Source organism: Acartia tonsa, chromosome 2, assembly GCF_053477335.1.
Source record: "Acartia tonsa isolate MP-2025a chromosome 2, ASM5347733v1, whole genome shotgun sequence".
Taxonomy (NCBI): Eukaryota; Metazoa; Arthropoda; class Copepoda; order Calanoida; family Acartiidae; genus Acartia; species Acartia tonsa.
Window position 1 is genome coordinate 53058121 of NC_137261.1, and position 118112 is coordinate 53176232.

The 118112-nt window shown below is 32.5% G+C and overlaps 5 protein-coding genes and 2 long non-coding RNA genes across 43 annotated transcripts; all 7 read left to right on the top strand.

The window, feature by feature from the left end:
• The first annotated feature begins 15094 nt into the window (after positions 1-15094).
• On the top strand, positions 15095-32449 carry LOC145312158 (eukaryotic translation initiation factor 4E-like). Of its 35 annotated transcripts, none has more exons than XM_080151330.1 (13): positions 15095-15777; positions 16563-16723; positions 17120-17215; positions 18170-18275; positions 18883-18999; positions 21176-21302; positions 21859-21947; positions 28591-28734; positions 29443-30289; positions 30494-30608; positions 30811-30869; positions 31112-31308; positions 31847-32449. In XM_080151330.1, exons 2-8 carry the CDS (start codon positions 16642-16644, stop codon positions 28712-28714), a joined length of 741 nt encoding a protein of 246 aa, XP_080007456.1. In that variant the 5' UTR covers positions 15095-15777; positions 16563-16641; the 3' UTR covers positions 28715-28734; positions 29443-30289; positions 30494-30608; positions 30811-30869; positions 31112-31308; positions 31847-32449. The 35 variants fall into 35 exon arrangements, with proteins under 35 accessions (XP_080007456.1, XP_080007455.1, XP_080007457.1 ...); XM_080151329.1 differs by having other exon boundaries at positions 31146-31308; XM_080151331.1 differs by having other exon boundaries at positions 30526-30626; positions 31146-31308.
• A 59-nt stretch (positions 32450-32508) lies between these two features.
• LOC145312161 (putative monothiol glutaredoxin ycf64-like) lies at positions 32509-39485 on the top strand. 2 transcript variants are annotated; one of them, XM_080151350.1, is made up of 7 exons: positions 32509-32545; positions 33702-33768; positions 34692-34784; positions 35955-36010; positions 36412-36468; positions 37492-37539; positions 38655-39485. In XM_080151350.1, the coding sequence occupies exons 1-7, from the start codon at positions 32543-32545 to the stop codon at positions 38694-38696; spliced, it is 366 nt and encodes a 121-aa protein (XP_080007476.1). In that variant the 5' UTR covers positions 32509-32542; the 3' UTR covers positions 38697-39485. The 2 variants fall into 2 exon arrangements, with proteins under 2 accessions (XP_080007476.1, XP_080007475.1); XM_080151349.1 differs by lacking the exon at positions 32509-32545 and adding an exon at positions 33079-33258.
• On the top strand, positions 39469-40465 carry LOC145312162 (uncharacterized). Its single transcript, XR_013876930.1, has 2 exons — positions 39469-39585; positions 40278-40465. It is a non-coding gene; the product is annotated as an uncharacterized LOC145312162 (long non-coding RNA).
• Positions 40466-40805: 340 nt separating this feature from the next.
• LOC145312609 (uncharacterized) lies at positions 40806-47396 on the top strand. The gene is made up of 9 exons (XM_080151867.1): positions 40806-40877; positions 41445-41554; positions 41810-41861; positions 43808-43941; positions 44788-44938; positions 45233-45355; positions 46056-46148; positions 47023-47136; positions 47313-47396. The coding sequence occupies exons 2-9, from the start codon at positions 41451-41453 to the stop codon at positions 47394-47396; spliced, it is 855 nt and encodes a 284-aa protein (XP_080007993.1). The 5' UTR covers positions 40806-40877; positions 41445-41450.
• Positions 47397-47701: 305 nt separating this feature from the next.
• LOC145312610 (uncharacterized) lies at positions 47702-66231 on the top strand. Its single transcript, XM_080151868.1, has 22 exons — positions 47702-48130; positions 48944-49085; positions 49414-49515; positions 49786-49925; positions 50810-50954; positions 52581-52657; positions 53007-53075; positions 53474-53581; positions 54151-54234; positions 55484-55566; positions 56119-56221; positions 57212-58521; positions 59139-59741; positions 60547-60730; positions 61077-61511; positions 61718-61774; positions 61925-62027; positions 62525-62633; positions 62886-62933; positions 63442-63505; positions 65417-65500; positions 66053-66231. The coding sequence occupies exons 1-22, from the start codon at positions 48113-48115 to the stop codon at positions 66140-66142; spliced, it is 4158 nt and encodes a 1385-aa protein (XP_080007994.1). The 5' UTR covers positions 47702-48112; the 3' UTR covers positions 66143-66231.
• Positions 66232-68232: 2001 nt separating this feature from the next.
• Positions 68233-89538, top strand: LOC145312164 (uncharacterized). 2 transcript variants are annotated; one of them, XM_080151351.1, is made up of 20 exons: positions 68233-68412; positions 68865-68943; positions 69268-69379; positions 70055-70123; positions 74516-74584; positions 75058-75125; positions 75943-76047; positions 76397-76491; positions 78701-78752; positions 79207-79267; positions 80755-80837; positions 81881-82014; positions 82499-82595; positions 83640-83722; positions 84636-84734; positions 85462-85550; positions 85829-85949; positions 86426-86469; positions 87296-87376; positions 88878-89538. In XM_080151351.1, exons 1-20 carry the CDS (start codon positions 68370-68372, stop codon positions 89019-89021), a joined length of 1728 nt encoding a protein of 575 aa, XP_080007477.1. In that variant the 5' UTR covers positions 68233-68369; the 3' UTR covers positions 89022-89538. The 2 variants fall into 2 exon arrangements, with proteins under 2 accessions (XP_080007477.1, XP_080007478.1); XM_080151352.1 differs by lacking the exons at positions 78701-78752; positions 79207-79267; positions 80755-80837 and having other exon boundaries at positions 81883-82014.
• Positions 89539-91149: 1611 nt separating this feature from the next.
• On the top strand, positions 91150-91789 carry LOC145312165 (uncharacterized). Its single transcript, XR_013876931.1, has 2 exons — positions 91150-91435; positions 91639-91789. It is a non-coding gene; the product is annotated as an uncharacterized LOC145312165 (long non-coding RNA).
• The last annotated feature ends 26323 nt before the right edge of the window (positions 91790-118112 follow it).

Consider the following 118112-nt stretch of genomic DNA (forward strand, 5'->3'; position numbering starts at 1 on the left):
GAAATCTTTCAAAATTTTCATTGTACATAAAATGCTATTTTGAAATGCCTAGAACTTTTTTGTTATTAAAGCAGTTAAAGCATGGTAGTTCTTTCAGGCGTCCTATAAGTAGATTTTGCAATTTTCTGTTTCAATTGAACATATAATAAATGAGATTGCCGACAAAATCGATTATTTTAGCTCTTTACAAGTTTTTTTTTTGACTATTTTGCTTAAGTTTGATTGACTATTACATTGGCACACATCTTAAATGATAATTTAAATGTTTATTATTTTAGATTAAATACTATTTTATTTCATTTTTTAAAAGCGTAAAAATAATTTGCGTAGAAGTAAGTCAGGAATATTGACTAGGGTAAATAATAAGTCTTAAAGTTTATTTTCTGTACAAAGATAATTTATTAATTCTAGATGATATAAACACCCTTAATTACGCATTTTTAACACACACACACACGGCCACAAAAAAAAACAGGGATTTGAAATCATTCTTCCTCCAAGAAAATTTTATTGATTATTTTTTTTTACTTTTTACATTATTTGATGTTTTTTTAACTTTTAAATATTTTACTTTATATATTTTGTATGAAGGTAGAAGGAGGGTATATTTACCCCTGATAAATTCCCGAAACCTTTTTCTCATTTATTTGTACTGCAAAATAACAACAGTATTTAGGCAAACTCTACACGCATCCTGTTGTGAATATGGGTATTTGAATATGTTAGGGAACCACTCCTCTGACGTCACAAATTAGCCCAAATGGCTAGGTTTTTAGCTATAACGGCCTTATCAAATGGAATATCTTTATTTGCTTGAGTTATTCATAATGTATATACTTGCACCTTTGATATAAGCTCATATCATATCCAACCTATATTCGCCCTTTAAGTATAAAATGTACCTAAAGTAATCATTTTATTTTTTAAGGGGGGATGGGAAGAAGCTATAATTTTTCCTATACCGTTTTTAATGGGAGTGTGGAGGTACAGACTCTCCACCCCTATCTTTTTCTTTCCTTCTCTGCGGAAGCGTCTTTCATTACAGTGACTTCATTTAGGACACATGTCATACTAAAAATTTAACAATCTAATCCTGTTTTAGTTTTGGATACCTGAAGGCCATTGGTTTCAAGAAGGCTGAATATTTCTTTTATCAAAGGATTTATTTTCCAGGTAGCTTTTTTTTTATTTTTTTATATCAATTTTTTGTCTATTTAAATTGGCCTTATCCCTTAGGATCCCTGCAACTTCTTAAAATACATATATTAATCTTGATTCACATGGTTACAAACCTTCAGTATTCAAACTTTTAAAGCCCTTTCCCTGCCTGAGAATTTATTGTCAGATTATTGATAAGAAATTAATGATAAACATTTGTGATGTACATCAATTTATCGTCCATTGTCTTATTCTTTAATAAATTAGAATCCTTTCATACAGAAATTTTATTTTTCTAGGCTCGGATGCTAGCTAGGTTTTAAACTGTTTTTAACCTATTTTTAAAACGTATATAAAAAATAAACTATGACACCAGTAAAATCAGACTGCAGAGCCTAAATTTGAATTAAGTCCCCAATAAACTTTTTTGGGGGGATTTAAATATTAATTTTTACTGTTGCCGTGGTCATTTTGACCAAAGCAAAAGGTCTTTTTTTATTTGAATAAAATTCGTAGCTTTTAGAGTGTTTTGATTCATAAATATTGTATTCTGGTATAAAGTAAATTAGGCCTTATGATTTTACTATGAAAATTCACTAAAAAGTTAAATCTTTACAATATACAAATGTGTTAACATTAACATGTTTGTGTTCGTTCACCTATTTTAAACACATAAAAATTGGCTGTAAAGGGTTAAATTTGATGACAAGATGACATGATGTCAACAAATGTTTATGTAATACAACAAAATTATTTTTGACACATATACAAATATGATATAAAATAAGATTATTCAAACTTATTTTTTAAAAATATTTTTAAAAAGTATGTAGCTTTTATGTGTATAGTTTTCATTCTTTTCATTTTAATTAATTAAAAATTATTAACTACATTGTAAATAAGTCACTTTGTGAAAACACTCTTATGGAAATTATAAATAATTGAAATGAAACAAGAAATCTTATTGGTTTAACTTTAGCATTATGTGTTTTATTGTATTATGTTAAAATTTTTACTGAAATTGATTGTTTTAGAAAAAAAATTATTTCCATCGAACAGAGTAGAGTTTTTTTTATTATTGTATTGATATAAACTGAATCATATAAAATTGTTCTGTAAGAAACAATTTAACTCCAAACTAAAAGTTGCTTTTGCTCTCATCAAAATGATCACAGCAACATATAAAATTAATTTTTAAATCCCCCCAAAAAAGTTTATTGGGGATTTAATTCAAATTTGGGCTCTGCAGTCTGATTCTACTGGTGTCATAGTATATTTTTCATATATGATTAAAAAATAGGTTAAAAACAGTTTAATGGAATTTCTCAGTCCATCCAGTCAGGTACATAGATAGTTAGTGGATAGGTAAATAGAGAGATGTCTTGGTTTTTTTTTCCATGGTCCAATCTTTATATTGAGCGAAATGAATTGCAAAATAGCCTAAAACTGGCCTCAATTATTTATATTTCTTTAATTAGGTTACAGTGGTCTCGATAGTGCTGTCAATGCAACTTTGCACCGGCCAGTCCACACTGAGGAAAAACAAACGGAACTTCAGACCAATCTTGCAGGTGCTAATTCAGAGATTGAAAAGGATAAGACAAGGGGCGATAAATCAAGACTCTTAATTTTATTCATATTATCTCCCCTGTTGCATATTCTTTTAGTTTTTTACACCGAGGAGGGGAGAAAACGGTTAGACACTTAACTTAATGAATCATCCAAGTCCCCAAAGTTGTTAAACCAACAAATAAGAAAACATCATTATAAAATATTGGGGACTAGTGTAATAAACAGCCCAATGTTCCCTCCCTTTCTGTTAATAATCCTTCTTTATAAGTAATTGGATGTATGTCAGTCTAAATGTTTGTGTGTCTGTTTGTCGCACAAGAACTTCAGAAAATTTATATTAATCAGGAAGGGAGGGGACAATGGGCTCTTTATTACAATAGTCCTCAAAGTTTAATAAAGACGTTTTCTTATTTCTTTGCCTTAAAATTTTCTAGACTTATTAAATTTTGATTTTACCTTCAGAAGGGTCAAGTTGTGTTTCATTATAGGGAAAGTACATCAATTTATCGGCCATTGTCTTATCCCTGATCCCGTAATTATGTAGTTATCCAAATCTTAAACTGTTTTTAACCTATTTTTGAATGGGGGGTCAAAAATATACTAGGACACCTATAGAATCAGACTGCAGAGCCCAAATTTGAATTAAGTCCCCAATAAACTTTTTTTGGGGGATTTAAAAATTAATTTTTAGTGTTGCTGTAATCATATTGACCGGAGCAAAAGCTCTTTTTTTACTTCGGGTAATATTGTGGCTTACAGAACATTTTTATATAATTCATTTTATATTGATACAATAAAAAAACATTACTCTGTTCATTGGAAATAATTTTTTTTTCCAAAACAATTAATTTCATTGAAAAATCTAACATTTACAATAAAACAAATAATTCTGAAATCTAACCAATAAGAAGACTTGTTTTATTTCAATTCCTAACAATTCAAAAAAAGAGTGTTTTCACAAAGTGACTTATTTCCAATGTAGTTAAACAATTTTTATTTAATTAAAATGAAAAGAATGAAAACCATACACATAAAAGATACATTCTTTTTAAAATTATTTTAAAAAATAAGTTTGAATAATCTTATTTTATAACGCATTTGGATATTTGACAAAAATAAATTTGTTGTATTGCATAAACATTTGTTGTCATTTAACCCTTTACAGCCATTTTTTATGTTTTTAAAATAAGTGAGAGAACACAAACATGTTAATGTTAATTCATTGATATATTATAAAGAATTAACTTTTTAGTGAATTTTTATAGTAAAATCATAAGGCCTAATTTTACTTTATACCAGAATACAATATTTATGAAGCAAAACACTCTAAAAGCTACAAATTTTACCCAAATAAAAAAAAACCTTTTGCTTTGGTCAAAATGATCACGGCAACAGTAAAAATTAATATTTAAATCCCCCAAAAAAAGTTTATTGGGGATTTTATTCAAATTTAGGCTCTGCAGTCTGATTCTACAGGTGTCATAGTATATTTTTTATATACGTTTTAAAAATAGGTTAAAAACAGTTTAAGCTGCTGAAAAAACATTAGGTACTATTTTACATAATTCTAGCCGCTACATCCCTATTTTAATTTTGATTTAAAAAGCAATTTTGTTGTGCGGGGAGGGGTTCAGATAGACACATAGAGATCCTGTTATTAATACATTATTTTTTTTGGGGGGGGGGGGTTCTAGGGGCGCTTCCTCTTCCCTTTCTACTTTCTTTTCCCCGAAAAAATGAACCTTACAAGGTCCTTAGATGCTACCCTGAAAAGGAGAACCATATCAGTTCAGGGGTTAGCGAGATCCTTTGGTACAATCAGACAGACATCTTGTTACTTTATTATAAGGATATAATTTAAGGTTGAGGAAGGAGATGGTAGTGTAGGAGAAGCTGTTGACAACCAGGCATATTCGATGGATTAGAACCAGTTTTTCGCCATACTATCCGCATAATGTCCGCGGAAAGCTGTCTATAATACGATGATATAAAATATAAAACTTAGGGATCTAAAAGGGTTAAGACAATGACTGATAAATTGATGTACATCCCAAATGTTAAGACACAAAACTACCCCTTTTATAGAATACAATTATTGGTTAAAATGTTTATTAATAGTTAATATTTTTTTAGAGAAGCTACCCAGAGGACTTGGTCATGGGAGCTGCCACGGTTTACTTAAGAACATTCCTTTGCCCCTGAGCTCTGTCCGTACAACCGGAGCCCAGGTGGTGATGGCGGAGTATGATGAAAGTCATTCATAGGGATAATATCTCCCTAATGTGCAAGTTAATATTAATACTACCCTATAAAGAATAATTATATTCTGGAATGAATCAGTGCTTTATCAATTTTATTGTTTTTAGGAACTCTGTGATCTAAAAATTCTCCTTGTGACATTTATTACCTTATAATGAATATGAAAAGTGAAATTCTCTCTGAAAGTGTTCACCAATGTCCTGGATAGGAAACAGGTTTTTTTTGAGTTACGTATGACAAGACCTATATTTCTATGACCGGGCGTGTATGACAGTTCAGCACATAACTTTCATTAAATCACAGCTGATCATTTTTATGAATTTTTTTGAAAATTACTTTTACCTATATTTTCATAGTTATTCCCCCCAAAAAACACAATTTTCTCACATTTCCAGCTTAGTTATTCTAAATTCATGCAAAAAAGTATAATAGATGATAGATATAATAAGATCAATAACCTCAATTGACTATTCTAAGATTTGTAGGTAAAACATAGATCCTGGATGTGATAAAAGGATCCTCTGAGGTTCCACCAAAAAAGGTTAAACAAATCAGAATCAGCAATGATTTTGTACAATGTACAAAGTAAATCACTTCTAGATACCAAGCATATAGAGGACTGGCAAAATTATTTCATTACTGAAACCAGGAAAACTTGACAATTAGGGTTCTAGCTATTGCCCTGTCTCACTTCTTTTTCCTGCCTGCATGATTTGTCCCTACCTGAATGATGCTGTTAAACTTGCAGACCAACATTATGGCTTTTACACAGGCAGGTTCACCACCACTGCCTTACAGAGTATCAAAACCTTAATCAACAGCCTAGTAAACAATAAGAAACCAGTTATCTGAACAGTGCCAGTTGCCATTTATTTTTCAATAGCTTTTGACAGTGTAAACAATGAAGTTTTACTGCATAATAATAATGCACTAGACTTGAATGAGTACATGTAATGTTTTTATGTGAATACCTTAGAGGTAGACAACAATTTGTTGTTATCAGAAAATCTAAATATGCATACAAATCTGCCAAACAGGCTGATCTACAAGGAGGGGTCCTATACCATGTACTATTTGAACTGTAAATTTCATACATGCCAACACCTCACTCTAATTTCATCTAGTTTCCTGTGCTGACAACTCCAACAGCATAGGTTCCCTTATTTATCCTTATGTCATGGACATAAAAGCTTACTTAGCAGTTCTTAATGATTGGTTTAAAAGTCAGAACCCATTCATTTCTCCAGCCAAATCATCTACAATAGTCTTAACCACCTTTTCGAATGAAGCAGGCACTGTTGTCATTGTTGAAACAGTACCATAAGTCAGACATCCTAAGTTCTTAGGTGTTACATGTGATCTTTTCTAAATCGACCATCTTGTTAAGGAGCCTAGAAACAAACTAAACCCTAAAAACAAAATGCTTTAAGCTCTCTCCACCAGAGGGAAAGAAAAGTAAGTCATAGTAAATACATACAAAGCAATTTACAAGTTCCTGATATTCTAAGGCAGTTCCATATTTAGTTATGCCAGCTGGCACAGCCTACTGTTTGTTGGAAAAGCTGCTCTGAAAACAGCTATCTACTGTCACATCATGAACCAGGAAACATTCGTTACCAGCAATATTTTACCATGAACTGCAGTAGATCCAAATGCATTACCCAGAACAGCTAAAACTAACCTGTCCCAATAATTTCAGGTTACAATGTTTACCTTAAAGGCCAGAGTAAACAAGAATCTGGTGTAGTTTGTGTCTGACACTGGCAAGAATTTCACACAACCACCATCATTTCAACTGCAAACACAACCCATCAAAACCTTTAAAAGCAGCCACAATACTGAACTGACTATTTCCAATGGTGATGAGCAGGAACAAACAATAACACAGGAACTATTTAGACATGAAGTCAGCAAGGAATCAATACTGAGCATGATAACTTGTCAATATTACAAGGAAAACTTTATACAGATTGCTGATTCTGAAGCATGTTAGTTTAAACTTTATTGGTGGAACCTCAGAGGGACATCTTATTACAGCCAGGAACTATGCCATAAGAATTCATGAGGCATGCATGAGGGACTTAAAAAGTGAGTATTTTTTTGTGTTGACTACCAAAGCAAACTTAAGTTTTGTTTAACTGTTTAGACATTAATTCAAGTAACAACTTCAAATAACTCTTACCCAACTTCTAGACATCAAATCTTAGATTAGTTAAATGATTCTGAAAGATCTTGTTATTGATGATAACATAATCTTTGGTTCAGCTGTCATCTATTATACTTTTCTTTGAATAAATTTAGATTAACTAAGCTGTAAATATGTGAACATTGTGTTTTTTTTGGAGAAAAACTATGAAAATCTGGGTAAAAAAGTAATTTTCAAAAAAATCTACAAAAATGATCAGCTGTGATTTAATTAAAGTTATGTGCTGAACCGTCATACACGCCCGGTCATAGAAATATAGGTCTTGTCATATGTAACTCAAAAAAAACCTGTTTCCTATCCAGGACACCAGTGTGTTTAGTGACCACAGTTAAATAATTCATCAACCGACAGTTTCAGTGCTTGGCTTTTATGGATGTTGTCATCCATGTTTTTAAGAAAACTAATTAAAGAACTTACCTAGACAAATAAAACTTTGCATTTTTTTTAAAAATTCCAAATGATAAAAACAATAAAATGTACCTTACAAAAACAAACAAGAAAAAGTCTTTCCTAGAAATCTAAAAAATTTTTTAAGCTTTATGTAGAAAATGAAAATTAAAACCAGTTTTGTTCGACCCAAGGGGCCAAAGGCCCTCGATAACAAAGCTTGTATTAATTTATGATATTTATTTTAATATTCGTAGAAAATTGTTTATAGTATGATGCTATATATGCTTTTTTACTATTTGAAAAGCAAAGCTTTTCTATATTTAGGATTGGTCCGTCCGTACGTCCGTAATGGTAGCTTTTTATGTTAATTTAGTCATGTTAAAATTATCCAATTGATTTTAACTTTTTCATGATGATTACATTTTAAACATCTTGATTTATAGCTTTTTAACAACATTTTTTTATTTGTCAGTATGCCCTTTTACAATTTCTGTATTTATGGAGTTTTTCAACTTTACATAGAATTTTGTCAAATCATATATATTTATATTTTGTATATTCATTTATGACACTCTTCTAGAGCTAATGTTTGTTTGTCATACGTTTAATGCTTCGCTTTATGGATGTTATCACCCTTTATTTGTAAAAATTATATAGCCTTTTTTTTAAAGTAACACTCTTCTAAAGTGTGTTACTTTTTTATATGTTTTATCAATATTTTGCCACAACTCAGTCAAAAATGCTTATAAAATAGACCTTTTTCGACCTAAGATACTCAAATACTTCCTTTACAAGCCCCATCAATCAGTTTTAAGATATCTTCATATTTCAAGGAAAATTGACAAAAAAGGCAAATTTGGGTGTTACCTTTTTATATGCTCAGATACCATAAAATTAATAAAAAAAATACTTATTTTTACTTTTTTCTCAATTTTAAAGTTTGATTCTGTTGAAGTATATATTCTTGAAGGGATTTATGCATTGATTTTACAGAAACATAATATTTGGTGAAAATAAATGATCTTCAAAAGAATTTTTTTTGGAAAATAAGAAATTAAACCCCCATTGCCCTAGAGGACAGCTGCTGACCTCTAGTGTTCATGGTTTTGTCAAGTACATGTTAAAGAAAAAAAAGCCAAAAAAGTACATAAAAAAGTATCTTAATGTGTTAGAAAATTAAATTGTTTAACTTCAAATTTGGGGATGCTGACCTTAAAGATGCTCCTACTGGTGGTGATGGTGACCCGGAAGGCATTGAAGTACATGAGCATTATGGCAATACAACTATTGATCTATGTTCTGATTTTCAAATTCCTAGCAGCCTCCAATGAAAAATATAACAAGAACTTTAACAATCTTATAAAAATCACAGTATTTACCTAATACCTTATGAATTTGAGAATAAAAAAATCATGAGTGTATATTTAGGGATTTCTCTTGATTGGAGGCTGCTAGGAATATAAAAATCAGAACATAGATCAATAGTTGTGTTGCCATAATGCTCATGTACTTCAATGCCTTCCGGGTCACTATCACCACCAGTAAGAGCATCTTTAAGGTCAGCATCCCCAAAATTTAAAGTTAAACAATTTAATTTTCTAATTTCGTAGGTGTATCGCGCAGCTCTAAGGACCTTTTCGACCATTTATCATATGCATTTCGTCGATGTGTATTGGACGACTATTTAGCGATATCGTAAGAACTCGTGCTCGATTGCTACACGATATCGTGCGCGATAGTAGCGCGATAGTGACGCTACTTTCTGGCTGGGATATATGCTTTAAAAAATAAGACTAAGATTTCTACATTATTTTGGTTCATTAAGTATAAGTATTGTATTTTATTTTATACTACTTGTGTTTTAATTTTATACTTTCTATGATGTTTGTATTTGTAGGTAAAGAGGACAAGAGAAATAGCTAAAAACCATCTTCTATACATCTGCAAAGATTCCCTAAAATGGATTACTTAGTTTCGGTTAAGTAGTTATTAAGAACCAAAGAACAAAAAAAAGTTTATTTAGTAGAATTTCAAATCTTGCTTCTTGATTTTTTGTTTGTTTGAAGATTTCTAAGTGATTCACAAAAAGCGGCACAAAACCTTACACCAAAAAATGTCTGCTTCATCTTTCCTGTAATAAAAACAAAATGGCGTCAAATGACTACAAAAATATCCATAGACAAAAAATCGCGCTCCAAAGAAAGTTAATTTGAAAAAATTAAGAAGAATGAAAATTATGTTAGGCACCATCCCAGTTGAGGAGTGAGATTCTACCCCATGTGAAAAAATAAACCCCCCCCCCCCGCCATCTGTCAAAATAAACCCCCCCCCCCCCGGCATCATGTGATTTGTACCCCATCTTAAATTTTGGTCCCTGTAATTTTCAATGTATAAAACAAAGCTTGGTGGTAATAAACTATGAGTTATAGGGATAAAATATTACATATGGGGTAAGTATATAAAATATGGGGAACAAAAATCACACATGGAGGTCCAAAAATTAATATGGGGTCATTTTTTCATGATGGGGTAGCTTCAAGTGCTTATATCTGGAGAACCGTAAGAGATTGAGGCCTAGTTGCTTGACTGTGGTAACTCAGATTTACACAAGGAAGCCATTTATGCACATGGGGTGTCAAAATTTGATATGGGGTATTTTTTTCATGATGGGGTGTCAAAATTTCATATGGGGTATTTTTTTTCATGATGGGGGTAGTTTCAAGTGCTTATATCTGGAGAACCGTAAGAGATAGAGGCCTAGTTGCTTGACTGTGGTAACTCAGATTTACATAAGGAAGCCATTTATGCACATGGGGGACCAAAATTTGCTATGGGGTATTTTTTTCATGATGGGGGTAGTTTCAAGTGCTTATATCTGGAGAACCGTAAGAGATAGAGGCCTAGTTGCTTGACTGTGGTAACTCAGATTTACATAAGGAAGCCATTTATGCACATGGGGGACCAAAATTTGATATGGGGTATTTTTTTCATGATGGGGGTAGTTTCAAGTGCTTATATCTTGAGAACCGTAAGAGATAGAGGCCTAGTTGCTTGACTGTGGTAACTCAGATTTACACAAGGAAGCCATTTATGCACATGGGGGACCAAAATTTGATATGGGGTATTTTTTTCATGATGGGGGTAGTTTCAAGTGCTTATATCTTGAGAACCGTAAGAGATAGAGGCCTAGTTGCTTGACTGTGGTAACTCAGATTTACACAAGGAAGCCATTTATGCACATGGGGGACCAAAATTCGATATGGGGTATTTTTTTCATGATGGGGTAGTTTCAAGTGCTTATATCTGGAGAACCGTAAGAGATAGAGGCCTAGTTGCTTGACTGTGGTAACTCAGATTTACATATGGAAGCCATTTATGCACATGGGGGACCAAAATTTGATATGGGGTATTTTTTTCATGATGGGGGTAGTTTCAAGTGCTTATATCTTGAGAACCGTAAGAGATAGAGGCCTAGTTGCTTGACTGTGGTAACTCAGATTTACACAAGGAAGCCATTTATGCACATGGGGGACCAAAATTCGATATGGGGTATTTTTTTCATGATGGGGGTAGTTTCAAGTGCTTATATCTGGAGAACCGTAAGAGATAGAGGCCTAGTTGCTTGACTGTGGTAACTCAGATTTACATATGGAAGCCATTTATGCACATGGGGGACCAAAATTTGATATGGGGTATTTTTTTCATGATGGGGGTAGTTTCAAGTGCTTATATCTTGAGAACCGTAAGAGATAGAGGCCTAGTTGCTTGACTGTGGTAACAAAGATTTACACAAGGAGGCCATTTATGCACATGGGGGACCAAAATTTGATATGGGGTATTTTTTTCATGATGGGGGTAGTTTCAAGTGCTTATATCTTGAGAACCGTAAGAGATAGAGGCCTAGTTGCTTGACTGTGGTAACTCAGATTTACACAAGGAAGCCATTTATGCACATGGGGGACCAAAATTTGATATGGGGTATTTTTTTCATGATGGGGGTAGTTTCAAGTGCTTATATCTGGAGAACCGTAAGAGATAGAGGCCTAGTTGCTTGACTGTGGTAACTCAGATTTACATAAGGAAGCCATTTATGCACATGAGGGACCAAAATTTGATATGGGGTATTTTTTTCATGATAGGGGTAGTTTCAAGTGCTTATATCTTGAGAACTATAAGAGATAGAGGCCTAGTTGCTTGACTGTGGTAACTCAGATTTACATAAGGAAGCCATTTATGCACATGGGGGACCAAAATTTGATATGGGGTATTTTTTTCATGATGGGGGTAGTTTCAAGTGCTTTTATCTGGAGAACCGTAAGAGATAGAGGCCTAGTTGCTTGGCTGTGGTAACTCAGATTAAATTAAGGAAGCCATTTATGCACATGGGGATACATAAATTAATATGGGGTCATTTTTCTCTGATGGTGGGTAAAAATTGAATATAGGGGCCAATTTTTTATGATGCAGTTGGGGGGTGAAATCAGGTTAGGTTAGGTCAGATCAGGTCATGTTAGGTAAAGTAATATTAAGGGAAAGGGAAAGGCCCCCTTGCAGGGGTTGGGTTAAGTTGAAATGGGTCAGGTTAGGTTAAGTTAGGTTAGGTTAGGTTAAAATGGGTTAGGTTAGGTTAAGATGGGTTAGGTTAGGTTAAGATGGGTTAGGTTAGGTTAAGTTAGGTTAGGTTATGTTAAAATGGGTTAGGTTAGGTTTAGTTGGTTTAGGTTAGTTTAAAATTGGTTAGGTTAGGTTTGGTTGGGTTAGGTTAGGTTAAGTTAGGTTAGTTTAAGATTGAGTAGCCCTGCAGGGCTACTCAATATTACCTAACCTAACCTAATTACCTAGGTTGGGTTTGGTTCGGTTAGGTTAGGTTAGATCAAGTTAGGTTAGTTTAAGATTGAGTAGCCCTATTAAATTTCAATACCCCATGTGCATAAATGGCTTCCTTATGTAAATCCGAGTTACCACAGTCAAGCAACTAGGCCTCTATCTCTCACGGTTCTCCAGATATAAGCACTTGAAACTACCCCCACCATGAAAAAAATACCCCATATCAAATTTTGGTCCCCCATGTGCATAAATGGCCTCCTTGTGTAAATCTGTGTTACCACAGTCAAGCAACTAGGCCTCTATCTCTTACGGTTCTCAAGATATAAGCACTTGAAACTACCCCCATCATGAAAAAAATACCCCATATCAAATTTTGGTCCCCCATGTGCATAAATGGCTTCCTTTTGTAAATCTGTGTTACCACAGTCAAGCAACTAGGCCTCTATCTCTTACGGTTCTCAAGATATAAGCACTTGAAACTACCCCCATCATGAAAAAAATACCCCATATCAAAGTTTGGTCCCCCATGTGCATAAATGGCCTCCTTATGTAAATCTGAGTTACCACAGTCAAGCAACTAGGCCTCTATCTCTTACGGTTCTCCAGATATAAGCACTTGAAACTACCCCCATCATGAAAAAAATACCCCATATCAAATTTTGGTCCCCCATGTGCATAAATGGCTTCCTTTTGTAAATCTGTGTTACCACAGTCAAGCAACTAGGCCTCTATCTCTTACGGTTCTCAAGATATAAGCACTTGAAACTACCCCCATCATGAAAAAAATACCCCATATCAAATTTTGGTCCCCCATGTGCATAAATGGCCTCCTTATGTAAATCTGAGTTACCACAGTCAAGCAACTAGGCCTCTATCTCTTACGGTTCTCCAGATATAAGCACTTGAAACTACCCCCATCATGAAAAAAATACCCCATATCAAATTTTGGTCCCCCATGTGCATAAATGGCTTCCTTATGTAAATCTGAGTTGCCACAGTCAAGCAACTAGGCCTCTATCTCTTACGGTTCTCCAGATATAAGCACTTGAAACTACCCCCATCATGAAAAAAATACCCCATATCGAATTTTGGTCCCCCATGTGCATAAATGGCTTCCTTGTGTAAATCTGAGTTACCACAGTCAAGCAACTAGGCCTCTATCTCTTACGGTTCTCAAGATATAAGCACTTGAAACTACCCCCATCATGAAAAAAATACCCCATATCAAATTTTGGTCCCCCATGTGCATAAATGGCTTCCTTTTGTAAATCTGTGTTACCACAGTCAAGCAACTAGGCCTCTATCTCTTACGGTTCTCAAGATATAAGCACTTGAAACTACCCCCATCATGAAAAAAATACCCCATAGCAAATTTTGGTCCCCCATGTGCATAAATGGCTTCCTTATGTAAATCTGAGTTACCACAGTCAAGCAACTAGGCCTCTATCTCTTACGGTTCTCCAGATATAAGCACTTGAAACTACCCCATCATGAAAAAAAATACCCCATATGAAATTTTGACACCCCATCATGAAAAAAATACCCCATATTAAATTTTGACACCCCATGTGCATAAATGGCTTCCTTGTGTAAATCTGAGTTACCACAGTCAAGCAACTAGGCCTCTATCTCTTAAGGTTCTCCAGATATAAGCACTTGAAGCTACCCCATCATGAAAAAATGACCCCATATTAATTTTTTGACCTCCATGTGTGATTTTTAACCCCTTGCTTCAATGTTAATATCATAGCATTGTTTGCTACCCCATCTGTGTTTCTCAACCACTAATTATGTTTGATGACATCCAGAAAATGTATATTATGTAGTTCAATAATCTGCCACTAGATGTTCCTATTTCAAACAAACTATTGTTTTTTTTTCTTCAATGGAGCCAAATTTTTATCTTAAAATATTAGGTAAAGTAAAGTATTAGAATATGTTGGTGATTTAGTATAAAAAAAGTCTTAAAAGAGAAATAAAAAAAATAAATAGAGGCATTTTTAAATTTTATTCAAAATATAGGAAAATATAGAAGAGTGAAAGGCATAGCTTCACTACAGTGGAGCATGGTAGCTTATGCTACCCTAATATAAATGCTTTCGCGCGAGGCTCACCTCGCAAACCCCTCTAGACTCTTCCCCCCCCCCCCCCACCCAGATTTTATTTCCCCTTCTGCCAAACATGCCCCCATCTATCAAATCAGACCCCACCTTCCAATTCTGGCCTCATCTTCAAATTTAGACCCCATCCTTCATTTTTGTCCCCTGTTCAATAATTTATCCCTTCTCTAACATTATTTTGTTTCTCTTGGAGAGGAGCAAAATATGAAGATGGGGATCAAATTACATGATGGGGACAAAATCACACGATGGGGTATAAATTTCATGATGCCGGGGGGGGGGGGTTTATTTTGATAGATGGCGGGGGGGGGGGGTTTATTTTTTCAGATGGGGTAGAATCTCACTCCTCAACTGGGAAATTGCCATTATGTTATTCAATGAAATAACAAAAATGAAACTTATGACTGTAAAATTTCTAAAAGAGGGAAAGTATATAAATCCGCGAAAATTTTACTAGTCGATGAAAGAAAATGAAGGAAATTGAATCATGGTCACGTGATCAAAAGTTTCACGCAGTCTGAATATGAAAGGGGTCGCCAAGACTACTAAAAAGTCATCGCCATTTATATTAAGATTATCATATTTAAAATTGATTTATTTTCTGATTATTGTTTATTATTAAAAATGTTGCAATTTTTAATTAAAAAATTCACAATATAGGTAAAAATTTTAAAATGAAATTAAATTTTTTTTTTCCTTTTTATAATAACCATATTTAGGTAAAGTTATGAATTACATAAAATTCGTTTAACTTTTAAATATTAATTTTATAATATTTTGAAGCCAAAAGAACGTCGAATATTTTGTTGAATACAAAATGGCTACAAAACTTGGAAAAAACTTGGCAGCCCTGTTTAGTACTAACTCGTGTCCCTCGCCGTGTGAAAGGTGTTTCATCATTCCTCAGTGAAATCTTACACACACGCCGTGTCAGCCGTGTGAAACATTTTTTACTCCTAAACAGTGTTTATCCGTTAAAAAAACGTTTTATTGTGCTATAAAATTAATTGAAATAGATAAATACGTTGAAACCGGTTAGTTTTACTTAACCTAACCTAGTAAAAAGTGAGGTTTTTAAGTGAATTACGTCATCTTTAGACCTATATATTGTTGTAAAACCTGATTTTTGACATAATTTTGCCGGTTTGTCAATTTTGTTGTTTTTCAAGTGATTTCTAGTGATTTTTGTTGCTGCAAAATCATCCAGATTCCTCAACATCATTTCTGCCATTAAAACTAATCTAGGTTATTAAAAGGTGTTTTTATTATCATTTTGTCTGATTTTTCTAAAGTACGAATTTCTAAAACTTTTGAATTTTACAATCGTTTTCCCCTTATGAAATATCGCACATTCTCCTTCAAATAAGTTTATTATAATCTTGCTTTTTCTCTATTTTGTATTTTATTTTGTTTGAATCGAAAATATGTAAGATGACCACATTTCTAGAATTAAACAATTCTCTGTTCTGTACAGCAGTAGGTATTTCTATAAGCCTGTTAAAGAGCTTGATAAAATCACTCAACTGCAAAGAATTATTTATTATTGGAAGCTTCATGTACGTCTTTGAATGGAATCCTAATTTCGTTAAGTTTATTTTCCCAAAATCGAACAAAAAGTTGGAAAAGTATCTGGGTTAATCTATTGTTTATTACGATGAAATCAACGTTTTGAAACATATTCTTGCTTTAATTCATTGTAATGATACCAAAAACCATTGTTAGGTGTCTAGTACTGGCCGATTACCGGTCAAAAACGGAAAGTAGGGGTATGATGTACGTTTAGATGGGGCTTATGGCGGATTTGCCCTGAATTAGCCATCCAATTTTATTGTTCTATTTAGGGATTATAGATCTACCAAGAATTACTTATGCCAAGCTACATAACAAAATTAGGATTAAAGTGCCACTTGTGCATTGATTACGAGATCCCCCCCCCCCCCTCCCTCTTAATTGTGCATTCATGTGACGTGTTTTTGTAATTCCCCTTTCTCTTATTTTAATTTATTTTAACACCTTTTAATATTTATCAGACAGTCAGAAGTACATAGCATAACTTTCAATCAATAGTAGTAGAGGCTCGAACCTGCCCTACAATAGTTAGATCCCGGCATGTCAGCCATGGTTGAAAACCGTCCGCCTCAGCAGCAATTGGACACCCTCACAGATATCAAGGATGCTAAAACTGAAACAGGTAAGTTGAAAATAATAATCGTTGGCAAGATAGATTATGCCATATTTTGACACTAAATGGTTGTCATGAACATTTACTTCATGATTTACTAAGTAAAATGTACTACATTCATTTGTAAGTCTTAGTTGCCTAGCTAATTACAATTTATCCTCGATTTTCTATTACAATCCTAGATGTAACTATATTGCAATTTGTACTTTGGTTTCATATGCTAATTAAAAACTTATTAATCAAATTACGTTGTAATAACTAGCAGTCTTAACTTATGTTGAAAGAAAGGGATATTTATGTTAAATCTTAATTTGTGGGTGTACATTCACTGTCTTTCAACTTTTATCCTTTTATACTTCGAAGATTCCTGAGGAACCATTATCTTAATGAATCCTAATGTTTCAGGTTCAGTTGACAAGCTTAATAGCCTGGTGGATCAAATGGACAACTGTGATCTAAATGAGAATGACCAGGACGCCAGCGATTCTCTAGGTGCTCCAGGTAACTGTATTTTTCGTTATTTACGTTGAAGAATGATGGGCTGATAAAACCTTATATTGCTTTTAATAATAATCTTAATATTATGATGTAAGTGCTCGATACCTAAGTTTACCCCTCTCAAAATTAAAAAATACATTAGATTACCTCACTTAAACCTCCAGGTCTTCAGTTTGTCACTGATCAGTAAAAATTTAATTTTTTAATAAGATTTACAGGTTAACTTATAAAACAAAATATGTACCTTTTTATATTCAAATATGTAAGAAAACAACATTCAAAAAGATGGGTATTTTGGTTTATAAATTGACATCTAACTCTACAAAAAAAATTGTATATCTGTCCAGAGATAATCAGGAGGCCTAATCCAATTTTTTAATCATAGGGAAACTACATCGCTGAAAGCAGAGTTGTGGATCCGCATTGATTGTAAGCGGATCCTCAAAATTTGGTCAGTGCGGATCCGGATCCTACCGGATCCGACTCCGGATCCTTGACAATAAAAATAAAATCACAAAATTTTTCAAAAAATATTTGTTCCTTAATGTCGAAGTCAAAAATACTTATAATTTTTAAGTCTAAACCTAAACCTTAAAGATTGGCTCTCATCACGAGAATGTCTTTGTAAGTGACTATTTTATATAAATTTAGGTAGATTTTTCCATTTTTTCCGCATTTTTTTGAGTCCAAGGATCCGGATCCTTGGACTCAAAAAAATGCGGATCCTTGCGGATCCGGATCCACAACTCTGACTGAAAGAAACTTTTTTCCTCCAAATAACCAATCGTGTCGCTTTTAAGACAATGCCTATAATCACTGTTTACGCAAAAGTGTCAGAACTTCCTCCCGCTTTAATGTTATACTCTCATATTAATTTTGGCTTTCTAGGATGTTATTAACGTATTAGACAACCTCCTCGCATCCCTAAGAATTTGATTCTAATATTCTATATTTCAGCTAAGGTAGTGAAGCACCCCCTCCAGAACGCTTGGACCCTCTGGTTCTTCAAGAATGAGAAGGGACGCTCCTGGGAACAAAATCAGAGACAAATTATCACAGGAATGTCTTGCTTTAATTCTCTCAGCTGCCGCTGTATCCACTAATATATTTGTCCTTGTTTGAAGAGGAAGGAAAAATTATCCAGTGATATTAAAAAAGTATGAATCAATTTTGGATGAATGTTGTAAATTTCAGGGAGGAAAGGAACACTTATTGTGAATTTAATTTTCTCAAATTCTACCTAATATCTATGTTTCTAAAAAATGATGAATTTTTACTGTCAGGGATGATTGTTTCCCCCCCCCCCCTTTGTCCTATCCCTGTAACCCAGATTTAAATTAAAATGCATCATTCTATTGTGTAAAGAATTTAAATCTGCATTAGATTAGCAAACAAGATTGGCGTTATCCTCTTAGAAATTTTTTTTTATCAATTTTGAAAATTTGAAAAGGTAAAACTTGGTTTAAAACCCTTATATTTGATGCTTATGTTCAGTTGAGTAAAGGTTAAGAGCCCCGCAAGGATAAGACCCCTTAGGGATAGGGCAAAAAAGAGTTAGAGCCTCTTGGTGGTTAATAGAAAAGGTTTTAGTCAAAGCATCCAGTCTTCTAAAAGCATTCGCTGTTTACGAGACTTAAAGCAACACATGAAACGCCACCAATTGTAGTGAGTACGGTTGAGGATTTTTGGTCTTTGTACAATCACATTGAGCTTGCCAGCAAGATCCCGCCTGGCTGCGACTATTCTCTCTTCAAGGAGGGCATTTTTCCAGATTGGGAGGACGTCAGGTAAGCATTTGGACGTTTAAAATATGGCTTTGTGTATTGGTATTAATCATGCTGCGTTTTCTGTAATTTGTATTAATGTTCAAGTATACAAGGTTTGAAATCGATAGGACAATTCTAAACTTGTCTAAATTCACCACGGACGAACAAAATTTATTTGATTGACAAATATTTTTTACTGCATCGTTATACAGACATTTTTTGGCGGATAGTAGAATGAAAAATTAAGTTATTTAACTAAAATGGGGATTAGTTTGATAATTTTTATTTTAATTCTAGGAATATTCTCTATTAAATAAATGTATAAGTATAGATGTATTAACCAGACAACTACTTGCCCCAAATGACAGCTTCCTTTTCGTCAGCTAGAAAATTGTTTGTTTTTTTGTTTTGTCCCCTATATTTTAATTTATTCTCTGTAATAGGATATGGTAGAAATTTTTTTATTATGGCTCAGTGCCGTATTTAATCTAACGGAAGTAAATCGGAATCGTAGCCATGCTGGAAAAAGACTTGCTTTATACATAAGAAAATGGAAAGTGTTGTATAATATTGATGTGTGTGAATTTTCATGGCCGCCGCAAAGTCACATGTAAATCTATGACGTCTTGTTCGTAGTCCAGCTTCTTTAGAACTATGTTACGTACGTCCAACCACACCCGTTCGTAAATAAGATGTATAGAAAGACTATACTAACTTGAAAATGTTCATTGTTTGACAAAATTCTTAGATTATGAAAGTCACATGTGAATCTATGACGTCTTGTTAAAAGTACAGCTACTATGTAATTATTGTACGTCCGTTCATCCGTTCATGAATAATAAGATATATAGAAAGACTCTACTAACTTGAAAATATTCATTGTTTGACAAAATTCTTTTAATAAAAACGTATTTATTTTTACTGCGTTATTTAAGTTCAGAATTTCATTATTTTGTCACTAAGTCGTCAAATTTAAAGGGGCCTCATATTTAACGTATAATATGTTATTTTAAAACTTGCTAAGCTAGCGAATTCAGACGACAGTATTAGTTTAAACGACTCAAATTAACTTAATACAAAGCTTCCCTGAAAGCTAAGAATCTTTAAATATACCTTTTATCAAAGTAAAGACTCACAGAAACACTTCCTACTACTTGTATATGTAATGTGACATATTTTGAATATCTCAAATATTTAACATTATCGCAAATTGTGAGTTTATTTAATATCATTATGTATACTTGTGAAATTTGGATAACTTGACATAACATATTTTGATATTACGCATAAACTTGTTTGAGTCAGCTTTTTAAAAGTGTAATTTACGCATTTAAAAAATGTACGCTTATTTATCCTTTTAGCTATATTTAAACTTTTAAAGATATAAATTTAAATTAAGGCTAAATTAAAAAGCGTTTTATATCCAGCTGTCGAATAGAAATGTTTTTGTTTTACTTTTTACAATTAAAATATTTCCAAAATGGAACGTATTGTTTTTCTGATAAATAGGACAGATTTCCTACTGAATTTTTTTAAACATTTTTTATCTGTTTTTATCACTTTTTGCGTCGCTTTTTTTTATCTATTTGTAACAGATAAAACTTTTGTATACTAGTAAAATAGTATTAGATAATAAGAAAACATAAGTACTTTGAAACTGAAAGACTTATCGACAAATGTTGTGTAATCAAACGGTTTTTTTTATCTAAATAAGTTAGGATAATGATCTATTAATAAAACTACAATTTTATAAACAAATATTTTATTCGGTAACACAATATTTTCATCTTTTTGTTGTTGTATTGAAATTCATTATTTCTCGAGAGATTTAGATATTTGTAACATATATTTGTGTTGCTAGGTAAGTATATAAAAACTCCTTTCTCTGAAAAATAGATTACAAAAAGCGGTGGCTTTTCTACTAGAAAAAAAAACATCTTTGTTAGGTTAAACAACTGTTATTGAGCTTTGTTCATTTAAGTTGCGCTTCTACGCTTTAATTTAAGAAAGTCCTAAAAAAATTGGCGTTATCCTCTTAGAAATTTATTTTTTTTATTTTGAAAATTTGAGTACCCCCCTCCCCATTTTTAACGTCTTTAGTTATACAGCGTTGTTCAGATTCGACGTCGAGCGAATGCGCTACGTGTTGAGCCACGGTCGAGGGTTTGCGAGATCTTAGTCTTTGTTGATGTTTCAGGAACAAGCAGGGAGGCAGATGGATAATCAACCTCCACCGCAACAACCGTGCTCAATTTCTGGATACATACTGGCTAGAAATTCTTTTCTTCTTGATTGGTGAACACGCTGATCAATATGCTTTCCAGGTAATATTAGTTCCAGCAGTATGGCATCCAAACCGTTTGATATCAGTTAGTTATTATCCATACTGAAAACTCATATAAGAGTATTAGAGACAATTTTCCGCGAAAAATAAAATGAAAACCAGTTTTGTTGGCCCCGAGTTTTATTTTATTATCCGCGGAAAGCTTTCTATAATACGATGCGTTAAATAACTTACTGTTATTAGGCACTCATTTCACAAAATAGCCATTATACACAGGTTAGGTTTTAAGCCACCTTTAGTGTAGAGGCTTTAATGGGTGAAATTCAAGTGGGACCTTGTAGGGTATGTCTTAAGGGAAATTAATATGAACAAACTAGTTAGTGTAAGCTCTTTCTGCAGAGAGGCCAAGCTTTTTATGTTTTTTTAGGTTGCTAGATCTATTCACAAAAAAATGTATCATCATTGCTGATCGGTGTTCAACATCACCTATTCTAGTTCGTGCATAGTCCCCTTTATTTATTTCCTAATGAATTCTTTTCGTGAAAACTTTAATATTTATGTTTGAACTGTCGCTAAAAAATATTCTTAACTTTTAGGTCAATGGAGCTGTGGTGAATGTCCGTCTCAAGGGTGATAAGCTTGCTATCTGGCTGGCTGATAGCACACAGCCTGATAGTATACTCAGGTAGATAGATAGATAGATAGTTAAGCTTGTTATCTGGCTGGCTGATAGCACACAGCCTGATAGTATACTCAGGTAGATAGATAGATAGATAGTTAAGCTTGCTATCTGGCTGGCTGATAGCACACAGCCTGATAGTATACTCAGGTAGATAGATAGATAGATAGTTAAGCTTGATATCTGGCTGGCTGATAGCACACAGCCTGATAGTATACTCAGGTAGATAGATAGATAGATAGTTAAGCTTGATATCTGGCTGGCTGATAGCACACAGCCTGATAGTATACTCAGGTAGATAGATAGATAGTTAAGCTTGCTATCTGGCTGGCTGATAGCACACAGCCTGATAGTATACTCAGGTAGATAGATAGATAGATAGTTAAGCTTGCTATCTGGCTGGCTGATAGCACACAGCCTGATAGTATACTCAGGTAGATAGATAGATAGATAGTTAAGCTTGATATCTAGCTCTTAAATATATAAAAGCTTTGTTTTTTTTTAAAATCTTTGTTAACTAGAAATTTCGACTTGCATATTAATATAACCTGATTTTTTCCCTCTATTCTACATCTACGCAGTAAATGTTAAAACATGGTGCAATATTTGAACATTTGTTATAATTTCACCACGTGATAATAATGTCTTTAATTTCTCATTAAGATAAAGAAAAAACTTAAATAAAAGTAACAGGATGTATGTCACGCGATCTGTCTGTGTGTAACCGATATGGTTCTTTGCAGAAAAGCTTTTTAGAGGTCTTGGGAAGGTTTATTACTATTTTGGGGTGAGCACCTCCTACCACCCAAGAGAAATCCTTTCTGTAAAGACTAAGATGGAAAGTGGAGTTGTCGATTGCACCCTTGCCACTAGTTCTTATTAAATCTTCACTCAAACAATCAAAGCTTTTTAAAAATCTGTCCATAAAAAACGAAGATGTGCTTAGCTAACGTTGACTGGTCATACGTACATACATACCCTTACTAGTTACTACTTTACTAAAAGGGCTAAATCGAATAAGCTTTACTTTGTAAAAATATCCTAAATATATTAAAAAGCTCATTTAGTAAGTTTAAAATGTGTAATAGTAGTTTTAAAATTTTTGCATGTGTATATTTTAAAACGTGATTGTCTATATCGTTAAAAACTAGGACATTAATGCCTATTATTAGCGCAACTGTAACAAATGGGGAGGTAGGTTGTGCTAAAAGGGGGGGGGGGGGTAAAATGTGGTGACTCGTGCCACGACATACCAGCAATTTTATTTTGGGTGCTACTCCCTTAGTTTTAGAGATAATTGGATGAAATCTTTATTGAAACTAAATCTTTTTAGGTAGGTCAGTAAAAAAATATTTGAAAATATTTGAATAAAAAATAGCGGTGGGACCGCCGCTACCGCCGTTTTCCGCCGCCACCAAAAAAAAATTTTTTATTGCATTTCTCGCCGAATTAGGCCATTTGGAATCATTTGAGACCATATTATATTTTTCAAAAAATTTTCCCCCTACAAGCAACCCTGCTTAGTCATTTTTTTCAAATTCTCGTTTATCAATGTATATTCTAAGTTACTCCTGTGCTTTTAAAGATATTCAAACAAAATCTCTTTAGGTTGGTAAGTAAAAAATATTTGAATTAAGAAAAATTAAGTAATTTTTTCAAATTCTCGTTTATGAAGGTATATCTTAAATACAGTATGCTACCCCCTTAGTTTTAGAGATAATTGGCGGCGGATGGCGGGAGCAAGGTTGCTTGTAAGGGGAAATTTTTGAAAAAAATAACTTGGTCTCATATTATTCCAAATTGCCTAATTCGGCGAGAAATGAAAAAAAAAAATTTGTGGCGGCAGAAAACAGCGGCGGACGGCGGAAGCGGCGGCTCCGCCGCCGTTTTCTTAATTCAAATATTTTTTACTTATAAACCTAAAGAGAGTAGCTCAGAATATACATTGATAAACGAGAATTTGAAAAAAATGACGAAGTCCCCCCGCAGGGGTGCTTGTAAGGGGAAAATTTTTTGAAAAAAATAACATGGTCTCAAATGATTCCAAATTGCCTAATTCGGCGAGAAATGCAATAAAAAAAATTTTTGTGGCGGCGGAAAACGGCGGCGTACGGCGGGAGCGGCGGTCCCGCCGCCATTTTTTATTCAAATATTTTCAAATATTTTTTTACTGACCTACCTAAAAAGATTTTGTTTCAATATCTCTTAAAGCACAGGAGTAGCACTGAATTTAAGATATGCCTTGATAAGCGAGAATTTGAAAAAAATGACGAAGTCCCCCCGCAGGGGTGCTTGTAAGGGGAAAATTTTTTGAAAAAAAACATGGTCTCAGATGATTCCAAATTGCCTAATTCGGCGAGAAATGCAATAAAAAATTTTTTTTTGGTGTCTGCGGAAAACGGCGGCGGGCGGCGGGAGCGGCGGTCCCGCCGCCGTTTTTTTAAAAAGATACCAATAGTTGGGGTAATTAGTGACCCAGCCCAAAAGATTTCATCCAATTATCTCTAAAACTAAGGGAGTAGCACCCAAAATAAAATTGCTGGTATGTCGTGGCACGAGTCACCATATTTTACCCCCCCCCCCCCCTTTCGTAAAGGTGTGAGTTTTAAGGCTTAAAAACAGTAGTAGAACGATATTAACATAATTTTTTTATTTAACGTTAGCACAACCTTCCTCCTCCTAGAAGTTATAAGAACAGTAATCCTTATACTAAAGTAACAGGATGTCTGTGTGTTTGTACCAAAGGATCTCGCTAACTGCTGAACTGATCGGGTTCTCCTTGAAAGGGTACCTTCTCATAGTTCCCGGAAAGGTTTATAACTATTTTGGGGGAGGGTACCACCAACCTCCCAAGAGAAATTTTTTTCTCTCGAATAGAGACTCCTACGTAACATTACATAGTATCGTAGAATATTGATATAGAATCCTTGGAAACTTTGCAAAGTATCGTATTATTTTTTTTAAACCAAACTTTTAAAGTGCCACTAGAGGCCTCTAGGGGCGTAGCCGCTAGTACTATTTAAAGTACTAATATGGATAATGTGCGATAAAAATTAAAGTACATATGCCTAGCGTTTGCATGTAGACATTATTATAATACAAATGTATTGTTCGGATGATATTTAAGATTTCGCTAACCTCTAAACATACAGACGTAAGTTCTAGAGAATCTACGCTGTTTTAAAATGCATCATCTTAAAAGACAATGTGTCGGGTTAAAGTCTACTTCGTCCTAATGCACTAAACTGATAAGTTTTCTTTTTACTCATCTATTATTGTCGTGCTAGCGGCTGCGCCTCCTGGCGCATCTAGGGGAAGCTTTAAAAAGTGGAGGGGTTTCACTACACCCCATTAAGAAGTTAGTTACTTAAGTTTTAAAAAATCTAAAAAAAATCGTGAAGGTTGATGTACCCTCCCCTAAAAAAGGTAGAAACTTCCGTGAAGATACCTGAAAAGTTATTTTCTACGCGGTCGATATAATGTATATAAGTTCATTTGTCTCACTGGTTAATTTGGTTAGATTCGCTGTTACGGATACTAGCTTCCTTTTTGTTCTTTGTACTGAATGCATATTGAAGAAAAGTCACTTTTGATTAGCCCATTCCTAATTAATTGAAATCTTTATGCGCCGACAGACTACAATAAGAAACGGTGGAGAAACTGCCGCTTCCGACGGAAGTAGTCATTTCAACGCCAGAATTATTTAGCGGTTTCTCATAGAAATGAATATTTTTAAACTGAAACATGTTTGTGTTGAAAAGTCTCCTTTTATCTGCATTTGTTACGTTTGAACCGGCTGTAACCAATAGCTGAATTAATACAAAAAATATTTGTTTTTTGGGGGGCAACGCTTCGTAGTAAGGCTACCTTTTTATTTGCCCCCCCCCGCACCCTCCCTAAAAATCTTTTCAAATTTTATTAGCTCGGGACTTTACTTTTTTCCTTCGTTTGAACAGTTTGACTACTGAAGCCATGAAAATATTGCAAGCTTGTTACTGCGCTACTAGTGTGCAAAGCTGTCCTTGTTGGGTTAGCAACAACTTATTTTTGTTAAATTCGAATATACTTTAGAAAGTATATGAGTGTGATTTAAGTTGGTTAGTGACTTTTCTTCAGAAAAAAAAATCTTTTTATCACACAAATTACCAGGGGTGTAAATTCTGCACAAGATTATTTTGTTTCCCCTGCTGCAATTTTTTTTCTCCATCTTACACGAACAAAGGTTGTGGGGGGGGGGGGGATATTATTGCAAACCTAGACTTTTTAGGAAGGCGCTTTTTTTATTTTGAATGTTTGACGGAATCAAAAATTAGTGGAAAATGTAAATTTCTTCAGTTGTAATATCCTTGTCCTTAAGAAATATTTGTAACATATTTAGAGCTTTCCTGGCCCTAGCAACTCACAAGTAATAGCGTCATTCACACGCAGACAGACACAAAAACACACACGAACACTCAGACTTTGAATCGAATAGGCACGAACCTGTAACTTATAGAAAAATTTTAAAGCTATTTTTAATATTTATTTCTAACATCATATTTTCAATGTCGTAAATAAGAATCTATTTTAAATAATAACTTCCACTTTTTTAAAATTTCAGTACAATATAAATTAGAATTTTAGCTTTTAAGCCAGTCTACTCTATTATTTACTTAATCCGTCAGTATATCTTTAACACTAAAGGCAATGGGATTGCTTTTGGCTTCTTTTTCACCCTTTTAATGAATAAATATAATGATTTTTATGAGTTAGAGTTAAAAGCACATGATAGAGTTTAAAAGCAGGATAGGTATAGTTCTTTGCTGATGTTTTTGGAACTGTGCAAGCACTTTTTGCTGTGATATTAAAGTTGACCGCGTGTAAGATAAGTTTTTAAAGTCTAATATTAGATCAGTGTCACAGTCGAGTATCAGTTGTTAGAAAGTTATATTAGTACAAAAAATGCTTACATACTTTTTTAATACTCAAAAAATGCTTGCTTACTGTTTATAAACACTCTAAAAATGCTAACATACTGTTTAACCATTCTAATAATGCTATCATTCAGTTACATAAATAATGCTTTTATACTGTTTGGCCACTCTATAAAAAATACTTTCACTCAATTTGGTCTGTCTAAAAATGCTTACCCAGAAATGGGCGCAACTATTTCTTACATCACACATTACTCAATATATCATATGTTTCAACCTGAATTACAGGGAAATGACAATGGACGATATGTTATCTGTCCTCAAAATTCTAGCCCCTGGGAAAGGCGAGAATGGTCAGGAAAACAGCCTAAAACCATAGCAAGACATCATCTAAGAACCTTCCCTAAAAAGTACAACCCATTCAGACCAGCAATTTCTGAGATCTCTTTAGCTTCTGACAAAAAACCTTGCAGATTGATACAGAGATATGAGATTGGGGATAACTTTCTTTTTTATTTAGACGCTATTGTCCTTTCATTCCTGTATCTTTCAGACTTTTAGTACTTTTCTTCGCATAGTAACGGATATTTAAGTAGCGAAGCTACTGCATAATTCGAAATGTCTGTCTGTACGTTAGAAACGGAATGGGGGAAGCTTGATTCTCTCGGCATGGAGCATAATTATCTACCTATTAGTCTGATTTTCAAATTTTTTTTTATATAAAAATTATAATTCCCGTTTTATGGGATTAAGTAAATTACACTACTTTTTTCCACCAAATTAAAGCAGTATTTTACACATCATAAAGAAACAAAGCAAAAAATTATTTTATCGACTTTTGAAAGTTGTATATTGAGTGCCTAAAGTTTAAAGGGGGGGGTTAATGCAACCATCTCGTTATCAGTGATTAAATGGCACTTAGAATTCGAATTTCTATCTAAAAATTTTCATGAGTAATCCTTGATAGGTCTATTTTCCCTAAATCGAACAAAAAGTTGGAAAAGTAACGGCTGGTGGCTCAGCCGTTTGGCCGTTTTTTGCCTATTTTTATGGCAAATTCATCATTAATTACGTAGGAATCAACTTTTTAAAACATATTTTTGGTTTAATTCATGTTAAATGATAGCAATAACCAATTTTTAAATTTCTAGTACCAACAGCTACCGGCTAGAACCGTTTGATAAGGTTTTTGAGTGAGAAAAAGTATTATGTGAAGATAGGTTTCGTGACTTTTTTGCTCTTAAGATAGTATTAAAATGGCAAAACAGCTGAGCCGTTAGCCGTTACTTTTCCAACTTTTTGTTCGATTTAGGGAAAATAAACCTACCAAGGATTATTCATGCAAAATTTCTGATCGAAATTCGAATTCTAAGTGCCATTTATACATTGATTACGAGATGGTTGCATTAACCCCCCCCCCCCTATATAACACATTCGAGAAACCTTAAAAGTTCACCTTTGCAAAATATTTATTACTGTTTTCATTTCAATAATTTTAATTTTAATGCAACTTATGTTTTGTACTGTATTTTTAATCTTTTAATATTTTATTAGTCTTCAAGTTGGTTTTTAATTTCAATTTATGATTCTCTTGCATTACGCTAAAAATGTGGTTTAGATAAGCTTTTCTCATTTTTTCATTTAATCCACCAAAATCTTAAGGTTATAAGTTTATTAGATACTCGTTTTAGAACCGCCTCTTAAGATTATCTTATTAATACAATTTTTATTTTTAGGATAGGCAAGATGTTGAAGGAGAGGCTGGGAATCGATCCCGGGGAGAAGATCGGCTTCACCATCCACGACGACGAGAGGACAAAGGCAGCTTCCAGCATCAAGAGACAGAAATTCTATGTCTAATCATGGACGAGAGTAGATAGGTATGTTATATGTATTTTCCATTATGGCTACGAAACCGACTTATATCCGCTGGATTAGAACCGGTTCCGAACGAAACTGATAAATTAAGTAGATAAGTATGTAATGTGTTTTCCAGTATGGCCACGAAACCGATTAATATCCGCAGGATTTGAACCGGTTCTGAGCCATAATGATAAATCAAATAGATATCTAGTGTATTTTCTATTATGACTAAAAAAACTGATCAATATTCGCCGAAATAGAATTAGTTCCGAGTCATACTGATATTTTAGGATTATTTTATCTTGTAAGTTTTTGTTCGGTATCCATCGAAAACTTTCTATAATACAAAGCAATAAATAACTCTCATATCCACTATCAGATTCTTAACTATGGGCTCTTTAAGGAGGGGGAGAAGGTGTTTTTTTTCCTCGTGGATATTTCCCTGGGGAAGGAGGAGTTAATCGCTTCAAAAACAAATAAAACTCTGACCTAAAAAAGCTTCACTGAAAAAGATAACACAGTTCCCGTAGTTTGTGCGTTTATATGATGTAATAGAAATCGTCAATTTTCAGACTAGGAAAGATTCTCTACTTCAAATATTAAATAACCCAGTCCAATATCATACGATTAGAACATCCACCATCTATTCGGTTTTTATATAGAATAAAAATCTTTCTCAATAAATTAGCTGCAATGTTTTAATGATTTATCCTTTTTATTTGCAGGCAGCGCGAATTTACACGAGTTATACATCCCTGTACCTGTGTGTTTTGTGTCAGCTCACCAACAGTCCCAAACAACCAACAAACAACCAACCATTCAGCCAGCAAGCATGCGCTAGCAACAGTCGAGAACCTTGGCTTAACATTCATGAAACTGGGATTTAAACCATGGTCCACCTTCCACCTAGCCAGCTTGCTTTTTTTTCAAACCATCCCAAATTCAAGTTCTGTCAGCTGTTTCAAGAAAGTGATGGTGATATAAAAAAAACATTTACTTACCATAATCAATTACTATTGATAAATGAACTAAGAAAATTAAAACTGATAAAATTCTTTATACCTATTTAACTAAAAAATGGGCTATTTGTGCATAGAAAGAAAATGACCGTATAGTGCTTTTGTGAGCATAGTTTTTATTGGGCTAAATTTATACCAAGAAAGAGGGTGTTTATTATTATGTTTTGCATTTTATTGTTCTTGTATTAGGGTGTACATTTTGTACGTTATGTTGTACATTTGGGTTAAACTACTCTGGTAGTCCATTTGTACGGTATTTTGGACATTTGTAACGTACATAATTACGTTTATTATATTATTGTATATCTTAATAACACACCTAAGGGTGGAATTAGGATAAAAATAAAGGCTTCTATAAAGTCGCAGAAATTGATAAAAGCAAAAAAAAACACTAGTTTGTGAAATGTGAAAAAGAGAATTGCTGAGGAATATGTTATTCCTCATATGAGGAATTCTATATTTTATGATTTATTATTTTTATGTGGTACACTATGATATGATGTAAAAGATAAGATAATGTTCTTCATTTAAACGTATTATTATGGCTTATTATGTTCTTTGATATCTTACATTAAAATCTTATGTTATAACCTAAGTTATTGATAGAAATATTGTTCATTTTTTAATTCGCCCGGTGTATTAGTTTAATATGCTTTTGTAGATTTAAAACATTAGATTATAGATAGATCTGAATTTACATCAAAAATAAACTATATTTCTGTCCGAAAATGCTTAGATTTTAAAGAAAGATATTCAGAATATAACATGCTTAAATTACCATTTTTAAAGTGATTTTTTTATATGCGTATGTAAACTAAAAAGTGATGAATATTGTAAAACATAATACTGTAGTTGCGCAGTTATGAAAAAAAGTTATCTTGTTATTATGGGTTTCTTGGCCTTGCCTTTTTTAATATAGGTATATCAAGTTTATTTTGATTAATTCTTGTTTACCTAACCTTTGCAATTAGATTTTGAGAGATGTAGGGTAGAACAGCAAAAAGATTTTACAATTAAAAATTAATTTTCACTGTTTGCACTAAATCCATAATAAAACCCTAAATATAATTTTAGTCATATCATAACAAAATTTATTATGCGTGAATTGAAGTTTTAATTCATTCCAATATTCGGTGAGAAATTAGATTGGACTTTGGTTTACTTTAATCACAAAAGCTTGTTTTGGAAGTTATACCAAAAAGTATATCAGGTTTTTTGTTATTCAAGGGCTCATTTTACAAACCCTTTATTACATCGAATGCAAAATCTTGTTTAATTCGTAAAAACGTTGTTCTTACTAATATTAAAGAAATAATGAATCTGTTTATTAAAGGTATATTACCTTAAAAATTAGTTGAGAATCTGCAAACTAAAGTCTATCTTAATACCTCACCGATAATTAATACAAGTTGCCGTGGTGAACTAGAGATAAATATCATTAAATTTTAGTCCTTATTAATAGTTAAACATGTTTTATAATTCAGAAAAATTTAAATGTTAAATAGTTTTTCTTACAACTAACCATTAATGCTTTAGTTGTATTTATGTATTAATCGTCTTTATTAAATACAGGTAGCTTCAAGTAAATTAAAACAAATAAATAATCATTGTACTTAAAATTATTAATGGATAGGTACAAAAAAAATAATTTAAACTACGGAAAATTACAGGGAGGGAGGGGAAATTGGACTGTAAATTTTACCAGTGCTTAAAGATATAAAACCACATTTTGAATTGGTTGGCGTTAAAACTTTGGGTACTTTTATTGAATTTTGATTGGTTGATTCTAAACCAGTAGTGTCAAAACTTTTCAACCAGTAATTTATTTAGCAATTTAGTTTTATCATTACTAGAGGACATTTATTAAGGGGGAAGTGGGTTGTGCTAAATTCCGTAAATGCGCGAGTTTTAAGGCTATTCAATAAATATTTTCACTAATATTTTTGTGTATAGTTCTTTTTATTAAGGAATACACATATTTAGTGAATATTATCGTTTTACTACTGTTTTTTCGCCTTAAAACTCACACCTTTACTAAATTATAGCACAACCTAACTCCCCCTTTGTCAATTGTCGTATCCCTAAAACTCCATGGATAATTTATTTGAAGCAACCTGTAGAGAAAAATAACCTTTGGATAATAATATTGAAAATTATTTGTCGATGGAAAATCTAATTTTGATGTGCTAATTCTAAAGCGTAGATTATTATATTATCACTTTTTATATTCATGTATATTTATGTAATTAACCTGTCTCCTTCTTTATTGTCCAATTTTAATTTCTTTTTAATACAAATCTTCCCGTTTATTCCAAAGTCAAAGTTTATATTCAAAGGTTCTCTCAGAACAATGGGACGATAATTTCAATAGATGCAATGAAATGTTTTTTTAAATGCCCTTTTTTAAATTGGAGCTTCGTTTTGTGAATGTCAAAGGTTTTAATTTACAAAAATGTAAATGTTTTGCTTAGTTTAATATTATTAGCTAAGTGAATTTAGTTGGCTTTTAAAAGTTATCGCCTGTAATATATATGTAAAAAAATATTGTCCTGTGATGTTTTATTTTCAAATTTGTTCCTCTCTTAACCACCTCCTGTATAATCGTTGCTATGTAATATTTTGTTAATTCCCTGTTCGATTATATGATTCATAATTCCACACCTCTCTACCTATAGAGATGTAAGAAAATACACGATAGTTATTTATGGAAAAATTATTTGTGTTTATTATTTTATTTAGTTATTTTCGTTATTGTATCATGTTGAATATTTCAGATTAATGTTAATATGATGTTGTATGTTTCAAAATGGTAGGAATTTTCACTATTCACGATGAAATTCTTGGAACATTATTTTCTCGTATTTATTCGAAACTTATTAATATCCGGTGGATTAGAGGTGGTTCTCATCCATATGAAAAAACTATGTTTAGCATCGTATAATACTTCCGGCTTTCTATGAATATAAAAATGCACAATCATAAGATTAAAACCAGTATTTTTATCCCTGAAATGCCGAAGGCATCGGCCAAAGAAACTGGATTTAATCTTAATAGTATATTTTATAATATCCGCAGAAAGTTGTTCAAAATACGATGCAAGAAATAACTAATATTATCTTACCTTATATATTACCTCGTAAGGGCGGGATTCTTTTTCGATTTTAGTGACCTAGAGAATCCAGAGCATCATCCGCGTGTAATGGGATAAGACTTTCTAACACTCAAGGATGTTAGGTTAAGTAACATCTATCAGACAACCAACCCTTTAATTGCACGACATTTGGCTGAGAAGTCCTAACTGTGCATTGTAATGAGTTGTGCCTGTTTATGGGTCAAGCCATTCCCCCAACGCTTACTATTTATATCGCGCACCTGACATGTCAGCAGTAGGAACTATTTTTAACGTCTTTAGTTATGACGCGGTGTCGGCCCGAGACTCGAATATAACACCTCCCCGGCGACGAGTGGATGCGCTACGCGTTGAACCACGATCGCGGGTTTTATTACCTTTGTAAATGCCTGGTGATGTAGTTTTTTATTTGTGTATATGAGTGGTCTGTTAATCCTTATCCGAAGAGGCGTAAACCGAAGATTTCCTTAAATAATGAACTCTAAGCTAGGACGTCTGGGCTCTTAAATAAATTAAATCAAAATAGTGGGGGAGAAGATATTGGTATAGTCCCTTTGGTGGCAACGCCTCTCAAGGGGCGATTCTTCGTATTTTCACAGTAGCTTTTGAAAGGTTATGTTAGGTTACGTGATTGCCCCCGCAGAGTTTGGCAATTGGCCCAGCAGTGTTAAAGCATGAGGGGCTAGAAATAGGAGAAAAGCTACTGTTAAAATACTACTCTTAATTCGCGTTGCTACGAAAGGGACTATACCCGAAGTTTTTTTTCTTACTTAGATATAGCTTAACTTAAAAGCATGACAGGTGTCCTATATTATATAAAAGTATTTAATTTCAGATGATATTGCAACGAGTAAATCCACGGTTGTGCCAACAAACAACCAGATTTTATAATATTAATGCACAGGAATGTATGTTATTAAAGCCTATGTGATAAGTTTTGATTCTCCATACTATTGTCGCGTACATAATATCACCACTTTTCCCCCTTCTTGGGTGGAAAAAAACAAGAAAAATATGTGGTAGGGAGAAAGGGGAGGGGGGTTGATGAATGCAAAAAGTTGTAAAAGTAACAGCTTTTTTTGCAATTTCCATTGCAATCCGTCACAAGCCCTATCTTTACCACCGGTTCTAGTCGGTAACCGCTGGTACTAGAAATCTAAAAAAAAAGGTTTTTTGGTATCATTTCACCAAAAATATGTTTCAAAAAGTTGATTCCTACGTAATTAATGACAGATTTGCCATTAAAATAGCCACATAAAAACCGGCTGAACGGTTAGCCGTTACTATTTCAACTTTTTTTCCGATTTTCGGAAATTAGACCTACCCAGGATTACTCATGCTAAGTTTTATAACGAAATTCGGATTTTAAGTGCCAATTGTGCATTGATGGTTACATTAACACCCCTCCCCTTCAATAAAATTAGGATCACTGACACTGAAAACATTTTTCCATTTTTCGGGAGCAAAAGAATAAAATATTTTGCAGCAGGGGAAAATAAAAAAATCTAGTGCAAAATATACATCCATTGTAATCTCTTAGCATCCAAATTTTCTCGTGGTCATTTACCAAATTACCATTCTCATTACTCGACCAAGGGATAAATAATTATGAGGAGCTTACGTGAGATAGCGTGTCACTGTCAAGTCAAGACGTGTCCACTTGCTATCGGGGGTTTATCATGCTGCGTCATTCCCAGAGACGTACAAAATTAAACGCAACTCTAATAATAAAAGTAGTGGGAATGTCTTACTCTTTAAACAGGTGCAACTGTTAGGGCTTCTTCTAGACAATGGTCGTGCAATTAAACATACCAACAAGTCACGTAGGAAAGAATATGCTCGATGTTGAACAGAAGTAAAATAGTTATATTCATAAGAGGAACACAAAGAAAACCCCTCTGTGAAGAATCTAAACGAGGTAGCTTTATTTTTTCCCTCATAAATATTTATGAAACGATGAAATCCCAACCCTTAATTTTGGTATTATTGTCTAGAACGCTAAATTAGAAGTGATTTTATCTTTTGTATAATATACACCCCTGCATATTCTGCTTGGTTGACCCTACTAAAGGGGGAGGGGGGGTTGGTTGGTTAATAAAAAATGTGTTGTAGGGTTAAAAAATGTAGGAACTAAAAGAATATGTGGGAGGTGGGTTAATATGAATATAATAAAAAGTTTTGAAAAAACTAGGATGGGAAAAAATGAATCTTGTGCAGAATAAACACAACCCCTGTGATTTGTTGCATTACTCATTTGTCATTAAATGTTAAGCACAAGGCTCAGCTTCCTCCGTGCTGGGGTGTATATTTTTTTGAACTTCTTCCCCCTATGCATTCTATTTCTTTCCTCCATTTATACAGTTAGAAATGTTGAAATTACCCAAAAATGGCATGTGTTCCATCCTATTTGACCTTATACACAAAACCTAATAGGCCTAATGGCGGCTTTCCGTAAAATGGGCGGTCGAGCACATAAAAGCTTGTTTTAAATAAGTCTTAAATATGTTGTCTTAATTTGAGATAATTTTTTTTTGTTTGTTTATTATTTAACGTCAGATTAGCTATATTGGTTAGCCCCGCAGGTGTGAGCTCTGCATGGGTTAGGCATATGAAAACAACTACCCCCCACCACACCCGATAGTTTTATTTTATTTCATACTAGCGGCTACGCCCCTAGAGGCCTCTAGGGGGAATTGAGGAGAGAGTCGAATTTAATAATCAAATTTCTTATTTTAGATTTTAAAAGAAAAAGTAAAAAAAAATTTGGGGGGGGAGCGAAATTTTTTTTTTTTGTCCCACCCCCCAAGAAAATAGTTATAAACCTTCCCAAAACCTATGAGAAGCTACCCTGTTAAGGAGAACCCGATCGGTTCAGCGGTTAGCGAGATCCTTCGTTACAAACAAACAGACAAACACACAAACAAACAGACAGACAGACATCTTTCTACTTTGTATTATAGATATATTAGAGGGGAGGGGGGGGGGGGTTGTTAGGTGCTCGATAGGCACTTTGAGGGAAAGCATCTCCCTAACTTTATCAATTTGGCATGACTGGTAACTCAAAAAAAAATTCTTTTTATTTAAAAAGTTGTGGAAATCCTGAAAGAGAATGGATACAAGTTTGAAGATATCGATGTTACAAAGGTAAAAATACCTAAGCAAAACTTCTCCCAAAGCAAAACTAAAACAAAAACAAATATTTTTGGGGTTTTTGTATGTTAACAATAACTACCTGTTTTTGGTGATTTATGGGTTCTCATGTTAAGGAATGAGATAATACAATTTGATGTTTAGCAAGTTTTTAGTATGAGCCCTAATTCACTGCATAAAGATATCATGAATTATCTAACATAAGGCGAGCATTCCTTTCTATCTGAACTGAACTTCCTACATAACCTTACCCCAATATGTAAGTGTAAAAAAGTAGGAAAATAAAAAGTAGGAAATAAACCTTGAAAATACTCGAAAAATCTACCATTGGAGAATTGAAATCGATCGCCCTGAACTCTTAATAATTAAAATAACCACATATTTGAACTTTTAAGGATTACAATGCTGAAGCTGGTATACAAGAATACAGCTCCTTATCAGGAATACCTCAGGTAAATAATGTTTACAGTACTGCTTCGAAACCGAGTAATATCCTATGAAATAGAACTCAACCACACTGAAAAATCATGTATAGCATTGTGTTACAGACAATTTTTCAAGATTATTAAAAATTCACATAAAAATACCAGCCTTGTTAGCATCGGCTATTGGCTACTCGGGGCTAATAAAACTAGTTTTTATCTTATAATTTTTCATTTTAATATCTGCGGAAACCTGTCTATAATACGATGCGATAAATAACTATTCTCATCCAGTTGCATTTTTATTAATAGTGCTTAAAATGGCCGTTGAAGTCGGGTATTTTATTTTTCTCTTATTCCACCATTTCAAAAAAATTCAATGCCTTCTCCTCATTTGTAAGGCCTTTGGAACATCTAAAACGATGTTTCACGAAAAGTTTGTCCGTTTGTCCGTTTGTTCAAAAACTCATAACTTTGGCTATGATAGGGCTAGAAGAGTGGTTCTTTTTTGGTTAGTTTTTATCAAGTTTGAGTTGATTTTAGAGGGCAATATTATTTCTATATGTTTTAAGGTTTATAAGACTTTAAACGAAAGGACAGTAATCTTTTTTTTTAAGTTTGATCAAACTATGAAACAGGGGTGTATATTCTGCACAAGATTTATTATTTTCCCCGGCTACAATTTTTTTTTTATTTTTTTTTCCCTCCTAGTTTTTTCTCCCCAAGTAGGGAGGAAAATGGAAAAATATTTAAAGAACTCTATATTTTATTTATTTTATCCCTCCTACCACACATTTTTTTAGTTTTTTCACCAGGGGGGGGGGGGGGGGAATGGAAAAAATGTTTTCAGTTTTCTTATTTTTTACATTTTTTCCCCCTCCAACCACTTATTTTTTATTTCCCCCCCCCCCCCCTCAGTAGGGGATCCCATGTAGAATATACTCCCCTGCCTTCAGCTTATGACTTTTTTTATACATCATTAACAAAGAATTACAATCGTATCTCATCAGTTAGAACTAACAGAAAAATTAGATTTTTTTTTCTCTTTTCTAGGTGTATTATAAATCTGAGTTAGTTGGAAATTATGAAATGTTTATCAAGGTAAAGTTTTATAAGTTATATTTATATTTTAAACTTAAAATGATTTTTAAAAGCGAAGCTTTTCTATAATTAGGGTCGGTCCGTCCATCCGTCTGTTCGTCCGTCCGTCCGTCACAAACGAATAGCTTTTTTAGTTAATTTAGGCATGTTAGAATTGTCCTATCGATTTCAAACTTTGCATGGTGATTCCTTTAGTAGTTAGGTACGATTTAGAAAGCGTAGCAACTCTATAATCATTACAAGAATGTCCGTACGTCCATTTTAAACATGTTGATATTTTTACTTTTTTAACAACAAATTTGTTTGTGATCTAATCATCCGATTGATCTGATTTTTGGTATGTTTATTCCTGGAACAACAAAGTATAATGTTTCAAGCAAAGCAACTTTATAATCAAGTCCTAAAAATGTAAGTATGTCCATAAACATTATCCTGTATTAAGTAGTTTTTCAACAAATTTACACTTACAATTTTGCTTCAACTCTTATACATTTATATTAAGATTATTCAGTTCTAACACTATATAAGTGTTAATGTCCGTTTGTCCTACAGTTTCAGTGCTTCGCTTTTATGGATGTTGTCATCCTTCTTAAATATAGGTTTTGACAACAGGGATTAGGAAAGTACTTGAAAAAAAACATTTCTTGTCATGTTTACAAATTATTTTAGAAGTTTTTAAAAAGAAGGTAAACATGTGTAAATTTTAGATTGCTAAAAATACCTTAAATGGGGGGTAGGGGGTGGGGGGTTGATCACTATTAACTTGACATAACAGCAATTTTATTTTTTGTTGGACGCATTTAGTTTTAGAGATAAGGGGGGGGGGGGGAGTTTTACAGGTAGATCCAATCATATAAGAGAGTTTACAAAAAGAATTAGGTTGATAACTATAAAAACAAGCCCAAACGGCCAGGCCAAAATTTGATACTGAATTTTCATTTCCTATAACTGTACAAACTTCCCCCCCCCCCCCCCTTAGGAAAACTTCTTTGGATGAGTCATTTATTAACCAAAATAGAGGTACTATGTTTCATAAAATAAAGTGACACCGCCAAAAGTTTGTTTCTCGCCGAATTAGGCATTTGGAATCAATTAAGAACATTTTATTTTTTCAGATTTATGAATCTGGCAAATTGAAGGAGGCATTTAGTTGGTGAAAGTTGACTAAATCAAGTGGGAAAATTGAAGATACAGATTAGCTAAATGAAGACACCATGGTTTAGGATATCATTTGTCAGCTAGACTCTAGTAGTTTGTACCTACAAGCAGAAAGTAAACTGTACTGTCATCAGATGAAAGCCAGGGATCTTAAAGGATAAGACAATGGACGATAATGAAATGAACTTGAACTCAACACTACCTACTGCATATTAGAACTTTATTCTGCAAATTAGTTGGAAAAGTTTGGATACTGCCAGTTTTCCCAATGAAAATTTAGAAAAGTCCCCAAAGTTCTTAAGAGAGCGTGTTTATGAAACTTTGGGTACCAGTATAATTTATAGTCCACTGTCTCTTCCCTCCTTAGTGAGCACCAATGCCTCTTGTCATAAAAAAAAATATTTAAAGACCAAAATCTAATGTATTTTTCATATCTGTAAAACTGATAATTCCTACATATTTAGATAGTCATTTTATAACTAAATTTTGGTGCTGATATTGTGATAAACCCTTTTCCAGTATGTCTCCCAAACCGATTAATATCCGCTGGATTAAAACTGGTTCCCAGCCATACTGAAAAATCATGTAAAGTTTCGTATTATTGACACCTTTCAAAGCTGGTTTTAATCTTATAATTTTTTATTTTAATATCCGCGGAAAGCTGTCTATAATACAATGCGATGAAGAAATATTCTAGTCTTCTCTATAACTGATCTTTTTATACTAGGTATCATAAAGAAAGTATATAGGTAATATTGTTTTAGATTATAGTTTCTCATTTTTACAGATGACACAAAATGGGACACGAAAACAATATAAGAGCAAAAATCAGACAATATTTGGCCTCAAGAAATAAAGAGAAAAAAGAAGTATGTGAGAAGGATAAAGGTTTGTTTGATTATCAGAATTCATTAAGCGTAACAAAGAGATTAGCTGATTTTTCATTTTGTTAAATGTGAGTAAAATAAAAATCTTGCCACATCCAAAGGGTTAAAACCAAAATTTCAAAGCTCAAAAATGTTGTTCATTAAAAATAATTAGCAGTTTATAAGAACTTTTTGCATCCATCTTCTCATTTAACAGGAAAAAAACCAACGATAGAATTTATTTTTCAGTTTTGACATAAAAAAGCATTTGATATAAAAATAATGATTTTTTTTATTAGTGCTAAAAAGTAATACAGACAATTCAATACTATTGTTTTAGAAATCACCAAAAATTGAAATTGATAGGACGTGTGGACGGGCGGGCCGACCCCAAATATAGAAAAGATTCGCTTTTAAAAGCTTTAAATAATAGAATGCGATAATAGTTATTTCTTGCATCGTATTATAAACAGCTTTCCGCGGATATAAAATGTACAATAATAAGATTAAAATCTGTTTTTTTTTAGCACGGAGATGTCGAATGCATGGACTAAAAAACTGGTTTTAATCTTATGATTGTTCATTTTTATATTCGTAAAAAACTGGATATAATACGATTCTAGACATAGTTTTTTTTCGTATGGATGAGAACCGTTTTAATCTACCAGATATTAATACCTAGGTTTCGAATGATTACTAACTACTATGTTTTAGAAACTGACACTGATAGTGATGGCTGGACCTCAGATGAAAACCTGGAAATTAAAGTTAACGTAGACAATCATCATCTTGTTTTTACCAGGGAAGATTAGAATAGACATACAACTTTATAATTTGATTAGAGAGATGCTTCGCTTCAAGTATTGTACTATGTTGTCATAGAAATCATTGATTCAAAAATCGGACGAATAGGATAAATATGTCATGTACAAATAGGTTGTCAAAAAAGTTAAAAAAAAACATGTTTTAAATGAACGTACGGACTTTCTGGCAACGATTATTAAGTTACTTGGCTTTTTAAATTGTAACTAACTGTCATAGGAATCATGTTTTAAAGTTTGAAATCGATAAGACTTCTCTTACATGCATAAATTACCCGAAAAAAGACGTACAGACCCTGATTATAGAAAAGCTTCGCTTGCTTAAAACATATTTTTAAAACGAATATCGTACTCAAATCATCAAAAGATACCTATCCAAGTTTTATTTCATATCGTTAAAACTATCTATTCAAAAAGTGGTATTAGTGCTACCAATGATACGTTTGAAGAAGACTGGCTGATAGATGACAACGAGAAAGTTTCAGTTGATGATTCAGGAAAATGTGCATTTCTTTTTATAAAATATTTCTTAAAGCATGACCAATGCAATGGACCAAGTAATATACTAAATACCCATTGGTACAATGCAACTTCAAAAGTCTTATTTTAAATAGCCGTCGAGTAAATAACATTTCCCCCCTTAGCGTTACGGACTGACGGACGGACAGACAAATTAAAATATAAAAATAAAGAAGATATAAAAATGCTTTCAACACTTTGGCTTACTGGATCTCTTACCCCAATGTTTTTTTTTATCTTTCTTTGTTGATATAGTATGAAATTTTTGTTTGTTAAATGTTTATGTATAAATGTTAGTATAACCCAGACAACTACCTGGCCCAAGTGGTGGGGACCTTTTTTTCTGCTAACAAATTGCTTTCTACTTTGTTTACCTAGCAACTTGTCTTTGTTGATATTTCCGACGATATTGGCTGATATTCAAAGACCCAGTTTAAAGTCGGCACATGGTCCTCACCCCATTGATAGTTACATATAGCTCGTACTCCTCTAATCTTTTACTTGAATGTTTTCAAATCTAATGCATATATATAAATATACGTCAGGGATGGGATCTGGTGTAGAATCATCCCCTATCCAAGACCTGGAGGTTTCAACTGGAGTAGAGTTGCCACCAGATGTTACAAAGGCAGAATTAATCTTTCTCTCAAGGTAGTATGAACCTTTTTTCCAGTATGGATTCAAAACCGATAAATATCCGGTGGATAAGAACCGGTTCTCAGCCACACTAAAAAATCATGATCGTATCGTATTATATCCAGTTTTCTACGAATTTAAAAATGTGAAGTTGTATTATTTATAGAGCATTTTTACATAGCATTAGGAACAATTCTTATGAGATTTCCAACACATGTTCTTATTTTCTTATTTTAAATCAAATGTCTAAATAAATACAATTTCGTTCAGTTTGAATTGGACCCCAACGGCGACTGAACTTTTGAAAGCTTTAAACAAAGAGGTAATGCTTATATAAAAGTAACAGGATGTCTTACAGTCTCCGAGTGAGTCTGTGTGTTTGTAGCGAAAGATCTTAATAACTGCTGGACTGATATGGTTCTCCTTTTCTGTATTTCTTACATTTGATCTTTTTATAAAACGTATTCTAAACCATGTGCGTCCTTATCATTGCGGGGTTCTCCTAGCCTAAACTGTCAGTTTCTCTTAAATCATGACCACAAAAGTACTTTTGGTTGTTGTTGAAAAAAAACCTGTTCTTGATGCTTATTTAAAGTTAATTAAAGGTTAAAATGTTCCCGCTGGGAGAGTAACCTTTAGGCCTGGAATCCATGCCTCATGATAGAAATATGTTCTATTTTAAAGAAATAATATTAATTAGGGGGATTCGTAAGCATGGACGTCCAGTAGGGGATTTTTTTTTCCCGGCTTTTTTTGAAATTCAAGTAGTGCCGTTGCAATTATTATGCCTTTTGGTGAAAAAACACTTGTGTAAAAATTTTAACCATTTTGGACAAGTATTATGCCCAGTAATTTCACTTTGAAATTTTGACGCCCCCCTTATGGGGGTCAAAAAATCATTGCATCAGAACTATGGCTTCATGGTGCTCCCTGAATAGGTCTTGAGGAGTAGAATCAGGAATTTTTGAAATTTTGAAAATATCTCGTTCCTAGACTGAGAAAAGTTCAAAAAACCCCTAAAAAACGCCATTTTTGAAAATTGGCCAATTTTTATAGGTTTTTTGAACTTTTCTCAGGCTAGGAACGAGATATTTTCAAAATTTCAAAAATTCCTGATTCTACTCCTCAAGACCTATTCAGGGAGCACCATGAAGCCATAGTTCTGATGCAATGATTTTTTGACCCCCATAAGGGGGGCGTCAAAATTTCAAAGTGAAATTACTGGGCATAATACTTGTCCAAAATGGTTAAAATTTTTACACAAGTGTTTTTTCACCAAAAGGCATAATAATTGCAACGGCACTACTTGAATTTCAAAAAAAGCCGGGAAAAAAAAATCCCCTAACGTCCAGGGGGGTGGATGAAGTGGTGATTACCCCCAAAAAAAAATTTTTATAAAAAAATTTAATCCCCTCCAAATAAGAAAAGCTTGGGGACGTCCTTGCCTCTATGATATAAAGATTACTCCCCCCCCCCCCCCCCAATAAGAAAGCTTGGACGTCCTTGCTATTGGTTTAAGTAAAAGCACTTCTTCATCTACCCAGTACAAATATACTTTTTTTCCTATTATAAGAATACCAAGATATCCTGCCTGTTAGAAATTGTGTCAGGTCAAGATTATTCTGCCAGTCGTAAGCTCAAGGCTCTAGAGTCTAAAATCACTACAGGAAAAGGATATAAAAATTGATAACAGTTGTTTATCGCATGTTATTGAAGGCAGCTTTCAAAGAATTTCTTCAGTATGGTTCTAATATATATTCTGCAAATTTGACCCTGATAAATTGGGGGGGGGGGGGGATGGAATAAAAAACATGTGGTTGGGGGAGGGGGGGGGGGTAATGTAAAAATCAAGAGAACTGAAAACAATTTTTCCCATTAGGTGGATACCTTTTACTTTTGCTTTTATTTTCTAGCGGGCCTCTTATCCTCTACCCCATTAAATCAAAACTAACCCTTAATTTCCAATTTATTTCAAAATAAGGGTGGAAATACTCAACTAATAAAAAAAAAATTTCTTGTGCAGAATATACCTACACCCCAGATATGAATTAAAATAATATAATTTCCTAATTGAAAATAGGTGGATACCTTTTACTTTTGCTTTTATTTTCTCGGGGGTTTCTTATCCTGTACCCCATTAAATCAAAACTAACCCTACCCTAAATTTTCAATTTATTACAAATTAAGGGTGGAAATGCTCAACTAGGCACTTTAAGAGAAACCGCCAAAATATATAAACCAATTAATTTATCCTAATCTTAAAAAAAGGATGTGTTTGGAAAATCTACGAATGATGAATCCAGCCAACAATCTGATGTTCAGACAAGGTTTGCCAAACAAATATTGGACCAATCCGATTTGTTGTTTAATGGGCTGAATGAAGCATTTCTGGCTTATTTTTGGTAAGTTTAAACTTCTACCAAGGATTACAACATCCATGAGTAAACAGTAACAAGTTCTTTTCACTCCACAGGAAGAGGATAGGCCGCTGACAATTTGTCAGTGTTTCTGTAACAATGTGGCTTATGGATATGGGATAGAGTTGTCAGCCCTAAGCCCTTTGATTGCGGTGTAAAGCGTCCATTTGCCAATCAGACAACCAACCCTTTGATTGCATGACCTTTGTCTGAGAAGTCCTAACTGTGCATGGTAGTGAGTTGCGTCTGTTTTGGGCCAAGACATTCCCCCTACTTTAACTATTTATGTCGCGCATCTGACATAGCAGCAGTAGGAACCGTTTTTAACGTCTTTAGTTAAGACACGGTGTCGGACCGAGATTCGAACCTATCACCTTCCCGACAACGAGCGGATGAGCTTCGTGTTGAGCCACGGTCGCGGGTTATAACATCCATGAGTATCAAAGCATAATAACTCATGCAAGTACAAACGGACAAATGAATTATGAAGGAAAAGTTCAGTGGTCATAAAAAAAGAGAAAATTGTATATAATAATAGAGATTGATATAAAATCACGAAACCCTAAAAAAAATAAGATATTTCTTAACATTAGAAATCAGTATATGGCTTAATATGTACCTATTTGGTATATTTTAAGCATTTTCATTTGAAAGTATAAACTATATTTTGCAACAAATTCACGTTGAATTTTCATTTAGTCTTTTAAATAGTACTTATTCTTTTACTTCTGTATTAAAACTATTGTCACTTTAACTTTGAAAATGGTCTTTTAAAATCAATGTCTTTTATTTATTGACTTTATGGATATTGACATCCATGTTTCATTTCAGTATTACAAGATCTGATTTAAAGATGAAAGAAAGCAGAAAAGTGACTCAAGGCCCAGCTACAGACAGAGAAAGCAAAGAAGAGAGACAACTACTTATAGAGCTGCATCAATTTGTCAATCTTTTGGGAAAGCTTGCTCCTAATAATTTAAAGGTATCGTCAGGGATAAGTCACAGTTGTATAAATGGATATTTTATTACTTGGATCTTACACCAGATGTTCATGTTCTCTAATTAAGTAGGAGTTTATGATTGTTCCTAGCTAGGTTTTAGACTATTTTCCAAACTTCCCAATTTTTTTATTTTTTGAGATATTAATGGAGATAGATCTAGGCGGGGTTGGATAGTACAACCCATATTATGTTTTAGCTAAGCTATTTCATTTTTAGATAAAGAACTCCAAACCTATTACATTTGAATATAGAATTCTTTTACTTTTATTATTTAGGCATCTTTTGCCAGTTGCCCAGTTAAAGAAAACCTGGTCAAATGGATGTTAACTGCTTCAAACCCAATTCCAGTTATAAAAGGCTCTGTCTTTGATACTGATATTATTCAAACTGCTTTTCAGGTATGATATTTGAACTTCTTGGTTGATTTACTTTTTGGGTCCTTTAGATGATTTTCTTCCTGTTTTTTTTTAATTAAAAACGTAGAGCTTTGCAAATTATGGATATGTCATCCTTGATTTTTTTATTACAATGAAGCGTTTATTTCATTTTTGCTAACATGTATCTTATATACCAATGCAAGGGGTAGTTGCACAAAATGCATTTAAACTTGAATTTAGTGAACTGCATATTTTTTCATGTTCAATGGTTTAAACTACATTTATAGGGCATATAATTGAAAGAATTTCAATTTTCTACCATGTATAAGTTCTAAAAATATCAAGACATTTGATGATATTGCACCAAAAAATCCTTAACATTTCAAAGTTTTTTTCATATAGAACCATGGTGAAACCTAACTTTTTAGTCGATAGACCAAATATTAAATATAAACCTATTATATTCATTAAAAAGTACTATGAATCAAAGCTGGAAGGTGCTTAGAATCTCTTGCTCTCCTTTGTGAATAGTCCTCTTTAGTGATGTTTAATTGTTTGTTATTTATTGTCATACAAAATTATAATTAAATTGTTTGATATTATACCTACGTGTAACTTATGCTTGAAATCATTTTTCTGAAATGCACTCCATGCAACTATCCCTTTTCTTTTTTTTAGCTTTATCCCTTATGTTAATTGCATACATTTTTTCTAATTTTAGGAAATAATAAATGAATATAATTCTGATGAATATGCACTAATTGCCAATTTGTCCAAACCACTGCCAGCTGGTAATGATAACTCAAACTTCCAGGTAAAAGTACATTTAATTGATTTTTCCTCATGAAATCTCTGTTTTGGTGTTGTTTAATGTTTTTTAGATTTAATAAAATTACAGGGGTGTATATTCTGCACAAGATTTATTTTTTTTCCCCTGCTACAAATTTTTTTATTTTTTTTCCCCCCTAGTTTTTTCTTGCCAAGTAGGGGGGAAAATGGAAAAATATTTAAAGAACTCTATATTTTATTTATTTTATTCCTCCTACCACTATTTTTTTTAGTTTTTTTTCACAAAGGAAAGGAGAGAAATAGAAAAAATGTTTTCAGTTTTCTTAATTTTTAAATTTTTTTTTCCCTCCAACCACTTATTTTTTATTTCCCCCCCCCCCCCCCCTGAGCAGGGGATCCCATGTAGAATATACACTAAGAGATATAAGTTTTCCGGAATTTTAATGTAGGGAGTAGATTTGAAATCTGCATCAAATTTTAAGGATTTTTTTTATAAAATTCGTTTTTTGTAAAATTCTTTATCTAAAAGCGAAAATACATTTTAAGTTAATTAATTTTGACCAATAGGATAGGTGGATTTTAAACTACCTGCTCTCTAATTGGTTGAATGATGTACGACATCCAATCAGAGTGCAGATTTTTTAAATCCACCAATCACAGATGCCAAAATTAATTAACTTAATTTGTATTTCCGCTTTTAGACAAAGAATTATACAAAAAACGAATTTTATAAAAAATCCTTAAAATTTGATGCAGATTTCAAATCTACTCCCTACATTACAATTCCGGAAAACTTATATCTCTTAATATACACCCCTGTAAAATTAAGAAGTGTAATTCGATATAATAAGGGGATATCTTTTTCTTTCATTTTGATTGTTATTTTATTTATTCTGTAGGTGATCACTGAGCTGTCAACCTGTCTTCAACTTGGGTCAAAACTCGTCAACTCCTCCTCCTTGCTCAGAAATATGGTGGTTCCAGATAGTTACCTTGCAGAACTCACCATAAGGGTAATTAAAACACTATTTGCAACTTTTCTATAATTTTAACTGATATTTTTATTAGTGAAAGGTTTGACACGAAATGACAGTAATCTTTTATTCATTTCAGAAAGGCATCAGTTTTCATAAAAACTATTGATTTTACGTATTTTGTTATTAAATTTTGTGATTTTATGTGTTTTTAGAGTGTTACTGGCTCAACAGTTGATATGGCAGATGCTATCATCAACAAAAAAGCTGATACCAAAGAAACAAACAACAGGAATTAAGAACATGTATTATATAAAACAAGTAAATGTATTTGTTAGTTATGGTTATCAAACCGTATAATAAAGTAACAGGATCTCTACTTTCTGTGTGTACCGAAGGATCTGCTGAACCTATAATGTCCTCCATTACAATGTAGCTGCTCATAGGTCCTGAAAAGCTTATTACCAATTTTTGGAAGGTACCACCAACCTTCTAGGAGAAATTTAATCGTCCATAGCAAAAATTCAAACAACCTAGTCCTAAGCAGCTTATACCAATAACGAGATTAATTCGAAAAAAATCACAAAACCTATGCTTGGTTTTCAGCTGTCGTTGGGGGGCAACACATCGTAAAATTGACGACCTCTCCATTTGCCCCCCAAATATTATTTTATATTTATTTCTTTTGTTGGTTATACCTTATACCTGGGTCCTAAGTAGTCATCAAGTAGAACCTAACTTAATTTTGATAAGTGACAAGAATAAAACACATTCTTTGCATGTACAAAAAAATGCAGGAAAAAACTGAAAAGTGTGATTAAGCAAGGTTTTTCCTCAAGTTACATACCCTTAATTCTAAAACTACCTTAATCTTCTTAACTCTATTTCAGCTTTCTCGATCTTTTGTTCTATATATTATAAAAAATACATGTTTCTTTGAAATATTAGAAATGGATTTGAGCTCACAAAATATTTACACCCTAATGTTCCTTCTGAAAACTTGGATGCTGGAGATATGAGTAATATAGTTCAGGTAAGAGTCCTGAAGGGATTAGGTATTAATTAGGTATTTGGATTTATTACAGCTTTTTTTTTGTTGTAAAAGGTCTTCAAATTAGTCAAAGCTTATATTAACATCTAGTGATCGAACTATTTTTATTGCACGACATTGTAAGTGTAAGATGTAATCAATAAGTTACAACCATTCATGGGCCAAAACATTTCCCTAAAATTAAATTAATTAGAACTTTATTCTACATTTTACATTGCACTGGGCGGCATTTACTTGGATATTTTAGAAATTTTTAAAAGCTAAGCTCTTCTAAAATTAGGTTTTGTCCCTCCATCCGTACGTCACGGACAGTTAGCTCTTTTCGTTAATTTAAACAGGTTCATTTGATTCCGAACTTTCCATGGTTATTCCTTTAGAAGTTAGGTACGATTTAGTAAGTGTAGCAACTCTATAATCGTTACCAGAATGACCGTACGTCCATTTTAAACATGTTGATTTTAACTTCTCTAACAACAAATTTTTATGTGATATGATTTTCCGATTGATCTGAGTTTTGGAATATTGATTCATAGGACAACAAAGTACAATGTTAAATAGAAGCATCTCTATAACCACGTCCTAAAATTGCAAATATGTCCTGAAACAATATACTGTTTTTAAACTGTTTTTCAACAAATTAACTTATAATTTTATACATTTAGATTCTGATTATTCAGTTCCGACACTCTACAAGTGTTACTATTCGTTTGTCCTACAGTTTCAGATCTTTGCTTTTATGAATGTTGTCATCCTTGTTATTTAAATATATCTTTATAATTCTTTACTTTGATTTAGGCAAGGGTTGTAAGAATTCTAGACTCTGGACATATACTCGGATATTTTGGAGATTATAAGAAAAATCTGGTCATCATTGAGGATAAAATAAGGGAGGAATGGCAGAGAGCTAAGATCCCAAAATTAGCTGAGCTAACTCAAGGTGAGGAAAACTTTTAGCCAGCTAAATTATCATTATTAAGACACATTATATTGTTATTTATTGTATTTTTACAAGAGCAATTTACTTCATTAATTATTATAGTAGTTCGATGTTTGTTTGTCTAGAAAAGGTCCACAATTTTCAGGGAAGACGTACTGTATCTTATCAACCAGTACATGCCCCTTAAAAAAGGGTTACACCTGTTACACCTGTAAAAAAAATCAAGATTTAGTTGTATTAAAAAGACCGAACAGTAATGTTTAATTTTACCCTTTAAAGAAACAAAAAAATAAATGCTGGAGACGATTTGATATTTCATAATATTTAGGAGTTACAATAATAACCAACTCTTGCCAGATATCATGGAGCGATAAACAATTTAACCCTCTGGAGACGACATCAGTTTCGAGAGGAGTCATTCTATTCACTAAGGAATGTTATCAAAATAATTAAAAATATATATTTTTATCCCTTGTAAGTTGTAGTACAGTACAATGTATTAGATTTTAGATTTTTAGTGGGGTAATTTTTAAGCATATTGTGGGTTATATATTAAAGGTTGTGAAAGACCAACAGGTATAGGGCCAATAATAAAAAAAAGGAGGGTAGAGGTCATGAAATAGGGGTTTGTGAAATCACCTCTAGAATGAAAAAAAGGTAATTGGAAAATTAAACTAAATTCAATATTGAAATACTGAACAGATATATGGAAGTACCCAAGAAGTGCTGGCTTTCTTTCCCGACTTGGGGTCATGTGGCTGGGTTCCTGTGGACAAGGTCAGACTTGCTTCCAGCTCCCTGCAAATGGTTCCGGCTGCCCTGTCCTTCTGTAAAATACAGGTACATTATATAAATATTTTTAGTAGCGAAGCTACTTTTTGGTCAGTGTTGGACAGAGGCTTTTATTGAGCCAATTAATTTCATTTGAAATTGCCGAAATTTAAATATTTTGTTGGCGTAAAACTGGTTTTTCGATGTTACTAAAGGGAAGTGGGAAAGAATTGAGAAATAGGGTTGTGAGAAAATTATCATTTTGAATTGTTTGTCAGAATCACATTCCCTTTTCCCACGGAGTGTTGGACGGTCTTACGGTATTATTATCTACACGATAATAGTTATTTCTCGCATCGTATTATAAACAGCTTTCCGCGGATGTAGAAAGTACAATTATGAGATTAAAACCAGTTTTTAGCCCCGAGGTGCCGAAGGCTAAAAAACTGGTTTTAATCTTATGGTTGTACATTTTTATATTCTTAGAAAGCTGGATATAATACGATGCTAGACATAGTTTTTTCGTATGGATGAGAATCGGTTCCTATCCACCGGATTCGAATAATTACGAGAAATGTTTTTAACGTTTCTTAGTGCTAACAGTGCGAAATAGGAATAAATTGCTTAGTTAATCTGGCCTTAGTCTAACTATAGTTTTAATTTCTAGTCAGATGAATAGGATAATTATATCAAACAAAAAATATTGCCCAAAAAACTTGGAAATCTGAATGTTTTAAAAAGACGTACAGACTTCTAAAACGTACCTAACTGTTATAGGACTCATCATGCAAAGTTTGAAATCGATAGTACAATTTTAATATTTCTAAATCAACGAAAAGAGATAACCGTTACGGACGGGCGAGCCTACCCTAATTAATAATTATAGAAAAGCTTCGCTTTTAAAAATGTAAAGAGATTAAAAATAGGAATCCAATTGTAATATTTTTCTTCAGGGGCTCCTGCCATCCCAAGACTTGGATCTGACGCAGGAATCCTTAGAAGCCATGTCACATGTGTGTAGTGACTATGATCAGGGGTTTACACAAGTGCTTGGCTATATACCTTATCTTCTTGCTTACAATATAGATGAAATAACAGGTTAGAGAGAGAGAGAGAGAAAAAAATGACAATGGGCTGTTTATTACACTAGGCCCCAAAGTTTTATAATAACATTTTCTTATTCGTTGCCTTAACAACTTTGGGGACTTTAGTAAATTTTGATTGGTTGGTTCTAAGTTGAGTGTTCAAACGTTTCAACCACTAATTTTAATCTACAGAAGGGGTAAGTTTGTCTAGGGATGTACAATACATCAATTTATCGGCCATTGTCTTATCCCTTCAGATCATTGGGTTAGAGATTGTACAAAATTTTATTTTTATTGATCATTTAAAATCAAAACGTTCAATTAGTGCAATTTAGACTTTAAGATGGCGTTTAATCATTATATCTAAAAATAATCCACCCATTTTAAAACTTAGATATAGAGAACCAACTCAAATTTGGGGACATAAGATTTGAAAGTATTTTTGCTTAGAATATTGAAATGACATTTATGTCCACATTTAGAGCTGTATTGTAAGTTAATAATAGCTTTGACGAGAATAAAAAAGCATTTATCATTAAATATAAAGGAATAGTAAATGGTTTAATTTAATACTAGATAAAAAGTAGCAATTTTTTTCGTCTGTAGCGAAGAATCTAGCTATCCGCTGAACCGATCTGATCCTCCTTTACAGTAAAGCTTCTTATAGATACTGGGATGGTTTGAGGCTATTTTCTATAAAAAAAATTATGGATATGGTTTTAGGCTATTATTCTGCCCTTTCATATCTTTTAGAATTGTATATAAGATACCTAGTAAAATTTTATAAACCAACTTAGATTACTATTATTATTACGGAACATTGATTATCCAAGAATTTTTGGGGTTGAGACAGACAGACTTACTTACACTTAAATACTATAGATATTAGCTTCGCTATTAAAGGAACCCTGCAAGAAATATACCACTTTAAATACTAAAAGACTGCCACGAGTAGACCCAATACCCAGCTTCAATAACAAAAAAGTTAAAGACATTTCAAAATACGTCGCCTAGAAAGAAAATCATAAGCTTATTTTTGACAGAAACTTAGGATGCCTGTAACTGATAACATTTTTACAATAAATAAAAACACCCTTTATAGTCAAAATCATTCAAAAAAATTCAGTTTAATTTGCGATGTACTGAGAGTACTGTAGTGTGACAATGCCAGCCTTTAGGATTTCCAGCCAAAAAGAAAGCTGAGTTCACGCTAAGTCCGCTTAACAACCAATCACAACTGAGCATTTGTATTATTACATTAGTTTCATTTTTTTCCGCTATGATTTTACGCTCACAAATGTAATTTAAATAGAGTTTTTAAAGGGTTTTGACTATGAAAAGGGGTGTTTTTATTGTAAAAATGTTATCAGTTACAGGCAGCCTAATTTCCTGACAAAAATACCTAAGCTTTTAATATTTCTTCTAGACGACGTTATTTAATATTCAAATTTTTATCATAAGTAATGAAAATCTTTCAAAATTTTCATTGTACTAAAAAAAAACATTTTGAAATGTCTGTAAATGTTTAGTTATTGAAGCTGGAGGCTTCAAATTTTGGGTATGGGGTCTACTCGTGGCAGTCTTTCAGCAGATAAAGCGGTGTATTTCTTGCAGGGTTCCTTTAAAGATATTTATTTAGATTCCATATTGAGAGTAATGAGTAGTACCGCAATAAATCCAGGACCATTTTTCTCTGCCAACACAAACATTTGTCAGGTTTTAAAAATTAAATTTTTAATGATTCTATAAACTCACTTTGTTAGTTTGCTTGATATTAATTATAGTTTTTATAGCTCTAGCCAACAAGCGTTGAGTATGAAATAAAACTCGAAATCAGTAAGAAAATAACTAAGTCGTTCATATACATTCAAGAAGGGAATATTGTAGCATAAATACCCTAAAATATTTTGTTGGATTTTGATTTTAATCCTTACTAAAGCAAAAGCTCCAATGAAGAAAGGTTCATAATATCCCATTATGTAATTGTAATTAATGGCTACAGAATCAGATTAAGTAGATTTTTAACAAATATTTTTTTTGCTTGCTTTTATGAATGTTTTTTTAGGTTACAGAGGGATTGGTAAATTATACGTTCACTTTTCTGGATAAAAACTTCTCTACACTTGGGGCCGAGGTAATAACAATCTTTGGTGCTTTCCCTCAAAGTGCCCACCCTGCACCCCCTCACGCATACTGTGGAGCCTATACATACGGTGCCCGTACTCAAACCAAAGTTAACCAAAACAAGTCTTCATGGATGATCCTAAAAAGAAAAAACTGACAATAAATTGAAGAACAAAATTGCCAGGGCTTTGCAGCTGTGGGCTAAGCCTCAAATTTAAACCTGCTTGTCTGGAAATTAAAGTATTTCGATTTGATGGATCGTCTGTTTAGGTATAGACATCTAGCTAAATTGGAAAGTTATACTATGACGATTTCAATGAGGCTTACACGCAAATTTCCCATTCCCCATACTATTAATCAAGAATTAAATAAACACCAAAAATATTCCATTTTCTTCTTATTTCGTAGGTGATATGTAAGTTATTAAAATATACGACTGTGTATCTGGACTACATGAACATAGAAGTAGCTAGACAGATCATTTCATCAAATCAGGCGACACTGCTAAAGTTACAGGTATTATGCTATGCCTCTTAAGGTACATGTAACAGTAGTTTTTTTCCACAAATATTTTTTTAAATCTCTATTCATTATTTGTATAGCCTTATGTGACACTAAAGCAATGGTTTCCAAAAAGTTTGTGTTTGTTGCACTTTTTAAAGTTTGGCATATCCTGGGCGATTTTCTTTGGATTTTAAATTTTTTTTTGCACTGATAACTTGAGCAAGTTATTTTTAGCAACTTCCAGCAGTGATTTTTGGTGAAATTACTAGGCTTCGGTTTGATAAAGTTAAATAAACGAAATCAAGAATGTTTCACCATGGATTTGTGTTAAAAAAAAACTTTGAAATGAAAAGCGATTTTTGACGAAATACCATAAAATGTTTTGTTGAGTTCAAATTGCAAAATAAATAAAACCACACTTGCTCATCTTCGTATAAAGTCCCATTTTGCGAAATTTAGCCATTATTAATCAGATTTTCAATTTTTCTGCCTAAAGTATCAGAAAATGTAATTTCTAGACCTTCCTATAGAATATTCATTACACTAAAGTATAAGTTTTGATGAAAACCAATCTTGTTTAGAATCGTTTATCTGATGTACCAACAGTAATAGGACAGATCAACAGTATTTTTTACTTTCTCAACAATCAAAATAATCATCACAAGGTATTTTTACGATTAAGATATATTCAGGGGTGTATGTTGTATATTCTGCACAAGACTATTTTTTTCCCCGACTGCAAAATATTTTTTTTTTCCTCCCATAGTTTCTTTCCCTAAGGAGGGGTAAAAAATGGAAAATGTTTTTAGTACTCATTATTTTATTCACTTTTGTTACCCCGCCTGCATTTTTTTCTGTTTTTTTTTTCCCAAGGATGGGAGATAATGTTTTCAGTACTCTTAATTTTATATTTTTCCCCCACTCCCACATATCCCCCCCCCTCTTCTTTAGCAGTGGATCCCGTGAGGGAATACACAACACACCCCTGAATTGAATATACTAGTTGATAAACATCTAGCCTCTTGGAGGTGGGTCAAGAGAATAGCTTAAAACCACCTGGAAAAATAGATAAGAGTACTATCGATTTGTAAAAGTAATTTAGCCTCAGCCTCAAAAACCTTACATAGGAAATAAGCTCCAAAAAATCGTGAGTTAAAGGGACTGTGAACGTAAATTTTTCTCATCTTAACATTATCTCATTTATAATATCTCACAGATAGAGCAAAACGCGCTTTTGTTTGCTTATAAAACGGCTTTTTCCGACGATTTTTATAAGGTAAAGGGAAAAGAAGAAATTTTCCGTATTATATAATATGTGCATTAAATTGCTTTTTTTCTCCCATTATAGCTAAAATTAAACTTTTTCACATAGTTCTTGATTTTTCCTAACGGTTAAGCTGACTTTTAACATAATCCTTGCTTTAAACCAATGTATAGTTACTTAGAAATTGATAAAATAAGCAATATTTTTTATTAAAATCCAAATACAATAACAAAGCTAGATACAGGCATTATTTCTGGATATTTTTGGTTGATCAGTGTAGTGAAATGTGCTTAGAAAATGTTAAGATTTGATAATCAGATGAGAAATTTTTACGTTCACACTCCCTTTAAGAAACAGACAAAGTCAGTTATAATTTAAAGCTCAGTTAAGTAGTCATAAAAAATGGATTCATAAAATCTTAATATTACAATGTTTTTAGGTTTTTAATAACATGACCGACAGGACCTTCGGAACAAGTAAATTAAATACTAGATGCTCATTTAAAGAGGAAATCTACACCAAGAAATTAGCCGTCTATCATGAATAGGAGCTGAGAAATTTACGTTTCTAACATAAGGACGGACAATTGAAATTTTAGAGTAGTACCTTTTTACTTTGCTACGAATTGAAATGACTGTTTATATTTTAAGGTTGAAGTAGCCCGTGAAAGGGAAACTATCCTAAAGCAAAGAGTTTCCAGAAGTCACTCTAATAACAATAACAGATCTCAAAGGTAAACTTGATTTGGTCTTGTATTTTAATTACACCTGAGCTGGATCTTTAAATCATTTCAATGGTGCGCTAAATCACCCCGTGCAGAATTTCAGCCAATCACAGCGGCGCATTTTACGAAATGGGACGCTGTGATTGGCTGAAATTCTGCGCGGGGTGATTTAGCGCACCATTGAAATGATTTAAAGATCCAGCTCTGTTTACAGCAACGTGTCAAAAATTAGTTTAAGATCTCTGAAATGGCAGGTCACAATGAGTTGTACTATTCAGGGAAGCTTTATAATTGTCCTGGGTTGGTTTTAGGCTATATTTCTGACCTACAAAAGGCACAATAATTCCTGAAACTGTTAGGAACGAATTAAAAGCGTAGCAACTAGAAAATCATGATCAGATAGTCCTTAGGCCCATTCAAGTATTTTGGAGACAGATTTACAAGGATTTTTTTTTGTATTTATAGACTTCTAGATATTCTTGGTTATTTTATTTATGTTCGTTTGTCTTACCGTTTCAGTGCTTCGCTTTTATGGATGTCGTCATCCTTGTTTTTTAGTAGACGAAGAGATGAAACTGTGAAAGCTCGAGATCACTATTTCCGGAGGAACAGAGGAGAACAAAATATGATTACTCTATCTAGAGATGAAAACCTAAATACACAGGCATTTATACAAATATATTAGAGATCTTTAAGGATAAGACAATGGATGATAGATTGATTTACATACAATAGTGATAAACAAAATAACCCTTTCTCTAGATTTATGCTAATTTGTACCAACCAATCGATATTTGATAATAGTACCCAAAGATTTTGAGTAAAAGAACTAAGTAAAACTGTTGATAAAACTTTGGGTACCAGTATTAGGGGATTTTTTTTTCCCGGCTTTTTTTGAAATTCAAGTAGTGCCGTTGCAATTATTATGCCTTTTGGTGAAAAAACACTTGTGTAAAAATTTTAACCATTTTGGACAAGTATTATGCCCAGTAATTTCACTTTGAAATTTTGACGCCCCCCTTATGGGGGTCAAAAAATCATTGCATCAGAACTATGGCTTCATGGTGCTCCCTGAATAGGTCTTGAGGAGTAGAATCAGGAATTTTTGAAATTTTGAAAATATCTCGTTCCTAGCCTGAGAAAAGTTCAAAAAACCTATAAAAATTGGCCAATTTTCAAAAATGGCGTTTTTTAGGGGTTTTTTGAACTTTTCTCAGTCTAGGAACGAGATATTTTCAAAATTTCAAAAATTCCTGATTCTACTCCTCAAGACCTATTCAGGGAGCACCATGAAGCCATAGTTCTGATGCAATGATTTTTTGACCCCCATAAGGGGGGCGTCAAAATTTCAAAGTGAAATTACTGGGCATAATACTTGTCCAAAATGGTTAAAATTTTTACACAAGTGTTTTTTCACCAAAAGGCATAATAATTGCAACGGCACTACTTGAATTTCAAAAAAAGCCGGGAAAAAAAAATCCCCTAACCAGTATAAATTCACATTTTGAAAAGGACAATTATGTCCATAAGTGTTATTTGCTTTGCTGTTTTTTTTTCAATCAAAAATATAATTCCTATGTTGGTAATTGTTCGGTACAACTACGCACAATTTTTCTTTTGTCATTTTGTCTTTGTATAAACTTTAACAATTCAGATGAAACAAAAGAAAAGGTTGAAAGAGTTCCAAAGTTCTATAAACAAGAACAACAATATTAGAAGCCGTAGTTTAGGGAGTCTGATCAATAGCAATGCTAATAGCAATATTAACAGCAATGAAAGGTGTAATAGAACCTATGATGCTATATATCCCCAAAGAAGTATCAGTATTGGTAGAGAAAATAGCTTAAATAGTAGCTATAACCAAAATAACAATTATATCAAAGATAGAAACCAACAAAGAAGTTTAAGTCAAAGTAGACAGAATGTTCATTTTAGCTCAAATAGAAGCTATAGCCGAAAAAGCAACTCTATTAAGTCTAACAACCCACAAAGAAGTGCAAGTGCAGGTAGAACTTTTATCCAAAATGACAATTATTTTAAAGTTAACAACCTTCAAAGTACCTTAACTTGTAGCTCTAAAGGTAGCACAAACTATATAGAAAGAAGTGTAAGTACAAACAGTAGTTCTATTCAGAATGACAACTCTATCAAAGTTAACAACCCTCAAAGTAGCTCAACTAGTAGCTCTAAAGGTAGCACAAACTATATAAGTACTAAAATGAAAACTACCACCACTAAGAAAGATATAAAAAGTAGCATGACAAAGATCAAAGACACGAATAGTAGTAGTAGTAGTATTAGCAGTGAACAAATCATTGAAAGTATTATTTGTATCGGCAATGCTATCCAAAGTAAAACCAAAGGCAACATGAGTCATACTAGTAGATATAATAGTCATGGAGTTCCTAATACTCACCAAAGCTATATTGATCAAACACCAGACAACCAAAATTTTTATGAGAGAAAAGTAGACAGTTGCCATAAGCAGGATATGAATCAGAATATTGATAAGCATTATGAGGAAGATTTCAGTATTGTCAATCAAGAAGACAACAAGAATCAGAATCAGCAAGGTGGCAACTATTGCCAGAAATATTACAATGACGAGTATACAAGTGATGAATCTGATGATTATAATGTACCTAATATCATCATTAGACCAACAGCAAGGAAATACAACAAAAGAAGTTTTTCTAACCTTAACAACAATAAAGGCAAAATAGAACAGAGTTTATTAGCCATTAAGAAAAAAGAAGAGCTTGACAATTATGAAAATTCTACAAATGATGAAGATTTAGACAAAGTTATTGCAACTAAAATTATCAATGGCGCATACATTATGGATTACAGAAATGAAGTCATAGCTTGCAAAGATTTTAAAGACAGAAAGATTGTTGGTAACTGTATTAGTGAGAGTTCTATTAGTTTTCAAAGCAATGACGGGTCCTATGATAGCATTGACAGGTATGAATAAATGGATATTAAAATACACGAACTTTATTATTTACAATATCTCCATTGCATTAGCAGCTCAGCAATAACAAGCAATTAAAATTAAATATTTCATAAAATAAAACAGCAAATTGATGAATTATTATGTTGAGACACATATCATGGAATTTGGCATTCTTGTTTTAGCTGAAAGTTTATTATTATCACGCTCTACTTTGATATGTAAGCCTGTGTTTTTCTTTGTAATTTTAAAAGGGATAGTTGCATTAAGTGCATTTAAAGAGTCTGATTGCAAGCATAAGTTACAAGAATACCCGTTAACATATATAATTTTGTACTATAATAAATAGCAATCAATTAGGCACCACCAAAATAGTCATCATACTGTTTTTATGAAAACAGGACAGCAATATTGGTTGCATATATCCAAAAACATATTTTAAAACTATCTGGTAGAATTTAGAAAATTTAAATTCTTTCAAATAAATGTCCTATAGGTAGATGTAGTTTAAACTGTTGAAAAGAAAAAAAATATGCAGTTCACTAAATTCAAGTTTAAATGCACTTCGTGCAACTACCCCTTTACATTATTTAAATTCTTATTATATCCATACATCCCGTATTATCAGGATTTATGATGCCATAAGAAAAGGGGATAGTAGTGACGAATCATTTGAGGATTTTGATGCCATCAATGATAAAGCAGTTGATGAAATAAAAAAGATAACTGCTAATAACTATGTTAGAACTGATGAAAATCAATCAAATTGTAGCAGCAGAAGTAAACGAAGCGAGATTTGGCCATGGAAACATTGCCAAAGAAATATTAGTAAAAGAAATGAAGAAAAATCCAAAGAAAATAGAAAGAAACTTCCAAGAAATATACCTCTGTGCAAAGATAATGAAAGTTTAGACAGCTCTGATGATAATGACAATATCAACTATGGTGCCAAAAAATCTTTTAAAAAACGAAATGAATATAAAAAATCCACCAAAATGAACAATAATTGTAACAGTACCGAGAGTGAAGTTGACAATTTAAATAACACCAATGCAGGTAAGAAGAAAGTTATTGCAAATGACGAGAGAAAATCTTTCAATTTTAAACACAGAGTTAAGCAAGAACGATCCGATTGCAAAGATAGACATACAGAAAACAAGAATGAAGAAATAAGAAGCAATATGGCTGCAACTAATCAGCAAATTAAACCAAGGAAAGCATACTTTAAAATGTTTAATATATTTTTTTTTTTAAATTGGGAAAGGGAGGGAGAAATATCCCTCCAAATATTGTTAAACAAAATTACCCTGTAAATCAGGAATAAGGTATAACAAACCATCGAAATAAATCTAAAATGATACCTATTTGTGGGGCAGATGCAGTTAACCCCACAGATGCTGTCTATTATGTGTTAACCCCCCAACGACAGCTGAAATTGCGTACAGGTTTCGTGATTTTTTTTCAAATTGATGTTATTGTTGGTTGGTTATACAGTTAGGGAGTTGAATCCATTTTTATAGAAGCAGAAATATAATCTATGATTATGGTTTGGACCCTCTAAAACTGTAATATACCCTTCCACTTTCCCCTCTCTTGGTGAAGATATCTTCAACGCCGATACGATTTTTGAAATATAAGATTCCACTTTTGTCTCTCTTGTTGAAGATATCTTCACCAAGAGAGGCAAAAGTGGAATCTTAAATTTCAAAAATCGTATCGGCGTTGAAGATATCTTCATCAAGAGAGGGGAAAGTGGAATCTTACATTTCAAAAATCGTATCGGCGTTGAAGATATCTTCACCAAGAGAAGGGAAAGTAGAATCTTACATTTCAAAAATCGTATCGGCGTTGAAGATATCTTCACCAAGAGAGGGGAAAGTGGAAAGGTAGATTACAGTTTTAGAGGGTCCAAACCATAATCATAGATTATATTTCTGCTTCTATATAAATGGATTCAACTCCCTAACTGTTATAGCTGTAACGAACGGCAAAGCAACTTAATATATTAGACAATTAAAGTAAATGTTAAATATTAGATTTAGAATATTTCCAGATTTTTATTACTGTCGCCAAACTTCGGGACAAGAAGTTTTTGATACCAAAGATAGTTACACCAGTGAATGTGATTCCGATGATGATATAGTTGAAAATGAGGATGAGAGAAAAGAAGAACTAGGAGTTGAAATGGAGAAAAGTAATGATGGCTCCGTTTGGATGAATGTAAGTGACATTAAATTTATTGAATCAGTATGGTTTCCAAACCGATTTAAACTGCTGGATATAAATCGGTTCTAAGCCACACTGATAAACCATATTTTGTATAAAATTACAGAAATTTTACACGAATACTAAAATATAAATAAAAAAGACAATGTCATAATAATCTCATATAAATTTCACCCCTTCTTGTAATTCAAATTTTTGTTTTTACCGTTTTATAACCTAAGAAGCATTTCAAATTATATCCTATTGTATTATTCCAACAACTGAATTATTTTATTTTATAGCACTTAGACTTAAACAAAATATTTAACATTGTTACCTAATGTAAATATCATTATTTCAGGTGAAAGAACTGTTGAGTGAAAATGAAATTATGTCTGTTCTTATCTCTCCATCAAATAATTCTGACAATAAAATACACTGCAATGAGAAAAATAAGCTATTAGAAGGCTTTACTGATGAAGACATACTTAAGGAAGGTTTAGACAATAATATAAACAATGAAGAAATAGTTGATACTGAAAATGAATTAAAAGAACCATTGCCACGACAAGATATGAACAACCATGCACAAACTGGAAATGAAACAGTTGAAGATGAAGCCCATGATACATTAGAAGATATCAACAATGACGAGTGTGTTTATATTGATAAAAATGACAACAATTCTCCGTTGAAAAATCCGGGAATTAAAATAGAAAAATCCGCTAACAACAAACCAACAAATAATGAAGCTTTATTCAAGACATCTGTTGCAGTACTTGATTCTACTTACAAGGTAAATTTTTTTTTAATGGTGCAGTTACAATTGTTTTCGTTTGATTGTACGTACATCTCTAAGCCATTAGAAAAAATATTATTTTCTAATATCTTGTTATAAGGTGGCTTGTAAAATGTTTCCATTAATGTACACTTTTTTACGGGATCTTTGAATAGTTCCCCCCCCCCCCCTTTCAGTACATAATATAATATCATTTGCTTTAGAAAGAGTTGAAACCAGTCTGGCAAGGAAGTCAGCTGTTGGATAAACCTGGATTCAAGGTACGATTAATTAATAGGTAAAATAGTCTTTACAGAAAGATCTCGCAACCTCGTTAATGCCCCTAGGAACGGGTGATAAAACGTGGGGCTAGATATTATCATGAAAGCAATTTTATGGATTGATAGATAATTGAATATTTATTTACTTAGGTTGAGTGTATGGAGAAGTGTGGAGTAGAATTGCAGGATGCAGAATTCTTGGCCAGTCATATAACAGCAATGGCCAATACTGGAGGAGGCACTGTTTATATTGGTAACTATTTCCATAATAACATTTTAGGGTTTATGTTTGTCCATAAGCCTGTCATTCTTCTTTGTCAAATTTTAATTTAAGTTAGAAACTTCATATTTTGCACAATAAATAGCCCAAAAATGTAAGCAAGTTCAAATTGGGCATTTAACCATAAAATATTGCTTCTACAAGTTAAATTGATATTTTAGGTTTTTAAATCTCTTTGTTTTGATTATTTTAGTAAATAAAACCTTTTACCTTAAGTATTTTTAAAACTTGAGAAACCAAAGCTACGACCTATAGCAAAGAAATTTGTAATCCTCTAGTCCCTTAGCCCAATGACGTCCATGGGGGGAGGGGGGGGGGGTAAAGGGGTGTTTACCTTCCTAAAGGTTTTGGGAAATAAAATAGATTTGGCTTAGGCACCTCCTAAAAAATTAAGGGTAATACCCGTCCTAAATCCTCTGAAATCTCCTCAATATTTTTTTTTAAATCTGCTAAAATTCTTTTGATTTTAGGAATGAAGGGTAGAGGAGGAATTGTTGTAGGAACTAGAAAATCTTTTAAAGAAAAAGATGATTTCTCTCTCATGATTGATCTTATCACCTCAAGAATCATCATTCCTAGGTACTTTTAAAAGTAGATTTTTTACAAGTGGTAGGACAGGTTTGTTGCCTGTATGTCTGTTATGCAATGTAAACATATTTTATTAAAGAAAAGATTTGGCGCTTAAATAGTATAATTCAAAGAAAAAAGTCAAAATCAGTATATTATAACATTATAAGGTCAAGGAACTAATCTTTCGCTCTATGACACCCTCCAACCGACGCTTTAATTGTATGACTTTTAAAAAGAAGTTCTGATTTTGTAATGTTTTAGGTTTGATTCCAGAAACATTGAGCTAGAATTTTATCCTGTTATTATGAGGTAACTTGAATCAACTTGTAGGTTCTTATCTTAAAATATCACGACTGGCTGCCAAAACGCAAATCTTCAATGTTTTGTATATATTATACATAGCTTTATCTTCATAAGAAAGTTATTTTTTAAAATACCTTTGAAATTACATACCTACCCTTTGATAAAATAAATCATTTTGTTTTCTTGTTAATTTTCCCTTTTTTCGTGGAAAATTATCTAAAATACCATTCGACCAATTGATCTTTTCGGCAGGGCTTAGCAGAGGCGTGTAAGACTCAGTGAAATCGTCATTTTATAAGTTTTAAATTTATCTGGATGTCTAAACCTGTTCCTAAGACAATCCATCTTTTCGGAATTTTATTTTGTTTTGCACACGAGCGGGTTTAAATTTAAGGCTTTTGGGCGGCTGCCGAGCCCTGCTTTTCAGTATGACTCACAACCGGTTTCAATTTAACTGAAAGGTATAGGTTTCGGAGCCATGCTGAAATTTATTTAAAATCATTATTTTGTTAAGTTCTGGAGAGGTTAATCCTTACTGTACTTTGATCAGAATTCACGTGAAACCTGTGGACGGAATGGTATGTTTTACGTTCTCTTATTCGTTAAAAAAACAATTATGGGACTTTTATTTCAATTTGGTTTTACAAACTAGCGCAGTGTCTAAACTTTTCTACCAGTTATTTTAATTAACATAAGTGATATTTTTTCTATTATTATTGGAGTTTTACTTCAATTGATAGTCCAGTGTCATCACTGAAGATCCCTTATAAAAAAGCTGTACAACCCAAACTTCGAAAATTGACAGACTAATGTTTTTAAAACAAGAACAAATGTATCACTAAATAGCGCCGCAATACCAAGGCAATTTTACTAACATCATATGGAAATAAGGATGACAATATCCCTAAGTAATAAAACATTAAAATATTATGAACAGGGTTGGCATAAAAAACCCAAGTTGGGTTTTATTGGGTTTTTTAACTCAAAAAAACCCCAAAAAAACGGGTATTTTTAAAATGTACCTTTTGTCGACAATGTTAACTCTATTTTGACTCATAAGGAGTACTATTTTCTAACAAATAATTTATAAAAACATTTTATTTTAATTATTGTTTAACTGCATTTTAACTGCTTATTTTTATATATAAGTAACGGAATGTCTGTCCCTAGGTACCAAAATAACTCCCTAACCACTGAACCGATATGGTTCTCAATTACAATTAGCTTCTCTAGGGTCCGTTGAAGATTTTTAACTACTTGGGGGGGGGGGGGGGGGGGGCAGATTTCTCATAGGAGATTTGTGGTGCCCTCCCCCAAAATTGGAATAAACCTTCCCTGGACCTATGAAAAGCTACCCTGTACAGGAGATTCATACCGATTAAGTGGTTAGCGAGATCCTTTAGTACAGAAAAACATCTTGTTACTTTATAAAAATAATTTAACCTTATATCTTAAAATTCCTAGGTAATAATCATTAGAAAACAATAAAACCCAAAAAAAAACCCGGATTTTATTAATAAAACCCGGGTTTTATTAATAAAACCCAATGGGTTGGGTTATTTAAAAAAAAACCTGGGTTTTTACCAACCCTGATTATGAATATTAAGAATAGACAGACAGACAAAATGAGTTATAGAGAATTTGTTCATTGTTGCAAATCTTATATTTGTAGTGCAAGATCTCCAAAACAGCTGTTGTATTTATTCCATGAAACGATCATAATTTTAATGTTTTAAAATATCATATTTCAATGAGAACAGTTTGTATTTACATATTAGTTAACACAGTTATGAATCAAGTTATAAAAAAACATAGATACAACGTGAAATATTTACTACTATTATCTTTACTAGCGGCTTCGCACCTAGAGGCCTCTAGGGACACGTAAAATTGTTTCTTTTAAAATCAGCTATTCACCAAAAATATTTTTCTCGCCGATAGATGGTGTTAGTTATGTTTTTAGCTAATTGCAAAAATGTCCGCAGGGCGGCGTTTTTTTTTTATTTTTGTCGATTTCTCTGTGGAGGGTGGTGGTACCCTCCTCCAAAATAGTTATAAACCTTCCCGGGACCTATTAGAAGCTACCCTGTTATGGAAGACCCGATCGGTTCAGCCTTTAGAAAGAACCTTCGGTACAGACAGACAGACAGACAAACACATCCTGTTACTTTATTATAAGGATTTGTTTTATCAACGAAATTTCAACAGATAGACAAGTTACAACTGCCATATGTTCTAAGCTCAATAGCCTGGGATCCTAAGAAATAAGACAATGAAGATGAATTTATAATATACATCCTTGATTAACTCTTTTATGGATTCAATTGGTATTATTGGTTTGAAAATTTTGGTCATTTTTAGTTTGAACCACATTTTGAGTTTTTTTTTTAACTTTCGTAACAGACAAACACAAAGTCATCCTATTAGGTATAACTTTATATATAAAGCTTTTAATAATAATTTACAAAAATATCAATGTAAATTTCTAGCTGTACCTGACCCAAATGGTTGGAGCCGGGGAGAAGGCAAAGTTGTTCAGAAGAAAGAGAAAAGGACCTAAGCACACATATCAGGTTAATATTATTTTTATTCATAAGCATAGTGCCCAGAAAATCGTATTAACGGCTTGACATACATGTTTATAGTTATTATGGAATTTTTTTTCAAGGATTAAAGTTGAAATGTCCTTGTTAGAGTAAATCACACAGGGGTGTATATTCTTCAAAATTTACCCTGCCAAAGGGGATGGTAAAATAATATGTTGTTGGGGGAAAAAATAAAAAATTAAGAAAAATGAGCACATTTTTTTCCATTTTCTCCTTTCCTTGGGGGGATAATATAAATAAATAAAGAATTCTGATGAATCTTGTGCAGAATATACACCCCCTGAAATAACATTTGTGTTAGCATCATTTTAAAGATTTGTGTTGTGTGTTAATGTATGTAAATAATGGTATACAAAATTAACACTTCTCAACTTATTGTATCAACCAATCAATATTCAATAAAAGTCCCCAAAGTTGTTAAGCCAATAAATAAGAAAACGTTGGGGACTATTGTAACATTGATTGTGTTCGGTTCTCGCTCTTTTTTAACAATTTTTGCACTTGTTGCTTGTTTCCTAGTTACTTGATACTGAGGCGGAGAGGTTGATTCTAGAAGAGGTCAAGAATCAAGACACAATGAAAATCCTCTTCAGAAAAGTCAAAGAATAAACCTCCCACAATATACAGTTGGGAGAGGACAGATGAATTCAAACTTTAGAGAATCATGGCTACATATAATAACATATATATGAACGATAGTACCTAAAAAATTTAGGCTTGCCTCTTAAATTATAAAACTAACTAGCGGCTACGCCCCTAGAAGCCTCTAGGTAGGAAGGGGAAAAGACGACCTCATCTTATTTTAAATTTGAGTTTCAAAAGAGTACAAAAAATATTTTTTGGGGGGAGGGGGGTGAAGACACCCTCCCCAATAATAGTTCAAAACCTTCCCAGGACCTAAAAGAAGCTTCACTGTAAAGGAGAACAATATTTGTTCAGCGGTTAGCGAGATCCTTCGGGACAGACATAAAACGCTTACTACTTTATATAATAGGATAGATACAAATTTTTTTATTAAATAGGCTACAAAATTTATCTATGAAATATAGAATAAGAATTCAGAAACTAACAAATACTTTTAGCTTAAATTAGGAAGTGTGATCTTTTGACTTAATAATTTAACATTAATGTCAATAAGTTAATTTTATAATTTAAGAGGCAATCCTAAAGGGGGAAGGCGGTTGTGACACTTTGTGAAACCAAAAACTAAGAGTCAAAGGAACTCAACTAAAAAAAAGAGTTACAGCACTGAAATTTGGTATGGCAGTTGCTTTAAAGAGGTACATTGTGGAACTGTGAAGAAACGGCGAATTTATTTTTCTTCATGCATTTGTGCTCAAAATAAGACAAAGGCATTTTTAAAATTTTCGTTACCATGAAAATTAATATATTCTTTTCATTTTATTTTCAAGAAGAAATTGTACCTGATATAAAGCCAAGGAATTTCTCTACTCTATTAAAGTATTTTTCTCCTTTTGGTTGTTTGTCTTATGATATATCAATGCAATGAAATTCATGTGGCATTTGAAAATTATTTTGTTTGTAATTTTTTTTTTCTATAGTGAAACCAGTTATATTTAGGTATTATATATTATGTATCAGTAGCGAAGCTATTCTATCATTCTTTGTCTGTCCGTCATTCCATGATGATATGGTGGAAATTTGATTTTCACGGCTGCTATTGAACACTGGTCAAATTTTCAGTAAATATTCCATTGACATATGCGCATTTAGTCCGTCTGTCTGTCGGGCATGCTTCAAAAGAGGCCCTTATATTTTCTTTAAAGTTTGCGTGAATTCCTTTGAGTTTTTGCATATATTCCAACTCTTTTGTTATGACAACTAAATATCTGTTTTTAAAAGCGAAGCTTTTCTATAATTAGGGTCGGTCCGTACGTCCGTCCGTCCGTCCGAGATAGATAGCTTTTATTCGTTAATTTAGGCATGTTAGAATTGTCCTATCGATTTCAAACTTTGCATGATGATTCCTGTAGTAGTTGGGTACGATTTAGAAAGCGTAGCAACTCTATAATCATTACCAGAATGTCCGTACGTCCATTTTAAACATGTTGATTTTTTTACTTTTTTAACAACAAATTTTCAAGTGTTTTCATTATCCGTTTGATCGGATTTTTGGTATATTGATTCCTGGGACAACAAAGAACAATATTATAAGCGAAGCAACTCTATAATCAAGTCCAAAAATGTAAGTATGTCCATAAACATTATCCTGTTTTTAAGCAGTTTTTCAACAAATTTACCTACAATTTTGATTCGACATTTATACATTTATGTTCCGATTTTTCAGTTCAGATACTATACAAGTGTTAATGTCCGTTTGTACTACCGTTTCAGTGCTTCGCTTTTATGGATGTTGTCATCCTTGTTAACTCACTGCTCGTTTGTCTATTCTAAGATTTTTATTGTTCTTCGATTCTTATAGATGTCGTTTAATGTGTGTTTAATGTACTATGTAAGCTTTATTTACTTATCATTTAAAGTAGATATTTTGAGCAATGGCTAATCTATATTTGAAAATTATGCACTAAATAATTTGTAAGTAAATTCTAGTAAAAACATCTGTTTTATGTTTAAAATATTAGATCTTAAAACTACAGTAAGTATATCTTGTGACTGAAATATTAGTACGAAAAAAATTATTTTTTTAATATTATTTTTTTAATTTGTTATATTTTTTCAGATTAAAAATGTGAAATTAAGAATAGTAACTATTAAGTTACTTTATATATGCATGAGGCCTTGTAACTATTACCTAAAGAGATTTATATTTTTATACCATTTTTGTGTGCGTTAAGTAGTTCTGTGATAATTTAAAATGCGTGGAGGACCAAGAATATTCAATTCGCCATATTTTACAGGTATCTATAATACAAAGCAGCTTGATGTCTGTCCGTCCGTCCGTCTGAAGCTTAAGATCTTGGTAACCACTGAACTGATTGGATTCATGGATAAATATTCTTAATTTAACTAAGATGCCTTAGCTCATTACCTAAAGCCCCAAGCCGTTAGTAATATTTTAAGTACCGAAGCTATTATGTGACTCGCTTTGTCGGTTGTATGGCTATCGAAGTTACGTTTCTCTGCTGCTATAATGGATAGATGGCCACAATGATTGTGAAGGTTCTCATTTGTAACTTTAAGGGATGCGTGATTAAATAATACTTGGCTTAGGGACGTCGACATTTAATCATAATTGGGTTCTATTACAATCTAGTCTGCATTATTTTTTATTTACAGGAAAGATTTTTCGTTCAACGCTTTTGTCTTGTACCTTAAAATCTCTGAAGTTTATTTTAATTTGATTTTTTAGGGGCTCTAACTGTGATACTCATAATACTTGGATTCTCCTATTGGTCAACTAATTCACAGAACAAATTTTTAACTGCAAAGTAAGTTTTTTTTTATAGTAGAGCGTGGGAGGGAGGGGACATTGAGCTGTTTATTACACTCTAGTGTCCCCAAAGTTTTTATAATAACGTTCTCTCATTTGTTGGTTTAACAACTTTGGAGACTTTATTAAATTTTGGTTGGATGGTTCATTGAGTAGTGAGTTCAAAATTAGGAACAGTTTGACTTAATAAGCACTTTTAACTAAACGCTTACAGACAACTTTACGGAAAATGCGCGAAAAAATGACCCTCTTTATCGTTCATTGTCTTATCTCTTAAGAAGTTTAGATATGATATAATGTTGAATAATGTTATTTAAATTAGGATAGAGGAATTGCAGCAAGATTTAAAGTTGGAGGCTAAACTGGTTCAAGATACAGAGGCCAGGGCTGCCAAGTTTCAGATGCATTTAAATGAAGAAACAGATACATTAAAAGTAAGTTTCTATCCTATTATATAAAGTAGTAAGGTTTTTTTTGTATGAAGCTTAAGGTCTCAATAATAACTATTAAACCGATTAAGTCTTCACATAGGTCTAGTGATGGTTTTAGGCCATTTTATTTTCAGATTTAAGTGTAGGGATGGTTTTAAGTTATTTAAGTCCCTCTCTGCATCTTCAAATAAAAAGCCCTTGATGCTAGGGGAGTAAATTGGTATCCAAAGTTTTATAATCATGTTCTATCATTCATTTGGGTACTTTCATTTTCAAACTTTTCATCCAATAATTTTGATCTACAAAAAAGTCATCATTGGACATGTATTAAATTAACAGTCCATTATCTTAATCCTCAAGATATCTAGAATTTTAAGCATTTTTGCCATCATGTTTTAGTTTAGCTAGCTACTGGGTAGACGATCTTTTGAAATTGATGCAATGTCCACGCGATAATCAAAAACAACCATACGGTTTCTTTCCAACTCTGTCACGCGCCTGACATTGTTTTATGCACATTAAGAAACTTATCTTGTACAATTACACATGATTTTTAAAATGTGAGAGATTCTATTCTTCAATAATGAAAGACGATCACTGAAAACAAGTAAACTTTTTATTGTAGTAAGGTATGCAGAAAACAATATTTTGTCTTGATAATGATTATTTGTTGTTCAGAATGACCTGGCGGATTGTAAGAAAAAGTTTGATCTGCTGGAAAAAGAGAATGTATACCAAGTTGGTCAGGTAAATGCTTCATTTTTAAAAGGAAAGCTTTTTTATAATTAGTGTCGGTCCGTCTGTCCGTCTGGAACAAATAGCTTTTTTCGTTTATTTAGTCATGTTAAAATTGTCCTATCGATTTCAAACTTTTCATGGTGATTCCTGTAGTAAGGGGGGGGGGGGAAGTTTGTACAGTTATAGGAAATGAAATTCAGTACTAAAGTTTGGGAGGGCCGTGTGGGTTTGTTTTTAGAGTTATCAACCTAATTCTTTTTGTGAGCTCTCTTATATGACTGGATCTACACATAAAACTTTGAAAATTGATTTTTGGGACTTTCCTTCTAGGGGCTTGTGGAGCAACAGACCCCCAAAAACACTAAAAATATGCATTCTGAGCTTATTTTTAAAGATATCAACCTGATTTTTTAAAATAATACTTTTTTAACATATCTAGATCAACGAACCATTACAGATTTCATTTTGGGACTTTCCTTCTAGGGGCTTGTGGAGCAAAAGACCCCCAAAAACACTAAAAATATGCGTTCTGAGCTTATTTTTAAAGATATCAACCTGATTTTTTTTAAATAATACTTTTTTAACATAACTAGATCAACGAACCATTACAGATTTCATTTTGGAACTTTCCTTCTAGGGGCTAGTGGAGCAAAAGACCCCCCCAAACACTAAAAATTTAAGTTCTGAGCTTATTTTGAGATATTGAGATGATTATTTTTTTAGAAACCTTTTTTAACATAACCAAACTAAGTAATCATTGCAGATTTCATTTTGGGACTTTCCTTCTAGGGGCTTGTGGAGCAACAGACCCCCAAAAACACTAAAAATATGCGTTCTGAGCTTATTTTTAAAGATATCAACCTGATTTTTTTAAAATTATACTTTTTTAACATAATTGAATCAACGAACCATTACAGATTTCATTTTGGGACTTTCCTTCTAATGGGGGTTGTGGAGCAACAGACCCCCAAAAACACTAAAAATGTGCATTCTGAGTCTATTGTTAAAGATAACAACCTGATTTTTTAAAATAATACTTTTTTAACATAACTAGATCAACGAACCATTACAGATTTCATTTTGGGACTTTCCTTCTAGGGGCTTGAGGAGCAAAAGACCCCCAAAAACACTAAAAATATGCGTTCTGAGCTTATTTTTAAAGATATCAACCTGATTTTTTAAAAATAATACTTTATTAACATAACTGAATCAACGAACTATTACAGATTTCATTTTGAGACTTTCCTTCTAGGGGCTTGTGGAGCAACAGACCCCCAAAAACACTAAAAATATGCGTTCTGAGCTTATTTTTAAAGATATCAACCTGATTTTTTAAAATAATACTTTTTGAACATAACCGAATCAACGAACCATTACAGATTTTATTTTGGGACTTTCCTTCTAGGAGCTAGTGGAGCAAAATACTCCAAAAACACTAAAAATATGAGTTCTGAGCTTATTTTTAAAAATGTCAATCTGATTATTTTAAAGAAAACTTTTTTAACATAACCCAATTAAGGAACTATTACAAATTTCATTTTTGGAGTTTCCTTCTAGGAGCTAGTGGAGCAAAAGACCCCCAAAACACTAAAAATATGAGTTCTGAGCTTATTTTTAAAGATATCAACTTCCTTATTTTTTAGAACACTTTTTGAACATAACCGAACTTGGTAACTTTTACAGATTTCATTTTGGGACTTTCCTTCTATAAGCTAGTGGAGCAAAAGACCCTAAAAACAATAAAAATATTTTTTTAATGTAAATTATTGTAATTTATTTTGTTTTGGAGGTGTTTTACCGTACTTTCCCCTAAAAGGAAAGTGCAAAAATGAAATTATTAGTGGCTACCTAGTCAAACACGTGAAAAAAGTTTTCATAAAAATATCAACTCAATATCTCTAAAAATAGTTTTTAGGGGTCTTTTGCCCCACTAACTTCTAAAAGGATAGTACCTAAATGAAATCTGTAAAAGTTACCAAGTTTGGTTATGTTAAAAAAGTGTTCTTAAAAAAAATCAGGTTGATATTTTAAAAATAAGGTCAGAACTCATATTTTTAGTGTTTTGGGGGTCTTTTGCTCCACTAGACCCTAGAAAGAAAGTCCGAAAATGAAATCTGTAATGCTTTCTTAGTTCGGTTATGTTAAAGAAGTATTATTTTAAAAAATCAGGTTGATGTCTTTAAAAATAAGCTCAGATCTAGGTAATATTTTTAGTGTTTTGTGGTTCTTTTGCTCCATAAGCCCCTAGAAGGAAAGTCCCAAAATGAAATCTGTAATTGTTCATTGATTCGGTTATGTTAAAAAAGTATTATTTTAAAAAATCAGGTTGATATCTTTAAAAATAAGCTCAGAACGCATATTTTTAGTGTTTTTGGGGGTCTGTTGCTCCACAAGCCCTTAGAAGGAAAGTCCCAAAATGAAATCTGCAATGATTACTAGGGTGGGTTCATATCGGAATTAGACAAAGCGGGGATATGCAACAGATAAAATTAACCTTAAAAACATTTCTGACCGAAAAAGAATTTTAAAAAATTGAGTTTTAGAACACGACCACTTAAAAATATAATTCATCATTATTAGTATGCAAAGACGACATTCAAAAATTTTTTTTAATCAGAACTATGGCTTCATGGTGCTCACTGGAAAGGCCTTGAGGAGCTGAATCAGGAACTTTTGTCCGTTTCAAAATATCTCGTTCCTAGCCTCAGAAATCACTAAAAAAACAAAAAAATTTAAGGTTTATTGAGAATTGTCCAATTTGTAGAGGTTATTTAGATTTTCTCAGGCTAGGAACAAGATTTTTTGAAACGGACAAAAGTTCCTGACTCAGCTCCTCAAGGCATTTCCAGGGAGCACCATGAAGCCATAGTTCTGATTCAATAAATTTTTGACTCCCATTTACAAATAGCTTTACAATTGAATGTCTGGTCGTCAGCGGTTTTAAGACTTAGGATAAATTTTAAATCATCCAGAGGTGTATTATATCTATATAAATTGAGTGCAGATCCCCGCTTTGGCCAAATTTGTCCAAAATCGACCCACCCTAATGATTACTTAGTTTGGTTGTGTTAAAAAAGTTTTCTGAAAAAAAACATCTCAATATCTCTAAAAATAAGCTCAGAACCTAAATGTTTAGTGTTTGTGGGTCTTTTGCTCCACTAGCCCCAAGAAGGGAAGTCCCAAAATGAAATCTGCAATGATTACTTAGTTTGGTTATGTTAAAAAAGGTTTCTGAAAAAAAAATCATCTCAATATCTCTAAAAATAAGCTCAGAACTTAAATTTTTAGTGTTTGGGGGGGTCTTTTGCTCCACTAGCCCCTAGAAGGAAAGTTCCAAAAAGAAATCTGTAATGGTTCGTTGATTCAGTTATGTTAAAAAAGTATTATTTAAAAAGAATCAGGTTGATATCTTTAAAAATAAGCTCAGAACGCATATTTTTAGTATTTTGGGGGGTCTGTAGCTCCACAAGCCCCTAGAAGGAAAGTCCCAAAATGAAATCTCCAATGATTACTTAGTTTGGTTATGTTAAAAAAGGTTTCTGAAAAAAAAATCATCTCAATATCTCTAAAAATAAGCTCAGAACTTAAATTTTTAGTGTTTGGGGGGGTCTTTTGCTCCACTAGCCCCTAGAAGGAAAGTCCCAAAATGAAATCTGTAATGGTTCGTTGATCTAGTTATGTTAAAAAAGTTTTATTTAAAAAAAATCAGGTTGATATCTTTAAAAATAAGCTCAGAACGCATATTTTTTGTGTTTTTGGGGGTCTGTTGCTCCACAAGCCCCTAGAAGGAAAGTCTTAAAATGAAATCTTCAATGATTACTTAGTTTGGTTTTGTTAAAAAAGGTTTCTGAAAAAAAAATAATCTCAATATCTCTAAAAATAAGCTCAGAACTTAAATTTTTAGTGTTTAGGGGGGTCTTTTGCTCCACTAGCCCCTAGAGGGAAAGTCCCAAAATTCAATTTTCAAAGTTTTATGTGTTGATCCAGTCATATAAGAGAGCTCACAAAAAGAATTAGGTTGATAACTCTAAAAACAAACCCACACGGCCCTCCCAAACTTTAGTACTGAATTTCATTTCCTATAACTGTACAAACTTCCCCCCCCCCCCCTTAGGTACGATTTAGAAAACTTAGCAATTCTATAATCGTTACCAGAATATCCGTACGCCCATTAACATAGTGATTTCTAAAAACTATTTTAACATCAAATTTTTATATGAAATAATTATCCGACTGGTCTGATTTTTGGAATACTGATTCCTAGGACAACAAAGTACAATGTTATAAGCGATGCATCTCTATAATCAAGCTCCAAAAATGTAAGTATGTCTTAGAATTAATTTCGTTGTTGGTATAAGCCGCTATTTACTGTTTATTGCACTATCTCTCCTCTCTATTTAGATAAATGAGCTTGAGAATTCCAAGAACCAGCTTATTAAAGATGTGGAGGAACTTAAAATTGATACTCAGGCATAGACAACTAAATATAACAATTAAATCATGATTCATAATTAATACCAATAAGTAAAATTTTATTACTATTCCTAGTACATATTAGAATTGCCCAGGAAGAGAGGGGACAATGGGCTGTTAATTACACTAGTCCCCTAAGTCTTATAATAAAGTTATTTAATACGTTTCTTTACAACTTTGGGAACTTAAGTCAATTTTGATTGGTTGGTGCATTAAGTTGAGTGTTTCAACCACTAATTTTAATCTACATAATGGGTAATTTTGTGTATCACGATTGGGGATGTACAGTACATCAATTTATCGGTCATTGTCTGATCCCTTTATATCCTTGAAAATTACCCCTTTTCTACCATTCTACAATCAGTTTTAAAGAGTGGCAAATTAATTTTTATTTTCATAACTTCGGCTTCTTTTCATGTTACAATAACTATTTGACATTCTATAGTATTAGTTATCTATCATGTGCACAGGAAACAAAACTCCAGGAAGAAAACCTAAGACTCGCACAAACAGTCGATGAGTTAGAGGGAAAAATAAGGTAATCGTTTAAATACAAGACCTTAATATGTTGATGTATATTTTTAATAACAAGTAGAACAATGTCTGACCGTTTGTCTGTGTGGCCGGATTCAACTAAGATTCTGATAACCGTTGAACTGATTTGGCACTTCTTTTCGGGGAAATTCTAGACTAATATGCTATTTTGGTATGTAGGATACCTTCCTTCTAGTAAAAATTAACCCCCCTCCCCCCCAAAAAAACTAATGTCTTACAAAAAAATTAGTTGGGAGGGAAAAGGAAATGGGGGTTGAACAAGCAACCGCTCAGCTACAGGTGATTTGTTGCAAATCCTTGCGATCAAAAACTAAGTATGATAATATATTCAAAAAAAAAAAATTTTTAATTACTGGATTAGCTTGTTAATTTGTTATTTATTAATTTTGGTTTCATTTAAGAAGGCAAGGGGGCTATTTTTTATATCAAACTTTTATAGAATATAAGTTTCAGAATAGTTATTTCTCGCATCGTATAATAAACAGCTTTCCGCGGATATAAAATGTACAATTAAAACCAGTTTTTAAACCGGGTTCTCGGCATCTCGGGGCTAGAAAAACTGGTTTTAATTTTATGATTGTTCCTTTTTATATCCGAGGAAAACTGTATATAATACGATGCTAGACATAGTTTTTTTCGTATGGATGAGAACCGGTTTTAATCCACTGCACCGGTTTCGAATGAATACAAGAAAATAATTTCTAGATTTTTAAGGTTTGTCTTTTACATGAAAGGATTGTAATATTTTTTTTTCGCTCAAAAAGGCATAAGTTGTCATGAAGACTATTCTTTTTCTTTAGTAATTTGGAGACAAAGTTAGAAGATGAAGTATCAAAATCCAAGGATCTCCAGGGGAAGTTGGCAGAAATTTTTGAAACAAATCCACACGTAGCAGCACAATACAGGTGAGAATAAAACTTTTAGTTTAGGTTGATAAAATAAATGTATAAGAATAGATGTATTATATTCCAGACAGTTACCTGGCCCAAGTGGTGGGGATCTTTTTCGTCTGCTAGCAAATTGCTTTCTGCTCTTTCGTTGCGACTTGGCTGTATTTATATTTAAGAAATTAAGACGCTATTGAATGATGTTCAAACACCCTATTGAAAGTCGGCACAGGGTTCCCATCCCGTGGGTAGAGTTACATATAGCTCATGCATCTCTTTTCTTTTACTCCATGACTACTTAGATCCAAACAATAAGAAACAATTGCTACACACACAGTGACACAAACTAATCAGATAAATATAACAGGCAACAGAGAGGTGGTGACAGCCCTGACCTGGGCCCTGGCCAGCTGCCTGATGTCAATCCGGCTGCTGTTCACATAGTCAAGAAGGACTCCCTAGGTATACTTATAGAAGCACAGCTACTCTATAACATTGATTTGTCCGTCTTACAACGAAGTTACTGTCTCTTAGCTTAAAGAGTCTGAGAGGGAGCAAAGATTGAACTGCAAATTATACAACAGTTACTCCAAGCTTTATTAATACGTTCTTTCATTAGTTGGCTACACAACTATTTAACTAGGGGTGTATAATATGTATATCAATTTATCGTCAAAAGTATTGTCTAAAGCCATTTTAAGGAATAAAAACAATAGGTTATGAAAGAAAGGTGATTCAAGTTTCTAGTTTTAATATGATCCTTGAAATCTTTTTTATTAAAAAAGGGGTGTTTTTTTAATGCAACCATCTCGTAATCAGTGAGCAAATGGCACTTAGAATTCGAATTTCCATCTGAAATTTTGCATGAGTAATCCTTAGTAGGTCTATTTTCCCTAAATCGAACAAAAAGTTTGAAAAGTAACGGCTAACGGCTGGCAGCTCAGCCGTTTTGCCATTTTTTGGATATCTATATTGCAAATTAGTCACGAAACCTATCTCCACATAATACTCTTTTCTACTGCAAAACGCTATCAAACGGTTCTAGACGGTAGCTGTTGGTACTAGAAGTTTTAAATATGGTTATTGCTATCATTTAACATGAATTAGACCAAAAATATGTTTTAAAAAGTTGATTCCTACGTAATTGATGATGGATTTACCCTGAAAATAGGCTAAAAAACGGCTAAACGGCTGAGCCGCCAGCCGTTACTTTTCCAACTTTTTGTTCGATTTAGGGAAAATAGACCTACCAAGGATTACTCATGCAAAAGTTCAGATCGAAGTTCGAATTCTAAGTGCCATTTGCTCACTGATTACGAGATGGTTGCATTAACCACCACCCCCCCCCCCCCCTATTATATCTACAAGCTTAGTGAAAAAATGTTTCTATTATAATTAATTTTGTGTTGTTTGTATTTAAATACTAACTTGATATCATCAAGGATATTATATCAATGGTATATTTTCTAAAATTCCTCCCAACATGTGGGGGGGGGGGGGGGGGAGGAATTCATAGCAAAAACATGTAAAGAAATTCAACTATGTAGATTAGAAAAAATTCACCAATGAATTAATATCTTTATGATTGTATTGTCTTCCTAACTTTTATCATTTATCTTTGCGGATGGGACAATGGACGAAAAATAAATGTAACCCCTATTTATGAGGAACAACATTAAGTAGATTAAAAATATTGTACAACCTAACAATGCAATATTCACTATTGGAGTGGATACAAAACCGCGACAGTACAAAACCGCGACAATTACAAAACCGCGACAATATCAAAACCGCGACATTACAAAACCGCGACAATTACAAAACCGCGACATTACAAAACCGCGACAATTACAAAACCGCGACAATTACAAAACCGCGACATTACAAAACCGCGACATTACAAAAGTCTTACCTGCCTAGCCGCGGGCGCTCGGCCCCCTTTGCCTATAACCTAACATAACCTTGCCTAAATATTGTAATAGTTATTTCTCGTAGCGTATTATAAACGGCTTTCCGCGGATATAGAATCAATTATAAGATTAAAACTAGTTTTTTTAGCCCCGTGGTGCCGAAGGCTAGATGCTAGACATAGTTTTTCGTATGGATGAGAACCGGTTCCTATCCACCGGATTCGAATGAATACGAGAAAAAAATATTAAAAATTTGAAAAAAATCTACCAACCACTTTTTGTAAAATCCACGAAAATCTAAACTATAAATAAGTTAATGTACATTAAACATTCATACATAGGTTAGGTTAGGTTATAGGCAAGGGGGCCGAGCGCCCGCGGCCATGACCTTCTAGCATTGAGACTAATTTTTCGCGGTTTTGTAATGTCGCGGTTTTGTAATTGTCGCGGTTTTGTTATTGTCGCGGTTTTGTTTGTCGCGGTTTTGTATCCACTCCACTATTTCCCTCCAAAGTTTTTAAGCCAACGAATGTCAGAATGAGTGTATTACCTTAATGATTTGCAGTCCATTGTCCCCTCCCTACCTTGCTTTAATATTGGAAAAAGTGGATTTACTATTATAGTTGTTGTATTATTATGCATGACTTTGTGACTTTTTCTTACTATTACTTAAAATCCAGGAATATTAATATCGAACCAAATCCCTGGCTTTAAATTTGTTAGGTATTTTTTTAGACATGACCCTTAACTATTCTGTCTAGGCATGACTTTCCACACAGACAAAAATGGAAGATATTTGCCTATTATTGTTCAAGGAAAAAGCATTTTCAAAAAATTCTTTTGAAGGATAATATTTTTTAATTATATTTTTATTTTATATGCACTTTGAGGGAAAACACTAATTTTATACCTAATTTACAGGGGTGTATATTCTGCACAAGATTTATTTTTTTTCCCCGGCGACAATTTTTTTATTTTTTCCCCCCTAATTTTTTCTCGCCAAGTAGGGGGGAAAATGGAAAAATATTTAAAGAACTCTATATTTTATTTATTTTTTTTACTCCTACCACACATTTTTTTATTTTTTTTTTTTCACCAGGGAGGGGGGGAAATGAAATGTTTTGAGTTTTTTAATTTTAATTTTAATTTTTACATTTTTTTACCACTTATTTTTTATTCCCCCCCCCCCCCTGAGCCGGGGATCCCATGTAGAATATTACACCCCTGTACCTAAATTAAATAGGCAAATGCTTTAATGTTTAACTGTAGGAGATCCACGTAAACCACGTCCCACGCCAAGATACTCGGTTGGTAATCCTATTCATGACAGGAATCAACATATAATGGCAAAATTATTTTTAGAAGACCATCAAACATCCCCCCCCCCCCCCTTTCTCCCGAACCTTTTTTTATCTACAATCTTTTTCTTAATTTTATAATAAGCAGGGTTTATGCCAGGAGGGATGGAACGTAGGACTGGAAAATTTACTGGTAGCCAAAGTTTTATGAATATAATCGCTTATTTGTTGGCTTAAAAATTTACAACTAATAGTGTCCAAAGTTTTTAACCAATAATTATAGTCTAAAGTAGTGGTAGGTAAAGTTTACATAGGGTTTTTGGATAATTTAATATTTTATCTTCAGTTTTTCTATCATCGCCCTTCCTTTCCATCTCTTATTCTTCAGCATTATTTATCGATTATTTATGATAAAGGAGGTGGTTGCTTTCGCAGAATTGCGTAAGGTTGTGAGAAAGCTTCCAGTCAAATGCGCTTATTAAGTCTAACTGTTCTTAATATTGACCAAACGCATAGCATAATTAAACGCATATTTAAAAATAAATTGACCTTATAAGCGCATTTCACTAAATTCTTACTCACAACTTTACGCAATTTTGCGAAAGCTACTATTCCATTTTTATGAGGTTTTTTTTTAACTAATTTTATATTTCATTGGGTGTATTGTATTTGTTTTGTCTCGAGTGTTAGTTCTTAAATTCCTTCAAATGTCTGAAGGTTGTTATTAAAGTTTACCTTTGGGGTGTATTTTTCTTATATTTAAAAAAATTTGGATTTGGCCTCCAGGTTCAGGTGCTGCAGGCCTCCAGGTTGTCTCTGGACAGGTAAAATGAAAAAAAAACAAATTTTTTGAAGAGTTAGAGTTCTTTTATCTTCAAATATATTAATAACATTCAAAAGGATGCATATTTTGTTTTATAATTTGACTTCTAACTCTTTAATTTTTTTTTTTTCATTTTTACCTGTTCAGAGACAACCTGGAGGCTTGCAGCACCTGAACCTGGAGGCCAAATCCAATTTTTTTTAAATATAAGAAAAATACACCCCAAAAATAAATTTTTTCTTTTATAACCTATCCTCTCAATCCTAAGACAAAGCCTATGCTCCCTGTTTACGCAAAAGTATCAGATCCGACCCAATCCCCCTTGGTTTTCTATTCATCTTACAGCTAAATTTTAGTAATCTTGGTAGTATTGTAAACTTTTCATTCTTACTACAACCTTATGGGTGCTGCGATTTCTCTAACAAAAAGAGCGTCATTTATTTCGCAATATTCCTTAAAATTGGGACTTAAGCTTCCAGTCAAATGCGCTTTTTAGGACAAACAAAATTAAGTACAGTTTGACATAATAAGATCATTTGACTGAAAGCTTGCAACGAATTTTACTGAAAAAAATTACGCTCTTTATCATTATTTATTTGACAAATAACGGGTTAGTCTTTTTCAATAAGAAAAAGTGCCTTGTAACCTAACCTAAACTGGAATCTACTGCCATCTATGAAGTTAATTTTGAACTAGAACAAAGCATTCTGTGCTAATATCAGGAGAAGACAAGGAATATCAATTACAAAATGACACAATTGATAAGTTTGATGACCAAGGAATAACAGTTTTTAATTTTTCCCTATCGTATTATTCAAAGTGGTAATGTATTTTTTGTCTGAATTTTAAGATTTTAATTTATACCGAGCTGAGTTCTCCTTATTAGGGAGGCTTCACATAGGTTCCAGGATAGTTTATGGGCGCAACCGTTAGTTATATATAAAGTAGTAAATTTTTAAAAGCAAAGTTTTTTTATGCTTTTACTCGAAAATAAAATATTTCTACTATTATTAGCGATACTTGTTTGAATAAGTCCTTGAGTTTTATGCCCTTTCCGTCAATTCTTCTAAGGGTAAAAGGGCATACAACATCCGAAGCTGCGACTTTTTTGTGTGTGCTAATTTCAAGTCACACCTACAGTAATGTGATCTAAATCTGCTGTAGTTTATTTCAGGGCTCTAAATGGCTAAGACATTTAGTTATAAATTGATGTACATCCTCAATGCTGATAAACAAAATTTCCTCTTCTGTGCATTACAATTATTGGTTGAAACGTTAGGATAGGACACTCAATTTAATAAACCAACCAATCAAAGTTAGGGACTTGTGTAATAAACAGCCAATTGTCCCATTCCTTCTTGAGTTTATCTTCTTTCAACTGTTTCCTCCCTTTCTTCTCTTCTCTTATCTTCTCTATCAATTCTTTTATTTAATCTGTACTTCATTATAAATTGCAGATAGACCAAAGCAAAATTCATTTCATGAATTTAGCCGAAGAGGCGATAAAAATGTGAATGCAGTTAAAATCTCTGTGGTATAGTAGTACTTACAATAGTTATTTCTCGCATCGTATTATAAACAGCTTTCCGCGGATATAAAATGTACAATTATAAGATTAAAACTATCTAAAAATCAGTTTTTTTAACCCCGAGATGCCAAAGGCATGGGCTTATGATTTTGATTATACATTTTTATATTCGTAGAAAGCTGGATATAATACGATGCTAGACATAGTTTTTTCGTATGGATGGGATCCGGTTCTAATCCACCGGATATTAGTCGGTTTCGAATGAATACAAGAAAAACTGTTATGTATATTCAGGACCTAATGGAAGTGGTCTGCAAATCTACCCAGCCCATGCTGTCAACAATCTGGCCAACTATGGACCTATCCCTCCCCCCAACATGGCTAAAGTATCCCCCCTACCACAGGCAGAGCAAGGAGCTGGCATAGGTAAGTGTAATCAGGGATCCAAAGGGATAAGACAATAGCCGACAGTTGATTTACATCCCAAATGAAAGTACACTAAATTATCCCTTCTGTAGTTTACAATTTAAGGTTGAAACGTTTGGACAATCAACTAAATGAACCTGCCAATCAATAAAAGTCCCCAAATTTGTTATGCCAACGAATAAGAAAACGTTATTATAAAACTAAGGGTACTAATAACAGCCTATTGTCCCATCTTTCTCTGAAGTGTTATCCTATTCAGATTTTGTTCTAAAAAGGATAGTTTTGTTCATTACTAGCGCAGCAACCGACTAATAAAAATAGTAAATCAAATTCGACACTTAATCCTGGATCTATGCGAAACTTATAAAGATTAAAACTAACTAATCTGTTAGGTATTAATTTTATGGTTTTTATTTTACTATTCGTAGAAAATTTTATTTGGTTTCGAAACATTACTGAAAAATCCTTACTACTTTATAATTAGGTTTAGCCAATATAAGGCGTGGAATAAGCAGCACAAGTCCAATACCTCCAAACAATAAATCTCAAGAAAATAATAATCAGATTCCACTACCTAACAAGTAAGTTTTTTTTATCCTATAATTTGAGATGAATATAAGTATTACTAAGTATTACTGTTTTTAATGTTGGTCAAACGCATAGTATAATCAAATGCATATTTAAAAATAGTTTGACCTAATTGACTGGAATCTTACTCACAACTTTACGCAAAATTGCGAAAGCTTCTATTCCCTTTTTTAAAATCGATGCTACTTTTTGTCGAATGTAACAAAAGCATTACGATGTACAATTGTACACTGGTGTACTAAAACCTTACATTCTGTTATGATATTGTTTAAAGGTCTTAAAGTTGAAAAGAGAAGAAATTTCAGCAATTAGCATGAAGTTAACTGAAACAAGGATGACAACATCCATAAAAGCGAAGCTCTGAAACGGTAGGACAAACGGACATTAACACTTGTATAGTATCTGAACTGAAAAATCGGAACATAAATGTATAAATGTCGAATCAAAATTGTAGGTAAATTTGTTGAAAAACTGCTTAAAAACAGGATAATATTTATGGACATACTTACATTTTTGAACTTGATTATAGAGTTGCTTCGCTTATAATATTGTTCTTTGTTGTCCCAGGAATCAATATACCAAAAATCAGATCAGACGGATAATTAAAACACTTAAAAATTTGTTGTTAAAAAAAGTAGAAAAATCAACATGTTTAAAATGGACATACGGACATTCTGGTAATGATTATAGAGTTGCTACGCTTTCTAAATCGTACCCAACTACTACAGGAATCATCATGCAAAGTTTGAAATCGATAGGACAATTCTAACATGCCTAAATTAACGGATAAAAGCTATCTATCTCGGACGTACGGACGGACGGACGGACCGACCCTAATTATAGAAAAGATTCGCTTTTAAAAAATCACCATGTTTGATTTTTCATCATTAACTTTGCTGACTAAATAACTAAGTAAATAAACATTTTTTATGCCTTTTAGAAAAATGTAGGTATCATACCTTCCTCAAATCAAAAGGATGGTCCCTAAAAGTTATTCTGTCCGTTTGTTTGTTTTAACTCAACTTATTCTTGTCAAGACCTCATGAGGAGATTGAAGATTTGAACAAGAATGAAAACATATCCATTGTAGATGAACATGGCGATGGTCCTATTATTCAAGGTAGATAATTAGATAGGATGTATTTACTGGATAATATATAAAAACTTTAAAAAAGAGAGCAAGGGATATAGGAATGGGACAATGGGCATGTAAGTGAATCGGGGTAGTTGCACGAAATGCATTTAGACTTGAAATTAGTGAACTGCATAATTTTTCCCGTTTAATAGTTCAAACTACATTTGTAGGGCATATATTTGAAAGAGTTTTAATTTTCTACCATGTAGTGTTAAAAATATCAGGACTTGAAAATTGTATTTTACTGATATATGCAATTTATACCTATAGCTGGCTATTTTATAAAAACAGCATAACGACTAACTGTTTGTTATTTTTTTTCTAATACAAAATTACATATGTTTGATGGTAAACTTCTAACTTTTGCTTGAAATTATTTTTCTGAAATGCACTTCGTGCAACTATCCCTTTAAGAGTTCTCGCTGAAATTTGAATAATTGCACTCATCTATGCTGTAAGTTTCCTCACGCCTGTTTATCAAAAGATATTTTTTTTTATTTTAGCTTTTTAGTATGTTAAGTGTTTACAAATGTACTAAACACTTTGTTTTACTAGAATTCACCTAATAGTTCCTCTGATGGATATAGATATACGAGGATATTATGACAGGGGAAAAATAGTCGCATTTTAGGCTGCAAACATGGAAGACATTTATTGCCATTGGTCAGTTCGTTTATCCAGTAGGAGGGTAGGGGATGTGGTAAAGAAGGGGGATGGGAGGTATCAATATTTTAGCCCACTGCTAGTTTCACTGTGTTAGAGATCATGAAAATCTGGTGTAACATCCAAGTTATAATATATCCAATATTTCTTCGTATTTTCACAGTTACTGTATAAATAAGATGAAACCCTCTAGGTACTTCGTTTTCTTTCCATGATCCAAATTTAATTTCTTTAGATAATTCTATAGCAGATGAAGAAAACGTAGAAAAGATCCTAGATGCTCAAATTCAAAGTAAAGAGGTGGAACGGAGACAGATTGAGCAGGAAAACAAAGGTAAAGAAACTAAACGAGCGACTATGCCTCTAGAGGCCTCTAGTGGCACTTGAAAGTTTTTTTTAAATATCTAATTTGAGAAATAATTTGTCTATGTTAAGATCTGCTGTTTCTTATTCATGTTTCTACGAAACTGGCGCCGCCAAGCAGATACTATTAAATATTTTTTGGCAATTTCTCTTGGGAGGATGGTGGTACCCTTCCCTAAAAATAGTTATAAACTATCTCAGGACCTATGCCAAGCTTCCTTATAAAGGAGAAACAGTGGTTTGGTTAGCGAGATCCTTATAAACACAGACAGATTCTTTTACTACAGGGGTGTTATATTCTGAAAAATTGACCCTGCTAAGGGGTGGGGTGGGTAAACAAAAATAAAAAAAATATTTAGTTTTTTTTTTTGGGGGGGGGGAATGAATAAATTTAGAGAAATGATAACATTTTTATCCATAATTTTCGCCTCCTTGGTGAAAAAACTAAAATAATGTGTGGGATAGGGGATAATATAAGTAAAATAAAGAGTTCTGATTTTTTTTTCATTTTTCCCCCTTCCTTGCTTGAAAAGAACAAGGAAGGGAAAGAAAATGCAGCAGGGGAAAAAAAGGAATCTTGTGCAGAATATACACCCCTGAAGGATAACCCTCAAAATCCCAAAAGAGCATTCAGTTAATCAAATAACTATCTGGTACATAACAAAATTACATAAGAAATAGGTATGATTTTATTTAAGTTGAAGAAGAATATGTTGGTTCTAAGAAGGTGAAGGATAAAGACATGCAATTTCTTGACCCAGCTAAAATACCTAAACCATCAGACCAGGTTAGAAATAATTGATTGATAAATTCATTAATAGATTGATTATTTGATAGTTTGATAGATAGATAGACAATCAGACAGACCTAGTTATGGTAGATTGACAGTTGGTAGATGGACAGATAGCTAAGATAGATTGATAGACAAGACAAACCTGCAAATAGATAGATAAACATAATGACACGAAAAAGGATTGGATTGATAGACAGATGGATTGATAGAAAAACAGACAGTTAAATAGGTAGATTAACTCAATCGTAAGAAAATTAAAATATTTATTTTAGTTGAATGAGAAAGCAGACTCTAAAAATGTTGGGGATACTCAAATAGAAGAAATTATCGACGAAGAAAATGTTCCAAAAATAATGGAGGCTCAAATTCAAAGCAAGGAGTTACAAATACAAAGTAAGTAATTTTCAGCTGCTAAATAAGATAGTCGTATGAAATTTCTTGTGAAGATTCCTCGTACCAATAAGTCAATAATCTTTTTTTTTGGGAGGGGGTTCTTTATTATTTGACTTTAGTAAGGCATTTAATACACGATTTTTAACTCCAATATTAATTTACTTATAAAACTTAAGGCAGTAGTATAAAATTTAGGAATGCATTGGTACAAAAAAATGGTTTATATTATTACAATCATTGAATATTTTTGAAAAGGTCCGTCTTTTTTAGAGACCTTATTAACGACTGCTACAGAAGATCTAATTAGTAATTTCAATAGACCTAATCCTACAAAAGACCTAAGCACAAAAGACCTAAATCCGACAAAAGCTTTAAAATCAAACGTTTAAGTTAGGTTAGGTTTGGTTAGATTACGGTTAGGTTAGATTAAATTATGTTAGGTCTTTTGTAGCAACGCCTAATCTTCGTTATTTTAGGTGGAGTTGACACGGACAAATTGAAAGAAGACGGAGACGCGCAGGTATTTTAGTATTGTGATTAATCCTTATAAAACTAACAGGATCTATGTTTGTCTGTCTCTACCGAAGGATCTCGTTAAACACTGAACCGATATGGTTCTGCTTTACAGTGTAGCTTCTCATAGGTCCTGGGAAGGTTTATAGCCATTTTGGGGAAGGGTACCATCACCCTCCCAAGAGAGTCGGTGTTCTCTATTTAAGGGGGTCTTTAAAGAAGTCCCGGAATGGTTTTAGGTCATTTTATTTACAAGATAATAAGTTAAATTGTGGAAATAATTAAATATCGGTAGATTCTGTGGATAATACAAAGAAGAAAAAGTATAGAATAGAATCCAGGTAGAACATTCTGCCTGGCTAGCCTGAATTAAAATTGGAACTTTTGAAGGGCCCAAACGGCTATAAAAGACTCTCAGGAACAGAGTACCCCTTAGGTATAGGGCCTCCCAAGGACTAGAAATAAATATTTTCTAAATTCGAAATAAGGAGGAGGGGTTCCATGGTCTAAAAATAGATGTGTGTAAAAGAAAAAATCAGCTTTATAACCTTCGGTTTTGCCACGTTTTACGTAACAGTCCAGAATTGTTATAACAGTTATTTATTGCATCGTATAATTGAAAGCTTTTCGCGGATATTACAATAAAAAATATAAGATTAGAATCAGTTTTGTTAGACCCGATGTCCGGGCTAACAAAAATATTCATGGAAAATTGTCTGCAATACGATGCTATACATGATTTTCAGTTTGCCTGAAAACCAGTTCTAATTCAGCAGATAATAATCGGTTTCGAAGCTTCACTGGAAAATTAATTACTAATTGATTAACTTTAGGTTGAAAAGGATGCCGAAGATGACGACCAATCTCCAGATGGACAAATATCTCAAGAAAAAGATGACGTTGATAATATGAAGGTAAAGATCTCAGCTGTTATCACATACCTATAGAAATAAAATGGTTTTTTTGTGTCATTTTATTTGTAGTAGTGCTTTGAAACCGAAAAATATCCGCTGGATTATAACCGGTACTCAGCCATATTAAAAAAACATGTAAAGCTTTGTGTTTTAGACAATATTCCACGAATATTAAAATAAGAGTCATTAAATTAGTGCCTTTTTTGTTAGCCCGGGGCTAACATAACTGGCTTTAATCTTAATAATTTTAAATTTTAATATCCGCGAAAAGATGACTAGTTATAACAGTTAGGGAGTTGAATCCATTTTTATAGAAGCAGAAATATAATCTATGATTATGGTTTGGACCCTCTAAAACTGTAATCTACCTTTCCACTTTCCCCTCTCTTGGTGAAGATATCTTCAACGCTGATACGATTTTTGAAATGTAAGATTCTACTTTCCCTTCTCTTGGTGAAGATATCTTCAACGCCGATACGATTTTTGAAATGTAAGATTCCACTTTCCCCTCTCTTGGTGAAGATATCTTCAACGCCGATACGATTTTTGAAATTTAAGATTCCACTTTTGCCTCTCTTGGTGAAGATATCTTCAACAAGAGAGACAAAAGTGGAATCTTATATTTCAAAAATCGTATCGGCGTTGAAGATATCTTCACCAAGAGAGGGGAAAGTGGAAGGGTAGATTACAGTTTTAGAGGGTCCAAACCATAATCATAGATTATATTTCTGCTTCTATAAAAATGGATTCAACTCCCTAACTGTATAATACGATGCGATAAATAAATATTAATCGTTTATTTACTATCGGCAGTCAGATTGCTCTTGATAGGTTCTAGGACAAACGCAGGAGTCCTAAACGTCGGAGTGAACAAAAATCGGAGTGGACACTACACCTAACCTATTTTAGACCAACTTGTAGTTTTTTTTAAATGCCTAACCCCTGCGGGGGGCTTATTTGTACATTCATATCTTAAACTATCTTGGGACTCCTGTGTTTGTCCTGGAACCTTTTGATAGTTTCGACTTGTTGTCATTTCGAAGTCTGTTTCAACATTACATTTACTGAATGATGTCATAAAGATTTTCTAGGTATCAATTATTATTCTTTTAAAAATGAAAGAATTTTCCAAGGAAGGTTGATAAAAGGGCTATTTACCATCCACCCCCTCCCTCTGTTTTGAAACCTTTAGCTACTCACAATTTAAGACTTAACCGTTCATGAAATAAATGTATAAAAGTATAGATGTGTAAGTTATAACCCAGGCAACTACCTGCGTTGTTGGGAACCTTTTTCGTCTGCTAGCAAATTCCTATCTGCTCTTTTGTATGGACTTGGCTGTGTGAATATTACCGACGCTAATGGCTGATAATCAAAGTCCTAATTTAAAGTCAGCACAGGGTTCACGGGGTGTGGACATATTATTATTTAACCCCTTCTTCTTTTATTATTTTACTTTAATGTTTCTGTTTCAAATGAACACTAATATCCTGTATTTAAGGTTGCGCACGTGAAAGCTGAAAAAGAAGGCATTATTGATAACATCAACGAGGAAAAAGCACTTGACAACGATGTTAATAACAATGACATTGTTGGTGGACCGGTAGATTTCAACGGAAAGTCACCGAATGTGATTCAAATATAAAAAAGGAAAGAAATTAAACTTTCATTAAAACCAACTTATTGTGATAACATTTTCTTTATCTATGCACTAGTATCTTCGCTCTTAAAACTCAACTGTTAGATTATAATTTTATTATTTCTTGCTTATTTTAATAACTTAAGGTTGTAATTAATAGGGTAGCTAACTTCAGATTGGATAGTTTGTGCCTTAATGGTTTGCAGGGCTCGGCAGCCGCGCATAAGTCTTAAATTAAAACCCGATTGTGTGCAAAAAAAAGTAAATTTCGAAAAGATGGATTGTCCGTTTAGGAACAGATTTGAACATCCAGCTGAATTATAAAGTTATAATATGACGATTTCACTTACACGCGGTTAACGCGCGGCTGCCAAGTCCTGATAGTTTTTATTTACTTTCACACTTGTATCACATATAGAAAGAAACTCATATTATTACGACAGCACAAACTGCCCCCTTCCCTTCGTTTCTCTCTTACTTTGAAATACATGTCGTGTAGTGATATAAATTCACAAGTATTTAATAGTTAATTCTCGTATCGTATTATAAACGGCTTTCCGCGGATATAGAATGTACTTGTACAATTATAAGATTAAAACTAGTTTTTTTAGCCCCGAGGTGCCGGAGGCACCGGCTAAAAAACTGGTTTTAATCTTATGATTGTACATTTCTATATTCGTAGAAAACTGGATATAATACGATGCTAGAAATAGTTTTTTCGTATTCATGAGAACCGGTTCCTATCCACCGGATTCGAATGAATACGAGAAAATAAATACTAAGTTTTTTTTGTATTACAAATTGTTTCATGTACAGGATGTGTACAATCCTCTGATGCTTAAAGATGTTAAACGATTCGTGGATTTGTCTAAAAATGGCGCGCGGATTTTTCTAAAAATCACTACTAGATTTCACAAAAAATGTATAGTAGTGTTATAATCATGACATTGACGAAGTATTTCGTTAAGTTTCAATTAGCAAGCAATCGAATGTTCAGTAAAATTTATTACAATTTATTTCTTTTTATTATATTTTTTTTGTAAAATTAGTTTTTTGTATTAATGATATTTATTATTTTTTTGTGTTGTAATTATTTTGGGTTTATTTGAATTTGATGTTAGATTGTTTTTATAAATGTATTATCGAAGTTATCCTTCCTATTTTAGCAAACATATAGACATCTCCTCTTATTATTAAAGCAAAGATTTTCTCTAATTAGGGTCCGCCCGTCCATTTATTTAGGCATGTTTAATTTGTCCTATCGATTTTAAACTTTTCATGATGATTCCTCCAACAGTTAGGTACAATTCAGAAATCGTAGCAACTCTATTATTGTAGACGTCTATTTACACATATCCATTTAAAATATGCTCATTTTTTAATAATAATTCCTAGGACAACATGGTACAATATTTTAAGCAAACCATCTCTATAATATATTTCTAAAAATGTAAGTATGTCCTAAAGCAGTATCCTGCATTTAAGTAGTATTTCAACAAATACCTGAATTGTGTACAATTTTGTTTCGACTTTCAAATTAATATTCTGCCTATTAAATTCTGACACTCTGCAGATGTTATTGTTTGTTTTTCGCTTATGGATGTTGTTTTAAAGAGGAGTATGCTAGTTTTGAGGGGTGGATTAAATCACTAAAGTGTCCTTATTCAATACTACACTATGCTTTTTTATTGAAATATAATGTTTTAGACGTAAGTACAATTCTTTTATAGAATTGACAATAACTATGTATTTTATAATGCTTTGATAGCAGTGCATTTTTATTTATACATTTACTGGTTTGACATTTCAATTCTGGGCAATATTAAAGAGGGAGGTAGGTTGTGCTAAAATTCCGTAAAAGTGTAAGTTTTAAGAATTTAGAACTTTAAATTTTGTATGGCAGTTGCTCTAATATAGTACATGTCTACGTTATACCCCATTAAAGCAACTGCTATGCCAAAACTGAGTTCTATTTTAAATTCTTAAAACTCACACATTTACGAAATTTTAGCACAACCTTCCTCCCCCTTCTTGATCTTTTACATTTATATTTTTTTCCAGTATGGCTTCGAAACCGATTTAATATCCGCTGGGTTAGAACGGGTTCTCAGCCATACTGAAAAATCGTGTATAGTATCGTATTACAGACAATTTTCCACGAATACTAAATATTTAGTAAATTGTATACCTACCAGTTTAATAGCCCGGGTCTTTGGCACCTCGGTTCCAATAAAACTGGTTTTAATCATATTATTTCATTTTAATATCCGTGGAAAGCTGTCTGTAATACGATGCGATTAATCAACCTTTTCTAGTAATTACAAAATGCTAAAAACCTTATTTTATTTTTTAAAACTTTCATTAATTGTAATTTTCGTGTGTGAAAATGTGTATTATTCAGAATGCATTTATTTATTTGGGTATAGTCCCTTTCGTGACAACTCCTCTTAAGGGGCGTTTCGTCGTATTTTCACAGAAGCTTTAGTTAGGTTATTTAAGGTTTGGTGAATGCCATGTGGGGTTAGGCAATTGGCCCCGATGGGGCTATAAATAGGAGAAAATCCACTATGAAAATACAACAAAACTCCCCTTAAGAGGGATTTTCCCCTTTTTTTTATTTTAGCCTCTAGAAAGCTTTACATTTAATATTATCTCTCAAATGTTTGTCCATATTTATACTGTGATAGTTATAATACATGACCCTAATTTCTCAATATGAAAAGTGTTTTTCATGTAATGAGAATATTTTTCTTTCAATAAAAACTTTCAACAAATATTTTTTTTATTTTTCACCTTAGAAATCAATTCGAAATTTCAGCTGACGTTGGGGGGGCAACACATAGTAAAATAGACTACCTTTTCATCTGCCCCCCAATTATCATTTTAGATTTATTTCGCTTGATGGCTATACCTAAGAATCTTATACTTTGTCATATGATTATAAGTTAAACAACTTAAAATATTTTCATGATAATTTTAGTATCACACTTCTAAGTATTAGCCAATAAATCTATAAATATAGATGTATATCCAGATAACTACCTGGAACCTCTGTTGGGGACCTTTTCGTTTGCTAGGGAACAGGGTCCATAGGAAAAAGACATACAGTTATTTAACCCCTTCCACCTCTATTGTTATACTTTTAATTATTAGACTCAAGATTAATCACATGTTTTCTTCACTCGCCTGGCATAACAGTAGAAAATGTATCTTTTGTTATTATGTAACAATAAATAATACTAAGGTATGACTTACAATTAAATTTTTACCACTTCTCTCCTTGACAAATGTAAACCACACCTTTCCTTAATTTAGTAAAGACATTTTGCTTCACAAATAAAACAAGGTTGACAACATCCATTAAAGCGAAGCTCTGAAACGATAGGACAAACAAACATTAATACTTGTAGACTGTCAGAACTGAATAATCAGACTATTTTTGTTGAAAACTGCTTAAATACAGGATGTTTAAGGACATACTTACATTTTTAGGACTTGAGTATAGAGATGCTTCCTTATAACATTGTGGTTTGTTGTCCTAGGAATCAGTATTTCAAAAATCAGATCAATCGGATAATTTTATTACATAAATATCTATTGTTAAAAAAGTTAGAAATCAACATCAAAATGGACGTACGGACATTCTGATAACTATTATAGAGTTGCTACGCTTTCGAAATCGTACTTAACTACTACAGGAATCACAATTCAAAATTTGGAATCGATAGGACAATTCTAACATGCCTAGATTAACAAAAATGTTATCAGTTCCAGACGGACAGATCCTGATTATAGATGAGCTTTGTTTTTGAAAAAATCCCTGGAAACCCTAAAAATCTAAATGGTTCCTATGTATTTTTGTCAACTCAGAGACTAAAATCTTGGTGCTTTCATCTTATACCCGAGGTACATTACATAGCAGACAACCAACCATTTGATGGAGATCCTAAGGAGTTGCGCCAGTTTGGGGCCAAGGTAATGTTTCCCCCTATTTTTTTTTAATGGCAAAATTAACCACAGTGTTTTAAACAATCCTTTAGAATATTTAAATAAAACTTTTATAATAGTCAACGTTGCATCATTTTTGTTTGAAAGAAAGAGTGTCTCTCGATTATTTTCCGTAAAATTGTGTTTTATCATATAATCAAATGCGCTTATTAAGTCAAACTGTATTAATTTTGACCATTGCATAAATATACATTTGTTCAAAATTAGGAACAGTTTGATTTAAAAGGCTAACTCACAACTTTTTCGGAAATACGCAAAAAATGGCCTTCTTGTTTTAGGTAGAAAAATGTCTTGATTACGCTGAAAAAGAGCGTTTATAATCTGATGATATAATTGAATTTTCTATTTCTCTCTCAACTTTAAATTGGCATTTCAATGTAATACAAGTTTTCCACTAGAACTTCAAGTAAACTTAATCAATAAGAGAGAGAGAGGGAGAAGATATGATTATGAAACACTCAATTTATTCCTCAAAAAAACTTTTTTTTTATGGATAAAATGTATGAAATTTATACAGATGTCGAATAATCTTATTGTAAACTTTCTATGTGCTTTTTTTTAAACAAGGATGACAACATCCATAAAAGCGAAGCTCTGAAACTTTATGACAGACGAACATTGACTCTTGTAGAGTGTCAGAACTGAATATACAAAATTTGTATTTATTAGTTTTGACAAAATTATACGTAAATTTGTTGCAAAACTTTTTAAATACAGAATACTGTTAAATGTTTCATGACAAACTGACATTTTTAGAACTTGATTATAGAGATGCTTCGCTTATAATATTGTACCTTTTCCTAATAGGAATCAGTACTCCAAAAATCAATTTATTAAAAAAGATTAACATCAACATGCTTAAAAACTTCTTAAATACATAATTCTGTTTGAGGACATTTTGACATTTTTTAGACTGGATTATAGAGATGCTTCACTCAAAATATTGTAACTTATGGTAATAGAAACCAGTAATCCAAAAAATCAGAACAATCGGATGATTTTATCACATAAAAAATTGTTGTTAGAAAAAGTAAAAAAATAACATGTTTAAAATGGACGTAAGGACATTCTGGTAACGATTATGGAGTTGCTACGCTTTCTAAATCGTACCTAACTACTACAGGAGTTATCATGCAAAGTTTGAAATCGATAGGACAATTCTAACATGCCTAAATTAACGAAAAAGGCTATCTTTAATAGACGGACCGACCATATTTATAGAAAAGCTTCGCCAAAAAACTAGACTGAACAACAATGTATATTTAAGCTAAAAACAATAAAGAATAATAATGATTATGTACACTTTTATCTATAAAAATCACATCAAGTTTTAAATACCTACACATTTAACTAATATTTTTCCAGTAACTGATTAATATCCACCGGATTATAACCGGTTCTCAGCCATACTAAAAAATCAAGCATCGTATTATAGACAATATTTTACTAATCATAAAATTAATACCAGTTTTGTTAGCCCCGCCCCTAGGTCCCTCGAGACTAATAAAACTGGTTTTATTCTTATAATTTTTCATTTTAAAATCGGCGGAAAGCTGTCTATGATACGATGCGATAAAAAACTAATGTTAAATAATTTTTATCTAAATATTTTTCACCAGTAAGAATAATAATTAATTTGACTTGTGAAAAAGTTGGTTAAAAATACACCCAGCATCTAGGGGCTGGAAGAGATAGGCTAGAAAAATAGCTTAAAACTGTCCCAAGACTTAAATCTGAAAATTGTGAAACTTATTCAAAAAAAAGATAACTCAATTGGTTCAGTAGTTATTGAAATAGTAAGCTTCAGACAAAAAAATATAAAATAGGACATAACATTTATGAATTATTTATTAGTGTTTTAGTCTTTGCCTATAAAGAATTTAAATTAGTTTAAATGACAGGGTTCGTCAACCTTCAGCCACAGCTACTATCAGTTGCGTTACTTCATAGGCCACCCAATGACCCATCACTGTTGGCCACGTGTCCTAGCCACCCAGTAAGCTTAATCCTCCAAAATTTAGATCTGATAACCAAGTCTCAGCCACCCTATGCTGTAGCCGACATATTTTATTTTTTTTTTCAAAGGGGGAGGTAGATTGTGCTGAAATTCCGTAAAAGTTTGATTTTTAAGGCTTAAAAACAGTAATAGAACAATAATATTCACTAAATATGTGTACTCCTTATTGAATAGAACCATAGACAAAAAATGTTATATATTTATATTTTGTGAATATTATCGTTCTACTACTGTTTTTAAGCCTTAAAACTCACACCTTTTCGGAATTTTAGCACAACCTACTTCCCCTTTATCAAAATTTATAAATTACTGAACTTAAATAATCTTTTAATGTGAATTATTTGATATGAATTGAATATTTCTTATATTTTATATAAAATTCACTGTTTTCTTCACCGGTTTACATATTTAGTCAAATTCCAAAAATTTACTAGGCTAGCCTAAGGTTTCCTAAATCTTACATTTTACTTAATTGTATGTAAGGTTAAGGAAACCAGGAAACCATAACACCCTAAGGCTAGCCTAAGAAATTTTATATGATTTGGCCTATTATAAATAACACTTTTTTAAATGTATATATGAGAGATAGAGATTTGTAACATAAAATATTTTTTCTACTTTTTGTTATCCCTTAGGGTATAGTCCCTTTTGTGGCAACGCCTCTTAAGGGGCGTTTCGTCGTATTTTTCACAGAAGCCTTTGATAGGTAAGGTTAAGTTGGGTTAGGTGATTGCACCGCAGGGTTCTGCAATTGGCCCTGCAGGGTTAGAGCCCCCCCCCCCCCCGCAATGGCTAGAAATAGGGGAAGAGCTACTGTGAAAATACGACGAAACGCCCCTTAAAAGGTATTGCCACAAAAGGGACTATACCAATCCCTTTTTATAATGATGTATTAAAAACTATGAGAGGTTTCGTGACTTTTTAATATGTATTTGTAAAATAAATTTAGACAAAAAAATCTAAGATTGGTCCTATACAAACCGATTTTATTTCACAAATGCACAAATACTAGCTTCGTCCATAGATTTTAGAGTTTTGCTCGTAGATACAGGGGTGTGGGAGGGGGGATATTATCCCTTTCATTTTTTTTAAAGGAAAAAAGACAAAGAACAAATTGTGTCAAAAATGATCGATATGACGTCATAAAATGAGGGAGATGAGAGGAGAAGTGGGAAAGGAAACCTCTAAAAAAAGAGATGGATAATCCCTCATTTTTATGACGTCACATGGATCATTTTTGACACAAATTGTGCTCTGTCGGAATTTTATTTTTTATATTTGGGCCTTATCTTTAGGGTAGTGGACCAATTCATGTTTAGCTGTTTAGGAGATCTTAATGGAAATGATCCATATGCTTTATATAATAAGAAAAATCACTAATAAATACTCTAATATGTAATGATGTAAACTCTGTATAAGTAAGAACATTGTATATATTCATAAAAATTTAAATCTTATATGATTTTAAGAGTTTTATACAATAATTTCTATGATATACTATATTGGTCAGTTGAATTTGAATTGCTGAATGTGTACACAGTTTCCTTTTCCTCATCCTATCTCAATATTTACTACAAGCTAAAAAAGCTTTTAACTTCCAAAAAAAACTAAATTTTGAATGTATACATAATGTATAAATCGTTTATACATTCAAACTTAGATTTTTTTGGAAGTTTGAAGTTTTTTAGCTAGTAGTAAATATTGAGATAGGACGAGGAAACTGTGTACACTGTACACATTCGGCAATTCAAATTCAATTGACCCTATATTATATGTGTAAGTCTAGTCTATCAAAAGGTTTTTGGTGTAAATATGGGCTAGTAAACATTCTAAAAGATAACACGTCTAAACATTAAAACAAGAAACTATTTTTGTAGAACAAAAAAAACGGATTTAAATGAAGCCTGCAAGAAATACACCGATTTTTAAAATACCTAAAATGCCAATACTTTTTTAGTTATTGTGGCCGAAGGCAATTTGGGGTATTGGTTCTCTTTACGGAAGTCTTATAGCAGTTAGATCGGTGTATTTCTTGCAGGCTTCCTTTTAAGACCTAGAATCATTAACCTTACCCTATACCTAATTCAACTTTACCTAACCTAACATAAAACTAAAGTATATTTTCACTTTTACTTTTTGGTATCTTCTTGTTTTTCAGTTGCATTTTCTTTTCTATCCTTATTTTCAACTACTTTAGGATTATCATTAATTTTTGTATTATCATTATTTTTAGGTTTATCATTTGCTTTGCTCTTTTTTGTTTCCTCTTTGGGTTGCACTTTTTCATCTTTGCTTTCTTTGGTGACATTTTTCTTTAGGCTGAAATCTGTGAAAGACAAAGTTCTTAATTTAGCTAGTTCATTTGCCAGGCTACATCTTTCTTGGGATAGTTGTAGAATAGCCAGGCTCAGCTCGTCTATCCTGTAGTTGGATACTTGAATGGATTACTGGTATTGTGGCAATGCTAATATTCTCATTGCCTGAATATTTCACATTTTTTGGATGGTTAAATGTTGATCATATATGTAAATGGATTTATTATTACATGAATGTTACACCAGATTTTCATGTTTTCTAATAAAGAGAAACTCTTAGTGTGCTAAAATAACGATACCCCAATCCATCCCCTCCCATCTTACTTGATGAACGAACTGACCAATAAATGAGTTCCATGTTAGCAACTTAGAGTGATGGCAATTTTTCCCCTGTCATAACATCCATGTATGGTTGTGTGTTTCCGTTAACATATGAAAACTAAAAATAAATCTTTAATTTTTAATTTGAGACTGTATTTGTATAGAAATGTGATTTTGTAAATAGGAAAAGCAAATAGCAAAATCACCTGATCAAAACATAGACGACAAAAGGCTTTCCCATACAAAAAAAGAACATTGCAAACATCGTGGTTTATGTATTGTACTAGCGGCTACGCCCCTAGAGGCCTCTAGTGCCACTTAAGATTTTTAAAAAATAATACATAAACTTTCTATGTTGCGTTTAAGTCTCTACGCAACAAAAATATATTTTTTGTGTGATGTCTCTTGGGAGGTTGGTGGTAACCTCCCCCAAAATAGTAATAAACCTTTCCGGGACCTATGAGAAGCTACCCTGTTAATGAGGACCCGATCGGTTCAGCGGTTAGCGAGATTCCTTGGTACAAACAGACGGACACGACAGACAAACACACATCCTGTTACTTTATTATAAGAATAGAATATCATAGTTAGTAAAATATTTCATTGAAATGAAAAATAATGTTAAAATTAGATTTATAAATTTGGATGTAAATAATAATTATTTAAATACGAAAGAAAATTTATATTGATGAATGATTTTATATCAAACGTATTATATATTAAACATTTTTTGTTTGTAGCGAAGGATCTCGCTGACCGCTGAACCGAAATAGTTCTCCTTTACAGTGAAGCTTCTTATTGGTGCAGGGAAAGTTTTTAACTATTTTTGGGAGGATAACTTCACCCTTCCGATAAAAGATGACCCCCCCCCCCCAAAAAAAATAACTTTAAAACTTAAATTTAGAATGTGGGGGAGGGGTCGAATTTTCTTCTCCCACCCTAATTGCTTTGGAGGTTCTAGAGGTGTAGCCGCTGGTAATTAAAATAGTAACGAATTCAGGAATAAGTATCTAACTGTCCTGGAAGATGTGATGCCTTTGGGTTCTTTGTTCACCAGTTTGTTATTAGAAAGTGGGGACAGAAATTTCTCTTTGATGCCTTTCCCCGCGGGTTCTTTCGTGGCAGGAGCATCTTTAGGGGCTATACCAGCAGAGGATAGGTTAGGCACACTCACTGACTTTTTGATCATCTGGTGATAATGAAAATTCAGATTTTATGAAAAAGATCTTTCTACTACGCCCCTAGAGGCCTTTAGTAACATTTTAAATTTTTTAAATCTAATTATAGAAATAATTGTCTATGTTGCGTTCAAGTCTCTACTTTAAAAAAATTCTTTTAGATTTTTTTTGTGATTTTTCTTGGATGGGTGGTGGTACCCTCCCCCCAAATAGTTATAAACCTTCCCGGGACCTATGAGAAGCTACCCTGTTAAGGAGAACCCGATCGGTTCAGCGGTTAGCGAGATTCTTTGGTACAAACACATAGACAAACATCCTGTTAATTTATTATAGGGATATTCTTAATGAAATTGCAGGTAATTTTAAAGTGTTGCAACTTGCATTGATTATTGACTTCTTAAAATTATATTGTTCTACCTTTACTTTTATGTACTCCGTTACATCTTAAGCCTATAGTTAATTTGATCTTAAGATCTCAAAAATAGCCGAAATAAAAAATCCATTCATTGGTTTCAGCCAGCATTGGGGATAATTTTGTTGGACATTTTGAAAAGTAAAGTAAATTTAAATACTCGAAATCAATAGATAAATTTACTAACAACACGCAAGTTTAGTTTTATGCATCTGAGGTTTTCCTTAGGGTTTAAAGGGACAAGACAATGGTAGATAAATTGATTTATATCCCCAATGATGATACACAAAATGATCCCTTCTCTAGATTACAATTATTGGTTCAAACGTGTGGACACTAAACTTAATAAAATCAACCAATAAAATTCCATAATAGACCCCAAAGCCAACGAATAAGAAAACTTTATTATGGGTACTACTGTAATAAAAAATTAAATGTCCCCTCCATGATTGGGTTTTCCCCACTCATTTTGAAAATTTTCAAATATTCCTGGGGTGGACTATGTTGCACACAGCAGGCACTCTCATCAAGAACAGCACCATTCAAGTTGATCACCGGGTTGTACGAACAAGCACTTTTAGGCCTGGACATTCAGGATAAATGGAAAGGTGTGTAGGTAAAAGGTTTTTCATGTCAATTTCATAAGTTCTAGCTAAAAGGATTCAAAAAAGAAAAGTATAAAACGGTTGCCAACAATAATATCTTTTTGTATAAAAGGGCTCTAACTTAATTAATTTCCGCGGGATTAGAACCGGTTCTCGGTCATACTGAAAAATTGTGTATTACATCATGTTATATTTATCTCAAAATGAAAACTAAGAAAACTTGTTTTAATTTTATGAGTTTTATTTTAATATTCGTGCAAAATTGTTTGTAAGATGATGGTATACTTAATTTTTCAGTATTTCTGAGAACCGATTCTAATCCAGCAGATATTTATCAGTTTGGAAGGCATACTAGAAAATAACTACTCCTATTATCCTGCCTGCTAACAGCTGTGGCCAAGGTGGCCAGACTCAGTTTACTCTGGAAGAAAATGTCCGCTGTGTCATTTGGCGGCCGGCAGTCAATACTACTGATTATAATCCTTTTCCTGCAGTCGGGCAGATTAAAAAATATCACAATGCAATTAAAAGGTAATTTAAATGATATAATTGGATCAACTGAAAATTGATTGCCCATTTCTTCCCTAATTTCCGAAGCTGTACAGCAGATAACCCAACTATTGCAAAAGCTATTTTCAGCTACTCCGGTCAATGGGAAAAGCGATATAATGTGTAAATGATTTATACATTCAAAATTTAAATTTTCAATTTTTTTTTGAAGTTTGAAGCTTTTTAGTTAGTAGTAGATATTGAGATAGGACGAGGGTGCTATGTACACAATCGGAAAGTAAGATTCATCTGACCTATAATTGTTCTATTCATATTATATTTGGAACAATAATTCCCATAACAACTAGATACAATATCTTAAGCGAAGCATCTCTAAAATTAAAGCCTAAAAATATAAGTATGCCTTAAACAATATGCAGTTTCATATACAATTTTACGTATGATTAAATAGAATTAATTTTGATTTTGTTCTGACATTCTACAAGTTTTAATGATCGTTTGTACTACCCTCTAGTATCCATGGAGGCCTCACGGAGCGAATTAAATAAAGGAAATACAAATTTTGTATCTGCCCAACTCTCCTGCTGGCACGGTTGGCTTTCTCTTGACAGTTACTCAACCTGGCGGCCGTCCTGCTGCCAAATATGCTGGTCCCACCCAATTTGGTGGTACCTGAACCTGGCCGCATACCTGCGGACCTCACCCGCCGTTCACTAACCGTGGGAGCAACCACATTTTTGCCTACGTAGTGAAATTAATATTGAAGTACTTTTTGAGAATAAAAATACATGTAAATTGATGTTATAATAATATACAAATCAAAGGGGCCTGAACGAGAGCAAGTGATTTTAAGAGACTTCCAGCATTAAAAATGAGTATTATTTTAGTCAATAAACTAGGTTTAATATACATAGTTAAAATCAACTAAAAAAATAAGCTTTACCATGAATTTATATGAAAAAACGTTAAAATTTTAAGTATTTTTTTCTCGTAATATCATCATATGTTTTGTTGAGTTCAAAAGACAAAATAAAATAACACGTCAAAAAATCATCAAATGCTCTAAATTGCAAAAGTACACTAATTAAACTGTTTATAAAATTACAAGTTACCCTTTTTCTGAATATACATTTTTTATCAAAGTGATATTATTTTCTGCCAAAGCTTTTAAAACAACACTTCGAACTCAACAAAACATTTGATGAAAACTCATCAAAAAATGCTTATAATTTAAATTTTTAAGCATAAACCTAGTATAATCACCAAAAAAACTGGAAGGTGCTTAGATTTACTTGTTCCCGTTCGTGCATACTTTAAAAAGTTTTGCTATTAACAGCTTTGATTAATATTGTATAACTTCAATTAAAATTATGCCTGATTTTGCTGATGAAACGACACCTTCTTTTCTCTTTGCCGGATTTTTCACATTTCTGAGCGTACTTTTTGATATATTACTGATAAACTTGGTTGCTCTTATAATTGTTCCACTTGACTTCTCATGACTTTCTACATGTGTCTGTTTCAGCAGGCCTGCTGGTTCTTGGTTCGATTCCTCGTTCACCTTTTAAAAGATAATTTATCTAAAATTAGTAGTAAGGTGTTTTTGCTTGTAGCTTAATATTTCTATAACTACTAAACTAGCTGATTGAGTTCTCCATTTTATGGAAAATAGGTCCCTGTATGGCTATTTGATTTTTGAAACTAAGTCTGGGTTTAGGCTATTTCCCTTACTCCTTTAAATACAGAGCTCCTAGATGCTAGGAGCAAAGCCGCTAATAAATATTACTCTATTAAACAGATCCGTAAATGCACAATGCCAAATTTTATTTGATAGGCTTAGAAGTGTTTCATAAAAAGGGAAGAGTTGAAAAATTTTGCTGTTGTTTTTGTAAATTATTAGTTAGGTAGCTTTAAAAATAATTATTTACAGGTATATTTATGAATGTTCTGATAAGTTGAAAGCCAGGGAGGGAGGTGACATTAGAATGTGTATTACACTAGTCCCCAAAGTTTTATAATAACGTTTCTTATTCGTTGGCTTATCAACTTTGGGGACTTCCATTAAATTTTGATTGGTTGGTTCATTAGGTTAAATGCCCAAACGTTTCAACCACTAATTATAATCTATAGAAGGGCATCATAATATAAGGCATATATATCAATTTATCGGTCATTGTCTTATCCCTTTAGATCCAGTCCTGGTTAAAAAAAACGATGGCACATTAAAATAAATACTACTCAACCTTTTCTAGTTGAATTTGAGTGACAGTACTCTCATAGGCTGGCATCAAACCATTGACCTCTGGGGAGCTTTGTGGCTCTACCAGACAAGTATCGGTGCACATCTTATGTTTATGGGCACAGGTTTTACATGACAGACCACCTCCTAAGAATCAAGTAATAGTTATCTATCGTATCGTATTATAAACAGTTTTCCGTGAATGTTAAAATGAAAAAATATAAGATTTAAACATGTTTTGTTAGCCTCGAGGAGCCAAAGGCCCAGGCTAACAAAACTGGTATTAATATTCGTGGGAAAAATTTACTGGAATTCAATGATAAACATGTTTTTCTTAGTATTGCTTTGAACCGGTTCTAATCCACCGGATAGGATATTTACCGGTTTCGAAGCCATACTGGATAAGAAATGAATATTTTAAAAGTCGGCCCAACGTTGTGGTTAGGATACTAAAATGTTTTGGCTCCCTGCAAGGGCAAGAGGTTTGGTTCTATTTACACACTTATTGAATTTAACCAACCAAAGAATTTTTTATCCAATCTTAACCAGACAAATGCCATCTAGCTAAAAAAGATGCGTAGATTTCATTTCTGGCAACCAGAAAATCCGCAGAAATTGAATTAACAAGATCCAAAAAAGTTTCATTAAAAAAAACCTAACACCAAAAATAACAAACAATAATTATAACGACGACTTAGTTTCTTTTTCCTGTTTAATTCAAATATTGAAATTAATTTTCAGGCATGCATGTTTGTTGGTATAGTACTTTTTTTAGAAACCAAAATACAGACATATTTAAAACTACGAAATTGTACGTTAGTTACTAGAAAGATTATATTTTTTTCTTGCTTTAAAACAACTTTTTGTACATAAAAACCCGTAATGTCTTCATTATTGACACAAACATGCATGCTGTATAGTTTTTAAAAATTTAGTCAAATAAAATACCTGATTAGAATACAAAGCAAGAAATAAAGGTTATCAACTCCCTATGAGCTTTTTGTGTTAAATAGAATTAGTAATAAGAATAAAAGAGTTTCAAAAAATAGTAAAATAACAAAATGTAAGGTGAATTGTTAATATTAAATCAATCAAAAATTGTTTTACATTCTTATAAGGGGGGCGTCGGATCTGACACTTTTGCGTAAACAGGGTGCATAGGCTTTGTGTTAGGAGTCAGAGGATAGGTTATTTGGAAAAAAAGTTTACATTTGGGGTATATTTTTCTTATATTAAAAAAAAATTTTGATAGGTATCCAGGTTCAGGTGCTGCAGGCTGGAAGGTCGTTTCTGGACAGGTATAAATGAAAAAAAAATTTTGTTTGAAGAGTTAGAGATCAACTTATTCATCCAAATATGCATCTTTAGGGATGTTATGAGCATATATGAAGAGATAATAAAAATCAGCCTCCAGGTTCAGGTACTGCAGGCCTCCAGGTGAATTCTGGACAGGTAAAAACTGAAAATTTTTACTTTTGAAGTTAGAACTAACCTTATTTAACAAAAGTTGCTACTTTATGGATGGTATGAACTAATTTAAAGAAAAATTTTAAATCGGGCTCCAGGTTCAGGTACTGCAGGCCTCCGGGTGGATCCTGGACAGGTAAAAACTGAAAAATTTTATTTTTGAAGTTAGAACAAAACTTGTTTTACAAAGTTTGCTACTTTATGGATCCTGGACAGGTAAAAACTAAAAATTTTTACTTTTAAATTTAGAGCCTAACTTATCTAACAATAGTTGCTACTTTATTGATAGTATTAACCAATTTGATAGATAAAAACTAAAAAAATTTATTTTTGAAGTTAGAACAAAACTTGTTTTACAAAGTTTGCTACTTTATGGATAGTATTAATTTATTTGAAGATAAATTTGAAATCGGGCTCCAGGTTCAGGTACTGCAGGACTCCAGGTGGATCCTGGACAGGTAAAAACTAAAAATTTTCACTTTTTAAGTTAGAGCATAACTTATTTAACAGAAGTTGCTACTTTATGGATAGTATTAACTCAATTGAAGAAAAATTTGAAATCGGGCTCCAGGTTCAGGTACTGCAGGCCTCCAGGTGGATCCTGGACAGGTAAAAACTGAAAATTTTTATTTTTGAAGTTAGAACAAAACTTGTTTTACAAAGTTTGCTACTTTATGGATAGTATTAATTTATTTGAAGATAAATTTGAAATCGGGCTCCAGGTTCAGGTACTGCAGGCCTCCAGGTGGATCCTGGACAGGTAAAAACTAAAAATTTTTACTTTTAAATTTAGAGCCTAACTTATCTAACAATAGTTGCTACTTTATTGATAGTATTAACCAATTTGAAGATACATTTGAAATCAGGCTCCCGGTTCTGGTACTGCGGGTCCCCAGGTGGATTCTTGATAGGTAAAAACTAAAAATAATACCTACCTTTGAAGTTAAAACAAAAGTTGCTACTTTGTGGCTAGTATTAAATAATTTAAAGGGGGAGGGGGGGGGGGGGGGGGTGGTAAAATGTGGTGACTCGTACCACGACATTTTATTTTAGATGCTACTCCCTTAGTTTTAGAGATAATTGGGTGAAATCTTTTGGGCTGGGTCAGTAATTACCCCAAGTTTTGGTATCTTTCAAAAAAAACGGCGGCGGGACCGCCGCTCCCGCCGTTCACCGCCGTTTTCCGCCACCGCCCAAAAAAGGATAAAAATTTTTGAAAAAAATAACATGGTCTCAAATGATTTCAAATTGCCTAATTCGGCGAGAAATGCAATAAAAAATTATATTTGGCGGCGGCAGAAAACGGCGGTGGAAGGCGGGAGCGGCGGTACTGCCGCCATTTTTTAATCAAATATTTTTTACTGACCTACCTCAAAAGATTTTGTTTCAATATCTTTAAAAGAACAGGGGAAGCACTGAATTTAAGATATACCTTGAATCCTTGATAAACGAGAATTTGAAAAAAGTCCCCCCGCAGGGTTGGTTATAAGGGAAAAAATTTTTGAAAAAAATAACATGGTCTCAAATGATTCTAAATTGCCTAATTCGGCGAGAAATGCAATAAAAATTTTTTTGGGCGGCGGCGGAAAATGGCGGTGAACGGCGGGAGCGGCGGTCCCGCCGCCGTTTTTTTTAAAGATACCAAAACTTGGGGTAATTAGTGACCCAACCCAAAAGATTTCACCCAATTATCTCTAAAACTAAGGGAGTAGCATCCAAAATAAAATTGCTGGTATGTCGTGGCACGAGTCACCACATTTTACCCCACACCCCCTCCCTTTAATTGCTGAAAGACTGCCACAATTAGGCTTAATTCCCCGAATTCGAAGCCTTAAACTTCAATAACTTTTTTGTATAAAATCAATGGTATTGTGTCTACTTGTTGGATTTTTACCGCAGTTAGAGCAGTGTATTTCCTGCAGGCTTCCTTTAGTGACTGACCTGTTGACAATGTTTTTTTTTTTTATTCTAGTCGATTGTTAATATTATTTTTGAAGATATAATTCAAAATGTAACAAAATAGTTGGATTTAACTTGAACCTTTGAATTAGTTAAATAGATATAGTTCTAACTCATAAGTTAAATATTTTAATTTTTACATGTCCAGAATCCACCTGAAGGAATACAGTATATGAAATTTGAGCTCGATTTCAAATTTTTCTTCAAATGAGTTAATACTATCCATAAAGTAGCAACTTTTGTTAAATAAGTTTTGTTCTAACTTCAAAAGTAAAATTTTTCAGTTTTTACCTGTCCAGAATTCAAATGGGACCTGCAGTACCTGAACCTTGAGCCCGATTTCAAATTTATCTTCAAATTGGTTAATACCATCAATAAAGTAGCAAACTTTGTAAAATAAGTTTTGTTTAACTTCAAAAAAAAAAATTTTCAGTTTTTACCTGTCCATCATTCACCTGGAGGCCTGCAATACCTGAACCTTGAGCCCGATTTCATATTTTTCTTCAATTGAGTTAATACTATCCATAAAGTAGCAACTTCTGTTAAATAAATTATGCTCGAACTTTAAAAGTGAAAATTTTTAGTTTTTACCTGTCCAGGATCCGCCTGGAGTCCTGCAGTACCTGAACCTGGAGCCCGATTTCAAATTTTCTTCAATTAAGGTAATACTATCCATAAAGTAGCAACTTTTGTTAAATAAGTTATGCTCTAACTTTAAAAGTGAAAATTTTTGTTTTTACCTGTCCAGGAACCACCTGGAGGCCTGCAGTACCTGAACCTGGAGCCCAATTTCAAATTTTTCTTCAATTGAGTCAATACTATCCATAAAGTAGCAACTTTTGTTAAATAAGTTTTGCTCTAACTTTAAAAGTGAAATTTTTTAGTTTTTACCTGTCCAGAATCCACCTGGAGGCCTGCAGTACCTGAACCTGGAGCCTGATTTCAAATTTTTCTTCAAATAAGTTAATACTATCCATAAAGTAGCAACTTTTGTTGAATAAGTTTTGCTCTAACTTTAAAAGTGAAATTTTTTAGTTTTTACCTGTCCAGGATCCACCTGGATGCCTGCAGTACCTGAACCTGGAGCCCGATTTCAAAATTTTCTTTAAATTAGTTCATACCATCCATAAAGTAGCAACTTTTGTTAAATAAGGTTTGTTCTAACTTCAAAAGTAAAAATTTTCAGTTTTTACCTGTCCAGAATTCACCTGGAGGCCTGCAGTACCTGAACCTGGAAGCTGATTTTTATTTTCTCTTCATATATGATCATAACATCCCTAAAGATGCATATTTGGATGAATAAGTTGATCTCTAACTCTTCAAACAAAATTTTTTTTTCATTTATACCTGTCCAGAAACGACCTTCCAGCCTGCAGCACCTGAACCTGGATACCTATCAAAAAAAATTTTAAATATAAGAAAAATATACCCCAAATGTAAACTTTTTTCCCAAATAACCTATCCTCTAACTCCTAACACAAAGCCTATGCACCCTGTTTACGCAAAAGTGTCAGATCCGACGCCCCCCTTAATTTCAATAAAACATATATATTAGGGTGGGTCGATTTTTGACATTTTTTTTCTGAGGCCAAAGCGGGGATCTGCACTCAATTTATATAGATATAATACACCTCTGGATGATTAAAAATTTATCCTAAGTCTTAAAACCGCTGACGACCAGACATTCAATTGTACAGCTATTTGTAAATGGGAGTCAAAAATTTATTGAATCAGAACTATGGCTTCATGGTGCTCCCTGGAAATGCCTTGAGGAGCTGAGTCAGGAACTTTTGTCCGTTTCAAAAAATCTTGTTCCTAGCCTGAGAAAATCTAAAAAACCTCTACAAATTGGACAATTCTCAATAAACCTTAAAAAATTTTGGTTTTTTAGTGATTTCTAAGGCTAGGAACGAGATATTTTGAAACGGACAAAAGTTCCTGATTCAGCTCCTCAAGGCCTTTCCAGGGAGTACCATGAAGCCATAGGTCTGATTCAAAAAATTTTTTGAATGTCGTCTTTGCATACTAATAAGTAATGAATTATATTTTTAAGTGGTCGTGTTCTAAAACTCAATTTTTTTAAATTCTTTTTCGGTCAGAAATGTTTTTAAGGTTAATTTTATCTGTTGCATATCCCCGCTTTGTCTAATTCCGATATGAACCCACCCTAATATATATGCTCAAGAAAGGTTATTTATAATTATGAATTCTACCAGACTAAAATATAAAAGGGGAAATAGTTTATGAAGACGACACAAAATGATTTTAAAAATTACTTATTTTTATCTTTTTTTTTAATCTTTAACAATTTTAATGTTTTTATTATGTAAATATATAAAGTATTATTCAAACTTAAAGGATTTAATCTTTTTCTTTGTAATTTATATGTCTAAACAGTGTAAAAATGAAGTTCTTAATTACGAATTTTCAAATCATTAGATTTTAATACAGTTTATTATAGAAATAAAGAATAATTTCAACAAAAAAAAATTGCTACAAAAAGGCTTACTGTATTATTAAACTGACTTAATTGTATAATTGCATTCATTTTGTTTATTTACCTTGAAAAATAAGTGTTTAAGTGCTGCATTGGTTAAAATCAAACCTAAAAGTGCTCTTTATTCAGTGACAGAGTGAAAAAAATATATACCTTGTTTTATAGTTTTTGATCTCTTTTTTTATATATTTTTATCTGATATGTATATCAAAATTTAAAAGTATCTATTTCATTATATATTCATACTTTGCTAAAACGTCTTGGTTACTTTTTGCACTATATTTGCTCTAAAAAGGATTCTTTATCTGACTTCTACATTTAAAATGAAAGATTTTATCCCAATTATTATGTTGACTGTAGAAAAAAAAATTATTTTGTTTATATGCAATTTTCTATAATAAAATGTGAGAAAGGCCTTTTTTCACATGTAGGGCGAAAAAAGTAACACTGAAAATATTTTTTATGTCTTAAGCATGTCCTAAACTCATAGATAATAAACTTTCATAAAAGATTTATTTCAGAATATGTCATTTAGGGCATAAAATTCATTTTGCAAATTAAGATTGCAAATGTTTGCCAATAACTTTTAAAAATGATTTCTGCGGATTTTCTAATTTACATGGGTGTTTTCTACACATTTTCCCCTTTCTAAAAATACCTTCCTCATAAGGATTGGCTTCCGGAAAGTATACACTTTCCAAAATTGATATGTGTTTAGTTGGTTCAATTTCTAAAAACGAAATTACAAAATCTTATTTTTTAAAATTTAATTCAAATATACAAGACAGCGTAAAGTTGCACAAAAAAATGACGTCATACAATAAAGTTGACCAATGAGAGGCCAGTATACACTGTAATTGAACAATGGTAAAATTTTTTCTGGCCTCTCCTTGGTTATTTTTCACTGTCTCCAAATATATTCATTTTAGAAATGATAAATATTTTTTCAAAATTATATTTCTTTCTAGATATTTTATTATATATTTCATTTCATTTTGGTGTTGTCATCCTTGTTAATCATTAACTCAACAAATCAAAATATATTTGACTCACCCGTTATTTGTCCTTCAGATTGGTTTGTATTGTCATCAACTGGATTACCCTGAACAATAGAGATATTAGATTAGATTAATATATCAGAAACAATTGAGTTATTAGATTAGAAAAATAGTTAGAGGACTATTTATCATCCAGATTAGTTTGTATTGTCATCAACTGAATTACCCTAAACAATAGATTCTAATAATCTATTCTAATGGATTATTATATTAGATGAATAGAATAGAATAGATCAATAGTTAGAGGACTATTTGTCATCCGGATTGGTTTGTATTGTCATCAACTGAATTACCCTGAACAATAGAGATATTAGAATAGAGTAATATATCGGAACAATAGAGTTATTAGAATATAGATCAATAGTTAGAGGACTATTTGTTGTCCTGATTTGTTTGTAATTTCATCAACTGGATTATTAGAATAGAGAAATATATCAGAACAATAGAGTTATTAGAATAGATATATAGTTAGGACTATTTGTTGTCCTGATTGGTTTGTAATTTCATCAACTGGATTACCCTGAACAATAGAGTTATTAGAATAGAGTTATATATTAGAAACAATTAAGTTATTAGATTAGATAAATAGTTAGAGGACTATTTGTCTTCGTGATTGGTTTGTATTGTTATCAACTGGATTACCCTGAACATTAGAACCATTATAATAGATTAAAATATCAGAACAATGGAGTTATTAGAATAGATATATAGTTAGATTACTATTTATCATCCAGATTGGTTTGTTTTGTCATCAACTGTATTACCCTTGAACAATAGAGTTATTAGATTAGATCAATAATTAGAGTAATAATTTTCTGGTATTTATGACATCATTAGATTAACCCCGATAAATAGATTACCATTTATAAATATATGTTGAAAGAAAATTAGTTTACAATTAATACACAAACTCTAAGGGTTAATTAGTCATTGTTTTTTTTTTATCATATTAAATAAATCATCTATATTTTAACCCAATTGGCTGAAGGAATGACATTTAATAATACCATACTACTACAAAACACTTCTCAATAATCAAAACTTTCAAAGGCATTCAATCAAAAAGTTTTAAAATTCTTAAATTTATTTGCACTACTACTGGTGTTAGGATTGGGGAAAATTTATAATTTAAAAGTTTGACTCTAACTTTATCTTTCGATAGTGAAGTTTCAAGTTATAATTCTTTTCATATACAAGAAAAAAAGCAACAAAAAACATTCAAAGATCTAAACATACAAATCAAATAACATAAAACCACCCCGAGTTCTATGTGAAGCTTATTTTTTGTAATCTATCTATCCTGTTTAAATATCTTTTTCCTGATCACCTTTCCATGTTTTAAGCATTAGTAGGGATATAAAGGGATAAGACAATGGCCGATAAATTCATGTACATCCCTTATAATTATACACAAAATTATCCCTGTGTAGATTGAAATTAGTGGCTGAGACGTTTGGATACTCAACTTAATGAAACAAACAATCAATAAAAGTCACCAAACTTGTTAAGCCAACAAATAAGAAAATGTTATTATAAAACTTTGAGGAATAGTGTAATAAACAGCCCAATGTCCCACCCCCCCTGGCATTAGTAGTCTTTAAATTGACAGTGAGTATATTTAGTTTCATGAATTTGTTGGCTTAGGACGAATTATTTTTATCAATATACCAAGTTCTCTTTAAATTTTCTCCAAATGGAAAAACTAAAGGGGTGGTCTTAAAGGCTTTAAAAATAAACAAGGATGACAACATCTATAAGTAGCGAAGTTCAAAATGATGATGGGATATCGGAAAAAAATTAATATAGAGCAGTATCATACAATAAACATTAAACTTGATAAAATGATAGATCACAAAACCTTTAAAATCAAGCAACCTCTAAAATCTTTAAAATGTAAAATTGATTAATCCCTAAAAATTTGAGCCCTCTATCGTGAGAAGAAGTTGATAAAATAACGAAATCGTAAAAATCTAGGAATCGATCTAGCACCCCAAATAACAGACAGATAGAAAAAACAATCTATATATTAGAGTGGCATATATAGAGGGAATCTTCACTAAAAATTTCAGCTGTCAATCCGAGCCGAGAAAATCACGTTTCCCCTATAGCGTTACGGACGGACAAAGTGAATTATAGAGTAGCTTCGCAACTAAAAAGTTGTATGACTATAATTTTTCTTCTAATTTTACTGTACAATATCATGTACTTGCGGATAAATTAATTCCTCACCTTGATACAGACACAAGCACACAACGCCTGTGTATTGACAGTTCTGATAGGGCACAGCTCACCATTCTCACAGGCTAACAGACCATCTTTTGGAAAAGCTGCGCTATTTGGGTTGTTCTTGAATTGGTTATTTTACTTTTATTAAGACAAATAAAAACTCATTTTCTTTGTAAAATTGTACAAAAATTTGGGACGGGACGTCAAAAATCAGCTATGTGACGTCATATAAATTCTTTTCCACTTCTCCTTTAATCTCCCTCATTTTTATGACGACACATGGCTGAATTTAAAAATGACACTGTGTCCCACTACAAAGATTTTCTTAATTATTAAGATCTCAATAACGGCTCTAAAGACATGTCGTCAATATATACTAATATTAAAACTTTCCGCGTAACTAATCAAAAGTTATATCGAATTAATAAGTCTTTAAATCGACCAAATATCGCGGATTCCTTTGGAAGCATTCTCAATGCAAGAAGCGTGTCTGGTAGATTCTTCAAAAAAGCTTAATTTGGCATCATCTATAGGTTGAGTTTGTGGGTGATTTGGGGGCGGAGAAATCAGTGGCAAGGATTCATTACTGGAAGGCGAGGATTGTCGTTTCTCTGAACGTTTCCAGGAATAGAAAGTATTAGGTAAATAATATGTTTTACATAATGGATTCCAAACCGATTAACATCCGCTAGATTAGAACCCATTCTCAGCCATACTGAAAAATTATGTATAGCATCGTATAAAGACAATTTTCTACGAATACTAAAATAAAAATCATGATGTTAATACCAGCTTTGTTACACTGGGTTTTCGGCCCCTCTGGTTTTAATCTTATAATTTTAATATCCACAGAAAGCTGTCTATAATACGATGCGACAAATATGACTCTAGTTCCTGTTTTAAAGTTTTAAAGAAAATAGAATTGACTTAAATGCTTTTTAAGGAAAACACTCGATTAAAGTTTAACTTTTTGTTCTGAATACATTTTATACATCCAAATTTTTTGTATTGTAAGTTAAAGCCTAATTCTTTCTATCCCTGATAATTTATTGTTTTTAGATGGTGGTAGATTTGTGGGCGACAGAAGGTTTAATTTAAATTCACCAGGAGTTTTTGGCAATTCTATCTTGGCAGGACACGGCATCTCCTAACAAGTAAAATTAATGAAAAAAATCAAGAAAAATAAATGGGTATAGACCCTTTCGTGGCAACACCTCTTAAGGGGCGATTCGTTGTATTTTCAAAATGGCTTTTGACAGGTCATTTTAGGTTATATTGGGTTAGGTGATTGCCCCGCAGGGTTAGGCAATTGGTACCGAAGGGTTAGTGCCCCCCGCGGGGCTAGAAATAGGAGAAAAGCTATTGTAAAAATACGAAGAATTAAGAGGCGTTGCCCTGAAAGGGACTATACCCAAATAAATTATAGTAGTTCTTACTATACATTAAGAGATATAAGTTTTCTGGAATTGTAATGTAGGGAGTAGATTTGAAATCTGCATCAAATTTTAAGGATTTTTTATAAAATTCGTTTTTTGTATAATTCTTTATCTAAAAGCGGAAATACAAATTAAGTTAATTAATTTTGGCATCTGTGATTGGTGGATTTAAAAAATCTGCGCTCTGATTGGATGTTGTACATTATTCAACCAATTAGAGCGCAGGTAGTTTAAAATCCACCTATCCTATTGGTCAAAATTGATTAACTTAAAATGTATTTTCGCTTTTAGATAAAGAATTTTACAAAAAACGAATTTTATAAAAAATCCTTAAAATTTGATGCAGATTTCAAATCTACTCCCTACATTAAAATTCCGGAAAACTTATATCTCTTACTATACATATTGAAAAAAAAATCTATTCAATGTTTTTATTTTATAACGGTTTGACATTAGCAAAGCAGTAGATTCAAAAATGTTTGTAGATTTGAAAGAATTAAAGGCCGTGATTCTGCTAATTAATTCTGTAGATGATTAAAGTCCCTCAACAGATTATGACGTCATACGATAAAATAACCAATGAGAGACCAACATAAATTTTACCATTGGTCTATTACAGTGTATACTTGCCTCTCATTGGCTATTCTATCGTATGACGTCATAATCTGTTGAGGGTCTTTAATAATCATTAATTCTATTTGAAATTGTTGAAAATTTAGATATTTTTGTGGGGTAATTTTAGAATAAAACTTATTTTGTGCTGTAACTACACAGTAATGGAATCTCGACGACAAAGATTTTTTTATCCAATCTTGACAAGTGAGGTATTTTTGGAATGAGGAGTATATATAGAAAACGCCTATGAAAATTAGAAAATCCGCAGAAATCATATTTGCAAGTTATTTGCAAAAATCTGCAATGCTAATTTGCAAAATCAATTTCATGCCTTAAATGACTTAATTTAGAAAAAATCTTTTTAGGAAATGTGTTTATTTATAAGTTTAGAACATACTTAGGGCAAAAAATATTTCTTTAGTGTTACTTTTTTCACATTATATATGAAAAAAAAGCAGTTTCTCACATTTTATGATAAAAAAAGGTATAGGAACAAAAAATATGTTTTTTTCTTGATGTAAACACAATAATTGGCATAAAATCTATCATCCTAAATGTAAAAATCAGATATAGAATCCTTTTAAGAGCTAATATAGTGCAAAAAGTAACCAAGACATTTTTTGCAAAGTATGAAAATCTGAAGAAAATAGTTCTTTTTGCTTTTGATATACATATCAGATAAATGTATATAAAATTAGTGATTAAAAACTATAAAACATGTTATAAGTTTTTTCAACACTGTCATTGATTAAATTGCACTTTTAGGTTTAAGAATTACAGAAGTAGTGCATAAAAACTCTTTTTATGATGTAATTAAACAAAATAAATGCCAAAAAAACAACTACAAAATGGTCTACTGCATTATAAAAAACGCCTAATTGTTGATTTGAATTTATTTTGTTTAATAACTTAATGAAAAGAGTTTTTTGTGCTACCTTGGTAATAAGTAAACCTAAAAGTGCATTTTAATCAATGATAGGGTTGATAAAGTTATAACTTGTTTGATAGTTTTTGATCACTAATTTTATATACATTTATCTGATATGTATATCAAAATCAAAAAGAACTATTTTCTTCAGATTTTCATACTTTGCATTATGTATTGGTTACTTTTTGCACTATTTTTGCTCTAAAAAGGATTCTATATCTGATTTTTACATTTAGGATGATAGATTTTATGCCAATTATTGTGTTTACATCAAGAAAAAAACATATTTTTTGTTCCTATACCTTTTTTTTATCATAAAATGTGAGAAACTGCTTTTTTCATATATAATGTGAAAAAAGTAACACTAAAGAAATTTTTTTTGCCTTAAGTATGTTCTAAACTTATAGATAAACACATTTCATAAAAAGAATTTTTTCTAAATTAAGTCATTTAAGGCATGAAATTAATTTTGCAAATTAACATTGCAGATTTTTGCAAATAACTTGCAAATATGATTTCTGCGGATTTTCTAATTTTCATAGGCGTTTTCTATATATACTCCTCTTTCCAAAAATACCTCACTTGTCAAGATTGGATAAAAAAATCTTTGTCGTCGAGATTCCATAACTAGAAGGGAAGTAGGTAAGATGGAAGGGGGCTGTGGGGAAATATTCACTGAGAATTGTTGTCCCTGGAGAGAATACAGGAAGTTTTAAATTTAATAATATTAATAGAAGGAAAACAGTAAAAGTGTCGAACTATGACTTCAGAAAAAATTAACAATTAACCAATGAGAGGCCGCTATATATTTCACCACAGTAAATACTGGCTTCTTATTGGTTAATTGTTAATTTTTTCTGACGTCATAGTTCGACACTTTTATGTTTTCTAACAGAAGAATCAAAACTTATTATTAAAAGGAGTAGAATTGTATGATAATACAATATCCAAAATAAATTTGTCATCAATTTAGCTTGCTAAATTAAACCCCATTAATTGGTCAGTTCGTTCAACTAGTAGGAGGGGAGGAGATAGGGAAAAGGGGTAGATGATAGGTATCGTTATTAGCCAGCTCCGGGTATTACTTTATCAGAGTACATGTAAATATGGTACAATATTCAATATATCAATTCCATGCTGACACATTCCCCAATAACATTTTCCCTGTGTCCATTTAGTCTATTTGTGTAAAATTTTCTATCATAATATTTCCTCTATAACCTACTTTCTTTCAAAAATCATTGAAAACTTATCACCTTTTAATTTTAGAAAAAATACCTAGATTCATTACAAATCATCATGACAATCGACCTATAGAAAAGAACTATCCAAAAATATTTTAAAGAACTGCTAAAGTCTTCCCCCTCAACCCAAAAGGCCTCAAGGGGCGTAGCCGCAGGTATAGAAAAATCTTTTTTTATGTAAAAACAGAATGAATTAATTTATTCATCTTCTATCAAATTTATGATCTAACTGACGTACCTTGTTCTTGTTACTAACATGAGTATTATGTATTGTATGAAGATTCTGAAGGCTGCTGTACAGTTTGTTCACTGTTTCCACCAGTTCAGAATGGATTCTTTGACACGAGGTTGCGGTGTTCTCTGAAATTGAAGCATTTATATAGTGCCTATAAAATTGACGACATACAATACAAATGACCATTGATAAGTTATTACACAGACTATATTAGAGCTAATCACAAACGGTTTATTAGGGACCCTTTAAAAATAAGGGTATCTTAAGCTTTACTTTAGTTTGGGGGAGATAGGCTACCCTTAAATTTAGTAATGTCAAGCTTAAGTAAAGATTTTGATAGGCATACTTTAGCCTTACATAAACCTCTCATAAACAAGTGTACATAAGCCTGTACTAAACCTTCCTTATTACATCAACTTGCAATAAAAAATAGGAATATTTTAAAATCTTTCTTAACTTATCCTTTATGTATTTGTTTATGTAAAATAACGTGGATTTAAAAAAAAAGTATTTCATAAATAAATTACAGTTCTCTTTGCATTATTTGTAAGAATAGAATTTTAGAAATGAACTCTTTGTATGATTAAAGGTTCATAAAGGCAAAGAGAAAAAAGTAAAAGAGGGGAATCAAGGGAATTTAAGAATGGACAAAATCAGTAGGCCTGGCCATTTTTGCTGTGCTAAACCATATTGTTGTTGCACCTCTTTCCAAACTAAAAGAATTTAAAGAAGATTAATTAACTTTTGTTATAAAATTTTGATATTAAATTGTTAAAAAAATATTTTGAACCTTTTTCTACTAATATCGTGGATTTAAAAGATTTTTATTAGCAAAGTTACTATATAATATGAATTTATGTCTGTCCATCTGAAACATTTAGGGGAAATTTAATATTTGAGAAAGCCATTTTGGTTCAATTGCTTTTAATAGAAAAGGTTCTGATAGATTTGAAAACAATTTATTTTATCTTTTATCTTCATTTTAATTTCAACATTAAATGAAAATATGCTTAAAAATGATATTGGAAAAGATGTTGTCTTAACTCTTATTAGTTTTCCTCATGACATTATAAGGCTGCACCACCAATGTATTTTTCCCCTCTCTCTTTTACTTTACTTACTGCTTCTCTTTTCCCCCCAATTGTTTATATCCACCCTTTTCAACCGATTCCCCCCAATAAGTGTACCTTAATTTTGTGTTAACACTCACTAGGCCAATCCTCCCCCCACCTCCCCCCCCCCTTAGTGTTCTTCATTTTGGGTTTAAAAGTTATCATGATTGAGGCTGTACATTTGTATCTTACGTTTTTTTTCCTTTTTTCCCATTAATCTTAATCTAGTTTTTGCTACTTTAAAGATAGCATTTTATTTCTTTTCTCCCTTAATCTTGTTTTTAATACTTTAAAGATAACATTTGTTTAGCTGATTTATAAAAACTCTTCCTATCTTTTCTGTAAAAGATAGGATACCCTAAGAAAAAATAAGGCTTTCCTTATTTTATTTAAATAATAATGAATGAAATTCTTTCTTAGCTAGACAATTTGATACATTTTTTTAACAAAACATATTGTAGATTAAATTTAACTTTACTACAACAGAAAAAAATTAACAATCTATTTGCATGAATTTGTCTATTGGATGTACTCTTTGCATTTTTCCTTTCTTATTAGAGAGTTGCTAAACAAGAATGACAACATCAATAAAAGCGAAGCTCTAAATTTGTAAACAATTATAATGTAAAATTGATTAAATGCTGGATAATGACACATTTTTTAGGAATCATTATTTCAAATATAAGATCAAGATGAATAGGATAACTAAATAATT

Excerpts from the sequence above, each read along its gene's own strand:
- LOC145312609 (XM_080151867.1), top strand. The coding sequence starts at position 41,451 with ATGGGATCTGGTGTAGAATCATCCCCTATCCAAGACCTGGAGGTTTCA. Across the intron at positions 41,555-41,809 it reads GAATTAATCTTTCTCTCAAG|TTTGAATTGGACCCCAACGG; the intron begins GTAGTATGAACC and ends AATTTCGTTCAG. Across the intron at positions 43,942-44,787 it reads GCATTTCTGGCTTATTTTTG|TATTACAAGATCTGATTTAA; the intron begins GTAAGTTTAAAC and ends GTTTCATTTCAG.
- LOC145312161 (XM_080151349.1), top strand. The coding sequence starts at position 33,205 with ATGCGCTACGCGTTGAACCACGATCGCGGGTTTTATTACCTTTGTAAA. Across the intron at positions 34,785-35,954 it reads CTGTGAAGAATCTAAACGAG|TTGTGGAAATCCTGAAAGAG; the intron begins GTAGCTTTATTT and ends TTATTTAAAAAG. Across the intron at positions 36,469-37,491 it reads CCTTATCAGGAATACCTCAG|GTGTATTATAAATCTGAGTT; the intron begins GTAAATAATGTT and ends TCTCTTTTCTAG.
- LOC145312158 (XM_080151311.1), top strand. The coding sequence starts at position 16,642 with ATGTCAGCCATGGTTGAAAACCGTCCGCCTCAGCAGCAATTGGACACC. Across the intron at positions 16,724-17,119 it reads GGATGCTAAAACTGAAACAG|GTTCAGTTGACAAGCTTAAT; the intron begins GTAAGTTGAAAA and ends CTAATGTTTCAG. Across the intron at positions 18,276-18,882 it reads AGACAAATTATCACAGGAAT|TACGGTTGAGGATTTTTGGT; the intron begins GTCTTGCTTTAA and ends AATTGTAGTGAG.
- LOC145312610 (XM_080151868.1), top strand. Across the intron at positions 49,516-49,785 it reads AGGAGTCATTCTATTCACTA|AGATATATGGAAGTACCCAA; the intron begins AGGAATGTTATC and ends GAAATACTGAAC. Across the intron at positions 53,076-53,473 it reads TCTCTACACTTGGGGCCGAG|GTGATATGTAAGTTATTAAA; the intron begins GTAATAACAATC and ends CTTATTTCGTAG.
- LOC145312164 (XM_080151351.1), top strand. The coding sequence starts at position 68,370 with ATGCGTGGAGGACCAAGAATATTCAATTCGCCATATTTTACAG. Across the intron at positions 76,048-76,396 it reads CACGTAGCAGCACAATACAG|GCAACAGAGAGGTGGTGACA; the intron begins GTGAGAATAAAA and ends TAAATATAACAG. Across the intron at positions 85,551-85,828 it reads TACCTAAACCATCAGACCAG|TTGAATGAGAAAGCAGACTC; the intron begins GTTAGAAATAAT and ends TATTTATTTTAG.